This window comes from Chanos chanos, chromosome 9, assembly GCF_902362185.1.
Source record: "Chanos chanos chromosome 9, fChaCha1.1, whole genome shotgun sequence".
Taxonomy (NCBI): Eukaryota; Metazoa; Chordata; class Actinopteri; order Gonorynchiformes; family Chanidae; genus Chanos; species Chanos chanos.
In genome coordinates this window covers 11,488,426-11,632,261 of record NC_044503.1, presented here as the reverse complement: position 1 = coordinate 11,632,261, position 143,836 = coordinate 11,488,426, and the positions used below count along the sequence as shown (strand labels likewise).

Sequence of the window (143,836 nt, the reverse complement as noted above, 5' to 3'; positions counted from 1 at the left end):
CTATCAATCAACCTGCTGTTTCACATCACCATACTCTGATACATACATCTACAACAAAATAAAGTAATTTGCCAGTAAAATAACCTTAAGTGTCACTGGAGAAGGCCTTTAAAATTGAGATCTTTTTAGACAGCACAGGGTACTGAAAGATTCACATCTGTCATGAAGTTCACAGTTAATCAAATGGGGGGGGGGGGGTGTATTTGCTCCTCAGAAAACACAAGATCTAAACCATGTGTCACGCAGTCATTTAAACATCATCGAATACTGCAACCAAGGTACTGGTTAGCTCTCTTCTCATCAAACGCATGGGAAGTGAAAGCATGAGATGTTTGAACACAAACAAACAACTAAGATCCTTCTCTGATCAAATCCCTCCACGAGTCTAATGTCTCTTAAACGAAGTCGAAGACAGAGCCAAACGTGAACAGCACTCGCAACGACAAACTTCATTTATGAACGGGACTGAGTAAGTGCACATAAATACTTAGGATTGAAAAAAAAAAGAAAAAAAAAACAAAACAAAACCAAAGAACAAAGCATAAAACATCTACTAATGGTGCTTAGGAACACTGCATGCTACTGGACCACTGGCAATTTAGCTGGACAAGGGATGGTGGAAAGGCAAGTTGGGACGTTAAAAGGCCAAAAAAGAGGTAAGAGCAAACAAATAGGAAAACTGACACTTTCTCTTAAGTTTCTTTTTTGTTTGTTTGGTTTTTTGTTTTTTTTTTGTCATTTTGTTTTTTTTAACCCACTGAGGCGGACGACTGCCACTCTGGAAGTGATTATGATAGATTCAGTCTGTGTACCTCCGTCACTAGGTCTACGCTCCTTTTCACGTTAGCTTTACTGTTGTAAATGGTTAAAGCAAAACCCTCCTCTTGTTTGTCTACACCCAGGGGGGAGCAGATAGAGAGAGAGAGAAAAAGAGAGAGAGATGGAGGGGGAGGGCTAAAAGGTGGGGGTGGGGGGGGGGGGGGGGGGGAGTTGGGTGTAGAGTTTGCGTTGTTAGTTGAAGCCTGTGTCGGTTCGGTAGGTGGTATGGTGACCGTCGGACGTCAGCTGGGTGGTCTCTGTGGCCGAGGGCTGCAGGACTATGGGGTCACCTCCGCCAGCCTCTGTGAGGGATTGACAACGGACACGATCAGGCAGCTTCACAACAACACCCCCAATTCACCCCAAAACCAGCTCATCCAGAGAGCGGAGAGAGGAGACTATCGGGAAAGATCACAGCTTTCTGATCTAAGGGTCAGAGTGCGAGATGGAAGAGTGCCTCACCTCTCTCGTCAGACTGCAGCTGAGCCTCCAGGTCTTCAGGAGACACGTAGAACTCCTGGTCCTGGCCCTCTGGAGGCCTGGGTTTGCACTTCCCACAGCAGCAGTTACAACAGCAGCACAGACAGCAGCAGAAGTAACAGCCTGTGGCCAGGCCGCATAGCACAAACAGAGCCTGCCGGAACAACAAGGAACAAAACAGAGGAAACACAGAGGAAAATTTGTCAGGAGGGGGGGGAGAAACAGGAAAACAGTCCCATTGACTGAAGATGAGGAGAAAATAAAAACAGGATCTGCGCTCTCATTCCAACCTTTTTTTTTCTCCATTCTTTGAACTTCAGGATATTGTTAAGAGGTTACAGTACTGAATTTGACAATACTGTTTGATGCAGCAAAACCCAAACACGAAAAACACTACTCCATCTCTGTTCACCGTGGCCTTACCTTGGCCCACCAGCTGGACAGCACAAAGTACGTGTTGACATTCTCTTCGCCGAACTGCTCGGCAACGTAGAGCCCCAGGGAGCCGTACTTGTCGTAGATGTTTCGCTTGGTGGGGTCGTTGAGAATGGCATGGGCGTTATTGATCTCCTTAAACTTGTCCGCTGCCTCGGGGTTGTCTGGGTTCTTGTCTGGGTGATACTTCAGTGCCAGTTTCCTAGACGCGGGAAAACAAGTCGAAGTGCCTCTTGTATGAACTGGGCTTAACTTTAATAGAAAAAAAATGACATGGTCAAAGACTATCAAAACAATAGCCTGGGTTCTTCATTAGGAAAGAGGAGAACTCAATACTGTTGCCACGGCTACTGCCTAACAGCGTTTACCCATTCTGCTCCTAGGAAGCCCTGCACATTCTAGCTCTCTCACCGACTTCACCAGATCACAGGCTTAGTAATTAGCTGCAGAATGGGATCGGGTATGTTTGAGGAGAGGTAGACCTGAAACATACCGTTTTGTGGGTCCCCCCCAGATTGGGAAATTCTGGCGTATAACTCACCTATACGATCTCTTGATGTCATCGGGCGTAGCCAGCTTGTCCACACCTAGCACGTGGTACAATGTTTCCCCAGAGGTGGAGAGGGAACGCTGCCTCTGCTGTTCAGCCATGGTGACTCAACGTCCTCGACAATCTGGGCACAAGAGAGACGGACACTTAATGATGGTGTTAGACACCTATTTCCCAGCATAGGGTCCCTAAACCGACACTCAAGAGGATTTTTACATGGTGTATGAGCTGAAGAGTGTGATTAATGGATTATCCTCCAGAATGGTGAGCACTAAGGAGTTGGCTAGCGGAGCCTCGTGGCGCTTTGCCCCAAGTGTTGCTTTCAAATGCCTGAGTGTGTCTGGTGAATAACTGTAGCATTTTAATGCTTAGCTACCCCCGACGTGAGCCTTATCCAAAGAGACGGAGATTAGGCTACAGCCCTAATCCGCCTGTTCTAAGACCACTCCAAGGAACAGGGAGGTTGGTTGGAGCTAGTGGGCATTCCACTGGGATAGGCAACTCCACTTTAAGGTTTTATCGTTTAAGGGTTAAGTCCTTCATTTAAAAAAGCACGACGGTAAATAAATGGAATGTATGGACTTAAAAAAAAAAAAGTGTTCTTAAATTACAAACTTCAAAAATAAAACAGTCTTTCTGTAGCCAAAATGACTCTAAGGGGGGTTACTTTACGCTTTCAAAAAACCCTGTTTTAACAGCTGACTGAAATACTTTGGTTCTGAATCTGTTTTTTGTGTCTCAGCAACTTCAAATGTTGCTGATTTTCGGGCCTCTGATGTAAAGAGCACATAAGCCCAACACAATAAGGATCATCCATGACCCATATACTCACACTGTGCCCAAAGATGCTAATTTGCATAAAATAGGAGGCACAGTTGGAATTAGAATTGAAATTGTTGAGTTGCTGTATGATTGAGGTGCACCTTCACGAAAAAAAAAAAAAAACAAATCCTGGAACTGATTACAAAAACGAGAGACAGAGAGAGAGAAGAAACTCCTCACAAGCATTTTAGGAGCATTTAGACAGAGCTGTCTGACTGTAATTACAGATATGGCCGTCTCATTCAGAACGGTTCCGCTGTCTGCCTCGACGTTTTCTTTATCCAATAAAAAAGCAGAGAGCCACACAGGCCTGTCCCTCTCTGCTCTCATCACATCTGTGGCAGTGATGCGTACACAGCTATCATCTCTGTTTACACTAAGTGTCAGTCCTTTGGCCTGTGTGAGACACACATACACACACAGTGAGTGGGGAGTGTGTGACATCCAAAACCAGTCCAGAATGGGTCTGGGAGAGCAGGTGAGAGTGGGTGACGGGCCAAACCCACTGCTCTGAAATGTGGTTTTGGTATTACTTTACTTTATATTAGTGTTGCGCCAAAATTCTGCAGGGCACTTGAAGAGTCAAAAAAAAAACAACATTACAGTCAACACAGGTGAATTAATAAGAATAAATACTTGAGCGTACAAAGTAGCAACAACCCAACAGGTTTTCTGAACTCAGACACAGAACGATAAACTCAACGTTTCTGGAGTGTTCTGGTACAATGCGTTGTCAGAAGATTAGGCGGACACCGCTGTGCTGCAGGTTTTTCTGAGAATTTCCATCAGACACGAGCTTTATGGCTTCATGTCCCTATCATGTCCCTTTCATGTCCCCAGTTCTTCTCACAACCTGAACGATAACAATAGAGCATGAAGAAATGTAGGCCTACATCTGTTTTCGAATCTCTAGAGCAGACATGTTTGTCTGAATCAGTCAGATCAGGAGAGGCTGATAAACGTCCATCAGAGTAGTACTGTCATGCAATCGTCAGCTGATGAAATAAATTGCTTGCATTACCTCCCCTTGCTGCCTAGTTTTGCCGACACAACTCACAAAACATGGTCTTTTGTTCAAGGACAGATGTTTTAAACCAAAATCAGTTCTAACAGACAAAGACAAAATCCTTTTTATACCAAGAAATTCTCCGGCATGGGTAGGGCTGGGTATCGTTTGGGTGTTTTCCACTACCAGTGCTAAACCGATACTTTTAAAACAGTGCCAGTGCCTACATGGTTCCTGAACCGGTACTTAAAAAAAAAAAGAAGCACAAAGCACAAATTAAAGGTCAACAACATTAATGAACAGCTTTTTTCATTTCTAACGCAAATTTGAGCAATATATTAACTTAAATAAATATATAAATATAAATAAATACAAAACACTTAACACAGTGCATCCCTCTGCTTTCAAGTGTATTCCCCATGCGTCACCAAATGCTTCATTAAATTTGATGTGTTCCCCCCTTTACATGCAATTGTTTTTAAACATTTGTTGCACATCCCTGGGTTGGAATCCTTTTGATTGAAATACAGCTACACTTTAGACCGCGTAGCTTTAGGCATTTTAACTGTGTTTAAGGTAGCTACTAGCCAATGGTAGGCGTCTGCTGCCATCAGAGCAAGTGTAATGTTAACTAGCGATGGCATGTGACGTGCAGTGATGCTAGTGATGCTTCTGATGCCTGTAATGTCCATTTCGGAGCCCCAGAGGGCAAATATTTCAATCAACAGTTCAGGCATTTAAGTGGCACCGAAATGTTCGTTCCGGTAGATACCAACTGTATAGGAACTGGCGCCATATTGGCACCCAACCCTAAGCACTGGTATGCAATCTCTCGCTTCATTTTCATTTCTGTTCCCACTCTCACAAAATCATATTGGCATATGCCTTTCCTCTGTTTTCAGTAAATTAATTCATTCATTCATTCTGGATCACATCAAGAATAGTTAGTTAGTGGCTGGGTTAGCAGGTAAATTCCTTTAGGTAAAGTTTTGATATGTGTTTGTTTGAAACACTTCAGCAACATTAACCATGTCTAAGGGGACTAAATTTTTCCACCACTTTTTAAAAATATTTCAAACCTAGAAAGTAGCCAATGATTTGGCCTCTTTAAGATTTTTTTTATAGTAAATCTGGTCACATATTTAGGCTGAATGTAATAGACAATTTAGATGTTAAAATTAGGCTGATTTGTATCACGGCATAATTTGAAGCACAGACGGTGACAGTATATTTCAATATAAGTGTTTCTGAAGGGGTAAAGCACTAGTATGGCAACTGCACTGCAGCTATTACTGTACTCTTAATTGTATTCTTTTTGTTTTCCCTCAAGTAAGGTTTCAGCTACCGCATTCATGCACGCCGTGACAACCGCTCCATCAGTAAGTTTCTTTTTATGCTGACCCAAAATCCAAGCAACTTTAAGGGAACATTCATTAGCATGCTGTTGGGCAGTGAACTGATCATAGTGGGCTCTTAGATCGTTTATTTTCTGTGCCCTCAGTTTGGATTTGAGTGGGTATGTTGGCATCAAAAGATCTGTGCTTTGTCTCATAGTGGCGCTTCACACTGGTACTTTTAATAATCGCCACGGTCTCAGAACATATGAGACATAATGGTTTTGAACTGCCTGTGGGAAGAATTAACATGTAAGAGTCTGTCCATTCTTGATTAAAAGTTCTGCTTTTGCTGTCTACTTTTCTCTTTTTAGAGCACGCCATGTGAAACTACTTTTCTCTGACTCACTTATTTCTCCAACCACTGTCTTTCATCTCGTATCTCCCCTCTGTGTGTGTGTATTTCACTCACTGACTCGAGTTACAATGCTTGTCAGAATGCACAGATTTGATTGGCTGCGTAGCATCAAGTGAGATGGTTTACAACGATGCAATTGGTCTGCGAGTTTCCTGGGCCGCTAAACCAGTGCCGTAAAGGCTAGAAAAGCTGCGTTGGTTAAAACAGGAACACTCTGTCGAAACTGAATAATTCCCAATAATTTATCGATTATAGATCTGGGTCCGGATAGGACGGCATCTGGGTCCGAACCTGGACCGTGGTGCGCCTATCAGTGACCTCAGGTTTAGTGCACGTGTAATGTCATTGCCTCTTGAGATCTGTGAGGGCTCTACCGGTTAGCATGGTATGGTCAAAATCTATACCATGGAGCAAATGCATACCGGTGTACTTTCTATACCGTTTATACCGTCCACCCCCTAGTCAGATGTGCTCTGTCATGCTATGTTGTAACATGCTGTGTCAAAATCCATGCTGCCACATGAAACTGGTATACACTATCATACTGGAGCCCTCTCCACTACAGACACAAACAAACTTACTGATAATTGTGATCTAAAATGTCAGGGAATTCTTATGAGCGAGTTCACCCCCACTGAAATTCCCTTCCCTGACAGCACAGGCCACTTCATCAGGATTTCCCCTGATAACGATACACTGAAACATGATAGCAAGCCCACAATCAATCAGTCAGCCAAGAATGGCATGATAGCAGAGATTCTGTTTCAGTCATAAACAGAACAGTTCTTTTTTTCCCTTCACACATGTTACAGCCATAAGCAGAAAAGTCCCTCTTCCCTCAATCAAACAATCCACAGGACACATCTGCTTGGAAATGTAATAAAGTACAAGAAGCAGGCTAAATCGAAATTAGTCTTTGATCTCTAAAATCATAGCCCCCCCCCATATCCCTCCCCAATGACCCCACCCACCCCCAAAAAACACACACACAAAAAGAAACTGCAAAGCTTACAATTGTAATGCACAACAAGGCAGGAGCTTTCAATACTATTACCACTTAAAGTGATTAGTAAATGGAACGTGCCAATCAATACTGCAACTCTGAAGCAAAATAAAATTGAGTAAGCAATGCTTTATGTGAGAGCATTAACACAGTTAAATAATAGGGCAGCAAATGTGATGTGGTCAAAGAAAAAGATGGGGGTGGGTGGGTGAAGAGCAAACTGATAAGTGAGCTGGCACAGTAAATTGAACCCACACAGTAATAAAGTTTGTGTCTGAGTCACAGTAAGAGGACTGTAATAATGCTATCAATTTCACTATCCTGACAGCACTGTTTGGTCAGTTCTGAAAAGATGATATTTATAAATAAGGAAAACGGACACCACTGAATTAATTTTGGTTGAATATGTGTAGGTATATGAAGAATGAGGGCATTGATGTCATAGAAAACTGCAACCATAGCAACTGCTCCCTCCCAGAACTTAATACTCTGTCCCCACTGGCCAAAACCTGATGGAGACATGAAGGTGAAATCAGGTCCAGCTAACATCACAAACACATCCCAGAGGACATACACATGATTCAACACTGACTCATCTTACTGCTCCTTTAACACTGTTTCACAGAGAGATAAATCAATAGAAATATCTTTTCTTTTTTTTTAAAGACAGTGATATTCTATAGGCCTAGATCCTTACCACACCCACATTTACTCTGACCAACCTTCTCTGACCTTTTTGTTCTGTAAATTTATACTCTTTTTATTTCTTCCAAATAATGTTAATGATTCTAGCAAATGCTTGGTGGTGATGAATGAAATCTGTCAGTTAGCGCTGTTGCTGAAAGAGGTGCCCGACTGCCAGCCATGCCCAGACAAATTTGGGTTGGTGTCCATTAATCTCACAGCTGGTGCTGGCATCCTTCGGCAGAGGCAATTGACAGGGAAGGCTGAGTCTATCGTACAGCTAGTTTACTCAGCACAAGTGTCTAACAGTTTTCCGACCAGGACAGAGGGAGAGAGGAGAGATGCTATTACCTTGATGGGCTTGTGTGTGTGTGTGTGTGTGTGTGTGTTTGAATGTGGACTTGGAATGGTTGTTTCATACTCGTGCCCCGAAAAAAGACAGAGAGGAGGTGATTAATACGTCTGTCACAACACCGTCATGCAGAACTCTTTTTGACTTCAACTGTCATTTTTTGCTCTACACCTATGAGAAATAAAACAAACAGGCTATAGAAGCAGTCTTGTTATTAAAAGTGTTCCACTGTATATCATGTGATGTACTAAAGGGCAACAGCCTTCTGTTCATCACGACATGAATAGTGTATCTGTGTGTCATTTAACGAATATACATGATGACATTTAGTGTGTGCAAATCTGGTCTTACATGGGTGTGAGTTCAATTCCGTTAAGAACCAAAGCCTCCCTGTGATTTAATCCGTGTTAAGGATAATAAAAATGCACTAACGCGTTTCGTGTAACAAACTGCAAAATGTTTACATAGCAAAAACCACAAAACTCAGGAAAAATCAGCTCATATCGCACTAGATAACGCAACGGCTTCATGTAAGCTTTAGCATCAACCATTTTCCAGAAACACCATCACAGTGTCTCTGCATGGTAACGGCATCTAGTCACCGGTTACGCACGGCCTGCTACCTCCGTAGCATCAATGGGATGTGGTGAACAGCAGGTTATGTTAGCTGACGGATTCTCTCCCAGAGGAGAATATTTTCTTGCCACAAGGAAAATAACAGCGAATTGCATGGCTTATCTTCTGCAATTAGCAGCTCGCTTCAGGGTGGAAATGGCGCACTTGTCTTTAAAATCCATCTTCGACCACGGAAAGCAAAATCACTCAAAGACGAAGAAAAAATAAGCAAATGGCTAAGGTATTCATTCTTCTCAGTTAGAGATAGAGGTCTGGAGATGTACAATTGATAAACGATTCTAGATTAAATAAATGAGAGCAGATTATTCCAATATTTAAAAAAACAGACTCAAATGTTAATTTTCGACAAAAAGCCACTGTGCATAATTCATAGTAGGTTACTCCACATCAGCGAAATAACGGGGTTTATGGCAGCTAATCTCTAGGATATCACTACATGCACAGTTAGTTGGAGTGCATGGGCTAGCCCCTAGCATCCATATTGGTTAGCCTGCTAGCTTGAGCTACCGTTGGTCAGAGGAAGAAAGGGTTGGATAGCTAAAGTCAGCAATAAATGTACGGGGTGGTGTAAAAATGGTTACTGAACGGTATAACATTTTCTTTTATTCATGCATCTCTTACCGTTTTGTCGGCCGATATGGGCTGCGTCCTAAAATAATTTCTGTGCGGTAAGATTATGACTTCGATTTGTGGTCGCATCCAAGTCACAGCGCGCGTACGTAGGCTTCATGTATGGACAGCTGCAGCTGCGGATCCTGATCAGCTCCTCCCCCCAGCCATCTGCGTATTCACGTATCCGTACCGCTTTCAAGGGGGGTCACCGAAAATAAACGGGCGTACCACCCCACATGTAAACCCTCTTAATCTTTCCTGCATATTCTCATTATTTTGACTATTAAATAATTTAATAATTTTGAAGACCTTGCCTTTCAGACATCGGTACAAATGTAATGAATGGCTGGACTTGCCGTTTCAGACAACTATGTATTTACTGTGTATTAAGCAGTATTGTCAGTATTTCATCAGTACAAATCAAATCACACATATGATTCAATTATTTTAGTTTTAGTCTAAATCTCTTCTTAATCACAAATTATGATTTTATTGAAATATTTTGAAACTGTGATGTCAGTTTGCCAAGATACAAAAGCTGATCATGGGTCTCCACCTGAAATGTAAACTGTAAATTTATTGAAAAATACGCACGCACGCACGCACACAAACACGCACGCACGCACGCACACACACACACACACACACACACACACACACACACACACACAAACAATTTATTTATTTTTACCAAAGACATCATCGAATTATGAACACATAAGGTTTGCTGATGTGCTGCTTGGAACTGATAACCAATTCTTGAATGGATTAGAGATTTCAGTAAGAGTTTCAAAAAGCTGGAAGATGTGAAATGATGATGGTTTCATGAACTGTGTAGTATGAGTGATTATACAGTCATATCCTAGAACTGCATAATTCATACTAAAAACGTGGCCTAGCTGGTGAATATCCTCAGTCAGCATCCATACATATTTAGTTTACCTTCATGCTTAATCTGTTTTAATATAATGTGTCAGTTTCTTCATACACTTTTGCATTAGTTATCACGTGACATATAAGGGTGTAAATCACTTCCATAAATTTCCTAAAACATGCTGAGGACTTTGCTGCCACCACCTGATAAATTTCAGTCCTTACACAAGAAGTCGACAGCAAATGTAGTGCGCTAATTTATTAACCAAAAGAGTAATTTTAAGTACAAATGTCAACAAAATAACAATACAATCTGTAAAATATGTTTTGTAAATATTTCTATAAAAATACAAACATTACAGAAAAAAAGATCACATTTATTAATCTGTTTCTGGACATACATGGATAATGATTTCTATTGTGTGTGGATTTTTTTTTTTTTTTTTTAATGACCTGAGACATTTAGGGGAAACTCAATGTAGTTACAACATTGAACAATGCAAGCATTTTTTTTTTCATGTAATGAATACTTGTAATCCAAGTGTTGAATCTCTGAACTACTTCTGAGATATCTGTCAATAATTTAGCTATTTGTAACATGGGATTGATGGTCCTGGTCAACACGCTGTGCCTTTCCAAACACAAGAAAGGTTACAAAGCCCAAAATATTTATCCAAAAAAGTAGGGAGAACACCGCAGTCCAGGAGCCTGTGACTTCAATCAGATATCCTGAGATGTAAACCACTAACAGACCTGCAGAGCACACAGTACGACAAATGTACACACATGTAACATACTCAGCATCTCTGAAGGACACGCATTAGTATATAAGAGAATCTTTGACTGATGTTCTGAATCATAACGGACAGAAATGGCCTCTAGGAAATTTTGTGCCTTCAATTTTCTATGTACCTGTGAAAGCAGCACATGTATTCATAACTCCTGTAGGGAAAAAAAAAAACAGAAATCTAAATTCAGAAAGTAATTTTGATTGGAAATTTTGTAAATTAAAGGACATAAAGATGCAAACGATGGGAAAAAAAACTCAGACTGACCAAACAACGCTCCAGCACATGATGGGGCAAGGTCATGAACGTTGACTCCCACACCACTACAACGGGGTCATATCCTCATGTTAATATATATGAATTACAATTAAAGACACAAACACAGAGTAACTATATGTTCTGTATATAAATGTCTCAAAAACTGTACGGCCCCTGAGATGATCTGAGGTCTCACACACATTTTTCAATTCACACACACACAAACACACACACTCTCTCTCTCTCTCACACACACCGAGTGTTATAAAGGTGTGACAGGAAGAGCTATTCATAAACATTTCAAGGTCAACAAATAAAGAGCACATACAGTGCTTAGCTCAAACTGTTGAAAACATGTATTTCTTTCCACTTGTTTTATAACTGGAAATGAGCACACTGGGGTTTTTTTTGGGGGGGGGTGGCCTACCTGTTGTTGAAAGTGGACAGACCTACAGCAGTGGAAACACAGATCATTGCGGTGAAGAAGGAGTCTGTCTTACTGAGTAGAAAGATAAACACACTGCCAATTCCCATGGCGCAGAACTGCACGGACAACAAAACCACCATTAATACATAAGTAAAGGTGATTGCTGGACCAGTTCATGCGTGCACATACTATACACGGATATTATGGGATCTGAGGAGTGAGACTGGACGTCCTTTTGCCTGAAAGGTCGCTGTTAGACTGTCACTCTGTTCTGCTCGGCAGGATGAGGCGCTGCTGGTCCTCTTTACAGTCAGAGGACCCCACAAACCACGTTTTGGTCTTGAAGATACTGAATTCAAAGAAGTTTTCCTCAAACCAGGAGGTTCAAGGTAATTCAATAATAAGGATGAAGAATAAGCAAAAACATGGAGGAACTCTTATCTACAACAGGCTACTGGAGCCATGTCATCTGTGCCTTCCATGAGAGTCTGTTTAATGCCATTACCTATTATGTCATTCGTATAATACAGGAAAGGATGGGAAATAATTCAAAGCCCCGAAGAGTCCCTAAATTTCAAGCAATTTCATCCAATTTAAAATCATTTATTCATGAGAACATTCTGTAGCCTGTTCTGTAAAAATCCCAAATCCTTAAAACCAGAGGTAGATTGATGTCTAAGCCATGAAGGTGAATCAGCAGTAAATTTGAACATACTGTATTAAAGCAGATGACAAATTCACATATAAAATCCAGTCATAAGAATTTGGATCATCTGGCAGTTGGAATTCAGATAATCTGCTGGATTTAAGAGAATCAGACTGGCACCCCCAACCTCTTACTAAGTGCACTGCAAGAGTGCATTCAAGATCACTCTTTCTATGCACTTGCTCACTACAAACGAAGTGTCACCGACTTGAAGTTTTTCAGGCCTTTAGCTTGAGGCTTAGGCACTGAAACGATGATACATTCCTCCCATGCTTGTGGGACAACACTAGAGTCCATTAATAACTTAAACAGTTGTCTGAACATGCCCACCAACTGAGCAGTATATTCCCTGAGTGCACTGCCTTGGGGTCCTTCTGAGAGACAGCAAGAACATTTCCTTCTTCTCTTCTATTACAATGAGTAAGCAGGAGGATTGAGCCAGGTCAAGAACCAGTTTCCTTCAGGTTTTTTAAATCTATCGTTGAAAAGAGTTTTCTTGGTAATCCAAGGTAGCTTTGTCACGACACTAGAGTTCAGCGGGCTTCATCGTACCTCGACATGACTTCCTTTCATTTGCGGTTGTGAACCTTTCTTTGACTGTGTTTTTTTTTTTTTTTTTTTTTTTAACAGTTGAATCTGACAGGTTTACTCCTCTGCCTAAACTCCTCTTCATCGTGTCTGCTATCCGTTCTAAATCAAGTGTTCTAAATACCAAGTGACGCACCACTATTATTCGGGTGCAACCTGACTGGTTTTGTTGGAGTAACCAGGCGCATGTGACGTGCCAGGTAAAAACAGGTTTCATGGCATTTCCCAATTGGACAAGCTGACAAACAGCGGGAACATTCACAACCAATGAGTTGAGTTGCTGAGAGGCTACAGTGTACTTTTTTTTTGTTTTTATCTGGATAAAGCAGGTTGACATTGATGTCTTTAATGAATAATGTTGATCAAATCAGAAAAATCATGAGAGGCATGTGATTTGGATATAAAACTATTTTGAACAGCTGAATGAGATTGTCTTATTGACAATAAAAAGGGGAGCATTATTCTAAATCTGAGAGCGCTCAGGCAAAAGGCCTGACATATTTTGACTTGACACAACATGCAGTCTCCCTCCAAACCAAACTAATTAACATAGCTGGCAAATCACATGCTTCATTTGTATTATTAAATGCAGTGTGGTTTGGAGGTTTGTATGAAAACTTTTTGTTGAAAACACTTGAATTACTCAATGCTGATTGAGCAATTCTGCATTAACAATATACAAATCTGTGTTGAATATCATACACAAAAGAGTGAGGACACGTGTGACAAGCAAACAATGAAGCGTGTGACTTGTTAAACCTACCTGCATCGACTTTCTCACAACCACTACTGCAAAGCCTAGGGACAAAGAAGAACAAGGAAATCACTGTACAGTAGAACTGCAGTGGGGTTCTGAGGGAGAAGAGCACCAGACCGTGACAAGGAAACACCTGAGAGAACACTTGTTTTTTTTTTGGTTTTTTTTTAACATACTCTGGCTGACACAGCCATGCAAAAATCATGTAAATCAGGGTTTTGGTTTTTTTTACCGTTTTTGATGAGGTAGTCGGATACAGAACCTCCAAATAGCGATGAGGGAATGGCTACTAACCAAGGAATCACATTGAACACCCAACCCTTAAAAACAGAAACGCTTATGTTAACATTACACACACCTGTAACTATGATGACCATTCAAATATAAAACTACAATACAATAATAGCAAACAATACAGTAAATAAACACAATACAGTGAACTACAATAAAGTAAAATCTATCTCCTACAGTTGTTACAAAATAATAATTTTATATACAGTGTTTGTGTAGTTGTATTTATGTACTGTACATATAGTCTACTGCTCTCAGGCACAAATTATTTCCATTCTCGCAGTGACTTAATTCAATAGCAAGGACAATATGAAAGTCAAACAGGATCAGTCTTTGTTATTTACTTTTGCTTGAGGGAATGTTTCTTTGAAGAAGGTTGGCAGCCATGACATCAGACAGAAATATGAACTGTTGAAGCAAAGGTGGGCAAAGCCCATGGCCCTTTGATAAACAGAGTAAAAATATGATTAAAAAAACAAGTGAAGTGTGTACAGAATGTGACTACCATGAAAGAAGATGCACATTATTAAAACTCAGCTGTATTAGTGTATTGACTCAGTGAATAAATGAGAAGCACTGTGTTGTTTTCAAACTCACCAAACACAAGGATGTTTAAATAAATTCATCCATTTAGTATTCAAAGGTCTTGTTTGAGCCACACAATTAGAACAGAGCAATTCCAGTGAGAAAAGTGGACCTGCTGCTTAGAAAAAAAAGTTCAAATATCATTTACAACCATGCTGTAACCACAATCGAGCTAAAACCACTTTTAGAGTACAAACCCTATATACACCACTCACAACTGTATAATGTATAATGGAAACTGTGCGCTCTTAAATAAAACATAAAACAGCGTGGCTGCCAGATAGACTTTTGCACATGTACCTTGTAGCAGAAATCTCCATATGCTGTAGGCCCAGATCCCTGAGAGAAGCCCGGCACCATAGAACACACTCTTCCAGCCATACCACTCCAGCATCAGTGACCCTATCCAACCCACTAACAGCATCCTGACACAAAAGCATTCAAAAGAGGCATCACTGATGTGGACTGGCAAATCAAATAAAAGGAACTGACACAACAGGACAGTGGAGGTTGGCTTAATATGTCCACAAAAATTTATTTGAGCATAACTGGAGATGATGTTGGTGGAAATTGACCAAAACATATGTTTAAAAACAGCTGACATAAACTGAAACTGTGTGTTTGGAGTACATGCATGTGTAGATAGCTACTCACCCAAGGTAGCAACCACAGCCTAACGCACTAGTAAGGAATCCTCTCTCTCCCTCCACAACACGCTGCGCACAGATGCTTGTCAAGGAAGGATAGTGAACGCCTGCTGACACATTAGAGTAGAATTAAACTTCGGGAAAGCTAATTACATCCTCTTCATATTCCAGTTAAAGCACAAATTCGCAGAACTGCCACAGGAAATAAAGGAGAATTTAACACTGCTTAAATTGTTTGTGCCAGATGTGGTTCCCAAAACAAGTCAGCGTTGTGACAAACAGCCGGTTTGACGGGTTTAAGTCAAACGTTTCAATAGTCCAATTTGTACATAAAGCTACCGCCTCTCTAAAAAACCGAGTAATCGTAGCGTGCGAGACAGTTCAGCAGATCAGCCTCTGTTTTCTCTGTTTTTTTTTTTTTTTTTTAATAACAGTATCACATTTCTTTTGTCTTAAGTTCTCCCCATCTCACACTGTTCAAACTGTCTCACCTTGAAGGACACCCATGAGGAACCTGGCTAATGTCATGGTGACGAGTGGCTGACTGCCTAGATTGGCTAGAGCCGGTGTGATAGCTGTCATTGCAGCCCAAGCAGAGGTGGACAACAGCAGGACCCTCTCTCCACCAATCCTATCAAAACAATCATACAATCTTCAGTGATATACTATACTGCAGGGGAGCAATGTTGCCGTCACAATAGATCTGTTAATCAACACTTTATAACAACAACAACAAAAATTAGAACTTTAAATTGAGTTGTCAAAGGGGTCAAGCATTTGCTTAAGCTGGAGGGAAAACATTTTGCGTTGTACACGGGTAAACTGAGGGGTAGAAACAAAGGTTCTTGGAGTCCTCATGGTCGTACCTATCACTGGCATACCCTCCAAGGACTTGGGTGAAGCAGTAGCCCCAGAAGAAGGAGCCTAGCACCACACCTGACTGTGTCTTGCTCCACCGGAATTCTGTTGCCATGGTAACCGCACAGATTGGCATAGCCATCCTGGCCCAGTAGAGCAGGCAGGTTACCAGGAGGAGCATCAACGTCCATGTCCGCGCCAAAGGCCTAAGGGGAAGGAAAAAAGACAAACGGTCGCTACTTCAAATGAAAACTGTTCATTTAGAAGGGTTTAGTAGAGCTGTCCAAAACATATCCTGTGGCAAAGTAAGCCCATGACTGGGAGAAGAGAGAAGAGGCTCGCAAAGCTGTCTTCTTACCTTATCCAATAAGAAACACTGACTTCATGTGTACAGTTGTGGCTTCACAACTGGATTTAGGTAGCTAAGAACTTATTGGTACATAAGTTTCACAAGGCAACAACTGTCAACAATATGTAACAAGGTGTTATAAGGAAGTGGTACTCCATTATGTGCCATATATAAATGGCAACACATTATTATTTTTTAACAGAAGACTAAAACAGTGCACATTATCTACAATCAGACTGTTACTATGAAAGAGTTGGGCAAACAGAGGCTGGCTGTCACACTTTTTACTCTCACATTTATTTCACAGTATCATTGCATTTTACAAAATTTAACTTATAGTATACTTAAGTATACTTTAACTTATACTATACTTCACACAAAGTGATTAACCTTAGATGACACTGATAGTTTCTGATAACAAACCCCATTGTCACTATGTTTTTTCAGTGTATTAAGTACAAAATAAGAAGAAGAAAAACTCCTTTCTGACATTTTTGTGTTTGTGTGTGTGTTTTTTTTAAAAATATTTTAAAGGTACCCCTACCACTTGCACAAAGGTTAAAGAATGGAGTGGTGAGCATGTGATACTATCCTGTGTTATGCTGAGAGCAGCTATGGACAAAATACACTCAGTGGCCAGTTTATTAGGCACAGCTGTCTAGGACTAGGTTGGACCCCTCATTGCTTCCATGGTGGGAAGTTGGTTCATGCCAGTGTAATGGTATCAGGCAGCTGCTATAGACTGGGTGATGATACATTAATGAGCTGAACAGTCTGTTCCATATCAGACCAGGTATACTGTACTGGATTGAGGTCTGGGGACTGCACAGGCCACTCAAATAAAGTGAACTCACTCTCATGTTCCTGGAACCACTCTGAGATGGCGTAAGCTTTGTGACATAGTCTGTTACCCAGCAGGAATGGAGTCAGGCAGGGATGCTTCTGATCACCAGCAGTGCTCAGATATGCTGTGGTGTTCAAACATTGCTCAATTAGGCATGCCGGGAAAACATTCTAGCCGACATAACTCCACTACCACCAGCCTGTACCAATGATGCTGGGAAGGATGGGTCAGTGAACCCATGCGTACACCCATTCCCAGTTCTGAAACGAGAACAGCGCAACAGGAACCAGGACTTGTTGAACCATCTCAAAGTCGTCCAGTGTTGGCCATCATCTGCTCACTGGAATCACCTCCTCTCTCTAAACTCAAGATATTGATGTGCATGAAAAGCCTGATAGAATGGCCTTTTAAGACACTGGAACCTGCTTGGTCTGTATTCCGCCGGTCTTGGAAGCTACGTCGGATAAAAGCATCTGGTAAATGAATAAACGCAATGAAATGTAATGGAACCGGTGGAGTTGTGACCAATGGTCTTACCACACTATAACTCACTGAGATCACTCATTTTACCCATAAAGACTTTCAGTTGAACTCTAACTTAATCCTCTGATGCTCATATGCTCGCTTTAAATGGTAACCCACAGTCACGAGACCCGCTGTCTTCAGGAGGTAGTGTACCGAAACTGGCCAGTGTGTATTGCGTCAATAGAAAAGTCTGTGTTAAGTGTCCTCGCGCCGCAGATTTTCGTTTTGGGATAAAAGAAGGTCAGATTTGTTCTTTGCCTCTTGGCTATGAACACTGGCTAAGGTTTCTCCTGACCGTGAATTGACAGTTCGGATCGCTGTTCCACTGGGCATAATCCACAACAATATCACAAACTACTTTAAATCGGTCTACTACGTCCCCAAAAGTAAGGCTCAGTTATTGTTTTTGGCACACCAACTCAAAGAGTTTCGGCACCTTTAATTTGGAGCAACCTTTGATTCCGCGTTTGGGCAATTAAATGGTTTAAGAAAAAGTGAGAGCATGTGTCCGTCACGTCAACAATTCACCTGTAAAACTTTCATTTGTTCAGTGTTGAGGACATAGGCTTGCACAGTTTAACGACCGCATAATAGTGACAAACTTCAACAAGAAAGCCGAACGTTTCAAGAATTACTTTACATCGAGTTACCCAACCCTACCTGGACCATTTCGCCACGTTATCGTATTTTTGTCCTCTTTCTTGGATCGTCGCACTCTCATCTCCGGCATTCTTGACAGAGTCCAAATTCGGATTGAGATCCGATTTATGCTTAAGTGCCATCCAGTGTGCAGACTGTTTTAGATTGCAGCTGCAATGTTCAGTCAGTCTACATTACATATATTTGGTTGAGGCGAGCAGCTGCATACTGCTATACAGGAACGACAGGTAAAACAGGAGAGGGCGTCTACAGCTGTCGAGCTGACTCCGAAAATATTTGGTTGAATCAGCCTTACGTGTTAGTCTGCTACGCGTGTTTCATACGAATGAGTTACATTGAGGCACACACAGTGGTTTAATAACACAGCACAAGTTAATTCTCAAAAGAATATTTTATTAATATTGTCTCAAAAGAATATTGTATATGTAAATCTGACCTTAGAAACAGGATATATGGTCATTATATGGTTATCCTTGTGAGGTCTGCTCATCACACAAGTCAACTGTACAATGGAAACTGATGGGGCAGAATGTACTTCAGCAGCTGGTACTAAATGAAAATCATTAAAAAAAAAAAATTCTAAATCTTAACATCAAGGCATGAGCGGCGTTGTAGTGACTACTATGACAGTATAATTTTGTGCATATAAATGCACTGAAAGTAAAAAAAAGGAAAAAAGGAAAAAAAAGAAAAAAAGGCAGATTTCTTAGTACCCCGGGCCGGACCACTTCATATTACATTGCTATACAGTCATTTCTGTCGACTCATTCGTATCCAAGTTCAAACGTGGAAAACGTGACGACACTTAACGTGGATACCGAAAAGGTAATGAGAAGTGTTTGTGTACGCCTTCCCTCGTTAGCTCGTATTTGAATAATTCCCATGACACCTTGCTGACACAGGCGGGGGATTTGCGGTTATGCAAAGCAGTGTATCGCCGATACATGATGATTACAACAGCAGTCGAGTTTTCACAAACATTCAAAGCATCACAAATCAAAGCAGCATCCAGTGGCCACCTGCGAACTTAAGTCTTCAAAACACACGCGCGTGGAAGAGCCTGGTAAAGAAAAGCAATGTTCACAACAAAGCAGCTCTGTCAAGGTGCGCTCATAAAAAAAACAATCATATCTGCTTTACAGCCTCCCCCATTCGCGATGCTACGCAAACCAGAAAGCAAATAATCAGCACGTCTGCCCTCGTAAAATACAAAATAGCATTATAACCCAAGCAACCATGGCAGAGGCGAAAATGACAACAGAAGGAAAAACAAAAGAGAGAGAAATTCATCCAACAATTTGAGGGTCAAAATCTGTTAAAACCCCCACTTATATCGTCAAATCCTTTACAAAAGGTATTCACTCAAGCTCAGCGGTATCATCCAAGCTCTAAAAGCCAGGAGAGTCTTGGCACAGCTGTAAAGGTGCCACTTTACGAGGAAGTCGCCTTTAACACTTTCTCCGGGTTATGGGATGAATTTTACTCTCTTGTTAATTAAGAGGGCCTAATTTAGGCATAAAAACTCCACACTGCATGTACAAACTATCACCCTGCACACTCAATGTGAAAACACAGTGGCGTTAAAACAAAGTCGTCGAAACATCGTTACTTAAATCAAACATGATACCAATACATATTAATGATAAATACTACTAAGATATGTTTATGACATTAAAATTTGATAACCAGCAACTCTCGTTTGTTTGATTCACGTTCGAATGTCTCCAAACCGTTTTGTTTAGCCATCAACACTTTCAAGGTAAAACCATATTGTGATTTGCATGGTTCATTAAATTAGTTTGCTTTTATGAGCTCCAAGAAAAAAATGACTTATTCTTATACATTTGTTTTTAATATATATATGTATGTATGTATGTATATATATATATATATATCATCCAGTCACTGACTGTTTATAAATAGCAGAATAGTATTGGTGTCCATGCTGTTGCGAGTTTCTACTTGGGATCTTCAATTGTGCCCTTGCTGAGGTCTGTCATTTTGGGATATTTCACTTTCTTTTGGTCCAATTCATTCTGTGCCCACAATAAAAGTTTCAGCAGTTTTGCCAGCTTTGGCGTTGACTCCCTGTTTTCATAATCCAGCACTGCTTGGTTCACCTCACTCCATACCTAAAGAGAGAGACCAGGTTTATTGATCTTATACTGACAGGGCAGTCGCTAAGGCACATAAAAGGAGCAATCTAAACAGCAATCTGGATGAGTAAAGGCAAACCACTACCACTATTAGTCATTGCCAATCCAGTCTTTACATGAATCAATACAAATGAAAGAAGCAAAGAGCTTCTAACAGTTTTGCAGCTTGGCTACGGACACCACCTACTGGTCAGAATGTAGGAGTGTGAAAAGCCTTAACCCATTAAGGCTGGACGCAATATTTTCGCGATGCCTTTAAGACCACGTGCAACGTTTGCGTTTGTCTCCCTTTAGAGTCAGACGCGATGTGAACACGTTTTAAATGATGTATTCATTTTTAAGACCTGTGACCGATGAAATGCATCTGATTCGCTGAAATACACGTGGGGATGGCGAAATGCTTGTTTTCGTTTGTTTGTCTGTTTGTTTTCAGCACGAAATGCTTTGCTTATTTTCCTGAGTGAGGGGAGCGCATCACTGTCTCTCCCCTCACTCAGGTCGTCAGCCATTGTCGCTGTCTGAAGGGCAGCTTTTGAAATGTTTTTGCGGTCCAAAAGGTGACCAAGAGGCTAAGACGGGCTAAAAATAAACAAAGCATTTTGCCTTCCTCACGTGTATTCCAGCGAATCACAATGCATTTCATCGTTCACGGGTCTTGAAAACCATGACGTCATCTAAAACGCGCGCACATCGCATCCGGCTCTAAAGGCAGAAACACGCAAACGTCGCACTCGGTCTCAAAGGGATCGCGCGAATGTGGCATCCAGCCTTAACGTGTCAAGTCAATACTTTCTTCAAACAAACGTCAACCTCCTATGTTCTGTGAGAACGGACCGGAAAAACGTCACTAGTCTCTGACCTACCTTCTGTCTCTGCATCATGTTGAGCAGGTCTCCGAAAGGCGACTCCTCGGGGTTGTCGAAGGCCAGGAGGGCGAGGGTGCGCTCCATCTCGCTCAGGCACTCCCGGCTCTCCTCTCCCTGCTCGGCCAGCTGCGTCTGGGCAAACTCCAGCGCAGCCTCCGTCTCACGCAGACGGATCAGCTCGATCAGATGCTGCTGCTGTAAAGGGCAAGGAGAGAGGTCGAGAAGAGGCGGAAAAAGGCGGAAAAGGATGAGAGGGAAGAGGGTGAACAGAAGATGATGGGGGGGGGGGGTTGTAAGAGAGATTTCCACCGGTGAAACATTTTCGAGTGGAAACAGGGAGAAGAAAGAAAAAAAAGGAATGGAGAAGAAAACAACGTGTGTTAGTGCACACTCAGCTCATTCACCTTATAATTATAAGAGCAAAAAAAAAAAAGAGGGGAACCCATATTGATTGACATTCTCTCTCAGCGTACAAAGTGAAGAGATCTTTACCTGAAGGTGAAAGTACAGATAACGGTTGGTATCCAGCAGCTCTGGATGAAGGCTATTGATAAGAGCGATGGCCTCCTGGATCTGACCTTTAAGAATCATTTCTCGGATCTTAATCCGCTCATCCAGAGTGTCCAGGTCCACGCTAGGCTCAATCCCAGACTCCATCCGGAATTTCTCGGCTGCTTCCTTAAATCCCTCTAGGTGACACCGAAATTAAACATATTTACAAATTAATTTCCTCTGTATATACTGACACACAAGTTTTCTCTTTGATGAACTCATTAGATTAATGATGGTGTTAAAAAAACAACGATTAAATCAATGATTTAACGATGATAATGATTTTTTAAAAGTACTGGTAAGAGCCTACTTGAGCAAAATCACAATCTATAACACATTCAAAACCACAGGAGAACTTGGCGTGAGGAGCATATGACAGAACGATGTGATATAACCAACAAGTGTAAATAGGGAAAGTTAATTTCATCACAAAGCAAAAACGTACCAGTTACAAGGTAGTTCATGATCAGTCTGTTCATATCTGCCCGCTGAATGTGCACGTTATTTAGTTTATCCATCCATTCTTCTTTTGTAATATCCTCAGGTTTTTCTGCGTAGCTCATCATGGAGAATCTGGCAGGGTAAAAAGGGCATTTTAATCAGTGTTATGTCTCCGTTACATCTTACCTCGTCGGAAAAATTTTTTACCAGTAAACAATACCAGCTTCCTTACCTTAATTAAGGGAAATGACTATAAGATCCATAGCCATGTATCGAACAAACTTTTAGCAAATCGCTTCAAACTCAAGGACTGTTAAGCAGTAATAAGTTATGACTAAAAGATAGTTTGCTCCCAACTATATACTTCATAGCCGTAACGTAACATAAGCATAATTTAGAAATGACCCATGAGACTGGAACAATGACATGCTACCCCAGACTTAACAAATAAACAAAAATTGTCCCCTTCCAGAGCTTTCGGAAATGTGCACGCTCCTTGTGTGGACGGGACAGCGTTCATATTTTCGCGGTGAACCCTGATCAGCCGAAAGAGGAGGCTTGGCTAAACAAGTTAGCTAGCTGAAGCAGTATTTGATTGCCAAAATTTGAGGAAAATATATGCTAGTAAAAGAGAAGCCGACGAAGGCAATAACAGTTCGCGTCACCTATTTTCGCTTGCGGTGAAGAATTGACAATGACAGTATAAATTTATCTACAGAGTGAATAATCGTGTAGGTTTGTTGACGCTACATCAGCTGGGGCCTCGAGAGAAAGCAAAACATTGAAGCCTAAAACTTGCTATCGACTAGCGTTGAACCCGCTATTAACTCAGCGACGATTTAATATCCGTTCTGGTGTAGATATAGCTGGTTAAACAATATAAATGCAATATTTCGGAAAATAGCGTTATAGCCCCTGTTTCTTGCAGTTTGTTATTGAAAATGCATTTATAATTACTGAATACTTACTGTGAATTTTGAGAGTGGCGGTGGGCCTCGCTCGTGATCACGCGATAGAAAAGGGTTGGTGGCTTAGGACGAGAGTTAAACAAAGCGATTTCATTGGTCAAAAATGTGACGCTATAGTTGCTGTGGCAGAGCTATAGGCAGAGTCGTGCAGAATGGGACAGATATGAAATATTTACACAATGACTTCTCGTGAAAGTAAACCTTTTTGGAATACTGTCGGTCACTGTTTATTTGCAAAGAATTCTTATATATTTGTGAATATACCTCAAGATAGCTGAATGCAGTGGGTGGAGGTATATTCTAAGATATCACAAAGCATATTTTTTACTCAGTTTTAAAACATGAGTTCAGCTTTTTGTGGGTTATAGATCAGACACTGGCTAAACCATACAAGCAATCCATGTCACATAGTGTCTTCAGTAACAGATCTGTTTTACAATAAATATGAGTTATTGTTAGGTATAATTCAGTCACAGTGGTGTACTATCAGCATATCCATTAAAGTTGTATGTAACAGCTAAATTGAAAAAAAAAAATCAGTTAAATGCAACACTGACATACAGTGCAAACCCACAGGGTACTAATGTTAAACCTTTTAATGATTAAATACTTCCTCCGTTACCTACATTCCACTTTATGTATGTATGTATGTATTTGACGTTAATTTTTAGATGATTTTGTTGTTGTTGTTGTTGCTGTTTTTCTTTCTTATTGTTGCTGTTTTTGTACATACTTAATTATAGACTTGACAACAATTTTGCCGGTGTATAGGTCCTCAGAGCAACGAATCCTACCGTTTGACTGTACTTTTTCACAGACAGTTGATATATGATCTGATAATGAAGGTCAGTTGACTGTAGCTTTCTCTACCTTCACAAACAAACTTACACTTGTTAAATCCCTTTATTGTCTGACATTATGTTGTTGCCTCAAAACAGGAACTGAAATGCTGTTAAAGGATGGTTGTGTCCTTTACCCTGATTAAGCTAGCCCAGTTGTGTTATTACAGAAATAACAATTCCTTTGACTGATGTAAAGTCCCTCTATTCATAAAACAGGATGACAATTGCAGAGGGAGAGGGTATTAGCGTAATAACAATGTGTGCTCAGGGAATTATTTACAAGGAGACTGAGACCATCCATTGTTTTTCTGCATTTTTATAATACAGCAAAGGGTATTAACTATTGATTTATTTTTTTTATACCTTGTGTGGTCCAATGACAATCTGTTTATGTTTTTGGACCATCTAGGTGGATCACACCATATGCTCCCTTTCAGCCAAAACAGGTGGCGCAGGAAAATATTTTCTGATGTCATTTTCACACAGATGGTTTTACAATAAAGAGGAGAAATACAGTATCTTAGAGACTGTTTTGAAATGCGGCCCTTTTAGACTTGTTGTGTATTTCTAGTTTGGTTAGCTAAAAAACAATGAAATATTAGATCGGATTTATTCAGGGTTATCTGTGTCATGATTTTGAAATTAAATTTGAGGTGGACGTTTTCAAATGTCTCTTAAAATGCTGGTTTACTTCAGTTCTGTTTTCCCATACATTTCTGTTTATTCATGTATGTTTCATATGAAATGTTAAAGCAATAAGTTCATTCTAAGAGTGAGATAATATGTGACCTATATGCTCAAACTGGCACCACAGATGTTCTGCAGGCGAAATCGTGTTCTTTTGTGTGAAGACATTTCTTCATATGGAAACCTGTTCCTGTTTAGATCCAGTCAGCATCAACATACGTTTATGCACACGATATCATTGCTTACAGTTCTTTCCTATCAGTATTAAATATCTTGTTTTTATATAAATAGTCCATAGATAAAGTATATAAAGAATGATATATATGACAGTGTTTGAGTTTGAGGCTTGAATGTTTCTAACATTCATTTTATATATACATATATATATAATGTATATACACACACACACACACACACGCATGTGTTGCTAATAAAAGTTGAATAAAAAAAACGCACATACATTACAAGCTGAAATGTAAAGATTTTATTTAGGTTCACACAAGATTTCATGTTCAAGTCTCAATTGATGACTTAAAGAGAACACATGAAAATCTGTTCAGAACAACAGCATTGAGATGCAAATGAACATTAGTTTATAAAGGGAATTCCAAGAATACGATAAACCTGTGACAGACAATTCAGGAACAAGTTTTAAGCTAAGCAAATAATATCCGATGTTTTAGGCCAAGATGTCACACAGGCGGTGGACCAGTGGGGTCCCAGCACGGTGGTGTAATCACGTTGCGTCCTGAGTTGATCTGACCTAATATTCTCCCCATCTCCTCCAAAGCATGGGCTTGCATTAAGATGTGATTCTTGGCTAGCAGCAAAGTGGCAATCTTGGAAAGTTTCTTCACCGCCGGACCTGGTGTGTAAGGGATTACCGATCTTAGGTCGTCAAGTGCATCATTAAGGTCGTGCATACGTCTCCTTTCACGCGCATTGATGTTCAAGCGCAAAGTTCTGGACTTTTTGGGCACCTTGGATGCAAAGTAGTCCCCGTTGTACCCACTGGCGATTCCATTCCCGTCGTAGGCACACGTGTTCTCAATGACAATAGGATCCATGCGTAGTGTTGCCGGTGGCTTGGCTGCATTTAGAGAGAAAGGCAAGCATATGTTAGGACTGCCGTGGTCCGTACGTGGCGATATGTTTTCCCTGGTCTCGTTCATTGTAGACGGAAATAAAATTTTATTTGTTTTCAGCTGTGTCTGCCACCTGTTTTTGCTGCCATGTCCAATAAGTCTCGTATTTAACGTTTGCAATCTCCGCAAGGATTAACAACCTGCCCAATCAAAAGCCAGTCCGAACAAATAAACAAACAGATTTTGTACCTATAGATTAGACTGGAGGTAACGCGGAGAAGCTTCTCGGGATATTAAGCTTGCTGTTTTGAACAAAGGAGGCTGGACAGTTTGGAGTCCCTTTTGAATTACTTTGGGGAGAATTATTACTTTTCATGGTCCATTTACAAAACCTTAGTAAGAACAGAATAAGTTGTGAATAAGATATTTAAATGCAAACTATAATAATAATTATTATTCTGAATGATCTGAGCACCACATCTGATACATACTATATGCATTAGAAAATGTCTTGGTTATTGAAATAATGGATGCATGAATAAAGGGTGTTTGCTTGCTTAAATCTTATGCTGTCCAAGAATTTGATCTATGGATTCAAGAATTCGTACATAAAAACTGACTAAAATTAAAAAGCTTTTAATCCAGCGAGCAGTTTTCATTTATGGATTGTTGATCTCACATACCTTGGTTTTTATGTTACAAGTATCAATAAAAGTAGATGATTACAACAAATATTTTTTCTCCCCATATGCTGATTACTGTTTTATTTTGGAGGAATCATGATCATTAGTGATTTTATCTGGGCTAGCATTTGGGTAGTGGATATGAATTGATGAAATGTGAAGGGGTTAGGGAAAAAACCCAATATTGTCAAGTACTTTCATAAAGGAAGCCATACAGACTCACTGTGTGTGTCACCTCCGTCGCTGTTTTGTCTATGAAGGCTTCTTGTTACTATGGAAACATGAGCTGGCACAAGGACCCTTCGAGCATCGACTTGACACAGGGAACATGTCATGAAGCACTGTTGACTCGAACCTTTAGAGGGCAGCATCTGCTCCATTCCTTTTACGCTGAAGTCTTTTTAGATGTGGGCTCCACTCAAAATTTAATAACCATGGCATTTTCATTTAACTAACAAATCAATGAACAAAGGTATCTTACCCTTTATACACTCATCACATCACAATAACCCAAGCCTAACCCAAAATCATAATCGTTAAAATATTATGATTTTTTTTTTTTTTTTGCAGATATTATTGAAAAAATAAAGAGAAGAAACTAATGGACATGGTTAAATTCCTATTGAATTTGTCAGAATTGTATGGTTGTTCCATTCTTTCTCAGTGCGTAGAGAGAGAATTGTGCTCTAGTTTTTGACCTCCAGTAAAAATACTGCTGAGGACACAGTTTCACACAAGACTGATCCTAAATAAATGCAGTGGAATAGATTTCTATAAAATGTGACCCAAGACCGATATATAAATATATATGCACATAATCCATTCACAATTCTTTCTTTCTTCCTTCCTCCATTCCTTGTCTTCCTTCCTTTGTGTGAAGAGAAGAAGATGGGCTGGCCTACAGATTTGAGAGTCAGAAAAGAGATTGGCTGGTTTGGGTATCTGAAACTAGGTCATTACGCCACATTACTGCTGTATAACTTAAATCCAAGCACAGTGGGACCATACTATACACACCATGCACACACTATTGCCTGAAACAGGCTGCACTATGAAACATTGTTGGTATGATATGATCAGTGCAAATGTGGTACGTAGCAACTCTCTCTCTTTTTTCTCTCTTTCACTTTTCTCTCTATCTGTCAAAAACAAATAGATAATTACATTCAGACATTCAAATAATCAAATTTGGACCAAATATCAGAAAAGACAAACAACATAACATTAAAACATTCAGATCACACAACCAAAAATGATAAGGAAAAGCCACAACATTATAATAAGTAAGTAGTTAATTGACAATTGTCCACATCTATTTAGAGTACATTCTTTAGTCTGTCCGACATCCATTTTGATGTTGCAAAACAAAACAAAACAAAACAACAACAAAAAAAAAACAAAGCATAGACATCCTCTTTTCTAGATTCTTACCGGGAAAGCGTGGGAGGCATTCGCTTAAATATCTTTTAATGCTGATGTACCATATTAATAGATAAAACAATACCCTTTAATGTTCATCTCACATTAAAAAAAAATGCCTTGAATGAGTCACATTAAATAGTCATCATTTACACATGCAAATGGCTATAATCAGAAATAGACTTTCAATGCTTCTGTGATCGTGTGTGTGTGTGTGTGTGTGTGTTGGGGGGGGGGGGGTATGCAATCAAGCATTTTGTAATAATGAGCAACACATCTGCTTAATGGACAAGAGTTGATGCTCTAATTTGTTTATGCTAATGATAGCGTTGTAAAATCCATTTTCTACAGCACTGAATCTGCAATGCAGTCAGCGTGGGTGAAATATTTCCATTTGCTGTTAAAGTGATCATGTACCAGGCATTATCAATACAGTATTAAGAAAATGACCAAATGGACAGTCCCACTCCCATTTAAGTCATTTTGTTGGTGCCCCCACTTAAAAAAAACACATTCAAAATCAAAATCCAAAACTAAAGATGTGAAATTTATTAAAGAATTATGAATCCTAGTGAGACTGTGGAACCTGAAAACACCCAAATGCAGTTCCTTTTGTTGAATACACTCATATATTACACTATAGCACTTGACATAACAACATAGTTTCACCAAAATATATCAAATACTATGATGGGCAGAAATGAAATAATCACAATGGAGTTGTTTTCGCCTCTGAAGATGACAGATTCACTGTTTTAATTTTTACCTCCTGAAACAAAGTGCGACATTTGACCAAAAAAATTCAGTTTCACTGATGCAAACTGATGAATTTGTCATTGGTTCTCAGAAATCTAGTGTAAATCTGGTGACCAAACACACTGTGTTACTTGACTTTCTCTTATTGGCAGCAGTGATAGATGGGGCATGACCTTCATCAATAAAAATGTACAAAGAGCAAGCCTCCTCGTTTTTAAAGCATTCATTCCTTTAGAGATGAATTCTTTTTCAAACGTCTTTGCCTTCTACAGTTATTGGAAAACCCGTCTGGTTTTGAACTGAAACCCACTGAGTTCATGTAATTGAGTTTGAGATATTTCAGCCAACATCTGCAGTACTTAAAGACCTGTTGGAGCAGCTCACCTCTGACTCAACAAAAGTTTGTTCTAAGATATGACGGAAAATAAAATCTCATATTAGTGGATGCAAGCCTTTATCTTTCATAACATATAGATTTTAACGTATGCACTTAACGGTTCTAAGTGTGATAGTCCAGCAGAGCATTTTAGTCCAAACTGAATACATTATAAGCTTTACTTTAGAGTAGTAAACAATCCAAATGTATCCTGAACATATAAAAATTGATTTTCTTGTCTATGTATGAGGTCTGTTAGCACCATGGACAGCTCCTCTTGCTGTACTTTATGTGACTGCAGTGAATGAAGTTAACTTTACTTCTACCTAATGAGGAACCATTAACCAAAGCCATTAACCCACAAAAAAATAAATCCCCACGAATGACTATTACAATAATTATTTTAGGTGGGAAAGGATGACATTAAAGGCTTATAATACATGAAAATGAAGCAGGCGTAAAAACATTCAACCATAAAACACATACACTATTACTTTCCCAACAGTCATTCGTGATGGACTGATTTTTCCCCCCAGGACTACTGCAAAATGTAAATTCTGAAGTAAGTACAGATCTCTGATACATCTAAGCTTTGGTTTGGCCAGTGTAGAACAGTTTTAGACCAGTGACCAGTCTCAGTCAAAACTGAATGACCGTTGCTGCACCCATTGAGGTGTTGAGAGATGCCAAACAAGCACATGAGGATTCGTTAAATATAAACCTGCTTTCAGTCTGACGCATTATCCTGACCCACTCCAGTGCATCATTCTTGAAAACATCTATACTGATCTATTGAGCAGTCGCGCACAGCAGTGTACTGGCTGTGTGTTGTGTGTCATAAAGGCTATTTGAATTGGTAGTTGGGTGAAAGAAGAGCCCGTTGCTGGGCGACTGAATTATGGTTGCCATGGAGAATTTTAAGTGGAGCAGCTGGTCCAATCAGCTGAAACTTACTTGTAAAGAAAGTATCATGCTAGAAAAGAAGACAGAGAAGGATGTGAAGGAATGTGGGAGGAGGAAGAAGAAGAGTGCTAATAAAAAAAAAAAAAGAAACAGGAAGAACGATTTAGACGCTTCATAGAAAGTTTGTTACTATAATTGAAACTTGTGGAAAGTGAAGTTTTGAATTCCTCATATTTAAACAATGTAGCTTAACAATTTGGTCCCTATTAAGCAAAACTGCGTAGCTTGAAAGAGAGTTGTGGCACGATTTCTGACAACAAGTGCTTTACAGTTTATTACAAGTGGTTTCACTCATTTTCCACAGAAAATGTAAATCACTAATTTACCTTCAAATACATAACCTGTAATCAGCTGTTCGATTCTTTGAATACAATGATCTCATGCAACAACAAAAGAGAAGAATGACTGTTACTCATTTGCACACCACTGCAGAAGAGCACACAGGCATCAAAATGATCAGGAGTATATTTATGTGGAATATTTTCACAATTCAAAAACAAATATATCTAACTGGCAATTCCCCCTGTTTTTCCTGCGATGTAAATTCTCTTGCAAGAAAACAGAAGAATTTAGAAGAATTCCTGGCCTTTGCAATGCTATATTTTGTAGCAATTGAAAGGAATATACGTTTCAAATCATTATGATGTATAATGTGTTAGCCATATTTTACATGGATGCATTTAGGTTACATGAAGGAGGAGATCAGCATTGTTTGTTAAGAGGTTTCCAGATCAAAATTCATGAATTAGCCTATATGAAACTGTCCAGTTAACATAATTAACTTAATGCAGTCTAAACAAGCGTGTCTGTGGATGCCCAGCTACCAATGATGACTCTAATATGTAAAATTCACAACTTGAAAACCGGAAACAAGTTGGAAATCTGTATCAGATTTTTGAAACTAAATATCAGGGTTTTGTAATTCGATATATTAAACTAGGATACTGACATGTTTGTTGATATTGTAAAATAACACTGCTATCAACGTTTATGAGCTTCAATGTTCAAATTCTTGATATTTAATTTTAATAACCTCGTATCATATATAAAATTATATTACCAAGCGGTAAAAGCCTTTGATCAAATGTTTAAAAACCCGACAAGCTTCAGTGACCTTGAGAAACTGTGTCATCTCGTTTGAGTAGGCCTATTGTCAGTGAACAACTCAGCTATAACCGGCGTGGCTAACGTATTACAATAAAGGCACGACATAGATCTGCACAGGTAAATCGCGAGCAGAACTGCTAACGAAGAACCTCTACCTCCACTCTGCAATCTCCCTCCGGAGATAGCCAACCTATAACCATTTTAAGCGCCGTAGAGGCTTTATGAATGTGCTCAACACGATTTAAAAATACAGTGCTTCAAAACAGGTGTGCAACGGTTTCACTGAATGGAAGAACAAAGGGGGGAGAGAGCTGAATTAAAGTTACTTGGTCTTAGGCCTTCACGATTTTCAAAAGTATTTTCTAATGGGGCTATTGCGTATTTTTTTTTCTTTCTCCTAATGCAGCCAGTATTTATTCAGGCAGCGCCCCCTGATGTGCATTTTAATAGACGAGAAATGTTGCAGGCGGACGCAAATAAATGTTAGGCCTAATTTATTTGATCTAAATTTAATTATATATTTCAAGAACCTGATATCAAGCTTTTAAAGCGATATCACATTTCGTATTTAAGATATCACATATCAAAAACATGATATCATATTTCGATTTTTTAACATAGGGAAAACTAAATTAACTGTCAAATCCGCTTGCCTTACTCCTCACTCAATTCCGTTTACAAAGCTGCCATTCAGAATTCAGTTCATATGGGATTTGGAACAAACTAAGTGCATGTGTTTTCCCTTTGGCTGTTTAATGACGTGACAACTCACGGAGGCTCTCACTGCACGGTCTTCTTACAGACGCCCAAGCCGTCGAACCGCTCACTCGTCAGGACACATGCCTAATTGCGCTATTTTGAAGAGAGGTGAATAGTATGCCCGTACCGAAATTCATATTTGCATTTGTAACACCAGGGAACAAAAGTTGTCATTTTGGGACCAAGCAAATGACATGTATGGGAACATATTAAAAACTACTCATGGGGCGCTCATTCGAGGTTGTATTGTCTTTTGGTCTCTTCATTGCTAGCCTCAGTGGTTTCAAGGGCATCTTGCTGATGAGGATTTAGTTTGCAGTGCAGGGAGGGGGGCCGGGGCCTTTGGTCCAGGCCATGACGTCATCGTGTCCCGATGTAATCCTCTTGCGTTGAGCCCAATCAGCAGCAGAGGACGAGTGTGTAGGGACGGGAGGAAGCGCTAATCCTTCTAGACTGGATCAGAGAGGCCAACAGACGAAAGAGAGGACCTTTAATCTGCTGCCGAGAATTACGAAGAATAAAAATGTGGATACATTTTCGTACGTCCTCTTTAAAAAACCTCGACCACTCAGCTAGTATCTGTGACAGGATGCAGGGTTGCGGTGGCCTCATGAAAGATGCTCGACGGAGAAAATGGAGTATCATGTACCGTTTTGTTTACGGAATCAACAAGAACGGCATCATTGTAATGCTTTGCTTTCCCGCGATGTTTTTTTTTAGATGGGTGGAGTGTTGTTTGAGATGCGATTTCCAGTTTTGTTTACAAATCTCGGAGATTTATTTGTTGGCAGAGAACAAAAATGTATTGAAAAAGCATCAGTGCGCACTATTGTGATGGACAAGAGGAAAGCTAGTGTTTTGCCTATGGTTAATATGGCTTTTTAAAATTTAGTGCAAAATAGCCTATGTCAGCTTTATCTATAGGTTGTTTATGCGTGTGAACCGCAGTACGTAGAATAATAAATTATGAAATACTTAATCCGTTGAAATAAAGGAGGTCGATCCACCGCTATCCAAAAAGCGCGAGTATTCGCAAGGTAACGGACAATAACAAGGAAGGTCAGTAACGATGGATCTGTTTAAAGAATACAACCATTTTAATCAGTACAATGTTGGTTAATACAGTCTACCACTTCACTTGCTTTAATCTTTATTTTGTATGAAAGCCTGAGTGTTTATTCATGGATTTTTCGAAATAACTAGCAATTAATCAGTGTTAGAATTTTTCGACGTCTCATTGCTGTCACTCGTTGCGGCTGCCTTTGAAGAAAAGGCAATGGATTTTGTGTATGTGTGTGTGTGAGTGAGTGAGTGAATGCGCGCGGGCGCGCGCTATGGCGGCTGTGTCACAGGGTTGCTGCTCTGCGTGTTCACGGCGGACCTTGATTTAATATCCATACAATTAAGGCACGCGGTGAATGCCAAGAGAGGAGTCCCAAAAACATCATTCCTGTGAATGGGGATATAAACAGATATTGCGGACAAATGTTCATCTGCTAAAACCTCCTCATATCAGTTTGCTACACCGTGGCCTTATAGATCACTCTCAAATTCATACCAGTCATGCAGGAAAATGGAAATAGCTCTGCATAAATCGGCTTTGGGTGAAAAAAAATACTCTGAAATGCCTTCACGTCTGCGTTTATTGCGACCTTCCTATTAAACATTTGTGTCCAAATAAATAACACTTGCTCGATCAACACACGGATGGTTCTCGTTCGAGGTACTTGTGTAACCAGTATGACTTGAAATTGGTCGTTAGCGCGTTGTTTAATGTATTTAATCCGAACAGCAAAATTGCGTAATTACAAAAATAAGACAGTAGTTTCCGACTTTGTTTACACTGATACGGTTTATCCTCGACCCTTCATTTTGTCCCTTTGATAGAATGCGAGTTGAGGTTACAGGAACTCTGTATATTATTAATTTAAAAGATTTCCTTTCTTAAACTAAACTGATTTTAATAGACCATGACAAGATGACTTCTCCACTGGGCCTCATCTTGGATGAACATAGGCAGTGTGAGTCAGCTGAGTTGAGGGCTGCATGACAAGAATATTAATTTTGGTGCACTAAATGATTTTACTAAAGATAATTTACAAAATTATTTTAGTTATAACAAATGTGATTTCATTTGTTACTAACAAAAAATGTCTCTACCTATTCCTGTATTTTTGCTGAAAAGAAAGCTTTTCATAATTCTTTTGTAATCATTCATCTGGTCTAACTAAAAAACTGTGAGAAAGCCTGATAACATAATTCCCTTAGAAATGTTTAAATTAAAATGTGGTCACTGTAAGACAGAATGATCCTTTTTGAACATGGAAACATTACACAAGTTTATAATGAATAACCAAGATTCTTGATTGTATGTAAAAGTGCAATGCATATAAATTTTGGGGGAAAATGCCGTAATTATTTCCTTATTTTTTGATATGAAGCGAATTATGAACATGGGTTATTCACCTTAGGCACTTCCTGCACAACCAAGTGTGAAAATCACCCTCTGCTTAATATGCCTTGGCATGTCTAGATTTAATTACTTTATTAAGTGTGTGAAGTACCAGACAAGAGTGGAACTAGTACACTTTAATCAGTGATTATGTATTGACTAACTGTTCTCTTGCCAAACATCTGTGGTATTATAGTCTAGCATTACAGCTGAACACGATTTTAAACCTTAAGGACTAATTTCACAGACAACACTTAAGCCATCATCTGGACTACGTCAGACATGGAATGAAGATTATGGACTAGGGACGATAATCTCTGCCTGGAAGAAGTCTTCAATGTTTGTATCTTGAGTTAAGTAGAGACTGAGAATTCTGAAGGTAATGTTTTCCTTCATGCAGCAATGTAGTCACTTGGTTAAAGTGCTGTTTCTGAGATAAGATACTTCATATTCACTCACAAATAAAATCTGTTTACAAAGGCTCCTTAGTTCTCTGGTACTCTGATTTAACAGATACTGCTGATTCATCATCTTGCTGTCAAAACACTTCTCTGAAAACTATTCCTTCCCTCAGACCTTCAGTGCAGTTTTACAATGTAATGGACACAATCTAGATGCATTACTGTGATACAGAAGAAATTATAGCACAGTTTGCATGTCTTAGACCATAAGCAAAGACAGATTACACTGGTACACCAATTATTTTGTTTCCTAATAACATCCAACGTTCAGGCAACTCTCTCTTTCACAGATGTCAAAGTGTTGCTTTTCCCCACACTAAAACCGACAAAAGGACTTAAAAAAAAAAGGTGTTAACCAGTTGCCAAAGTCTCTCTCAATGGGAAAAATAATTAAAAAAAAAAATAAATAAAAAAAAAAATAAGGGGAACCCCAGTCATGTATCAGTAGTAAATCTATAACTTAGCTTGGCTTCTTGGCTATAGGCAACCACATAAAGGCTGTGTGTGTGTGTGTGTGTCCAGTGTATAAAGACAATCAACTCTTACTCCTGGGACTCTCTGTTCGTCTAAAACAACAGTACACACATCACAAACCACACTACAATATTCCACCGTAAGTCAGTAGGACCTGATGGGAGACCTGAGACAATGCCTACCTATATCCTTCACATCAATCTAATACATGACAGTGCTCTTTCGCCAATGAGTATGACTACAACGCACAAGCCGGAAGCAGAAAGGCTGAAACTATGGAGTAACAGACTCCCTGTGGGCGGCTTGGTTGGTGGCAGAGTTCCAAAAGGTTAGCAGAAACAGAGTTACAATGGCACAAATCATATCAAAGACAAAACAGAGACGCAGTATTTAACCTAGAACTAACAGGGTTACACGTGAAATGTCTTATATAGAACCATGAAAGAGCCACCCACAGTGAGAGGCGCGATCCTGCTTGCGGTTGACTCAATGCAAACGGTAATGGTAGATAATGTTTAATTCAATGTTTCCTTCATCTTTAAAACCTGATGTCAAATCTAGAGCGCATGTGTTAGTGTTCAAGTGAAGCATTCGGTAACAGAAAGAAAGCACATTCAAATAAAAAAAACCAAAACAAAACAAACAAAAAAAAACATTCTTCATGAAATGATTAAGCAAAAAGTACACTTTTAAACACCAGTTACAACATAGAGTATTATTTTAATAATGACCATGATCAAATCTAAGAACGTGATAGATAGTGACCTTCGATACAATGCATATTCATTTCAGGGGTGACTTAAATGTTTGTTTTGTAATTTTTTTTTTTTTTAGTATTTCATATATTCTCATGATTCATTTGTTATATGATTATATAAATCTGATTCCCTCACACAATACACTCCCTCTCTTTCACACACAAACACACAAACAAAACAGCAAGCAGGTCCTAAAAAAATCACGCACAGAAACCATATACTCTTTTTTGTTTTCTTTTTTTTTTTTCTTACTTTTAACGGTAAATCAGTAACATTAATTTTCAGGTTACACGTTTGAGGCGTTCTTCGTTATTATATGCTCCTACGTTAAAGCTTAGCATTATACTGAGGACAAGGGGAAGAAAAGCTTGATAAACTGAATTCTGTTAAGAAAGGACAAAAAAAGAAAAACCAAAAAAAAAACCCCCAAAAAAAACCCCAAAACAAAACAAAAAGAAAAAACAAAAAACAACAACAAAAATAACCCAACAACAAACAAACAAACAGAAAGTCTGGAAAAGTGATGCATCTAAATTGATTTCAAAAGCAGTGATTGCTACATCTCTCTCAAACTGGCTTGAACAAAGAAACAGCGACCTCTGTTGGCCATACCTTGAACAGTATACAATTACAATTATGCCTTTTAAAAGAATAAGCAAATATGACAACAGAGTAATATTACTGGGCTCAGAACCATAACTCAAATGGTGGTTTGACTTCTTCTGTCCAGCCAGTAATCAAGCTGATTTCCCTTGGGTGTGGATGATCAGGTCTGTTTTTGTTTTTTTTTTCCCTGACAGCACTGTTACAGCTGAGGTACAGTACAGCAAATAGTGAACCATTATCAGTTGAGATTCTAGCTTGATGTATATGTTAAGGCTCCAAACAGGAGAAAAAACCCAAAAAAACCAAAACGTACTGTGACTGAAATGACTTGGTTGCCACAAAAAAAAAAAAAAAAAAAAGTTATAAGCCAAGTGTTACTTAATTCAAAAAAATATAGTTTTCTTTTACATCTACATTATCGTCATTTGTCAAAGCACTCTTCGCTGTCCTTTCTACGCAGTTGTACGTGGACTCCTGAGCTTTCCTCACTCGCACCCTTATCACATTCCCACCCTGTCACATTCCCACACCCACCGCAAGGGGCTACCACACAACGCTTCTCGATTGTACAAAAGAAAACTGGCCTGGTACAATTGTCGACGTGGAGGAAACCGTTTCGAATGTACGTTCAGTCCTCTGCCTCATCATCTGACTGACATACAAATAAATCACAAAAAGCCCTCTCGTTTCAAAGGCTTTACACATGCCCCAAAAGCAGTCAATGACTATTGATGGCCAATACTGTGTGTGTGGGGAGGGGGGGTGTTGGCAAAAAAATAAGATAAGGAAGAAGACGTGTACGTGTGCAGATGTTGGTCGAGATCGACGATGACAGTAGGGGAGGGAGGTACGTGGAAATCAAACCAAATGATAGGAAAAAAAAAAATAAACAAACCAAAAAACAAACAAACAAAAAAGAGATAGATAAAGAAAACGACGAAGCAATTTAGATAGGCGATAATCATCTTCATCCACCACATGCCGTTTGCTGAGGCGAGACCAGGTGAGGGGAGGCTTGAGTCTGATGCTGGCCGAAGTCACCAGAATTAAATAGAAAAAAAAAAAAAAACCAAAAACAAAAATGAAACGATTGTTTGTTTTTTTTTTTTTTCATGTCTTCTTGTGTCGTCTTTTTCTCTTTAAATTTAATTTTTTGAAAATGTCAGTCCTAAAACAACCGTTGATCAAGCTATGGGTGCAGTCTTCTATTGTTTACTTCGATTTTGGCGTTCCTGTGAAGAAAAAAAACAAAAAACACAAAAACATCGAGGACGATTAAACGACCGCAAAAAATACAGACAGTTTTGAAACTTCTGACTATGAAAGCTAAGGCTCCTCTCACAAGCCAATCTCCAGTTCCTTTTTTAAAGCATGTCTCTCTTTCTTTCTCTCTCTCTCTCACACACACACACACACACACACACACTCACACACCAATGCTGTATTCATGTCAAGCAAAGCACTGTACCTGATCCAGTCGGGAGCGATTCTGGATTGGAGCAGGTTCATAGTTCTGTTGATGAAATTAAGCAAAAAGGAATTTGTATCATTACATTTTAAAAATGTAAATATTTTTTTAAATTTTTTTTGAAATATTCAGTATACATAGTAAATATTAAAAAAAAAAAATCAAACAGTCCAAACATTTACAACAACAGGAGTATTTTTGGCCAATTTCTCCAAATATCTGTGATGGAGGAATGACGTAAGAGTGACAGAAAATAAGTGCAACAGATATTTTGTGTGTGTGGGTTTTTTTGGGGGTTTTTTTTTTCTGCTCGGTCTCCAAACATCTGGTGGATTGTGCTGCACTCTCAAGATACAAAACAAAAAGCTTTAACCACAGGTACTTTGGCATATTTTGATTTTGTGGAGTGAACTATGAAAAGACACAGCGTGAGAAGTATAGTCGCTGGATAACCAATCAAACGGCAGTTCTAACATGGTCTGGAGTGTTAACATGAGATTTAACCAGTCGGTTTGATAAGATGTTGTCCAGTTCTGTTCTGGGTTAACAAGAGGTAATTACAACTATGATTACAGCATTTTAAAACACAATTAAAACATAGAAACTGAAATGTTCCACAAGCATCTGCACAAACATCTTATGTGAAAACAGCTGTGAATCTTTTTTAACTGGAATATTCCATAATTCCTGCCATCTTACTTCAGTGCTATTTTTAAAACATATTATTTAGACCTCCCAGACTAAACAACCATAAAAACTATTATCTCCTCCGACCACAATGGTAGAATCCCACAGAGAAAATGTTTACAAACTTAAAAGCAAGCTGCGAAGGTTTGAGGATACTGACTGGAATTAATATTCAAAGAATCCTGCAGCTTTATTTTATTATTCTGATCATTTCCTAAATGGTGTGTGGATGGTGGAAGATGATGTTTCTGTTTTGTGACATGAGAAGTGTCTAAATGCAGGATGAAACCGCACATTATGAGAAGGAGTGTATATTTTATGTTACACACAAAACAGCTTGATCATTTTCTGTCCTTCATTTCGCTTGTTATGAAAGTCTTCTGGACTGTTTTTATATAGCTACAACTCCATCGAAATTAAAATCATAAGTATGGTTTACTGCTCATCAACAATAAAAACAGCTGTCACAAGATAGGGAAAACAGCTGGGGAGAGAGAGAAGCATGGTATGCTTAAACCAATCGAATTCTAATAAGATTCACAAATAATGGGGTTTTCAGATAAAATGTCCTCTGTTGATTGTTGATATTAACCCTGAGAGACACTGTCGAGGACATAAAACAACAAATAAACATGAATGAAACCAAACAAGAAAAAAAAAAGGGGGGGGGGGCAATTTACCTTTCTCACCACCTCCTCCTCCTCCTGCCTCTTCTCGTAGTGTGAAAAATCATCGAAGATGGACGTGGTGTGTTTGTAGGTGGCGATGATCTTCAGCACTTGCTTGGCTTTCTCCAGGGGAACCTCCTGTGTGTCACGCGAGTTGGTCACCGGCTTGTTGTCGTTGTTCTCTAGCCGGATGTGTCGCAGCTGGCTGTTGGGCACGTCCTTGACAAACAGCCAGTCCACGTCAAACTTGCCCTTCCACTTGTCCTGTGCCCAAACGCCGGCACTGGTGCCGTAGTCCACGGGCGAGCGCATTTCTGCAACGCCGCAGAAGTGCCCGCTGCCATTCACACTGAAGAGCAGGTAGACCGGTCCTTTGCCGTTGATGGCCCGGAAAGCAGCATCCAAACGTTTGTTGCCATGCTCCGTGCTACACCAAATGGAGTACTTGATGGAGCGATGGATGTCGTCCTCGGAGTAACTCTTAATGATGAACACGCGGCCGTTCTTCAGGTTCCAGTCGAAGTCCTTGGGGTTGTAGCTGTGCGCCGCACGTAGCTTCTCCAGGACCGGGTGGGACTCGCTGGGACCAGAGCCTGGGGGTCCACCTCCACCCCCGTTCCCAACCCCGCCGCCGCTGGAGGAACCGCTGCTGTCCACGCTACTGCCCCCACCATAGCCCGGGTTACGGTTGCGAGGGGCAACCCAACGGGTTTGGGGGGGAGGAGCTGGGGTGTGATTTTGATAAGGCTGAGGAGGGGGCGGGGCCTGCATCGCCATCTGCTGGGCGAGCGATTGGGCGGATGGCATGGGAGGCTGGGGTGGAGGCGGGAGCCCATGGGGGTGGGGGAGGTGACCATGAGAGTGAAGCTGCGGCTGCTGCTGCTGGTGTTGGTGTTGGTGTTGGTGTTGGTGGTGAGGGGGCAGTGGAGAAGCCACTTTGGTCACGGGCCCCTTGTTGTCCCAGGTGCCAATGTCCATGTTGTGTTTAATGGGTGGTGGCGGTAGAGCACCCCCAGCCATGGGCATGCCTGGCTTTGTCTTGACCTTAAGCTGTTGTGGCTTAGCCGGCTTACTAGCAATTGCTGCCCATGATGTGGGTTTGGGAGGAGGCATGCCAATAGGGGTTCCCCCATTTCCCGTGGCGACCGCTGCCGCCACTGCCCCACCACCAATCACTGAACCCACGGTCTTGACACCTGAGCCGCCACCTGTCACGTCGCCTCCGATCTTAAGCCCCACCATGCCCTGTTCCAGACTGTTCATGCCTGGAGCCTTATTCAGAGTGTCGCTGTGGAAGCCGGTCTGCCCATCGGGCACCAAGGTGCCCCCAAGCGAGCTAGGTGGGTAACTGTAGCTGCCCCCATAGGCAGAGCTCTGAGTCTGCTGGCCCTGGGAGCCACTGGTGCCCCAGGCTGAGAAGGCAGGATTCTCTGGGAAGAAATTAAATCGATGAGGGTAGATGCTACTGCCCAGCCCTCCTGGCTGTCCAAACACGGTGTCATGCATAAAATGATGATCTCCATTGCTGAGGGGGGCATAGGGTGTGAGATATGGGATTGGGGGGTCTCCTCCAGTAGACCAGGGTGCCTCGCTGAGGGGATAGGGGAAGCCAATAGAGGGGGCATAGTAGCTGGACAAGTAAGGGTCAGTCATGGATTGGTAACTGTTGTTCTGTGAAACCAAACAGAAACGAGTTAATGTTATTAAGTATGATATCTACACTGACATATTCATATTTACAAGAACACCAAATCTCAATTTGGAAAGTGAGCAGTGGAGTTCTAGTGAACAAGAATTCCTGTAGATCTTGCAATAACATCACGACTGAGACCAGTTCACATTCTCTTAATGAAAAGTCATTAATCAAAAAAAAAAAAAAAAAAAGAAGAATGCCCCAAACTATTGGCAAACACGAATGTTCCGTTCTCTCACCGGATTAGATTGGCCAGTGAGGTATGGTTCAAAATCGTTGTCATGGACCGTTTCCTTTTGATGGAGGGAGCCATTTTGCACTGAAACAGGAAAGACTGAGTGATGGTGGGATTACTTATAATTTACATCTTCCACACTACAAACAGCTGACTATTATTGAACACATTCACTGGAATTAGCAGAAGTATATTTGCTCTGACTACTCACATACATACTGTACACACACATACATCCCACACACACACACACACACATGCAAAAAACCAACAGGACAATGTTCAAATGCAGTGGTCCCATTGTAGTCCTGTCCCTGTCCAGATAATTAAATGTGCCTTGAGGTGAGGATGTCGGGCTTCTCTACCTAGAAGTGATTAATCTCAGCTGTAATCAGTCACACATAATTACTGTAATGATGTGTCACTCCGTCCCTGTCACACTGAGTCACACACCACACGTCCTGTCTGACTGTGGCTATATGACTCTTAGACAGGAAAAACATGCTTAAAACCACTGACAAAAATACATATGTGGGCTCTAATAAAATGAATCCAGTTGTCAAATGATAAAAAGGGTATGCATGAAGTATATAAGTAAAAAGGGGCGTGTTGAGAATTGGGATGTGTTAAGATTTGAATTTGCACGAGATAATTTAAGATAAATTTCCAATTGTATAATCACTCAATTAAAAGATCTGTGTGTATGTTGTAAGGGGACACGAGATAACTGAGCACGAGCTTCATGTACACGTGCAAATGACACAACTGCGTACTCTATAACAAAAAAAAAAAACAGACGAATGGGATAGGAAAGACCCTAACTGAACTGCTGCTGGACCAGGCGCCTTCCTCCTCAGAGGAAATATCACGCCGTCAGGTGACCACTCGCAACAGAGCTATTCTAGCTCGCAGTCAATGCTCGATTCAAAGAGAATTTGTGGACATAGAGAAGAGACTATTACATCCTCACTTGCTAATTCGGGACACTTTAATTAAGATAAACTGCTAATGAAATAGCCACTGGCGTATTTGCTGCCAGATCATTCCACAAAAAAGAAAGGAAACGGTTTTTGTGGTCCCAGATCCTTCCGAGATCGCGCACAGAGGAGCCAGGATGGATTGTCTTGTCAGTTATCGGGTTTAGTACACCAGAACGCGCTGACATTACGGGTTCACAACCGCCATGGATATTACAATATGATTATTATACTATCTGTCTTACCTTTCGCATCTTGTCCTTTTGATGTCTTCATATTCCATTTATGTCGATAACATATGAGAGAGAGAGAGAGAGAAAGAGAGAGAGAGAGATACAAATAAGACTTCAACGTTGATTTAATAATACGGCGTTACATTCATTGGCTCGCCAATATAACGCACAAAACATCGAACGCATGCATCTTTTAACACTCAAGTGCGTATCAACATTAATCGCTATCCGATAAACACTAACCTCTGGAAGATATCAAAATCGCAGCTTTCAGAATGAACACTGCCTTAGACAAACAAGCAGCAAGCATGCTTCTAAGTGTTGTTAGCAAGAATCGCACATCTGACTCTCATACCGGCCAAGTCGAAAATTTTAACACCATAGCCAGGTCTAAAACGAGAAGTAGCCGACAAGGTAAACGTAGCAACTTAGCTAAGTTATACCTATTCTATATAGAAATTAGTTCGCTCAGAGTTGTGCCTCCAACTGCGAACTAAAAAATTAACTGAATACTTACTGCAAATACCGTTATTGAGTTCTGCGTTTAAACTAAGCGGCTATCTTGCTAGCCAGTGAGCTAACTCTTGTGCAAGGTGGCAATACATCTCCGCGCTGGTGACAGAGATTGGACGCACATTCCCTGCTCCTTCTTGGAGGCCTTAACGCTCGAAGCTAACCAGCCAGCTAACCCTATATTCTTCCGGCAAATGCCGTCGAACTTACCTGAGGGTCAATACTGGTAGTAGACATAATTCATCAAGAAAGCCCCTAATCTTGTATGGAGCCTTGAAACTAATTGGGTGCTCAGCGTATTCCAAAGCCTGTGTTTCCTACAGATCCGTTTACAGTTGCAAGCTAGCTAGCAATGTTTTTTTTTACAGCTCGAATCCCCAGCAAGTCCCACTGCTCGATTGTGCCAATCTAGTCCTCTTATTTCCTCCAAATTCTCGCTTTAAGACGTTTTAAGTGTTTTTAAGAATCCACTTTCTAGATTAAGTCCAATTATTTCCCGAAGTGATTTCTTTTTAGTATTTTTTTCTACTCTTTCAAGCCCTCACTTATTGTGCAGCCCAGTTCACTTCCCCCCAATGGCAGCTCCATCCGGGATCTGTGCAAAGGGGATTGACGTCACGGGTACCGGTTGGCCATGCGGAGTCGACGGCTACACTCTGAAAACGTGCTACAAAACTATGAAACCGTGTTCTCGGGATCATCTCTTGAATACCGTCTCCACGGTCATGCGTTGATCATGTAATTAGTAGATCTAATTTTAAATGGTTGTGTGAACTGACGGTTTAGTGGCGGATTATGACACATTTGGAATAATGAACATTGTCTCATGGTGGGATGAACTGTTGTGTTAATTCGTTCCAACTTTTCCACAAACGTGTTCCATAACTTAACTTCGTTTTTCTGTCCGAAACGGGAGACTGTATGTGTGTGAGTGTACTGTCTGAAGTATTTACTTAACAAAGTGTGTTTTTATGACCGAATACTTCTCTCGTCGTGTCCATTTGTCCTTTTGCAGGTTCAATGTTTATTTTTCGTTTGCAGAATGAGGAAGATACAGTACCATGGGCCTCACAATGTTCTATAACAACCGCACGGGGAACACTTCTGACACGAATGGTATTTGGTTTATGTTGTATTTAAACATCGGGTATTGTTTGCATGTGAATGAAAGATTGCACGAAGCATGCCAAAATAAATAGGTACGTTCCAGTGATTCACATACATTTGTATAGCACGGCTGTCCATGCACTAACACACTAGTAAAGGCCATTATAAAAGGACGTATTGAGTATATTAGCAAAGGCCAGACAAGATTTTAGTTACTCTCAATCTTTACCAGGCTACAGTGCAGATATCAAATGGCTCTCACATAAAGACCACAGAGACTAGGAGCTCACTGAGGACCTGCGATAAGCACACCCACTGTTTCTAATGGCAACCAGAAATGGAGGATATGAACACAAACGTGTATGTGAGTGTGTGTGTAAGAGAGAGAGAGACAGAGAGATACTGCTGATCCCTCAGTGGGCTACAAATCCCTTGAGGACTTGCACTGTTTGTCTGAGACTATGACTCCTGAACACGTCATATTTCCTCCTCAGTTATCCCATAATCTAGGATACACAGGAAATTATTGTTTTGATGTACTCCAAGTTTTATAATGCCTTATGTTTTTGTTACTGTCTAAATCACTTTTTCAGGTATGTTTTCGCAAAACAGATCAAGGATGTTTGTATTCAAAACTCACAGGTCTTGTTTTCTTACAGTAAAACATGACATAAGGCAGATGCACATTCTCATATCAGTTTTCAAATATGTTTCAGTTGAGCTGAAGACACGTATATGTGTAGCTATGATTCATCATTTCACATGTGTTACCATTTTCGTTACAATGAATGAATTATATATGAATCAAAAGACAAAGAGATACAGTGTAGACTAAAGCGTATGTTTTTTTTAATACTTAAGAGTATAACTAATGTGCTCATATTCTGCAGTGGAAGTTTTCTTTACATGTAATATAATCATGCACTTGCTGAATTATACCTTGTATAATTATTTTACTGAACTGAATAAATTCTTACTGATAGTATGTTTACATCACACAACTAAACAATTGCCTCACCTTCTCATTTGCTAAGAGCATAATTTCTAAGGGATAGTAGGTTTAATAATGCAACCGGGGAATTGAAAATGCAGAAAGCAGCACTTTTTCATAGAGTTCTTGACAGGATCAAAGACGATCCACACGACACAAGGAGGATGTGTGAGAGAGAGAGGATGTTAAGGAAGAGAAATTCCCATTTGAGTTCTCCTATTCTCAGAGTGACTGCTTCCTCATTGCTGTTGAATTAACATTCAGCATACGTTCAGTGTATTTATGAGTGGATGTCTGTCTGCCTGCATAAATTATTGCACTCAATATGATTTAACTCATTTCTGTTTTATCTGTTTCTCTCTACCAACACAAAAGAGCAGTTTGCCTCATGACTAAGCATTATGCTGCAGCAATATTTGTTTTGTGAGTCTTAATACTTTTCAGTGTCTTTAATCCTGTATACCGGACTGTGTGATTATGGTGAAACTTGTGTATTACTCATTGTTGATTCTTTGATGCTTTGTAAGAGTTACTTTTGACCTTTCTTAGAACTTCAACTGAGTTCTAGATATTAAAAATGGAGCAACCAAAATAAAATAATCTAGCTATGAGTAATAGTGGAACCATATTTACATAATCGGTACACCCAGAACATCCTGTATTCAAATTGAGTGGTTGCCTGAAACCTTTCAACTTCAGACTTTAACAGTTTAAGGATTAAATATGACATTTTTGGACACCCTGATTTTTTTGAAACTCCCTAACTGACATAAACAAGATGTAAAACGATCAATAATAATAAAAAAAAAAACAATCATTTTTATTTCACAGTGTAAAACAGTGCATAACCACGGATGTGTATAACCATAGATGTCAAACACAGTTACATAATCATACAGTGTTTGCCAAAGGCTTTATGATTTTTTTCTGTGAATTATGAGTTGACCAAGAAGCCTGCTTCAGTGGTTCTCACTTCTGGAGACCCATAAGACAGCATGTTTTTGCTCTGCTCCAGCACAGACACACCTCACACCTGATTCAACTTATCTCCTGATTCTCGGGTCCTTGGCTTCCTTAACTAAATATGGTTTTAGGGATTAGCCAAAATGTGAAGTATGGTGGGTCCCCATGGCTTGGACTGAGAATCCCTGGTTTGCCTTGACACCAGTGAACTGCCAGGCACATCAGAACTGCCTTGCCTATGTATGTCCCTGCTGCCACAGCTAGGGGGCGCTAACATTCCTGAAATGTAATTTGGAATTTCTGGGATAAAACTTTGTACTCAGTCAAAAACAATGTACACTTTTTAATCATTAGTATAGTGCTAAAATAATCTTCATCACATAAAAATAATAATCAAAATGAACAACTACGGGTTAATTTTTGCTTCACTTGAAAAAAAAAAATATGGAAAAATGGAAAGATAAACTGTCGTTTAAAAAAAACCCCCAAATGATCACTATTACAGACATTTATTCACTTTTATACTATTTACAAGTGTTCAAATGTATATTCACAATCTTACCTCTCCACTCTGTCAAGTGACACAACCATCACACTTGGTTGCACATACACACAGGTATAAACAGATGCAAATATGGCTCAGGGTACCCCTGAGGGTCAAGTCCAGCAGCAATTTGTTTTAACCCAAAGTTTGACATTTTCATAATATCACCACAGGACTATTACTACACCAAAAATGTGCCAATTATTTCTAAAGCTTATTGTTATTTTTCACCACTGCCATGAATTCATTCCGAGGAAACACGCAGAACAACTCACTGCATTCTCTTTTTCTAAGGAACACATCTGATACACTCTTAGTGAACAAGATTTACCTGTTTATGTGTCCAAGACAGCATGTGCCAAAGCTGAATATTGCTGAGAGATTGTATTGTTGCCTGGCAAACACATTGCCACAGTGGGGTTACCGTATGTCAAAGCGATGTCAAAACAGTGTTACCACAGTTCATCCATTTGAAGCCACTCTTGTGATCTGGTTAGAAGATAAGGGTTTAAGATTCTGTGTTCAAATACCAGCTAAATGATAGGATGAGTAATACACAAGATGCTTTGTCATTCCTGAATTCATTTGCTCATCTCATCTTCAGAGTACATGTCTTCCTCTCCTCTTTTCATTGTCCCAGATCTTCTGTGTAGAGGGTAGGACTGGCCTCACTTATATAAATCTTCAAAAGAAAGTAACATTCACAATACAGTAAGACCGTATGTAAACAGTAATGCATTCCACACAATCGCACAAAAACACTTATCTGCTTTTAGTACGAAAGTACAGTATTCTTGAGGTGCTTTTCATGTGCCTATCTGGTTGTACAGAACGTTTGTGCAGGATGTTTTAATGGGCAAAGTAATTGCACTTACAGTGGGATGGCCGTCCTACAGGAAGAGATGGGAAGCTTTCTCCTTGTCATTTATGTCAGAAAATGGATCAAAGCCATCAATGAAATCAACTGAAAATCAACCGAGCGTATGAAAAAAAGAAAATCAAAAGAGTGCGTGAAAACCCCCCGCAAATAATCAGACAAAAAAAAAAAAATACATAAACAAAGCATGGTGGTATGGGTGAGGTCGTAATTTTTTTAAATGAGAAAAGAAAATTAAGAAATAAAGGATTAAAAGAGAGGAAGATGAAGGTGAGTATGCAGCAAAAATTTAATTCGACTACATACATGTGTCTTCCTCGTCGTTAAAGATGCTGACCACATAACAGGCAAACACAAATCCCAGTAGCTGCAGAGAGAAAGAGAAGAGATTTTTTTTCGTTACATCCTAACGAAACACACGTATGTAATGCACAGGCACGGCATGCATGTGTGGGCCTGTGTGTGTGTGTGTGTGTGTGTGTGTGGGTGGGGGGGGGCCCTCAGTCTTTGTGCTTAAAAAGAAAGTGAGATGTCAGTAAATGTTTACGACTGTGTTTCCTGCACTCACAGAGATAAGCAGTTGCAGAGCACTGTGCAGAACCTCGATGTACTGATACTTTAGCAGACAGGTCAATTCAGACATGAGAAAAGAGCTGTCGTCACTCTGCCACCTAGTGGCTGGGATGTTTTTATCGTCACATCCCGGCCCATTGTCCTTCCACCATGAACGGTGTGTAGAAATCCCAAGTGACAGGTAATCACTGTCCTGAAATGGTATTCATAAACAACAATGTAAATACACCTAATCACAAGTACCTGCCTTGATGTTGCTAAATCTGTTTCTTAAATAGGACATTAAGTGAGAGGTTGAGGACATGTAAAACTTCACAATCAGAGATAAATAACTTAGGCTTAACATACTAACACAGATCTCCTCACATCATTTACACATGTTAGCATCATTTTACAGATGAAAAAAAAAAAAGATAATGCAGTAGCTAAAGTTAATCTAGTCAGCTATTAAGAGAATGTGCTTATGTTTAAATGGCACTAAAACAGTGAGTCATTCATTTAATGAGTGAGATAAAGTAGTCCTTAACCTTGGAAAGACCTCCTATGTCCAGATAAAGGCAGCAGATGAAGATATTCCATCCAACCCAAAGCAGAGTCCAGACAATGTACTTGTCAAGAGGTAATGAGACAAGACAGTGTGTCATTCATCAATGTTACATCAATGAGAATCAAAATCATTCAGATTAACCAGAAGCAATAAAGTATATACTTTTGTGAGTGAGGGTGTTAATTTTGTTCTAAACAACAGACAGAGGAACACATCCACATTAATACTCCCTATAAGTAATAACAACATACTACTATCTATTTAAGAAATAATTTCTGCTAAAAATTTTAATATCCCTGTGAATTATTCTGGAAGTAGATTAACGGTGCTTGTTACTGAACTAAACTTTGCTGTAAGGTGATCATCTTATTCTGGATTGCCTAGGAGATTAGACACTCACCAGTATAACATAACGTGGCCTGTACTGGACAGCTCCAAAAAGGCCCAGGATGACCACTATGATGTGTAGGAAGTTCACCAGGATGGGGGCCCACTGATAGCCCATAAAATCAAACACCTGCCGCTCCAGGGCAGTAATCTAAAGAAAGAGAAAGAAAGAGAGAGAGAGAGAGAGAGTAAATGAGTGAGTGTGTGTGTGAGAGAGAGAGAGCGATGGGGGGAAGGGAGATTATAAAATAGGATGTAAATACACAAATTTAAAGCTTCTCAGAATCATCAGTGGTGAAATTCTCAATCTATTTTTTTTGTTCTTGTTGTTTCTTTGCCCTTTCCCTGTCACATAACAGACAATATCTCCTGTGAACAGATTACAATGATCCTAGCGACTCCTCCTCCTAAAAAATACCCTGCCTTTATTTTTTGCACATGCAAGCTTTTCACTCCGGGTTGCCAAGGTAACAGATCTAAGGGGGGGACAAAGCATGTCACAGAGAAAGAGAGAGAGAGAGAGAGAGCGCATAAGCGAGGAGATGAGCGCTTTCCTACAGGGTCACTCACTCAATCAGTCAAGTGGGAGGCGCTGGGCGTGGGAGCGGGGGATTATGCTCCCTTTCATGAGGAGCTCCGGAGCAGTCATAAAACCAGGGCCCACAGTCTCTATCCTATTGACCATCCATCCCCCCCCCCCCCCCCCCTTTCCATATATCCCATCCCCCTCTATAACTACACTGCAGCATTCAATCCACAAGTCCCTCAGGTTCCCCTCCTGATGAAAAATTCATAGCACATCGTGTCGCACGCTCCAGATGTTCTGTTTTACATTACAGGCTCCTGGAACCTAAAGGTGCGATATAGGAAAAACGCTGCATCCGTGAGATTGTTATTCGGTTTAATAACATCTCCGAGTGTCTCACTGTCGGGAAACGCATACACAAACAAGGTCTGGTGTGTTGCTTTTGGTAGAATACTCTTTCCTATTTTTTATTTCCTCTGATATGGCTATATTTGATCATACAGATATGGCTAATGTTAAGTGATTCATTTTGTTGCGACAAGTAATGGACTTTGTATTGTGTGTCCTCTTTTTAATATGCCACCAATCAGCAGTGTAACACCTGTGACTTCCCAAGCCTCTCTTAAAGCTTCTCTGTACACAGAGTCTCCCAACTCTGAACAGTTTAGAAACCTAATGTACCATTTTCTTTTTCCTTTCATGAAGTCATCAGGTTCCGCTTTTCAACTCCTGCCACCCTGGTGAGCTCGAACACATGCTGCAGCTAATCACATTAATTTAACAACAACAAAAAAAGATATATATATATATATATAAAATATTCTACCTCAAATTCACAGCACAATTATTCTGAACATATTCATCCATTATTGTGCATGAAAAGGCCATGATTATCCTGAGTCTTCATCTATTAACACAAACATGTACAGAAATAAACCCGAGGCAGGTGGGCTGTGGAGATTGCATTCAGCTGGAATTCATAAATGCACTGCATCTATGATGTCTGTGTGACTCACATATATTCACCTGTTTAGAAATATGGGAGATCCTGTCAGTATTAAATACCATACAAAGGTCACACAGAATACAGGAGAATAACACAGTCTTTCTAAATGTGGTCTTCCATTAAAAAGACGAGCAATCGTCCTCCCACACATGCTGTACTAGTAGAGATATTGACCTATTTGATGTTGAGATAACTGTACACTCACATCCCAATTAGTACACTTTATAGAAGAGACTGTAATTAAGTCCTTGCATTAAACATCCACTTGCTGAATGAGAGTAGCCTTGTACAGTCAGAGAGAGAGAGTGAGAGAGAAAGAGAGAGAGAGAGTGAGAGAGAGAGGGAGAGAGAGATCTGTTACTTCTCTTACAGGGAATTTTACTGTTCCACACCACATGATGTTGATGAAACACAACACCAGACCACTGCCCTTTTCATTGTTTACAGTTCTGCCAACTACTAGGAGGGATGAGGCCATTTAAGACAACAAATAAAATAAAAAAAACTAACAGGTGTGTCAAAGACAGTCACTGGATAATTCGATCATATGACGGTTAGATCAAAAGGACTGTGTTGATAACGTCAGTATATATCAGTATCAACAGTATGTGCTTTCAGCCAGCATTGAGAGTTATCTGATAATCTTTATAATTCTAGATAAGAAGTCAGATTTTCATATGGGAAAGTCCATGCTGCGTACTGATGCTGAGTATTACTACTAGTGGTAGACGACTTCTCTTAATATGTAAACAACAAATATTGACTGAAGACTACCTAAAATATGTATGCTGATTGGACATGCAAGCGACCTTTTTTGCCCTAAGTTAGTTTGTTCCAATCATTGACTGAGTTTTTACATATGTTTTGGGAAAAAAAATCGTAAAAGTGGCTGTGAGGTCAACGGTGAATTATGCATATTAGGATATTATAATATGGCATTGTTAAAGAGGAAAAATAAGATTATCACATTTGTACATGTTACATTATATTTTATCACATATTCACAAAAATATAAATATTTTAGATTTGGAATAAAATGTTGAATGAAATAGAAAAAAAGAACGATTAAGTGTATTATTAAACTGAGGCTGAGTTAGGTACGACAAACAAAGTTTTTGCATTTCAGAACAGTACAGCGTGTCAAATCCAGATTTTAGCGGGAGGTTGAGGTTTGCGCTCGTTCGAACTGTTGGCACATGAATTTCACTGAATTTGAAAACGAAAATAAACACAAGCGAATTGGCTGATAAACTAAACCCCAGTTTTCATAAGTTAACGGAACAATCTATAGGCTACAATCTAACATGATAACATTAACTCCTGCGTGACTGTCTGACAATCAAGAAACTTCCCAAATTTAGCACACTATGACATCTGTTCGCAGTAGCATGAAGTGAAAATGTGATTTTTCTGTTGTTGACATAAAGATAGCTGACGGGCTTACCAATTGTATGCTGCATAGGAGTATCAGCATACATCTGCCTGAGCAGCACCCCATTCTTTCCGTCACAAAAGCAACCCGCGGATAATCGATGTGTCGCAATCTTGATGCTTAGAGTGGCATATCCAGCGTTCTCATTTTTCAGTCAGCTGAATGTTTACTCCGAAAATATGTTCTGCACGGCAGAGCGTGTTCAGGACCGTGAGTGATTTGAAAACACAAACGCTATGCAACAGTGCAGGCGTGGGTAGGGTGGAGATGGATGGAGTAAGACGTTTGTTGTATTTCCAGGGAGGGGCAGCAGGGTGGCATACACCCATTGCGCTCTCAAACTACAACGGTAGGTGGAGCAATTGAGGACCTACGGTGCAGGCGTGGGAAGCCTGCTGTCATAAACTCAAAAACTACTCTCCAGAGATGTCCATTAAACTTTGGTTGGTCATTAAAGCAATTCCGATCATTTCATTGAAAATAACGTGAATAAATTACGATATTTTCGTACTTATAATTAGTTCTCTACATTGAATAAAAGGCGCCACTGACAGCGTCATTATGTCGCTTCTGAGTTAGCTAAAGTGCGATTAGTTTAGGTCCTATGCAGACTAGGCTGTTAACGTCCTTTCTTGAAGAGCAAGGCTCTCTATCAGACGTTATGCTGAGTTTTACTCTTGCCTCTGGATGTCCACTCGGGGAACAGAATGCATTAGGCACTCCGTGTTGCTGAATGATGAGCAAACGAAACAAAACAAACAAACAAAAAAACACACTAAACAAACAAACAAAAACAACAACAACAACAAAACAACAACAACAAAAAAACAGTGGACGTGTCAAGTGACGAAGCTGTGTTCAGACGAATTGCGTATGTATTGACCTTGAACGCCAACCTACCACATAATAATACTAACTAAACTTTCATTTGAATACAATTAGAAATTTAGGCGGTGTACCATCAGAGGCAGAAAGGAACATTATAGTCATGCTCCTAAAACCACGTTCACCTGTCTCTCTTCATTACCTTTCACTTGTCCGCCACAGCGCTCTCCCCCCCCCCCTCCCCCCTCTCTCTCTCTCTCTCTCTCTCTCTCTCTCTCTCTCTCTCGGTCTCTCTCTCTCAGTAGGTGGAGATGTGATGAATGGTTTGCACATTGGCAGTTCAGGCGACCGAATGCTTCACCTCAGATTTTGTCAAAATGTATCTTTCCCCTGGAAATATGCTCCTTACTTCCTTGATAGCATCTTCCAACTGATGCACAGCTCATGCTCATTTTAGATTTCTTTGTCTGTCTCTTTTGGTGAATTATTATGTGACAACACAAATAATTAAGTAAGATTGCCAGTAATAGTAAATATGAATTATGCCACAGTAGCACATTACATACCTATCCAACAGTATTGAGGAGATCAAGATAATTGCTGTGTGTGTGTGTGTGTGTTTTAGTCCAACATAAATGCTACAGATGGGCAGTATCAAGGCCCCCCTGTCGTAAAGTGCTGAATACGCTTTCTTAAACATGGAAGTCACCCACCTCACCGGCATGAAACAAGCTCACCCATCCACAAACCCAGCAGTCCTGCTGACTGCTACATCGCAGCGCCCCCCCCCCCCCCCCCAACACACACACACACACACACACACACACACACAGAGAGAGAGAGAGAGAGAGAGAGTCTTGCGACGTCCTGAGGGTGAACGCTGCCTTGAGAGAACTAGCCGTAAAGCCACAGATTTATCAAAGACTGTTATCATAACGTGCCCGATTATTACAGATGTCCTATTATGTATGAGTTACTTGAATTGTTAATTATTATTAACTATAAGGAAAAAGAAAGAAACGTACCACACTGTTACCATCTGATGTCATTTGAAAAACACAGAAAAATCAGCTTCGCTAATTACTGACGAGGACGCATCTATTCATTGAAATTCTGCTACAGTAAATATTGCCCTATAAAGTTGTCCTTCGTCGATCCCTAGAGAAATGTTCCAAATTAGGATACACTTAATAAAAACCCTCATGGAAAAAAACCGTCATAACTATTAGTCACCATATGTTTATTCATATTAACTCAATGACTATTCATACCTACATCTGTTTATTCTTAATTATCTATGTTCTTATATACTCCATTTGGTGGCGCCAGACGCAAAAGCCAGATGCCAGAGGAATGGTTGGGCATCGTTCTGTCACATGGTACTTCACCGATGCAAGAGGATGGGTAGAGAGATGGAGAGGGCTTGAGATTCAGAGGAAGCAAATCTGACGGTTTAAAATTAAAACCGAGTCGCAGCGAAGAATAGAACTCAAACGCCTTGACGACTGCTTCGCCTTGCAAGGGGAGCAGAATGTCTAGGGAGGAAGGGAGTCGTCAAGGGTTATAAAGAGGATGTCAAATGCCATGCGGCGCGCATGTTCTCTGTCACATGCGATTCCGAACTTAATACCGATAATTGATTATGCTTGCGGAGTTGCGGAGTTCAACCGGGATCAGAAATTCAGCCCCAGAGAAACCCAGCGAGGTGGATGCTGCGCGGCGTCGCGCCCCCTGAATCTCTGAGCTGAGTGAGTACGACCCCCTGGCGCAAGGTTTTGCCTTAAGCATGTTTCTCTCTCTCCTTCTTTGCCAGAAAATACCTCTCCCGTTTTGTCACACTTATTAGATTAAGTGGGTCGTGGACACGGTTTACGTATTTAAAAATAGTTTGTCCCTCTCTGATTTTGATTGTGTTTATTGATTAGTGCACAGTGTATGTACCATTTGGTACCTTCATCGTACGAAACCCCTCAGTGAGGTTGCATTGAAGACTGCCGACACGTGCGCAACAGCCACAATGTATCCGCATTCCCCTTTGTGATACGACGGTTAATTAGCCGATTCACCAGATGACTTTGATGTAATTATAGGCGAGAAAAATAGAAAATGGCCTTTCCCCGCTCAATTTAGAAGAACGCTGTTTGGTATTCAAGTCAATACTTTGAATCACGGAATCAATTAACACAACACCGACACCATTAGTGGTCATTCACTTGCCTCCAAGTCCAATTAAAAAGGAAAGAGGTGGAAACCTTTGCCTTGTGCGTTGGTTGCTGGCCCTAGGGACGCACTGCGTGTGCTCCTTTGATCTAGGGAGATTATTTGCGGAGTGCTTTGATGATTGGTGGGACAATACCCACGGGAGTAACGAATTTCTCGTTCTAAATAAGAGGTCGCCCGCTGCAAGCTATTACGTTTTACATACGTGCCCAGAAAACAATGGACTGCTAAATGTTTTCTGTTTTTTAACTGACGATGTCTTTGAACAGGATTCCTTCGAATCCCGCGTGCCCCATTCTCCAGCACATACAAATAGGGGTTTGGCTGTCAGAGACGACGTATGCATTATGCCGTTTTGTCTCTAACCTGTTGTCTGCGTATGATTGAATATCCGCAGTCCAAACTGTCAGCGATGTTTGCGAAATGTAAAAGCGCCATAAAAGAATAAAGGAAGCTTGTAATGATTAAGCATTAAGTACCTAGGACAACTTACAGAGACACTTAATAATCTATGGAGGATGTATTACACCTTTCTTGAACTTGAACGTCTGCGTATGTCTTGGGTTGGCGTTGAACAATGCATAGACAAGCTGCTGAACTGTTTAAAGTACATTAAAGATTGCTGATACCTGTCACTAGCCCGATGTGTTGTGGGCTACGGTAGATGAAGGGCCTTAGGATCCAGTCAGCAAAGATGCATGGCCTTAGGTGTTTTGCTCTCCACCCATTTCAGTTCAGTTTATACAGTGCAGCACATGCTCAGTGTGTATGTGTGTATCTGTGTGCAGTCCACATATATGCTTTAGAGTTGTGTGACTGAATGTGTTCAGTGTTGAGTGGGTCCAGGCTGCTCAGTGACACAGCCATCTAGCTGATTGGCCAGGACTGAAACCGATGTATGCCAGACCATGGGAATTGGACGAAGCCAAGAGTTGTCCTCTGCACCCCACCCCGATTCCAATTAGAGAGGGCATTTACAAAGGTCAGTAATAAAGCAGTTCTGTGTGCATGTCTACATTTCATTGCAGGGTTACTTGTAAAGCCACTGTCACAAGGTTTCCCCATCTTGTTTTTCTTTTGCTTTGTAACAGAGACAAGGACAGTATTTGGTCATATAAAGAGATTAATAAGTATGCTGCCGGAGTTTCATGTGGATGCAGAGAGAGCCGTTGTCAGTCTATCAGTGAGTCATGTTTCCTCACTTATTTTGATTGTCATTGAAAGGTAATCAGGGATTGCTCTTTTATGAAAAAAAAATGCATAATTTCTGAGACACATTAACTGAAAGTTTGAGCATTTCACATTACTATTCAGCAAAACCTGAGAAATATGCGATTTCCTGTTTTGATGACATTTTAAGATTTAAAAAGACCATGTACTAAGAAGACAGCTGATTATACTAATTACAGTCTGCCTTAGAGAGTTACATACTGCTGTAAGTACACAATCAAGTGTATGAAATTACGATTTCACATGGTATTTTCAGACTATCCAGAGCCTAGGAAACAAGAGTGTGCATTAGTCAGGGTTTTGTGATCATGTATCTGCCAGTGATAGCTACAAGGAAAGATATAAATGAATAGACTGCTGCTTACAATAATAAAATTGTAATGGCATTGTGAGAACTATATTATATTCTTTGCTGCATAAAACTAGAGCGCAGACAACTGTTCCTAATATCGCTCACTGAGATCCCGCGAGTGTTGTATTTGCGACAGTATTCAAATTCTCAATGCTTGCTTTAAATCTCAGATGGAATGACACAAAAACATTATTCACTGTGGTGAGGGTTGCAGTTTTTTGGACCAGACTGTTTTGGTTTGTGATTATGTGTTCTTTGCCCTGGTGGTCTCCAGTGGGAATAGATGCCTAGACAGAAGTCAGACTCTGCTTCAAAGGAGTAATAAGGGCGGATAGCTCTCATCCCATCAACACCCCCCAATACAATTCAGAATCACAAGAAAATACAGTTTATTCTTATTTCCCATGGTGCTTTGCAGTTCTGCCCATTACAAATTAGTGTTAACAAGCCATCCAGGTGGTCTAATTTTATGGACAAAGATGCTCCTTCAGGAAGGATTCTCACTTAAATCACCAGTTTAGATAGAGATTTTGAAAAAAAAAAAAAAAAAGTTGTTGGGAATGTTTTGCAAAAATGACTGATTTTGCTCAAGTTTATTTACAACCGAATAAACATTATCAAATTTCTGAGGTAAAGTTACAGCCCGGTGAGCCCTTGGCCTGCTCAGCATGAGATAGAGCTGTCTGCAGAAACTGAATACGAGACCATAACAGAGATGAAGCACAATTATATGAAGCAGAGAGGAAAGTGTACTCTGGGAAAGGCCGCTGCTAAAATCTTAAAGAATTGGTTTTACATAGCTATCTGCATTTATAAACCAAATTCTGTAGAATTTTGTCAATAAACGTCAATTCTGAAACCTGCTGTGCATCAGTAAATCCTTTTTTTGGCGTGAGCAGTTTTTCATACACTTTGGCTTGAGATCCAGTCGCCCCAGCATACATCTCTGCCTCAGATGTGCTTAAACCTGATGCTTCTCCTGTTAAGTCTCAACAAGTAAACACAAACTCCTGACCTTGTCCCATAGATTTCTGAGGTTCTGCAGGCATCTGCAGAGAGGTGATAAGGGCCCAGCCGACTTTAGTGAAGTTCTGCCTGTGTTGATGAAATTCAAGGAAACACTGTAATAGATGCATTCTAGAGAATTCCTCTGTTCCTCTCGACACGAAGCAACTCGTCTCAACACGTCTTTCAGCAACTCTTTTACGGAAACTCTCAACTAAAATGAGAGTTTTTGCCTTTGATACTCAGGGTTTTGGGCTGGTGGGGCATACATCATTGCTTTAGCCCGAAGCCATCTGGATTTGTGGTATAAAGAACGAGCACAGCGAAATCTGCTAAGGAGAACAAGATACTGTGCTCCATTATCTTTGATGGTGGAACAACTACGTGTTAATGAACAGTTTTAGACACAGCAATGAGTGAATGCTTAAACCAAAGTTGGGGTCTGCTTTTACAGGCAGTAATGGTCTATTTACTCTGTATTGCTAATGTATTCACACAGCATTTTTCTGTTTCTGTTTTTGGGTACCACATTTTTTTTTTTTTTTTACTAAAATTGTGTTTAACTACAAGAGAGTTTCCAAATCATTTAACATTTGAAACGTTTGATAAGAAAGAAAGCTGACTGGCTGAGTCTGAATTTACAAAGATTTTAAACGTTACTGTCACACACACACACAAATTTTTTGTGTGTGTGTGAGTGTGTGTTTTTTTTTTCTTTTTACTTCTGCATTGTTGCATTTTATTGCAGTGATTTCTACTCCCTTTTCATGAAGGAGACTGTGCTTCTCCTTCACACCCACCAGTATTACAGAAAGCTATGGGGGGAATGAGAGAATGAGATTGAAGAGTTTGGATGAAAACAGGAAAGTGTGATGGAGACCGAAGGGAGAAAGTCGTGTCTTGGGGGTTGGAGGGGGGTGGGGGTGTGCCAGTTTTGCTGAGTCTAAATCTAGGGCTTCTCAGTAATTAAAACATGGCAGTCCCCCATCTCCCTCTCCTGCTCTCCCTTTCACTCACCCGGGGACTCTAATTGGCAGGAAAGGGAAGGAGGTCACCTGACATGAGTGGGGTGCCTGTCACTGTGACATGATCTGATTTTTTTTCTCTTTTTTTTTTCTTCACCCAGATGAAGTGACATCCACATATTCACTGTAAAAGATCCTTAAAGATGTGATTGGCACACACAAAAGAAAAGGAATTTATCTGCTCCAAATGCACAACATTATTCATGTGCTGGTGACCCTATTTACTTTCATTTGGACATGTTTGGATGTATTTCGGGGGGGTGAGGGTGGGGGGTTGGCACTAGGGGTATTAGTGTTTTGATGTTTGATGCATTTGCAATTGCAGCTTTGGTGCCACCAGGGAGCAGTGTTTGCAGCAGTGAATAATCAACACTTGACAAATTCAGCTCTGGTACTTCGGCCCACTAATTTCAGAGAAAAATATAATAAAATCATAAATGCATTTTTTGCATTCTCAACATTTTGTTGCATGTTCCATCTCGAAAATGTTGATGTGACTTTTTTTCCATCATCGACATGTTCTTGAGTTTGTAGAGGTGCTGTATTATATATAGGAGCAGAATGTCACAGGACAGATGTTTGTGATATATCCATCTGAAGTGTGATCTAGCCTACAACTGCAGGTGTGTGATTACTTGTATGGAGAGATCAGTTTTGGCAGAAGAACCCCTATTATCATATAAATAGGATAGCTTGAGGGACTGTTGGATAAAACAGAATTTTCACAATTCACTTTTGGTGCGATTATATTTTGTTTTGTCTTCGTGGGGGCAGAGTCGGGGATTCAACTTTATATAAAATGTGTTTTGTAAATTTTAAATGAATCTCATTCCACTTGCTATTTAAAGGGCTTAAATATTTTACACCACATTTTGATGCATGTTCAGGGAATACTTGCAGAGCTCTATGCAAACACTGCTTTATATTTTCATCTTACAGTCTGCACTTCATTATGATGTGGATGTGACTTGTGTGTCATTAAGGAAATAGCCCATATTCTTCTGCAACATTTTTGATTACCCCATAGATACACATATACACCTTATAGTAGAATTTCACAAATTCACGCCGCAATTCAAAGCAAAATGCCACTGGGAAACCGTTTTCACATGAACATACATTCAAGTTGTTAATTACTTTTTGAATGTATATGTGTGTGGGTGCGGGTATGGGTGGGTTAGTAGGTAGGTGGCTGGGGGGTGCAGGGGAAACAATGTTAGAAATACAGAGGTGTTTAAGTTTTAAGATGGTGGTAAGGACTGTTAGCTGTGTAAGTACCGTATCACTGCAGTTTCCTAAGGGAAGACAAGGACATTACTCTTCATCCATCACTGAACTCCCTCCACTAAGCCCAGCCTTGGTCTCCCATGAGAGAACTCATGTCAAAAGGTTGCAGATCCACAGACTCACAGCTGGAGTAATGCTTAACCGTTAAGCTCTGAATTCACAGGGCTGATTTAGTTCTCCAACATTTAATGACTCAAGCTAATACAGGGAGGAGATATCTTTTAAAAAGTATAAACATTGAAAAGTTCATTTTTATTTGACTGAATGTGTTGATATGGTAACTGTAAGTGTATGACTGCCAAACTATGTGATACACACATCGGGTGTGTGTCACCTTGATTATATACACACATCAGGTGTGTTTCACCTTCACTATATACACACATCAGGTGTGTTTCACCTTCACTATATACACACATCAGGTGTGTTTCACCTTGACTATATACACACATCAGGTGTATGTCAGCTTGACCATATACACACATCAGATTTGTGTCAGATTTGACTATATTTCTGACTTCCCAGGAGTGACTTGCATTTGCATTTACATTACATTCAGTCCAGTCATTTGACAGATGCCTTAGTCCGAAGCGAGTTACAAAAGAGCACAGAGAATAGGTTTAAGACAACACATCTCTGTATGCAAAATGAGTACCAAGAACCACTTCAAGGACCATGGTGGTATTGTTACTTTATTGATTCAGTTTTTTTCTTGTGATAATGTAACATTAAACATTAAGTGAACCACTAAGTTGGCATGTCTGTATTACAGACACATTAAGTTAGTGGTCTATTTAATGTGTAATGTCACCTGTGTGGTTGATTTGAGTTGTTTTTAGCATCTGCAAGAAGGTGAAAATAATATGTAAACTCATCTAATCTGTATTTTTAGCATTAATATCATATGAAAGTGAACTCAGTTGCGTGCTACCACAGGAAGGTTGAGCCAAAAGATTTTTACTGTGTTTCGAGCTGAAATGTGTTAATTGTCTGCTCTGTGAGAGAAGAGCAGAATTAAACAGTAATAGTTGCACTGAAAATTCTAAGTAAGAGAATGTGACATGCTTATTAGTTTTTAATCATCACCTTTCAAAAGTATTGCTTGGCCATTAAAGGGACTGAACAAAAATAGTTACAGTTTGAACAGCGTGTAAGGTCCCTCTTGGAAAATAGCGCAACCGTAGTTAAGCATTAAGCTCTCTTGATTACGTAAGACATCAGAACTAAAGGGATATAAAGATGGCTAAAAAAATAGTTTCTTGTTCATCTGACGCATAGGATACCAAAATATTCAAAGCTTTTTGCAATTATTTGAACAGGTGTGCCGTAGGTGTTGCCTACTTTCACAATTAAAACTGAGTAAAAAAATGTGATTTTGAAAAAGAGTATGTTTTGTAATCTGTCTGTTTTGTAATATGTCCGGAGTATACCTAAGGTTAATAAAGTTACCTGGTTTTACAGCTAAATGAATAATTCAGCAAATAAAAAAAAATGTCTTTTGTACTTATTAAGACAATTTGATCATAGGTGACAGTTTTCAGAAGGGTCATATCTATCTATAGTCAGTCAAAACCTATTGATGGGAAACAATGGCTCCAGTTTTTAATTTGGAGAGCTAATGGGAGTCCTCGTTTGTGATGTGTTTCCCTTTCCAAGTGCATAAATAAGTAACATAAGTTACATTACTGTAAATGTTCAGATGATTTGAATATTTCACCAGATGAAAATGAAATGCTTAGTGCTTATAAATACTTTTTCCATTATTTAGCAAAAGATGCTAGATTACATGAGAAAACGTATGAAGGGGATATCATTATACATGTGGAGCTCATGATGAAACTGGTGATAAAATGCTTGCCAAACTGTTCCAATTACAATAATAGCTTAGGAAATTTTACGTTATACCTTTAACTTGTTGAAATGGATGAAATACCTGTACACAGTAAGAGAGAGAGAATATCTGGCAAGCTGTGTGAGTTTCCACTGGTTTGCCAATCTGTGCCCAGTGGAGCATCACAGGTCTTGACTATTTTGGGATAGGCTATATCGGATTTTCCTGCTTGGCGAGTGTAGGTCAATTGGTTTATAATGCGTCACCTTTTGTTCTCTGAGTGGCCTAGCCATATGGCTACTGTTTATCATCATCTCATCAGTTTTTATGACACTGAAGGAGTCCTAGATACCAGGGGATTACACATTTGCCTGGGATGATAGGTTGGATCTCTGAATGGGGTTTCTGTCCTTTGTCTGAAACATCTGTTACTCACAGACAGGTGTTTAGGCAGGGTATTTTTCATAAAGAAACTTTGATATGAAAAGAAGGCAGTGGTGTTTGGGAATGGAGAACCTGATTCCCTGTACAATGACAAATCAACTAAAGTCCCCGTCCTTCATATTCTCCTTCATTCGTCTAAGGAGAGGCGCTGTGAGGGGGTCCGGAGGAGAGCTCTATCAGAATGAAAGTTTGAGGGGTCGTTGAACTTCTTTATTGATATTAGAGGTGAATGGATCGGATGTGTTGGGGGGGGGGGGGGGGGGGGGGGGGGGCTCATTTTGTGGAGGAGTTGATAGATGTGCAATGATTGGACAGGTTTGTTCTTGGTGTGTTATTGGAAATGTCTGCTTAGGGGGCGAAGGAGTCCCGGCAGTGCTAAGGTGTCTCTTGATTGAACATGTCGTGTGAGAGGTGGGTGTACACACCTCAAGAGAACAGATGTAATAATAGACAGCAAGGGAGACCCACATGTAAAGAATTAATGACACAGCATCAAAGAGAGAGAGAGAGAGAGAGAGAGAGAGAGAGAGAGAGAGAGAGAGAGAGAGAGAGATTAAAGATGATGTGGGTGAAAGTTTTAGGAGAAGATGAGAGACTGTAAAACAGAAAAGAAGACAGTAAAACAAGGAGGGGGGTGAAAGGGACATCATGTTCTGGAAAGATAACCTCTCACGACCGACAACACAAGCACCTGACACCTACCACCCACTCATGCACTCTGCTGTGTCCCCTTTTCTTCTCATCCCTCTCCCTTTCTTTTCCTTCTCTCGGCTGCCGGCCGTAGTTGTGAGTGGACAAAGTTCTGAAACAGAAGGCGTGTGTCAGAATTCAGAATGTCGGATGGCCATGCCCGTTTGGATTCACCTTCTGAGCCTGTTTATCTGTGGGCTGTTTTTGAACAGTTTGACACACTCACTCACTCTACCCCTCAGTCTGGTTACAATTCTTAGGCCTTCTGACTTTAGACGTGTTGCAGTAGCAGTGCGTGTTTGCACTGCTTGAAGACTGGAGAAAGACAGATGTTACTCAAGCGAGAGGTTTTTTTTTTGTGTCTCACTTCTATTTCAATATTGCACTGTTCATCTACCCAATCCGATACTGTGTACATCACAACTGTCTATGCTGTTGCACATGCTGTTGCACATGCACTTGAAGACCATTCCACTCAGGACTGTTCACCCACTACACACTCTTATACTCCTATACTCTTATATCTCTTATATTTTTATATTTCTACGGTTCTGTACATTCTATTTATTGCACATGTACATATATATTCCCTTATATACCTCCTTATATTACCCCTGTATTTACCTTTTATTGTTCTTTCATTAGTATTATTTAACTGCTACACTTGCAAGTTGAGCTGGCCCGGAGCCCAAGAATTTCATTGCTGATAATGATGTCCACATTGTTATCTAGTAAATGACAATAAAACTTGAAACTTCCGGAGTTGTGCTACACAGCAATGAGAGGTTTGTCATCTGAAAAAAAAATGTATAGAAGGTATTTTAATATAGGCTTTTTACAAACAGCATGTATTACAGGAACATGTTCCGACCTAAAAAGACATTAATTTTTGGTTTGACTGTGCTCGCTATGGACGTGAATGCCTCTGGCTGTTTTTTGAAGGATGTATCCTGACGGCCTTCGGCTGGCCCTCTTTTCATTTGCCTTAGCCACTTTCCCAAATCTATTCGGACAAAGCGCGGTGGGTTGAGTATGCCACTTAACAAATGTGCAAAATGATTCAGCAGTAAAAATGAAATTAATATTTATCAGCAAGGGAATCATTCGTCTGTCAAGCACAGTCGGTACTTAAGCTAAAAGCAGTCTGTGCTTGTTAAGGCAGCTGAAAGCAGCAGTAAGAAATAGGAGTGAGGACCCCACCTCCCATTTAATTTGCACGGCGCGAATATTCTACGTGTATTGATCGAAACTCTACCAGGCTGCATTGGAATCTTAACAGTCGCTACTTCATATTCCCGCACACGGCTGTGAGGTACTCTGTCCAGAGATTTTGTCAGTAATTTCTGAAGTAAGATCCTGTCTATTTTAAAATGTATTCCAGATCTTAATATGCACATCTTAGAATGTGTTTTTTTGTTTGTTTTTTGTTGTTTTTTTTTTCAAATATCTGACACACAGTTTTATCAGCGTTGACGCCTGAAAAACTGGCAGTACTGATGAAGACAACTGCTAACAACGAGAGTGACACACGGCGTTGGATTTCGAGACTGATAATGTCTAGGCAGTGCTGACAGCAATCTGACTCATAGAGAGTAGTAAAACTGGATTCCTATCAACATGAACACACTTTACTGATCTTGCCACATCAGCCTCCATCTGGACTCTAGCTAATAGCGCTCTCACACTGGAGTCAGGCCTGATGGAGATTTCTACATATGTCCCCGGGCGATCGTGAACAGAATACGGCACGCTTATTGTCTCCAAGTGCTTGGCTCTCTGTCACAAATTTGCCACATGGAAAACAAAAACAAAAAAACCTGCTGATATATATATATATTTTTTTTCTTCAGATCTACTGGTGTCTAAATGCAGTGAAGTTGCACTGCACTGTGGTAATGAAAGCGGTCATGGTGATTAATTTTATGATCCTCATCATTACGACACTGCTGTTCTGCCAGTATAGGGAAGCCAGTGTCTTTGCCTCGAAGTTGCAGAAATATTGTCATCGTGCCCGGAGTTTGCAGTGTGTGTGGGGGAAAAAAGATAACATATATAATGTTAATAAATCAAACATAGCTTACTTACCCTAAAAAAACCCCCAAAAAACCCCCAATATTCTGAGGTAAATATTTTCCAACATGGGCCCTTCCTTAATGGCAGGAGAAATATTTTTCTGTGTTTATATACCTATGTGTGGAGAATACGAAAACCATTTCAGGGAGGAAATGGATTGTGGCAGGATTCAGACTGTGTTCAGTGTCCAGAACAGCCTTGTCTCCTTCACAGCCCCACAGGTGCTCTGGAAATGTTATAGTAAAACAGATAATTAAAGAGAATTAGAATCTCTGCAAGAGAGAAAGGGCAAACTGTTTATGAGGGAGGAGAAGGGTGGAGGAGAGCGAAATGCACACTCTTTGTCAGAGAGAGAGAGAGAGAGAGGGATGTTGACAAAAAGAGGATCATTTAAAAGGCAAGACATGTAACCTAATTATTATAACCAGACAGCATCCTCAGTGTGAGTTGTGTTTAGAAACTGGTAGCCGGAAAGCTGCGATGGAGTGATTTATTTAGGTGTCAGAACCACATGAAATACGGCTGAAATGATGAACATTTGGTCCTGGTTGTTGGGCAGCCAGGTTCGTAGAATGTTAAATGGTTTGTTGAGACTGTAGGGTTTGGACCTGCATGTCATTACAAAACATAAACCTAAATTAAGCTTTGGTGGGTTGTCAGTTACAGAAAGCCTTTTTTTAGGGGCTGTTTTAGTGTTTGTTGCTAGGTTTTCACAGACAGGTACGTGATACAAAGATGTAGCTCTGAAAGAAGGTTGAACTTATCAGAACCCAAAACGCTTATCAGTTTGTGTGTACTAAATCACCTCAGTAGGGCAGCCGCTTTAGTCAAGAAAATCTTTTTCTGTGGAGGAAGAATTGCCCAAATCTTTCTCTGTGACCCTCTTGTGATGGGGAAACAGAGAAAAACATCAACCTGCGGGTGCTATGGATACAGATAGAGATGAAGACTCGAAACTTGTATGATGGATGTTTTATTACTGCATCGTTATCACCGTATCACAACGCCCTGTTTTGATTTGCGTTGAATAGATTTATTGTTGATTCTCTCCTCAAATGCATCACTAAGTCTACGGTAAGTGCTATTAGCTTCATCTTACTCTGGGAGTTGCCATACAGGTGACATATTATATGTGTTAACAGTTGCAGCTCTGAGATGGATGAGCTTGTTAATGTTGCAGAGTAGAGACTATATGTAAATTCATTCTTCTTTTGTAGTTCGGTAGGTGCTTACGACGCCCAAGGCATTTTGGTTACAATTCAAGTCTTGTGTATTTTCCCTAGTGGCAAAAATCACATCAAACTAACAAGAGCTTCCTTCTTACTTGAATTTTCCCAAAAAAAAAAAAAAAAGTTCTGATGGAAAAACAGAAAGGGAAAAAAAAATAATGAAAAAGAATGAACATTTCTTAATGTTTGATTCCTTTCCCTGTGTGTGTGTGTTTGTGTGTGTGTGTGTGTGTGTGAGTGTGCGCGTCTTTTTTTTTTTTTTTCCCGGTACTTCATTGCGCCAAATGTTGCCTGTGCGCTGAGGTATTTTTATCCCTTGCTGTGAGTCACTGCTCCCCTTTATACCAGAGTAATCCACTGCCAATAATTAAAAACATGCTCATTTTTTATTTTGCCTTATTTGCATAAAGCCAAATGTGACCGTTACAAACAAACAAACAATCAGACATGTCATACTATTTGAATGCCTGTCATATAAGCTTTAATAATATACATGTGATTTGTCACTGTGATAAATGATTGTCGCAGTCAATTAGTCAGCAGACGCGTCTGAGACAAGATATGTAGCTTAATTGGGCTTTTAGACTTGCATTCGAAATAGAAAGAAAAGCGTGCTATTCAACATCTTGCTGGACTGTGTGTTGCTAACAAACAAGCAAAGGGGGCAATAGAGGTATTGTGAGAGACACCACTTACACACGTCCTGTGTGTATTAGAGAGAGACCGTCATGGGGGAATCCACATTAGAATGGGTCTGTCATCCTATTCAGCTGTCCCTCGAGGTCTCCTGTGAGAATATGGGTGTTTGGGAGTGGCTTGGGTTGAGGGGAGGAGTGAGGTTGAGGTTGGGTCGGTGGGTGGGGGTGGCATTAAGGCGTGGGTGGGGTGGGGGTGGGGGGTGGGGTTGTGTGTCTGGGTCACTGGCAGCTCAAGGGCATCACGGCGGTAGCGAGTGGGAAGAATAGGATGGAGGAGGATTAAACTCAAGGGGAGCATTTCTGCATGAATGACGCACGTCCTGATAACACAAACGGGTTAAAAGGTGCCCTAATAAAGCGATGGATGTGCCTCTGTTGTCTTCTTCAAGTAAAAACCAATTACAGTGGTGTCAGGCCGTCTTTGTCTTTAAGAGAAACTGCAAAGCATTTACGTCACTGTATATTGCAGGCGTTGTCGGAGCTCTTTCAGCTATGGTGGGCAGGTATGGTACCTGGTGAGTGAGTCTGTCTGCAAGAAAAGATCAAAAATGGCCCCTAACCAGTGCTCGCCAAGGATGAGAGAAAGAGCCGGAGGGTGGCTGCCTGCGGAGAGAACATGACATAAAGGAGGAGAGAATGAATGAATATATATATATATATATATATATATATATGTGTGTGTGTGTGTGTGTGTGTGTGTGTGTGTGTGTACGTGTGTGAGTGCTGGGATTTCCCCTCCTCTCACACACATACGCTCCTTTCTTTATTCACTGTCCATATTCACAGTGTTGGCTGCCAAATGGGAGATAGGGAGGGTGGGAAAAAGAGAAGGAGTGGATTCATCTATTTCTGTATGGGTGCGTTGTTTTTGTGTACAGCCAACTAAACATGAGACTTTTTGGATAATCATTAAAGAAAAATGAAGAATAACTTTATTTTGTTTTTCTCTCCTCTCCTGTAGGTCTTATTTTGTCTGTAACTGATAGTGTGTGTGTGTGAGAGAGAGAGAGAGAGACAGAGAGAGAGAGTGAGAGAAAGAGAGAGAGAGAGAGAGAGAGAAAGTGTGTGTCAGCACTCCCACATGGCCTCGATGCAGGACGGGGTGAACTTCACTGCTCCTCCCTACGGCAAGGTCCTGCTGCTGGGGGCCATCGCGGCTGCCTCGGCCTTCGTCGTCACCATCCTCATCGTCGTGCTCTGTGTGGGATGCCAGAGGTGAGACGTAGATGTAGACCCCTCCCCGTTTCCAACCTGCGCCGCTTCGCCGTAACTCCTTCAGAATCTCCGCCCCTTCTCTCCCCTGAGATAAACGAATTGTTGTTGCAGTATAAATGCAGCTCTTCGGGTATTTTTCCAGTCCCTGAGTCAGTGTTTCAACAGTTGTGAAAGGTTGTGAAAAGTCAACCAATCAGACACTCATTTTCAGACCAAGCCCGTTTCTTTGTTCTTTAGAGTTGTTGTGTTTACAAAGAGTCCTTTTGGTCTTTGGCCAGTTTAGGTCTGTCACATCACTGCCGCGACTGATGTGGCGTTAGGTCAGGGTTTAAGTCTGTGCTCAGGGTTTCACAGGTAGCCCTGTGACTTGGTGGCTAGATGAATGCCAAAGGCTGAAGCTTGTCTCTCTTATTCCAATGCATTTGGAGCTTCAGCATAAATGACACCGTTTGTCTTTCCTGTTTGTTTCGTACGTTAAAACGATAACGCAGTTCTTTTGGAATGTCATTCTTTTTTTTTTTTTTTTGACAGGTCAGTTAATGTTTTAACAGGAAGGGGCTTGATTTCTCTTCCCATGTCTGGCTTTTTTTTTTTTTTTCCTTCCCCTTGCTCTGCCCACACCAGTGGAGTGCGGTGAGGACCCAGAATGAATACTAATGCCACATTTTTTTGTCAGCGCAAATCATACATTTGCCGTGGGAGGACGAGGGGAATACATTGCATATGAAGAACCCGCTTTCTCTGCTTCCAGGAGAAAGATGAACTGACTGTTCAAAAAAGGGGTGGCAATACATATTTCACTGTTTCTTTTTTTTTTTTCTCCTTTCCCTAGTGTCTTATCTTTTTTTGTGTTGTTGCTAAAGGGAATGATAACGTGAGAATAATAAAACACCTTTTAGATTTTCGATTGCTCTGGAGTAATGTATTTCTGTTTCCCGCTCAAAAAAAGTGAATTTGCTTGTTTCAGTCTTTCAGTTTTGTATTGTAGTGGTCTATCCCATCCAAGTATTTACTTTCATTTACATGGATTTCCTGTATATATATATATATATATATATCAAAAGACATTTAAAATATTAATTTTAGCGATAATTACGTGATAAATTTCTTTTACCATTGCATGAAGCATTAAAATATTGTCTGGCATTAGTCATTTAGAAGGAAGCAAGTCTTTTTATGTTTAGACATAAATAATTGAAGATTTCCAGGGGTTGTGTTGAAGTCTTATATAACTGGTGCGGGGGAATTCCAAGACTGCTGCAGACTGATGCATTTGGTGAGAGTCAATATATTTCTGCTCAAAGACAGTTTTGAAAATAAGTAATTGCCATGGCCTGAGGTAAAGGAATCTTAGCTGCAGAAAACGTTCCTGGAGAAGATGCCTTGGGCTCGTCAAGCCTACATCAGAGACGGTTGAGTTTTACAGGAACCGTAAATGCTGTCGAAACCATGGGGATCTCTGTGTTTTCTCTCCTCTTTATGTTAATCTTTCCCCAGAAAGTCACAGCAAATCAATCATAAAATTCCATATATTTTTATATTTCATCTAACACGGACCTCCTGGATATCACCTTGTCTGGCCTATTCTAATCTGTTCTGTTCTGACTGAATATTGCATGTAAACCCCATTTTAATCTGAATATTAACCTTCGGTATCTAAGAATTGTTCCTTTTTAATGTGATTTCTTTTTGTTGTTTTTGTTACTGCAAGTACTGAAGATGGAAGTATGACCACTTTTATTTGCTTTCCCAGGAAGGGAAAGTCTCACAATGGTTCTGGTGAAGGTGGAAAACACAGGCTTATGGATATGGTGAGGATCTTTTCAGCGCTTTCTCTGCATGTTGTCCAATTCCAGCCAAAAACCCACTGAAGTCTCCATTTCCCTCTTTCGGTATCTTTGTGTGCTATTCAAGTAAACTCATACCTTGGTATTATAACAAAATAATCTCCATTAGGTTCCATTAGCTGAATAATATCCCAGTACAGTCGCCGTGCGGTGCCGGGCTAATCCAGTCGAGGTTCTCTGTGTGTTTTAGGGCATACTTCGGCAGTCAAAACTGCGCTCCATTAGCAAGTCAGACACCAAACTGCATGAGATGAACAGGCTGAATTGCAATGGCAAGAGTGAGTATAATATGATCCTACCCTGCTCCAAAGCCTCATGTACGTCCTCTATTACCAAGCTGAATTTAGTGGAAAGATGGGGAGTCCTACAGATTGATATATTAGACCTTTATGATATTGTAAGTAAATTCATTGTCGCTGCCACTGCATGTGGTTTGCTTTCTGACCAGTAAAAGCTCCTGAGGTTCTAATTCATGATGAGTAATTTGTGTTCTCTTCACGGCCCTCTCAGAAGCGTCTAAGAAGAACCGTCCTGCCAGCATGGATCTGCTTCTCCTGCCGAGCCGACGCTCTAACTCAGACCTGCGTTCCCAAGGCCGTCAGCTGCCCCAGATCCCCTCTGGAGAAGATGGAGAACACACCTACTCTGAGGTGGGTCGTCGTTCCTCTCCCACCCGTTGCCCCGATGACGCACTGTATGCCATGGTAGGGGGCAGGGCAGGAGAAACAGACACGCCCGCTCCTCCGGCTGTCCCCGCCAACACACCTGCTCCTCCTGACCCAGACGGCGACGGAGTGGAGGGCGGGATTCCCGAACCTGAGACGATTCCCCAGGTAGTAGGCCCACCTGGTCCGCCAGAGACTGCAGAGTACGCGTGCATCAGAAAGGTCCGGAAGGTGGACAAAGCTGCTCAGAAGAGGGACAACGGAACGGAAACGGACGAAGGGCTGGGACAGCAGCAGCGACACAGCAGCGGTGACCTTCGCCATGCCCCGCCTTCACACCCGGCCCCGCCCCCTCCACACCCGCACAGCCAAAAGATCCCGCGCAAGAATGTGGAGGCCTTCAACCTGCCTTCTTTTCCCAAGGTACACCGAGACAAACCAGAAAGCCATACTTCATCTGCTCAGTAGCTTCAGTCATGCTGTTAAATTAAGATTTTTTTTATTCATGTTGAAATTTGATGAGTAATTTAAGATGTTTAAGTCCATTACTCTCTGACGCACAAAAATACACTCTCTTTGTCTGTACTCATCTGTTCTAGTTTTAGTCTATTTTAAGCATCCCACCCTGTAAGGAAATGTTTGAAAGGTCTTACACCAGTAAAGGTTCTAAGGTTTGTCCACTTAGTATTCCCCTCACGGCTCATGCACAGTACGATAAGGGTGACGCAATGTGCAGAAATTCGAGGACTGTTAGCCTCAACAAAGTGAAAAAGTCCTCATTATACCATCAGTCAAACATTACTGTCACAGCCGCCAATGACGAGGCGTTCTCGATGGAGATGTGTGAAACGCGGTACATCCGATGAAAAACACTCTGTCTCTCTCTAATCCCCTCTCTAAAAAATGGCTTGCCTCCACACCCCATTGCCTACCTCATTTCTCCTGCATCTCAATAACTTGAAACTGCACAGCAAGGGTCAGGCTACTGTTCTCTCTCTGTTGTCAAGGCAGGGAAAACACATTATTTCCAGTGTTATTAGATCCAGTGAATGGCTATAGATGGCGTTACCCATTAGCAAGGGTCAAAAAGCTGAAATACAGTGTTCCAGAGCATAGTCTAGAAGACAGTAAGGTCTCCCGACATTGTGCACTTGCTGCAACACGCAATTGAAGCTGCTGCGATGTCTTTGCTAAGCGAATTAATATCTTTTGTGTACTGATATGACGGTATAATTGCTCGCAGTTTGTCTTAAATTGTATCGCTGTTGCCGTCATATTGGACAAATGGCAAGACCGTCGTTCAAAGCCCAAATTGGCTCATTCCAAACGGTTTCTCACAAATTGTATTTAGACATGTTGAAAGGGTTGAATTGATGATCTCATCTCTGGGTCAATCAGGAGGCAGTGTTTATGGGAAATGGAGAACAATATATATGGAAACCTCCAGAAGATGATGACATCATTCTACAGCATAAGCACATGGGCCCTATAGGCCCTCTAACTGGAGAGAATATGCAGGCATCTGCAGCTGGGGTGAGTGTTTGTCTAAATTTCCTCCTCCTCCTCCTCCTCAGTATTGTGCTCCATAATACATGTTTGTGGTATCTGTTCAGCTTTTCATTAATTGTTTTATTGTCCTATAGATTTCAGAGATGTACTCAAAAGTGTGCAAACCCGGCAAGAAGAAGAGGGGCATGCCTGGGTCTCCCCCAGCGAACAGGGAAAACAGTGGCTATCGGACCTTGGCGCGTGGTGACCGGGAGCGCGATGGGGGCTTCAGCGTGGTGGTCAAGCCTCAGACGTGGGCTCCTCAGGAGGGCAAAGGCACCAGAGCGCCCCCTGGCTCCGTGGAGGACCACTGCTATGAAGCCATCAGCACAGAAGAGTGTGACCTGGCTTACGAGACCATGGAAGGGGGAGGGGGTGGAGGCTGGAAGCGCGACAGGCCTCCTCCCAATGCTAGTGCCACACTCCGGCCCAGGAAGAAGAAGCCCCAGCAGCCTTTGCAGCAGCCGCCACCACCTCCGCCTCCTCAGCAGACGCCTAAGTTGCAGCACCTCCCAGCCAAAGCCCTGCTCCTGCCCGGGGACAACCTCTACGAGAGCATCCCAGACCTGAAGCAGGGCTCGGCCACCTCCAGTACTACCACCATTTTCACCTTTAATGATGGTATGGAGATGTATGTTACTGGCCTGTAGCTGTCCCTTCCCCTCAGCCCAATCAGACAACAACATGCCCCAAATACCCACAATCCCCAGTGTGTATAAGAAAAAAAAAAAAGAAACAGCAGATACAAAAAGGAGAGCTCTTCTTGCACTCATTCACATATCTTGTTTACACGTCAGACCAACATTTTCTCATAGTCCCACTCATTGCCTTACTGGAGTGCGGAGTTCAGGAGATCAGGAAAGAGGGACAGTTCTTAGGAGAATAGTAGGCTCAAGTCATGAACATGGAAGTCACTGTGTCACTTGGTATGACATATCACTTTGGTATGCCCCATATTGCAAGGCCACTGTATATTTATCATGGATTACAAAGCTGAGTCCTGCAAATCTGTCGTAATTATGACAGAATATATATATATATATATATATATATATATATATATATATATATATATATGTATATAAAATAATACTGTTTGTTTTCAAATAATATTGTGGGATTGCACACACTAATATTGTGAAGTTTAAATGGAGACGCAACTGATTTTTTCCCCAATTATGACTTTTACTGTATTAGTGCATTTTTAAGAGATAATCATTGAACTCATTCAGTGAGCAGCCATGAAGTGTTTAATATCATCGACACCATGTGGCTGTATGAGAGTGGGTCATATTGTAGACCATTCACATTTCAAACGCGTTCGTTTGGGGTGGTATCTGGAATTGCGGGTTTGATTCTTTTTCGATGCCTAGAGAATTCCAAAGCAAATTAAAAATAAAACTGAGCACAACCGATGTCGAGGAGGTTGATTGTGGAAAAGCATCAGTGCTGTAGAACGGATGAGCACAGTCCTTCATAGAGCTACAAGAAAGTGAAAAGATTTTTTGGTGCCTCGGTAGCTTTAAAGAATATTTACATTTATTGAAATTATAAACCCCGTTAAAATAATGTGAAACGCATCAATCAGAAATTTGACTTAAAGAGCTAATGGTAGGTCTGTGCTTTAAGTTTGGCCATGTGCAGTGGTCTTATTCATTCACAGATGCCCTTTGGCCAGATTAACTGGAGAGCTTTAGGAAAAAAGATATGTCCCTATTTTTTTAAATTAATTTCTCTAAGGAGCAAAAATATATTGGATTTATTGAAGAAAAGTTGAATCCCCTTTTACTAAATAGCACACGATTAGCACTGTAGCGTAGAGAAAGCAAATCAGCAGTATTTTGGTATGAAGCACAAAACCCCACACTCCATGCTTTGTTCAGCACTTAATCTGTTGAAGACAGTTCCCTCCTATGCGAGGTTCAAAAGTGAAACGATATGGAGTGAAGTGATAATTAATTAAGAAATAAGTATCCGCAGTGGTAACTTAAGAATCATCATGAAGTTGAAACTAGTAAAAGCTCAGGGAACGTAATAAAAAGGGAGAAAAAAAAAGTTTAATTGCACACAATTTGTGGTTTCCTACAATTGAAACAAACTCTTATTCCATGTTCATATCTGTCAATTAAGGCCCACTCTACCCATTAAAAATGGGAATTTCCCTCTCATTCACGCTGAATCATAATGTTTATTGACTCAACCATGTCTGTGAGCAAGCCATCACTGCCACTCAGTACAAAACAGTCACTGTTTTATTTCGTCTATGCTGTTATGCACTTTGCCTGTTAAAAAGATGCATGCGTTCAAAGGAAAAAAAAAAAAGAAAAAAAAAGAAAACTAAAAAACAAACACTGTAATGTGGTATATGAGAATGGTTTATTTCTTGCTGTTGTTGGTTGTTTATTTAATTTAAGTCGCCTTTTTCTCTTCCTCAATGAAAGCACAGAGTCATATTTTGCTTGAGGGCTTGTTTACCTTCTTTAAAGATAAGGACTGCAGGAGGACAGGTTCTGTTCAATATTTAAGCTCTGAACGCTTAGACCTAAAAGTCAATGGGTCGCTCGCACCAAACTGTAGATGAATTTCCTCTAGCGTGCCAGTCACAATGCAGAGGATCAGTAGGAAAACAAACCTGGAGAAGCCTTGGTCCGCTGCTTCGGTGGAGAGAGGGATTATGGGAGGGAAGGATGCACTGGTGATACGAGACAGCATGAACTCCACTGCTTTTGGACTGGATCTGTAGTCTGAGTTCTTTTAACACTGGTGGCCATAATTAGCTTTCATTGCGTTCTATATCAGTTCAAACAGTTCTGTGGAGCTCATATGCCCCTGTTCCCTTTGTAGTATTCACTTTGTTGAATTACTGATGGACAGTGTTATATTCTGTCAAAAATAGCGAAAAAGAGAAAAAAAAAGTCAGAAAAAAAAAGAAATACCATGTCTGTTGATATCATGGCGGAGTAAAACTATACTTAGCTGTGCTAAACTACCTGGCCTGAAGTACCAGAAGTATTTGATTTTGGCACAAGATGTGGCTGTCATATGTGTCAATGCATTGTTGTAAATATGTTGTAAAAGGAAGGAGGAAAAAGAAGAGAAGGATAAAATTCCTCAGTGTTTTTGAAGAGTATGTTAATTTTTGGGTTGTCTTTTGGAATGTTTTTTTTTTTTCTTTCTTTCTTTTTTTTTTTTCTGGTGACAAATTTGCTCAACCGTATCTCTGTGAGTTTTGTTCATGTGTTTGGGTTTCTATCCCTGGCCATTTCAGCTATAATGTGTATTTCTAAAGACAAATTGAGTTTAGTGTGGCAGCTAATGTCGTGTGTTTGCTAATCAGACTACAGGGTGGTGTGTAATCAAGCTGTGTAATTAAGTGCTAATGTGCAAAAGATTGTAATGTTTTTATATCAAAATGACAATTCATAAAAAAAAAAAAATGTCGGGTCAAGTTTATACTTTTGTAATAAAGTAGCACCTAAAAACCATTTCAGATGTATTCTTATGAGTACCCTCGGTAAATATCTGCACATACTATCATAGACAGACGATTTCCTCAGTCCATGCCAGTTGCTAGTTTTTGATGGATTTACACAAACCTCTAATCTTTGAAATGTCATCTTCAAAGAAAAAAAAAAAAGTCAGCAGATTATATTTAAGTGAGTATAGTTGTGATTTCTTTTTCTTTACCCGTCTTTTCATCGTTGGCCTCAGCAGACAAACGCTGACCGCAAAAGACATTCCATAGCAACCATGGATTGCTCTTAAATAAGCCAATGCCAAAACCCATCCCAAAAACAGCAAATCATAAAATGTTTCTCCTGTCAAAGGCAAAAATAAACTTTTGTCTGCGGCATCATCAAACAAAACCTCAACATAAATTGATATGCTGTGTTTGATATGCATGAACGTGTTGTAAATATTGAATAGTGATAATGTGTAACGATGATGAATTTCAGATTAGAGTGAATTACTCTTCAATGTGTATTGAACAAAAGCGATATCCCAAACTGTTTCTTTGTTCATTTCAATATAGGAGTTAATCATTGTTTTGTTTTTTTTGTTTGTTTTTTTTTAAACACTTATTTCTCATTGATGTCACATCTCACCACTACTACACCCCCGTTCCCATGACAACAGCTTCATTATAGCTGTATGGAAAAAAACAAAAAGATGTTTACAGTTTCTTATATGCTGGGAGTAAATTACATAGTTATCCTTTTAAAGTATAAGAAAAATCTCAGAGAAGCCATGCAAATGTCTTTTCTATTTGCGCCATATTCCTGTATTTCCATTGTGTTGAGTGAAAGAGAGGAGTATATGCATTTGTAAGAGAGGGGCCTGTGACTTGTTTAAAAAAAAAAAAAAAAATTAGGTCATCCTTAAAACAAAAAGCATCCAGTCAACATAGCAACCGTCTGCTGATTTTTTATTGGTCGGCTTGTCTCCATAGTAACAGGTTAACCTTGAGGCTGCAGTCACATGGGCAGCAGACCCGTTTTGTTGTCTGGGAAAATCCAACATGCATGATGGCTCCAGTAACCAAGATGTCAGTTGGGTGAGGATCATCAGAGAGGCCAAGGGAAGCCTGAGAGAGACAACTCCGCTAAAACATTTATGCAACACTGTGGTTTGCTTGTAGCATTACAACATAACATCATTTATGGAGGATTTTTTTTTTTTTCCTTGTTTTTTTTTTTTTTTTTTTCCTTTTTAGTAAATGCTTGCTAGTCAGAAACACTAAGATCTGGAAGCTAAAGCTTTATAACTGTTCTTTTGTGATCTGCTCACAAAAGAATATCTTCAAACATTTTTTTCAGTCTATAAAACAACATAACCTTCGGTATTACAAAAACATGAACAAAACTGAGAAATTCCAGACTTGTTGAGAGAGGGCCACCTTAAACTGGAACACCTTACATACTAAACAGTTCCACAAGTTGCTGTTAAAATAATGTGATAAGTGGTCCTTGGGTGGTGGTGTTTTTGTAGACTACTTTGCACTGACTTTTCAGGACCTGCAGTGCGTAGGATTTTCATAGTAACGGTTCCGACCAGCAAGGACTTGCTTCCACCGGAGCTGAATAAGTTTCCCACTGCTCTCCTCTTCTCCTGAATTCTCCACTCTACATATCTCATCACTCTCTCTCTTGCTTTTAAGAGTTCACTTTGGTTCAAAGTTCTTTTGTTCAATGCTGTCCATTATTCAAATGTTTATTCAGTCTCCACGCGTTCAAGGTAATTGAGCAGAATTACTGTGTGCACTCCTTGTCTTATAAACACAAGCAGATACTGTGGAGGATCACTCTAACTTCCCAGAGACACTGTTAACCTTGCCTGTTATCCTGAGAATAATTCAATTGTTCTGATGTTTAGTTTGGTCACACATGACATGGTTCACCGCCCCCGAGAAGCTGGGGGAATCACTAAAACCTCTCAAACTGAGCGCTGCTTTATGCTTAAAAAGCCTTTGATTTTGTATTTTTCTTTCACAAGAACCTTCTTTTACATGTGGCTACGAGCATTTGGAACGAGCGGCCGTCAAACATGCGTGTATGTGTTTGCTTTGTTTACCTTCAGTGCTATGGGTCAAACTGTGTGTTTCTCAAGGAAGTCAGATGACTCATTCTAACTGAAAGAATGCTTTGCTGCCCCCTGGTGGCGAGGTGCCTCACACACTGACAGTAATGGGGATTCCAAACTGTTGCCCAAAAGTCTTTATCGATCACTTAAGTGCTTTCCGGCCAGTGCTTGTCCTCCTCTGTAAACAAGGTTTGTCAGCTTAACCCAAGCGTGTAAACACACCTTGAAAAATGTCCGACGCTGTGCTGTTGCCTTCGGGTTTCGAGTTTGTATTCGGATGCTTTGTCTTTGCCATGTTAGTGTGTGAGGCAGTGTGTATCTGAGCACTGGTGCTAAACTGTGCTGTAATACAGGGGTTTTGTCCACGTATGTATGTGTGGGGGTGTGTGTATGTACTGTTGTTAAGACACTGCACACCGTACAAACAGAACAAGATGGTCCAAATTAAGATTTTTAATACTAACACAGACCTGAGAATTTCTGTTTCACAGTCTTCAAACTGGGAATCAACAAATGACTACATGGTTGCAGTCATCCATCACATACCAGTCTAGTATACAAACTGATGAATGATCCTGTTAAAATATGTATAGTTAATTGGTATAAGTCTCTGAGAATGCATATTATCAATTCACAGCATAAAATCAAAGGTCGTCTACTTATACAAAAATATACATAAACAATTTCTTGCCTGCAAAAATCATTCATTTTCAAGGACAAACTGAAAAAGCTTTACCGAAATCTGACCACGTTGTGCAAAAAAGGTGATTAGTTTTGTGCCATAAAAGTCCTGAGGCTTAAGGAATACACGCGCTTAACGGGCAATCTTCCACCGAGGGCGTGAACCGAGTCAGTGACCGGGCCGTCCCTGCCCCTCTTCATCGCTCCACGCCGAGGTCCCGTCCGTCCCGAAGTAACGATCGCCGAAGTCCCCTAAAGTCACAGTGAACACACCTCCGTGTTTAGGCTCGGTCTATTTGAACCGAAATGAAAAACACAGCTCGGAACAATTTCCAGTCGGCATAACAGGGGCAAACCGAATCACTTAAAAACAATACAGTGATCTGATAATAGGATTTCGTGTGAAGATACAAGAGTATATTGCACCCTTGAGTCAAATAAACTAAAGTGAGTGGGTACAGAATCGCGCTCGGTGGTTTCATTAGTGAAGAACAAGCTGATATATCAGTACAGAGAGAACAACACCCTGGGGAGAGTCGGAAATACAAAACTGGCAGTGTCGGGAGGGAAGGAAAAGGGACTTTTTTTTTTCGAGAGAGGGGGAACTTTACCTATCCCCGGCACGACCTGCAGGAAGTCGTCCACGCTCTTGTCCACGGCGGTGGTGATGATTTTGACTTTGGGGAAAGCGTAGGCCACGGAGTGGACCCCCAGTTCGGCCATCAGCAGAGACACCAGCAGGATCTTGTCTTCTTGAACGTCGTGGTCCTGGAGGAGAAAAAAAACAAAACACAACGGTTTAGCGCGGTCGGATGAGGACGAACGGCATCGTGACGGACAGTGAGAAAAACAGAGGACAATGCAGGCAGCTCCAAACAATTCAATAAAACAAGTCAATAAAAAGGGTCAGTATTGATACACAGGCAGAGAGAAACCCAGCAGTCTAAGCGGTGTAAACAGTGCCAGGATAAACTTAACAAAGCATACAAACTTGAAAGTAGTTCATTTAGCCTCTGTCCCGAAGAATGATACGTAAACATAATCATCTGTATGTAGGGAAATGTGTCTCTGTGTTTGGTATTTTATTGAGAGGTGGAACTGTCAGTACTATGAACCTTAGGGCAAAAGATTTCAGTCACTGTTCGAATCAATGGCATGAAGTGACAGCACCATAGAACATAACCACGCACCAGCAGAACTCGCACTGCCATCATGGCGGCGGCTCCCGTGGAAACGGTGCTGTCCATCAAAATCACATGATCCTCACTAATGTCTTTGGGCAGGCGCAGGTAGTGCAGCTGGGCAGAGAAAAGAGAGAGAGAGAGAGAGTGTGAGAGAGAAAAGAGGGAAAGGTGGGAAATGCTGTTACCAAGGAGACACAGTGAGGAAGAGGCCACCGAGGAGACAACCAAGAAGTCGGAGGCCCCCGTAACCATGGAGACCAAAGTCGAAGAGCCATCAGACAATGGGGATAGAGAACGGATGTGAGAGAAAGAGAAGGAGAACACCAAAAAAACAAAAAAGAAAACAAAAAAAAAAAAAAAACCCCAAAAAACACCTGATGGCAGTAATTCTCTCGTCTAACAAATTAATCTCGTTAGCAGTGTCATATTCATGTTTTGTTTTTTTTTTATCTGGAAACATCAAACAAACATCATATCTTCACAAATATGTGCAATTTACTGGACCTAAACACAGCTTTGGCTATAGCTCTAACTTCAAACTGGTTACTGGTACGAGGAATCCGATCCTACCTCTGGTTCTCCGGAGTCTAGATTTGTCTGGATGAGGATTTTCCCGATGCGGACGTCCTTACATACAGCTCTAAGTGCAGGCTCCATAGTCTCTCCAGCCCGTAGAATCGATACCCCTGTCATCTGCGGATCACGATTTAACCCAAAATCATCAAACGACATCACGGTCGGAAACCACGCAGAGCTGACACGCAAACAATCACAGCTATGCACGCAATGACTGACAGATCCACGCACCTACATGCAAATAAAAAAAAAAAACCCCACTCACTTACCCCTTTACCGTGGTAACGCTGGCCCTCATATTCGTGGCCCTGGGGCGTCTGTACAGTACACTTCTGTTTAGGCATGGAGACACCATCACATCGTCAAAGCAAAGCACATGACTAAGCATTCTAAACCAAACTAATTAGTATCATCCATAACTAAGGAATCCAGGTCAGCAGAACAGATGGGATTAGAATGGTGAAATGTGAGGCTATAATTAGGATTATGTGCTGTGGAGGTAGCTTTGATGTGGAGAATAATGGCGGTTTTGGCTGGGGGACATTGAACATAAAGAGTAGGCGGCATTTTGGGAGATGCACCTTCAAAAAAAATTTAAAAAAAAAAACTCTCCGCTGTGTACCAGACTTCTCTACCCACACACATCCACAGACTCTCAAATGAGAATTTCTCACACTGAACTTCTCACAGACACACACAAACACACACACACACACAAACACAAGCATTGTACATACACACCGTCTCTCTGTTTCTCTGTCTCTGTCTCTCTCACATGCACACACGCACGCTGTTGCATTCAAACATACATTTTACACAGTCAATGTCTAACAGACAAACACAGACAGACACACAGACCTGGGAGGGCAGGAAGGACAGAGCGTGTTCGATAAGCAGACGCATCAGCCTCTTGGAGTAGAAGATAAACTCGTCCCGACTGGTGTCTTTGTTTCTGGAAAAGAAGGTGAGGGATTTTGAATAAGAGTCAACAGTCCTGACTGACTGCTCTTTCCACAGGCCCCAGCCACACTGACTCCATTCTGACGATTTGCTCCTGTGCTCTGCTGACCGTAAACGACCCCACGTGACCCGATGACATTGCTTACTACCCACGGACAGGCCTGTAGCAGCATCTGCTGTTAAATTACAGTTACAGTACACTAACCCACACTGCCTATGCCTCTATGGCTCGGTAATGGACGGAAGAAAGTAACCAAAACACAGCGGTTAAGAAGCTTCTGGTTACCGTGTCAGACATAAGCAGAGGGACAGCGTGTAACCACACGAGCTAAAGCCTGGTTATGAACAGGTGGGGAGTGGTCAGGAAGGCGGACCAGTGTCTGACCTGATGATGGTGTGGAGACCGCGGACCTGGGGCGTACTCTCTAACACGCTGAGGGTCTGAGGGAGGGGCTGAGTTTGCTGAGCTGAAGCCAGGACTGCCCTAGGACAACATGAACAAGAATGAATGAACGTGTGTGTGTGTGTGTGTGTATACGTATAGATGTGGTAGGAGAGAATGTGATTATTGAAGGAGAGAGAAAGGGGTGGTGGGGAGGGTGGGGGGCGGCATTTTCTTTTCGCAGCGTACACCCCAGCAAAAAGGGCGAACGTATTCAAAAAACTGTATACGCCGCATCTCAAATAAAAGAAGAAATACATTCTCGACTGTACCGAAGAACAAACCAGGAGCGGTTTGCTTTCATGTAACAACAAACGCAAACAGGGTATTCTAGAGCCTTCTGTAGTCTAGTCACAGGGGAGATGGAAGTGTCAGCCAGTTCGCTCCCAACTCAACTGCACTTACATTATTAAATAATGCAACACTAAACAGTGTCGTGTCTACTCTGAGCTGTGACGGGCCTGGGTTACAGATAAAGGGGGGAGAATGAAAAAAAAAAAAAAACCTGGTGTCTTGACAGACGGGTCACAGATGGGTCACAACTACCCCTCCGGGTCTAGGATTCTACTCTACTTTGACAGCTCTGGAGATGAAATATTAGAGAGACATGAGAGAATCGTGTACTGGAAAGACAGGAGATGGAAATGAGAGTGAGAGAGTGAGAGGAACACTCTACCTGACACTGAGTTCACGCTGTGAGAGAGAGAGAGAGAGAGAGAGAGGGAGGATGGAGAGAAAAAGGGGGAGAAAAAGAAAATGAATAAGAGAGAGTAAGCAGTAAACGGCGTGGGATAATGAGGATTACTGTCATAATGAGCTTTCAAATCTCCAACTGTTCAAACTGAACGACTGACTCATGATATTTGCTTTCCAGAACCACTCAGACAAAAAAAACAAAACAAAACAAACAAAAAAAAAACAACAAAAAAAAACAACAACACAAAAACCACTGTCTGAGGATTCGCTCAGTATGTAGTTAATTCGCTCATAAAGCATGCAGGAGATGAGAGTTCATCTCAACCCGAGTCATAAATATGAATTCTCTGCATGTTCAAAATGCCTCTCGAACAGGAACGAGTGACACTATCTGCTTGGTTCACCGTGGGGAGTCATTTAAATGACACGGGGGGCAGATTTACATCTCAGAGATCAGCTAACGTGAGAGACGCGGACGCCTCCAGGCATGCCCCTCGTCTCCTCGCCACCAGGGTGCGCTATTTCAGTGTGTCATTGAACGGAAGCTCTGTTTCTCAGTGGGCATGAATGGGAAAGGGGTGTAAACCATGGAGGTAGTTTCCCCATCGCGCTCAAACACTCACCTCTTCCAGTTGACTGTGAACGTGCTGCACAATAAGGTCAATGGCCACCATGTTACCCCCACCTAAGAGGTTGTGTGCGAGGGAGGAAGAGAGAGAGAGAGAGGGGCAGGAAGAGGGAGGGGGAGAGGGTGTGAGAGGGAGAGAGATACAGACAGAGAGAGAGAGGGAGAGGGTGAGAAAAAGAAAAAGAAAAAAGAAAGAGAGAGAGAGAGAGAGAGAGAGAGGGAGGGAGGGAGAGAGAGAGAGAGAGGGAGAGAGACAAAAGCAGGGAAAATCCTCAGGTTGAGTTTATGGAAAATGTGTTAGCAGGAAACATTTGACTCAGCACAGCATCTAAATGACCAACACAAACGGCAAAAGCACAGAACACACTAAACTACAGCGTCCATATACAATGGTCATTTGATCCGACACTCACCGCGTGGCACCACAATATCAGCCAATCGCATGGTCGGCTCAATGTACTGCTCAAAGGCGGGCTTCACAAACTTGTTGTACTGCTTGATGACACCCTCGATATCCCGGCCACGCTCCGTAATGTCCCTCCGTAGCCTCCGTACCAGACGGATGTCAGAGTCTGTGTCTACGAAAATCTTCATGTCTAGAAGCTGAAGTCAGCAGAACACAGATGGGTCAAGGTACTAAACTGATAGAAAGTTAAGACCACACATGAGAAATAAGCCACTAACCCTCTCTTCTAATAACTGTCTACCTTTTTCATCATTCATTATTTTCTCCTACTCTCTCTCTCCGCCCCTTGTGTATTATCTTTCATCCCAGATTGAGAAAAAAAAAACCCGTCTCTCTCAAGATTAAAGAGATGAATCCATGAAAAATTCATTTAAAAGGGTGTCTTACTTCCAGAAGTTCTTTGTCTGCAAAAGACATGATTCCTTCAAAGATGATGACACTGGCACCGTAGACCGTTTTCTGAAGATGATGTTCAGAGACACTAATTAGTACACGACCGTTTCTTTCCTTCTTTCTTTCTTTCTTTCTTTCTTAGGGAATATACTTGCTGCAACATTTCATGTAGACCAAAATGAAACCAAAGTGCATTTTTTCCATCACCCACCCAGTCCTTCTGCCGGCCATGTGTCGTGAAGTCGTACACGGGGATTTTTACGCTCTTGCCCTGCTTGAGTTTCCTTAGAGTGGTAACAAGCAGTTCAATGTCAAAGGCCCCAGGATGGTCAAAATTATAGTCATTATTAGCAGCCAAGACTTGCTCCTCTGGAGACAGCACCTGTATTATTAAAGACAGACTGTTAAAGGTTCTCAGGCATACTCAGATATAAAACCTTGAGCATGCTCCACGGTGTTTGGGAGAAGGGTTTGTTCTATAAACAGACAGGATGGAAGACAGAGGATTACACAGACCTTTTTTCAGGCACTCTTGACTTAAGGGATTAACTCTATGAAGAGTGAGGAAGTGTTGTAATGGAGGGAGGATTCATTCTAGAGTGGACGTATACACACACGCGCGCGCACGCACGCATGCACACCACAAAAACACAGTTGCACTCATGTACACACAACCACAAACACAGATGCCCCTCATGCACACACAACCACAAACACACACACACACACCCACAAACACACACGCACGCACGCACGCGCACACACACACACACACACACACACACACAAGAACAGCCACACCTCACCTTGTAAAAGGAGTCCATGGACAAAAGAACTACCCACGGTACATTAAGGGCCTCAATGATCTTATTGGCCACTGTTGTTTTTCCTGAGGCACTACCACCACACAACCCTACGTGACAAACAGAGCACACGAACGCTTAGACCTTAAAAGGCTCAGTGAATGGACTAAAACATTACACATCACTTTCAAAACCCAGAGAGACACTTTTCGTACCAATAACAAAAGCTTCCTTGGATTGCGCTCCGTGTTCATCATACCAGGGCGGTCTGCCAGCCGTGTAGATGGTGCGCGTGCCCGTGCGGAGCAAGGACGGCTCTGTTTTACCCAGAGTCGTGCTTTTCCTACGAGGAGCGTTCACAGGGGGAAGGAGCCGGTCTAACGAGTCTTCACTGTTCCCGCTGTCACGGATAGAATCAGACAGAGGACAAATATTTATGAAACTATTCAGCTGGTGGCGGACAGTGTTAGTATGAATCATCAGTATAGTGATTCACACCAATAACATTTATGCTAGAGAACTATTTAATTACTGAACCATATAACATCTCTAAATTACTACATCAAATGTAACAGTGTTCAAATAGATTTATTTACACTATTATACATCAGTGCGGGATTTGACCTAATGCAATTACTGTTAGAATTAAAATGACTTAAAATAAAACTATACAGGTGACCCAATGATTTGTGGAGGAACTTGTGTAAAACAGCAGTATCAAAATTGATAGGGTGGTATAACACATTTTCTGACTTATGTTATTTTCACAAAGAAAACGTCCTGCAACTAGAAATGGAGTGCACTACTGTCTCGATTTCAGATCTTTTCCTGATCTCTCTTTTTTTGAGGTGTAAATACAGACCAGTACAGGCCGTACTGGGTGTTGAATCATCGTCTCTACAAGTAATGAGTGAAAATCCGTGATCCCGCTAATCCATTGTCAGAATCTTGCTGTCCGACCCTACAACTGTTGAACGAGGCTTAAAAATCAGCTTAGCTTTAACATCAGTTATGGGAAATACCTACAGACCTGCTCATGTGTTAAACATAGATGATACCTATTCCAGAACTAGAGCAGCCCTAGAACCTCTTAGCTGCTTCCACTTTCGTATTTATTCCCAAATCTTCATTTCACGTTCACTCATAGTACATGTCCGTGCACAACATCCAGACGATAGAGAAAAGATTGCACTAGGACGTTACTACATACAAAAGGAATGAAATTGTCTGTGTACTATTCTAACTAATGTCTGTGTATCTAGATGGCAATAAAACTAGTACAGCAAAATGTTTGTGTAGATGCACACGGGAAATGAGTTAAGAAATGTTGTGTTGTAATTACCCATACAGTCACAATGTAAAAACAAAAGTATGAAAAAAACAATACATGAAAGATACTTAAAACAAGATAAAACGTACTATATAAAGCAGCCTAAACATGGATTTGGTTTCTTAAACAGGATGGGAAATACATCATGTGGACACACTGAGTAATGTCATGAATGCAAGTTAGTTGTGAAAAGAGGCACCATGAAACTTCAAAAAACAAAAACAAAAAAACTGCTGGTACTTTTTCTTACTTCTTTCTGATTCTCATCACGCATCTCTGTTTTGGTTCATCTTACCAATATCCACATCGCTACCGCAATATAATTCCATCAATGACAACAACACACAACTCTGCAGTTCAGGGGCCAAAATGCAAGAGCGTTCACTTCTCAGCTTCTGTGCACTTCAAAATTCTTAACACTGAACAAAGTTCAGTAACAGAGCTTTTAAATTTATTATGAGAAGACAAGAGCCATGCCAAAATGAGCAATGAGCATTAAATCTAATCCAAGCTCAAACCGACCCAAAGGAACCATCACTTACCCACTATCGCGAAGAGTCCAGCAGGCTGATATTCTGGGACCCGTGTAGCCGGGTAGCGTGGCCACGTCTAGACTTGGGAGTGCTAACCGACTGTTCTCCATCTCTGCTTTCCAACTCCAGCTCATAAAAAAACCAGTCCTGACTAGTTAAATGCTGGCTACCATGGACTCACACAACTAGAGCTTTACAAAAGTGAGGCTCATAGCTGCACCATAAAAGCACGAGGCTGACAGTGAAACTCCAGAACAGCGATAAACAAGTGAAATAAAGACAAGACGACCGGGTGACACCCACTCTTCCGACACACAGTATCACGCTGCCTTGTTTCTCTGATGCTCTCTCTATCGAAACCATGAACAAACTATTCAACACATTTAAACCGGCACTGGCACCACCATCCACATCTAGGGTATGTCCTGTCCTTTGAGAAAGAGCCATTAGAGCCAGGCTAAGAGGATCATTCCATTCCACAGGTGACGCCTGCTGAAGGGTATTAATAGCTGTTGGTAAGGGAACTAACCCTGCTGATCTTGTCACTGACCTACGTAGATCTCAGAGAGAGAGAGAGAGAGAGAGAGAGAGAGAGAGAGAGCTTTGTCCATGTGTATTTTGTTGGCCCATGCCAGTAAATAACTAAGTAAATGAAAGAGGAGGGAGAGAGAGAGAGAGGGGGAGAGAGAGAGAGGGGGGGGGGGGGAGAGAGAGAGAGAGAAGTAGGGCATCAAACTTTAGAATCATTGCTCTTCCACTTAGCATTATTGGCTTAACAATACAGGTTCCTCATTTCTCCCCCTTTTTTGCTTAAAAAAACCACATGCACCCTTTGAGTGGGCACAGAAATCTTCCCTCGGATCATGACAAAAACTGTCATCATTTAAACTGAGTTCATTTGTAAGACATTCCATTTTCCTGCTAAAATCCAACAAAAGACCAGTCATCAACTCCCCCAGCACAGTTACTCCAATGACATTTATAAACGCTTTTTGGAGAAAATGAAATGGGTTGTAGTTTAAAGGCGGACACCCTACGTCATCCACAACTAGCGGACCTTGGCTTGACTTCACAAAGTGTGGAAAGGAACTGTCAGTTTCAGAGGAACCAAACGATATTTTAACTCATTCTTTTAGCTCTATGACACTCGAACGTGTAAATCAGAATAATGTGCTTTCAACTGTATAGATGTAATACAAAAGGGACCTATTTTCTGTCAATTATACAAATGAATTTTACGTCAGAGCGGCTGCGATGTACAGGTCGAACGCGTCATGGGATAACCTACATCTTACTGCTACCCAAATGGAGTGTTTCAGAATACACACAGGGATCATGGTACCTGTCCGAACCGGCTGAGGTTTTCGTCCTGCACTCCATCTCCAAAACACCGCATACAGACTTACTCACCGCATCCCTTGAATATTCTGGATACCGCCATTAAATCCCTTTAGTAGTCAGCTGTTGCACTACTACCATATGCATTGTGGGAAATGTGGTTTGTCAACCATACGATGCTTCATATGTAGTCTATTTAAACATAATACATTTGTATTGCGTACACCCGACATAATCTTAAAGATTCATTTGCATTAATTCAGAAAGCGTGTTTCGGGCAAAGGTTGGAAGCGTATAACGACTTAACCAGTACGGTTGTCTCTATATCTGATATCTCTCAATGTTATTATTAATTCTATTTGTTCAGAAACGTTGTCAAATAATTTTTCTCTCACACTACACCCCCCCCCCCCCCCCCCTCTGTCTCTCCCTCAGTAATTACATAACAGTGTTAACAGGAAAAAGTAATAACATTTTATTGTTTGTTTTTAAGGGACTGTTTGCTATGAGGATAGTATGTTTACCCATCCCCCATCAGTCACCGTGAAGGAGGGGTGTCTGTCCACTCCTCTGAGGAAAACTTTTTTTCCCTCACTGTTAAATTAGTCGAATGGCGGTTGTCACGTCAAATGTCGAGTTTCGACCACAAATTTACGATTTCTCAGCAAAAATCCATGAACATCGCAGCATCTTAGCGCCAGATGTGTGGTACGGTTGAAACTAAACTGAACTGAATCGGTCTTTTCCTTAAAATATTTTAAATCATCTCTAGGACTAGTACTTCGAAGGCTCAGAAGATGGCAGCACAAACCAGTTTTTCCACGTACTACTTCCTCAGAATGGTAGATTTGATGCATCTCCTGTTTAAAGTGGCTTAATACAAATTCACACGTCTTACAAATCAACCCTTAACCCTTTATTTGTAATAATGTAACAGTGTAATATTGTACACATTAGGACACAAATGTTTTGTATAAAAGTCAGCAGAAGTGTACTATTAACTGACAGTAATTTTCTGTCTCAGTATGTGAACTTCCTCCTCTATCTTAAAATTGCAGTACTCTGTCTAGCATGTGATAACTGGAGTGTCCAACTGCTTGGAAACCTGACTTTAGTTCTACAGATTACAGTTCAAATGAGGTAAGTGTTTCCAGACACCAGAGTATACTCGTTTTGCAGAGTGAGAGAGAGAGTCATAAGTGATATTTTTCTGTCTCTGGTAACACAGTTAAACAGTATATTGTGTAGAATAATAAATAATTCATTATCCATATTTATCTCTCGAAGCACACACATTAAACCAATTCAATTATGTACAGAGAGATGGTTCCTGAGAAAACTGCAATTTGCGTCTGTAATTCTATTAACTCAGTGATGAATTCTTTTAAACCCTTGGGCTAAAAGTAGTCAGTACTTGTAAATATGGAGCATGGAACTTTAGTTCATTTTTCTGGTCTTTGTGACATCATAGAAACGCCGAGATGATATAATGTATCTCTTTCAAAATGTCTTCTCCGAATTGAGGTGGAATGGGCAGCATGTGCTCTATGCGTACAAACCAGCTAGAGAATGTAGTCTGCTCTGGAGCGCGCGTGTGCATTTGCGTGCGTGCATGTGTGTGTGTGTGTGCGCGTGAGTCTGTGCCCCTGTGTGTGTGTGTGTGTGTGTGTATGTACCTGTGTATGTGTGTGCATGTATATTTGTGTGTGGGTGTGCGTGTGAGGAAAAACTGTCCTCACACAAAAGGATCATTATGCAATCCAGACAGACTTAACCAGTTCATTCTCAGAATCTAAAAGTCTGAATAGCGCTTGCTGGCATCTATAATGTCATTTGCCTTCTCAAACACATAACTTTGCCCATCCAAAACATAGGATTTATACAATTTGTATACACTAATTTTGTTGTCATCGTCCGCTCGGTTTAAGTTGGCACTGAGGGATGTGATGCGTGTCAACATGACTCAGGGCTTGTCCATGCCTGTCTCATTCTTTTGTGACTGCACCAAATGACGACATCTGCTCACTGTTGAAAATATGCCATTATCAAAATAAAAACATGCGACCCATTGTAACCCGACACGCTTGTAACTGTATGAAAGGACAGCTTCCATTTTGTCAAGTTCCGGGGGAAAACGGATCGGTCTTCCAATGTGACGCAGGGAGGGGAAGGTACCGGTTCAAAACCTCTCCCAGTCAGAAGCTGCATTTGCACAGTAAAGTATATTCCAATTTTTTTTGTCCAGTTTGAGCTGGGTGGCTGTGATATTCCTTCTGACAACTGCCTCAGAGGTCTCCTGACCAGGATATCTGACAAGAGACCGGGGTTTTTTTTTTCTGACTCACTCCATCTCTTTCAGCACGCTCTGGTGGCTTTTCAGGGTCTGCCGTGCCCGGCCAGGCTGCTCAATGGATGGATGGGCTATGACAGGTTCCCAAACGAACCTGGAGAAAGAGAAAGACGGAATGAGCAAACACAGAATGACTCAACACAGAACCTCTCTGTTACTTCTGAGCATCCTTTGTGTCCGTAGACAGAAACAAACACGCGCTAAACATTACGTAAAGCGTGCAAACAAACAATGGAAACTGGAGAGACTGGTCGGGAGAGTCTGGAGTGGGAAAACTGTCGGTACATTTTTTTTTTCCTCTTAAGAACTTTCTTTTTCTCTTAATCTCTCTCACGAAATCAAGTGCAAATGCATGCACGCACATACACACACTAACACACACACACACACACAGACACACACACACACACACACACACACACACACTCCCTAGGGAGAGTTTCCAAGTAGCCTCAGTTTTACTCTAACTCTAGATTAATTGCCTATTCCTAACCCTAATGGTAACCCTGATCCTAACCACTTTTTGTTTTAGCAAATGTTTTCCCAAATGCAACCAACAAATTTCCCCCTTGTTTCCGACTCGTCAGACATTTATAGCCTTATGGAACCATCTGCTCTACATTTGGTTTAACCCCCCCCCCCCCCCCCCCAAACCCCACATACACACATACACACACACACACACACACACACACACACATACACACACACACACACACACACACACACACTCCCACAGACCTTGGCTGAGCAGCTGAAGGTTGCGTCCCTCCTCCTGAACTTGTAACTGTAGCACTTGCTGGAGAAGCTCTTGCCTTAGGGTCTCCTGAACCAAACCCATTCTCTCCAGCTTTTCACCATTCAGCCTTAACAGGGCCCGTCCTGAGAGACAGAGAGAGAGAGAGAGAGAGAGAGAGAGAGAGAAGGGGTGATGAAAGTGTTGAAGCAAAAGTAACTGAATGATATTTCTAACTGAGAAAGTAAAAAAAAAAAAAAAAAAACCCAACGTTAACAGCACTACCTTCCTAACATACAGTCACTTAGAAACAAACAATAACATGATTATTGTTTCCTTGTTGCAACTCAGTTATGTAATTACTCTCTCTCTCCTCACACACACACACACACACACACACACATACACACACACACACCGAATTCTCACTGCCTTGAGACTGCTCATTGAAATCCACCCATAAATTCTCGATGAGTCTATTGAAACATGCTGTGTGAAGTTTGTGCCTGGGGGAGTAACCAGCCTGAGTCCATCTTGCTTTTCCATGTCCCACTGCGTAGCTCTCACTGTGGGTCTAAATGTTCAGGCATTGAGCCTGCAGTGAGCCCTCTCCTCACAGCCTGGCCCAATGGGCCCCTGCCCTTCATGTGTTCTGTCCAATTAGAAAGAGAGGAGATGAACAGAACCGTAGGCAACTCCCCACTGACTGGAGGGAGGGGGGGGCTCGAAACCGCCTGGGGACAGAGCCCTGAACACACACCGCTACTTGTGCTCAAATGCACGGACGTGCACACACACACACACACACACAGAGCAACGTGGGGATATGCAGGGTGCTGTAATAAGGCTCGTGCATGTGGTGTAATGTGCGCACATAATAACAATTCTCATTACATATACAAATGTAATAAGAGGCTCTGTGCTGGGACACAAAGTCATTTAAAAAAGAAGAGCTCTCATTATGGCTTTCTAGAGTAAATGAATTATTCCACTCATCTTTTGTTTTTCACAGCTTACCAAAGGAATTCAAAGGACTTGTTGACTCGTTTTAAATTATGTGAGGAACGATCGTAATCTAACAATTAAGACAAAAACATTCACGTCACACATTGCATACATATCCAGCTTTTGTATTAGGATGGAGAATTAAGAGTTCAGCAAGGTTATATAACGAATAACAAAACACTACCCTTTGCCTCCTTTCAACCTTATTAAGATTCGGTAGAGTCTTTTTGTTGATGCCCTTGGGGTTAGAACCGCTGAGATGACCTTTGACTCTTTCCCATCTGTCATTTCAGGTATATTGAAACAATTATTTTTTTTCCACGGAGCAGGTTATGTTACGTCACTGCTAATGTCCTGGCTCCAAGTTCGATGTTATGACTTACAAATCACTGCAAGGTACCTGACAGCCTTTGATTTTTGGTTAAGTAATCTCATTTTGATAAGTTATACATGTCCAAAACCGCTGTGTTGTTTAACTCTTTTCTAATATTTGCTGTGTCTATTGTTTCTGTTGTCTATTGATGTTGACTGTATTTACACTGGATTCGGTTTAACTGTACCTGTGATGGCGTGGTGAGAGAAGGCCTCAACGTAAGTTAGGTAATTGTGCGGACAGTGTTTCTTCAGCCACTTGCAGACGTCTTGCTGGGACCACAACACAACAGGACGAGAGAGACTGGGCAGAGTGGGACTGGTGTGATACACAGAGTACGAGTCGCCAGAGCGGAACTAACGGGGAGAGAGAAAAAGAGAAAAAATATGGTGAGGAGAAGAACAATGAATTCATAACTTTATTTTGATTTATTTTATTGTTATCAAGTCACTTTTTCATAAGCAAAGCTGTACATAAACGCTGTTGGTAACATGTTAGTACATAGTTAAAAATGGATCAAATGAAAGAATTTTCAGCTCTTTGCATTAGGAAAACAAAGGTTGTCCATGACTGAAAAGAATGCCTTAATGTAGCTCTACTGACAACAAACTTTATCTGTAGACGCTTTGGGTATTTCTGCCTCTATGTAAAACTAAAACTGAAACTACTGATTGAGAACTTCTCTCTAAACAACAGAAAAAAATGTTGCAATAATGAAAACTGCAATCACATCATAGTCTATCACAGTGAAATATGCTCTCTCTCTCTCTGATTACGGGGCAGACGTTTACAACTCTCTGGAGGATTTAAAATACGTATAAAAGGAACAACAGCAACCATCTGATGTAGATCAAGAGTTTTTCAGGTTAATGGATGGTTATTCTGCGCTTATATCTGAGGTTTATAATGAGAGGTTACTCTGCCTCTTGTATCTTCAGCCTGATCTGTTCCTCTGTAAGATCTTAACTAAGTTTTCCTCATGGCTCTTGTCTATGTTTACCATCAGATGAAACAAAGGAGGGGGGATTCAACTCAGCATGTCTCCCGCTGTTACATCCCCAGAGAGAAAGGCAGAATGTGTGTGTGTGTTCGTGTGTGTGTGTGTGTGTGTGTGTGTGAGAGAGAGAGAGAGAGAGAGAGAGAGAGAGAGAGAGAGAAAGAAACAGGCTTGCACCTCTACACATTGAAAATCAAAAACTTGCTGAGAGATAGAAAGAGAATAAGATAGAGCATGAAAAATAATACATGTTAGAAGTGAAGGTTAATGCTTTTTGATTTGAGCTTATTGGAAATATGAAAGCAGGCAACATCAGTCCCTCCATCTGCACAATCTTCACAAGCTCTGAATGTATATGTTACAATAAATGACAGAGTTTGTATGTTGTTATGTATTAATTGACATGATGCTCATATAAGACGACGCACGTAATGTCAACAGAGATTTCACAGTTATCTTTGCGTGGACTTTGTTTGGAATGTCAGAGTGTACATATGGTGCCCGTGTCTTGCGTGTGCTACAGAAATATATTTCTCTGGCACAGGAAGGAGGGCACACACACACACACATACACACACACAAACACGCGCACACACACACACACACACACACACACACACACACACACACAAGTCTCTCACTCTAGACTGATACCCTTTCATAATGATAACATTCATTCCATAGCTAAGCTTTCTTTAATATGTGGGGGCTTTTTTCTTCATAACCACATTTCAATACATGCACTGGTTGTAATTAAGATGAATTGTCTCATCTAAGGCTGCATACTGATTGGAAGGCAACAGACCTTGTCTGTGATTCAATAAAGGCCAGTCATTAAATTAAAATCCCCTCTGCCAATCTGGTATTATTTATCATTGTCTTTTCACTAACACAAAGATGATAAAAGATTAGTGCCCATAAAAGATTTCTGCCCTTTCAGTTTTTATCCAGTCACAGACAATCAATCTTTATGCGCTCTCCAATCACAGACCATTCCTCGTCAAGCACTGATCCAATCAGAGACCATTACTAGTTACACTCCCTCTAATCACCCGATCACTCTGGCATTAAATCAGAAATTGGAAATGAATGTCAGCCCAGTGAAAGATAATTTAAAGATTTATACGGTTCCGTGATGTGTCTTATATTTTCAGTCAAACAGAGGACAAGACTAGAGACAAATATGACATATCACAATGATAACTATATGTTCTATCGCTAAAAGTATACATTATGTACATTGAGTCCATGTTAAGGGTTCAGTCACCCTCTCTTCTCTTTTCTTTTCCTCTAACAATGTTTCCTTTTTACTCTTGGTTTTTGTCTCCTTGGTTTCTCATTCCCAATACATTCTCTTTCTTCCCTCTGTATATGAATTGCACTGTATTTCTAATCTCTGTCTTCCCTCTGTATATGAATTGCGCTGTATTTCTATGCTCTTCCGCGCCATCTGCTACTCTAATTTGTTTTCAGTTTAATTTCATTCATTTACCTTCAGCTCAGATCCTTCGCCATCCCTTTTCTTTTTCTCACTCTCTCCATTTCTGTGAGTAATTATTCAAATTACAATTCGTTCATTTACTTTTGCTTCAGCACTTTCTTCCCCGCCGTCTGTCTCTCTCTCTCTCTCTCTCTCTCTCTCCCCCTGTCTCTCTTTCTCCCTCACTCTCCTTCCGTCTCTCTCTCTCTCTCTCTCTCCTTTATTTCCTTCACTCCCTCTCTGCAGTGTTCGCCCTTGAGTGGCCCTGGGGAGGTCTACACTTTATCTCTCTCTCTCTCACGCACACACCTGCACGAACACACACACATGCACAGACACACACACACCCATCCACACACAAATACACACACACACACACGCACAAACACACACACACACACACACACGCTCACACAAAAAAGGACAAAGATGCTGAATCAGGGGATGTTCTCTCCTGAGGGAATAGCTCTGGTTACTTTTCCCTCCTCCTCCTCCTTCCTGCTTCCTCCACCACTCTCAAACCAACAGGGACCACAGACTTATTGTGAGCAGCATACATTGAAATTGCTGGAAAAGCACCGATCAGAGACCATTATCTCTCAGAGGTGAATTCTAGACTACTGGACGCTGTGTCAGTCTTCTACCCTATACCAATATCACCGATATTTAACACTGATTTCACAGTGATTTTATTGTACCCTCCACTGTCATATCTGAGTATTATGCAGAGCTAACACAAAAATTCAAAGATTTCTGAGATATGTTACTTGGCCTGCTTCTGTGCCAGAGCCTCCCTCATGGCTCCTATTCTATGTTTACTATAAGATAGAGTAAGAGAGGGAGAGCTGAAAAAAACTCTCCTCCTATTATAACTGCAGGGTAAGCTAGTGAGAGAGGGAGAGAGTGACAGACACAAGCAATTTTTACACAAGCAATATCTATTATTAACAACCTCTGATGTGAATCCTTTCACAGAGAACAGACTGTGAGAGTATTCTGTACAGTAAGCCGAGAGACTACATGTGACTCCACATGCTGAATATCCACAGTACAATAAACAACTGCCACTAAAAGTACAGTCACACACCAGCTAACATTAGTCCTACTTATGAATGCAATAAGCATTCATATATATATATATATATATATATATATATATATATATATATACACACACACACACACACACACATATATATATAAACACACACAGCCACACATACACACACACACACCTAATACGAGAGAGAGAGAGATGAGGGTGACGGAAATGAATAATTATCCATGCTAAGGCAAAAATGTGAAGAGTTTAATCTAGATTCCACAAGTTCCTACTTGAGATCCATAAGAGAAGTAAATTAACATGGTGGTCTCATCAAACTAAGCTTTTGATCATAAATTCACTCACAAAAATCAAAGGAGTGCAATTTTTAGCCTGACCTGCTCTGATCTTTTTCTTGCAGTATGCAGAAAGGTTCAAAAGGTTCAGATTGAGCTCTCCTTCATCCACCAATTAAAATGGCAAAAAGGAACGACAAGTGAAAACTTTTCCCCAAAAATTTCGCCTTTGTTGTGCAGTAAGGGAGCTCGTAATTGAAGTTTGAATTTCACACACAATCTGATAAATTTCCTTTGGCGGAAATGGAGAAGGGCTCAGAATTTGCTTTCTCCTATTTTCAAGATGTATTAGTTAAAAATATTGATTTAAATGTAAAAAAAAGAAAAAAAATCATGTTACGGCTACTTCTTTAACGTAGGGTGGGAAACAGTTAAGAGATGCTCAGTTTTTTTTTTTTTGCTTCTCAGTTCCACAGACACATTAAAGAGGAAACTCAACATAATTAGGACCAACTAAACGTATAGATCTGAAATGACCTTCAGGTAATTTTATGGGTGTGATTAAAAAAAGTTAATTTAGATTGTAACAAAAGAAAATGGACTCCTGACCCTGTAATAATGACTTCTGCAGAAAGTTAATTAAGAGCAGTGTACATGCTCACTAAGATAACGTTCAGTTCTTTCCATTAGCACAGTCATTATGTGTCTAATTAATGAGACTAAACATATAATCACAACTAATACGAACGGGGTGCTATGGGGACTCTGAACATGACTTTAGAGTAACAATAGGAAGAACATATGAGGTTTCTTTGTTAATATGGTAATATTCGAAATAAAAAAAAAATGTTCACACACACATTTGGGCCTGGTGGTTCCTTCTCAGTGTTCAAACCAATAACCATCTCTCCCGGTTGCCAGTTAAAATGGTCGACCCTATTTAAAGTCCTTTTTGAGTGCATGTCTTACTGTGCCTCCTGGGTATATAACATTGCCTCTATTCTCTGCCAACAAAGTACTCATTTAGATGGGTGGATGGATGAATAGATGGACATAGAGTCCATTTTTGCCTTGTTTTTTTTTCCATTTCTTTCTTTCTTTCTTTCTTTTTTTTTTTTAAATCTACCCTATTTTCTGTTCTATGAAAGAGCTTTTGTCTGAATCCATTTCAGAGGATCAAGAGCATGCACGCATTTATCAGCTAGCTCAGTAATGCAAAACATCTTTGCCACGCGCTATACTGTTATGAGAAATATCGGAAAAGTGAGAATATAGAGAGAATGAATCATTAAAAGCAGCTATAAGAGTAACCTCATTTATGCTTTCAACAGATGGGCTACTTAAGAGCAAGGAACAGACGCATAGCGAGAGAGAATCTGCCAGCTATAGGGTTACTTTTTCATCTTTCAACGTACTCGTTCCATGAGGAAAACCGCAAGAGCAAGATGTCTCAGAACACGGAACTGGAATACTGTCGTTTCAGATATAACACCAGGTTTGAGTGGTTGATCCTGAAACTATGGCATCGTTCCAAATCAAAATCTGTATTAGTGATACAAAGAGGAGGAACACCTTGACTTCATTTAGAAACAGTCACTATTACATATAGACACACACAGACACAGGTCAGATTTTTCATCAGGAAAGAAATGTCTTGAGCATTCCAGTATTATAGACATCACTGACAGCATTAAACAGCTCAAATGAATCAGCAATAGTTCCTTTGTGACAAATACAACCACTCTGAACTGCTGACAGATGAACGGCTAACAGAAATGTTCGGGGACACTTACGTATATGGGAACACATAAATAGAGTCTGAATGACCTCACTGACATGTAAGACTTTAGTCGTGTAATTAGGTGTGAACAGACTGTGCTCTGGGTCTGAGAGTTTGTAGTGTGATATCTACAGTGTTGAGACTACCTGCAGACCCTCTGTCCCTGGCTGCTGAAGCAGCTTCACGGTGCGTCCGCCCGCCGTCCTCTGGCCGCGACCCTCGTGCCAGGTCAGATTTCCGCCCGTGCAGCGGCTCAGCTGGTACTTGAAGTCTTCGGGGAGAGCCTTGTACTCCACAGCTGGCCGGCAAAAACTGAAACTGGAGGCGGCTGGAGAGAGAGGATGGAGCAGGGATGAGGTGAAAAATTGATGAGCTGATAATCCACAAATTCAGATTTCAGTAAAAACATAGTGTAATTTCAGAACTCTTCACAATCTAGTATTGTTTCAGTATGGTTTTGATTTCACTGTGTGACATACTTCACTACTGATTTCATTAAGGACAAAAGACTACATATAATCATATGTAGATGAGTACATATGTGCGTGTGTGTAAAGTATACACACACACACACACATATATATATATTTACACATACACAAATATATTACATATTATATACATACACATATATGTATACATATACGTGTGTGTGTGTGTTTACTTCTAAGTTACTCTGCATAGATGTATGTATAGATATGCATTTGCATATCTCTAGAAAAATAAGCATGAAACATGAGAACTGAAAGGAGAATTGCTCCACTATCCAACACATCCATTTTCGTGTATGTAAATACATATGTAAATTTCATGCGGTTTGGAAACCAAAACGTATTCTGCGGCAGAGGATGTGATCTGACATTTCTGTTTTTGTGCTGGTTCATGTATAGAACAGGCTAGTCTCTGATCTTAACCAAACTGGAAAACGGCAGAAAAGACTGGACCCTAGATGCTGCCCGGCCTTTAAAACCAGTTTCATTCTCATTTAAAACAATGGAGTTCAAGTGCTATATGTAATGTCAAACTGAGTTAATAATGTAGTCCTTATCTAGTTGTAAATTTTGAATATAATAGCTGTTACATAATCCAATGCTTTAAAGCATTAATTTGTCATCTGTCTTTGTTTAATACTCAATACTTAACATTTAATTTGATGAGTTGAAAGCAGGGCCAGGTTTGAATAAACATCCCAGTGACAAGATTAAAACCATCAGATATTCCCCTCATATTTTAGAGCCTCATTAGCATAAATTTACATATGGCTTTCAGGAACTGACATCACAAATTACATCTTCATATCTATTTCATGATATATATGTATGTGTGTGTGTGTGTGTGTGTGTGTGTGTGTGTATATATATATATATATATATATATATACACACACACACACACACACACACACACATATATGCTCTCGCTCTCTCTCTCTCAGTCAGGCGAACTTCTAACTACCCATACAGAATGCTAAAGACATGATTTACCAGGCCAGGCTTGGAATCTGCCCTGACACGACCACACAGTTAGACAGAGTCCATGGCACAGTAAATTATTTCAGCAGATGTGATGTTTGCTGCACACTCAAGGCACTGCTGACCTCAGAGCCCCTTTAGTCAGTGGTAAAGTACGTCTGTCAGTGAGCGGGATGGGGCTAGGCATACATATTCCATCAGTGTAGCCTAGCACAAAGGTCTTTAATGATTCACCAGACAGGTTGAGCTGATTCTCTCATTCGTGCAGCATGCTTAGAGGCAATGTGAGCAATGTGTACACATGCTCATTAAAATCCTCTCTCATCTAATTGACACCATAGGTCTTGGCAAAGGCGAGGACAGCTAGTAAACTGTGATGTGTGTGTGTGTTTTTGTGTGTGTGTGTGTGTGTACTAGCAGGCAGGGTATGGAATAAGATTAAAAGAGTATCTTTTGGTCTCGTGTGTGCGTGTGTGTGCCTCTCTCTCTCGCTCTCTCTCGACCCCAGCAATCTCCCAGAAGTCAACAAAGGCAGTTCTCATCAACTTGCTCTATCTGATCTGTGTGTATGTGAACACTGCTGCTTTTGGGATGGAGACACAGACAAACAAAGTATCTTTGATTCCAGCCCTCTAGGCCTTCACAACCGCCAGTATGTGAGGGATTCTTGACCAAAGGCGATAAAGTCAAAGCAGAGATCATTTTTATGTTAGTATGTTTGCAAATGTCTTTGTTGTTTTGTAAAATGACAATGTGAAGGTTTTACTGCATGTGTTCATTACTCTAGAACAGAACGGTTCTTAGAAGTTTTGGCAAATGGTAAATACACGATGGCTCAGGCCACAACACTGACTGTTCAGCTGGAAATTAAACTACTTGACTTAGTGACTACTTCACAAAATAATGTTCATAAATGAATATAAAATGAAATATATTAATATAAACGTAGCAGCGTTTAAAAGTAAAAGTTTAATTCCATTACGCAGGCAAACAAATAAATATTTGAAACACATTCGCCGATTTCACATTTGGGCCAAGACATGAACATACTCGCGTGCAAATAGCAACAGCAATGCCTCAAAGTGTTAGGTACTGTGAACAGCAGGCAAGCTTTCAACATCAGAGAAAATATGACATCTAACATCTGTCCAGCGCAATGAGTTGGGAAGATGTGAATTTCTAAGATGTAGATCCAACCTTTTTTTTTCTTCTTGCTTAGTTAATTATGCAGACAAGCTACTAAATGTGTATGAGAAGGATGATTAAAGCTAGGAAGTGACAGCAGCTCCTTCCCGACAGGTGTTTGAGTTACTCATTCTCTCCTTCTCTCTCTTCATCTGAGTGTGTGTGTGTGTGTGTGTGTGTATTTGGAGGTGGTCGGGTGGGGATTTAGGTTTGGCTTCTTTACAAGTTCAGACCTGGTGAGAAAATTACAGACTAAATGTCCCACAAGCAAGTTATGCCTCACGAAATTACTTGATCAAACACATGCTGACTTATAAATATGTCACAGACAACTGAGATACTTATCGTTTCTGATAATGTCTGAGTAACATCCCTTCACTAATACAAGCGTCACTTTACAGTATTCGGAATATGCTCAGAATTTCCTGTGATCCAGCTTGTTTTTCAGAGTACAGCTTTTTTAAAACTGTGCTCTAGGCAGAATAAACGCGGGCTATACGAACAGAAAGTAAGTGTACCCAAATACTAAATTCTGAAGCTTTTTCCGAACTTTGTTTCTCACCCTCGATGCAAAACGCAGCAGTTCATATTGGGGCTTTAGTCTAAGTAGAAAATCCTTCGCAGTGAAACTGACGAAAATATATCTTCCTACACGATCAAAGTGTAGCAGAAATGTCAACGAAGGGCGTTGAGTAAAAAGAGTATACAAACATCAAAATACAGATATCTTCTTGTCTTATTTTGTTGATTAATAAAACTTCCGAACCAGATATATGTAATCGTAAGAAGGTCTACGGTTCCAAATGGTGCAATTTGTTAAAATAAGTGAGGTACAGTACTTCTTATACACAATTTGTTTTATGAGTTAAATTCGGCTCCGCAAATACAAAACAAAAAGATGATTTACCATCTACAGCCATATCAAGTTCCCAGGCTTGTGTGTCTTCTACAGGAAAACCGGCGAATTAAAATATTCCATCCCTTCCGATAATTTGTAATGGTCGAACAAGTTTTTTATCCGACCCCTAGGTACACCCACAACGCAAGCTTCTCTGGTTCTCTCCCTTCACCTCGCTGTCAGATATGTGACAGAGATACTCAAACTCGCCAATAAAAGCTTTACGCAACATTTTAAAGCTCCGCCCCCTCGTCACAGGTGACAACAGTATCTGTACATGGACAGAATCTAAGCTACAGTGACTGCCGCAAAGTTATGTGCTCGATATTTCAAATTATGTCGCTGTAGAACGAAATGTCTCGTTGAAACTGCCGCTGGACATACTGACGAAGAGAAAAACGAAAAGGGCTACGAGAGAAACCATTCTAGATGACACACAACATTTACTTTTCCAAACACTGCTCTTGCAAATTAGGTTTTCAGTTGTTTTTGATGGTTCACTACTTACCTCACGACATGAAACACATTTACAGCAAAATCACAGCAACGGTATCACTGAGACCCTTAAAGCTGACTGTTTACGCTTTTAGCCAAGAAAATCTGCATATAGAGCAGTTCCACATTTTAGACCTCGATTAAATTTTACGCATAATAATAATAATAATAATAAGTAGTAGTAGTAGTAGTAGTTGTTGTAGTTTTTCCCATTGGGGTGTGGCATTAGACCACTCCCATCACTGTAAAATTTCAATCTCACAACCCTGACACGCGCCAAATACAGTTAGATTTGAAAATTCGAAACAATTTGAAACTCCCCATCACAAAGGGAGAGAGAGAGAGAGAGTCAATCAAAATGAATAAATGAATTGGATTCTGGAACCACTTCCAGTTGGAGCTCCACTTGCTGTTGCTTTTAATACAGTGTGAGTGATGAACACATGAGCCAAAGCTGAAGACAGTAAGTAGGTCTGCCTTGAGATCTCCATGCCATATTCTGCCTAGTTCACATGATCAATTTACTGTCTTTTCAAGTCATGCTCTGTTATTGTCATTCATACAGAGGAGAAAGTAAGCTGAAAGTGTGTTTTATAGCATATAGTAAACTGTAAAGAAGAAATGAGTGAAAAGGTGATTCTTCACCTGCTATAAACAGCTTTCGATAATTAACCTATTGGGTGTTTGGTGCTTCAAAGTCTACGCAATCATGTTGAAAAATCGCCAGTTTTCCTTACCTAAATGTAAACGTTGCGTCTTCATCACTGGAGCACGTTTTGAAAAGGGCTGGTGTATAGAATGAGAGTGGAGAAGGCCCGATGCTGACTTGCACGTAAGATCACTAAATGGAACTATCATATTTATTTATTCATTCATTCATTCATTTTTTACCAAAACACACAAAATGTCTGTTTCTTCACAGTGATTAAAAATCGTTTGGGAGCTAACTTTTTGCCCAAAACCAAATGCGCTGTGTGTCCTAAACGGGATTAATTGAAAGACAGTCTCAGTTGGTACCCTCCCTTAAACAGGTGCTGATACTTTTCATTCACACTTTTTTTCCCTTAAGACGACGTTAAACAGTCCCAGTCACTGCTCCCGTTTGGTACGCATATGTAAGCCTGTCATTTTCTCCAGAAAATTCCAATTGTGGATGGTTGAGTGCCAGTGAATGTGCGCGGCTCGTATCTCGTGAGAAAGAACCAGTTAACCCTCTCCCACGTTTCCCTTAACCAAACTAGCGGGACCTCAAGTCTGTAATTAGCTTTTCAAATGATGTCTTTGAAGGGCATAATGCGGTAAATACCACCAATGAAAGATGCAGAATAGTCCTTACGTTAGTTATATGTCACGTTAAGAACCAAATTTGTACAACAACAGAGCATGAAGTACAGCGAATGTGGGCTGGCGAATCGAACTCAGCACGAGTCGAGTCAGTTAACCTCAGAACAATTACGGGGAAATGGCTTGATTTGACGATATTTGGCTTATAACATCACTGTGTTAGTATTTTAAAGGATTTTTTAAAGGTTTCCATAGTACTGAAATACATGTAGAGATGACTGCTTACTAACTGGAGCTTAAACAACTAAGATGTCAGCAAGGCCTTCGTCAGTGAGAGGGAAAACCACGGGTGAGAGCAACATGTCAGTGGTAAATGAACTCTGTCAAGATGAAGGATAACCACTCAGGGACGTCACATGTTAATGGAAGAGAGAGAATAGGATGAATCAAAGACAGCGACTGGTGGATCAAACACTAAATAGTTTTCAAGAACACTTTGAGACCAGCTTCTTCATTCAGACTAGGAAAACTGAAAGCATCTAAAGTGTATATCCAGAAAATTAAAATACCTCTTCCAGTACCCTTTAAAATACCACCCAGATACACACTAAACTTCTAGATACTCTAGTACTCATGAACTCAAAAGAAACAAAGACACAATATTTAATTTAAAAGAGAAAACTGCCAAAAACAATTGAAATATTTACTGTACTGTAGGGGTCATACTGCTAGAGGTTCTCATACATTATCCCTCCCATGTGAGTGTATCCCAGTATAACCTTGTAAAGGGGGTGTGTAGCTTTTACTGTATCCTGTTGCAAATACACTGTCAATTACATACCGTACTGATTCCGACATCTAAACTTGTACACAAGAGGGCAGTGTTTGACTGTAATGAATCTATCCTACATCTCATTTGAGAGTCGGGATGTTTGACAAAATAATGGGTTCCTGTTCATTTAGGCTAACAGTGGGATGAACAAGCCAGCTAGCTAATGCATGTGCTTTCCTTGGGAGTCTATTTAAAAACCCTCAAAGGCAATGCAACTTTGACGGAAGCATATTGGAATGAGCTCACTCCACTCCGACAGCTTTGATAATTATGTTTCAGTTTTACCTATTACCAGTCCTCTGGAGCCCCTGGACATTTTGCAGTACTGCTACACCAACACATGCTTGACTGAGCTAATCAAGAACTTGATATGTACTGGACAAGCTGAGTCAGGCAAATTAGAGTTGAGTTAGAATAGGAATGTGCTTTGAAGTGGATCCCAAGGAGCGAAAAGTTACGGAGAAACATTACTTTACAGTTTTTCTTGATTGCCAACACACATTTCTTGAAATTATGCTCCATTTCCCAAAACTCTAAACACAAATGCATAACTGTACACTCATCTTCACAAACTTCAAATTTCATGTTGTTTGAACACAGCGATGAACACAATATAAAGACGCAACACATGTACAGATTTCAAAAGTTTTAATTCCTCAGTGTACTGTAGTAAAATAAACTGTTTTTGTTTGAGTGAAAAAGTAAATGTATTCTAAAAATATGCAACTGATTAAGAATGTAGAATACAGTAAAATAATTTCCATGTACTTACTGATGCTAACCAATGACAAACAAACAAACAAACAAACAAACAAAAAAACCCAGTGTGTACATAAAGACAGAGACAACATTTACTCTGCCTCAGCCCCCTATCTCTGGTCTGGGTCAGGCCAGAGATTCTCATCAACATCACAAACAATATTAGCCCTAGCCAGTGGGGGAAAAAAACCCCCTTGTGTGCCTTATCCACCCCTGGCAAGCCTCAACCGTAATATCTATACAAGCCTCCTCCATGGCCTGGAGGAGGTGAACACGGATTTAGGGGTCTCGGTCATGGACCGTCCACCACCATGCCGAAAAAAACCCTCTATGGAATTTAGGAAAGGAGAATATGCAGGTAGAAAGATGTTGCTGAATCTTGGGTTGTTTGTGAACCAGTCATGAACTGGAGCAGCCTGGTGGAAACTGACATTGTCCGAAATGACAGCATGTAGCATGGCTGCTCTGGTAGTGCTGGCTCCCTCTGGTCTAGTCGGTATACGTGATCTCGCAGACCGTCGAGGAAAGCCAGCCTAAGCTGGTCTTGCATATATTTAACAGTTATTTCCATACAATCATACTAATTGGGTTTCATGTCAACAAATATGAGTGGACAGGAGGGTGTATGTGAGCAACCATTCTTGATGTGACAACCATTTCGTTTCACTTTTGTGACTGGTAGCCTGTATTCCTTTTTTGTTTCAATTTCAACCTTGGTGATGAAATAACATTTTCACTGGGTTGTCCACATTTATATAGCCTGCATGAAACAACACGATAAGAACGCGCGGGGCGAAGTATCTAAGATGTGCTTTCAGCAGTCCATCTTCAGAACATTGTAGTTTGATCACAGCAGACCCACGTCAACATCTGCCATTGCATAATTATGTAGCCTAGTGTAAGTGCAGTCGGATTCTCTGAGCACTGCAGTTGTCTTTTCCTAAGTCCTTATGAATTCTCCTTCCCATCTTTCCTTGACCTCATGATGTTTTCCATCAGGGTCAAGGAAAAGCGGTTAGGAAGGGACACAGGATGTAATTTTTTTGACTATTCAGACACACCCTTAGTGTTTCCACCTGGGGAATTGTGTGTTAATTGGGTTTGAGTTGTGACGACTTGAGTTAATGATATTGAATGCCAGTGCTTTCTAAATGAATGCATGGGGCAGCCAGTGATATATGAAGGGATTTGTGTGTAGAGTTTTTCACAAAAAGTTCAACAAATGGGAATCATGTGTGAAAACAGGGGAACAGTGTTTATAGTTTTGGGAGATGGTCATAGTTTGGGATGTTTAGTTAATAGGCCAACTTATAGTGTGTAAGCGACCGAGAAAAACTGTATTACATTTTCTTAATTGTTAATTGGCTATTCATTTTAAATGATTGGTAGTTACTTTAAAACATTGTTAAAGTAAGATTATAAATACTGTGTTAAAATGATATTATTCATGTGAATGAAGGAGTTCACAGTTTATTCAAATTGTAGATGGAAAGAAACACATTTTGATTGGCTTGGGTTTGGGGCCATATTTTTCTTTTCACTTTCTAGGGGATGGAAATATTCTGTAACTTTTTTTCTTCTTTTTTTGTTCAAAAACTACATGTTGCATAACAAGGAGTTAGCAAGGTAAGCAGTAAGTTAAGCTGCTGGGTGTGTGTGTGTGTGTGCGTGTGTGTGTTCAGGCTCTAACAGAGCAGCCAGAGATCTCACATGCTTGTGTTAAGTGTGCTACAGACCACACTTTAAATTTGGTCCATTAAAAAGCTTAACCCATATGATTAAATGTTAATGTTATATTATCCATAACAGGGATAATTAGAAGTGTGTAGTTGGAAAAATGCATTGGGATAGAAAATGAATCCTTATCCTTTTTTTAAAATTTACTCTAAACTACTTGCTAATCCTATACTTTTGTGGACAAAAAAATCCTAAATCCATTTTAAAAAGATTATTACATTTTTAAAGGAATTTGGTTACTGATTGATGTTAGATCACTGTGCTGAATTGAAAATCTTAAATAAAACATTCTAGATGTTTCTGAATAATGGCAGTAAAAAAAAAAAGCTCGAGCCATACTCCAGCACGCCAAGCTTGTTAGGACTAACAGAATCCCAACATAAAAGATGTTACAGCCAGGGTCTGACTGTGGGCGTTCAGAGCTGACAGTCATCACAATTGCGAGAGTATGAAGCAATAACAATGAAAGTATGAGTGAAAAACAGAGCACAATTTCAACCCATGTTCAAGGTTCTGTCATAGCAGTGTAGTTCAGACTCAATTCAGTGTTGTTCCATTGCCCTCACAAATGTGCACACACTCATACACACACCCTTTTCCCACTTTCCATTTTCAGACCTCTCTAAATCATTCACTAAGTTTTAGTTACTACAAGGTACAAGTTGTGGTTGGCGGAAAAAAAAGAAAAAAAAAAGGCCGCACCCTGTTTAGGGCAGCAATTACAAGTAGTGGGAATGCGAACAGCCCACCTCGGAATAAAGCCTGCTTTATTTAGGGCAGGTGAGGTGGTGCCTGAACACCAGCTTCATTATGAGGTCATATCTTTTGCACTTCCTGGGTGGAGGTGGTTGGCTACTGCTGTTGGAATAATGGCAAGTTTGTGCCACACAGCCACGGATTGGTGAAAGTGATGAATAATAAAGTCATTGCCTAGTAAATGAACAGATCAGATTAGGGCCTGAACACAGACTTCATAGGACCCGTACACAAGACTTCATTTTAACTCTAAAGTGGGTTAGCCTGTTCCAAAGTAAATTCCATCGTCATTTGAATTTTTCGTAGACCATATTTTTTTTATTGATTATTACCAAGGATGTTCCACCCATTCTAGCATCATTGCCTTACACAAGAGTTTCCCAACTCAAGAATGAACTTTTTTTTCATTTCAGCCACATGTCTAGAACTCTCAGTTTAGATCTAATGGATCTCTTGAGGTAAACCAAAGAAACTTTCCCCTGCTTTGTATCAAAGTCACTCATCCAGATTAGAATAGTGACACAATGATTTTGGGACTCCTATGGTCTCAGGTATATATTTACATTTTCAAGTTTTCAGCTTTTAGCTTTTAACTGATGTGGTTTTTGGACTTAATATGTACCTTGTTGTGGTGGACTGTGGTTTGTAGTTTTAGACGTTGATTGTTTAAGTTGTAAGAATGTAACTCCACTGAAGTGATCTATTCAAAATGCTCTCCATTGAAAACAGGGTCCTGGTTGGATGGCTGACTGACCCTCTCTGTTAAAACAGAGGAGCTCTTGGAAACAAGGTAAACACTGTGAAATAATTAGCCTTGGCCACCCAACAAAGACATGTGTTGTGTTTTAGGCCTGATGTTTTGCTGGGGGAAGCTTAGGTTGGGTGTGTGTTTTGTATATTGTGTGTGTATGTGAAAACATAGTGGTTTGCTGAAAAGAGTTTGCTGGGGTGGGGTGTGTGTAAGCTGGAGTGAGTCATTGAGATTGTCACATTCTTCCAGATGTGGACCACAACCACCTTACAAGTCCTTCACTGACAGTCACAAACAGAGAGTGCCACTCTCTTCATTCTTCAGTGCAATATATGCTATGACTTCATGGTTAAAATACTCTGAACAGTAGAAGTAATGGTTGCTTTCCCTTTAAATGTTTCATTAAAATGTTTTAATGTGGCACATACACTGTGAGATTTTCAAAGCACAACACAATTGCATAGTCAACCCCCCCTCCTTTTCTCTCTCTCTCTCTCTCTCTCTCTCTCTCTCTCTGTCTTGGGTAATTGCCAAGTGAAAGTGTTTGCCATCTGACCTTGTGTTTGTCCGAGTAAATGCTTGTTTGCTCCATATGTCTATTTGATATGTTTGTTTAGTGAGATTGTTTGTTCTGTGTGTGTACATTTTGGTTTCTGTGAGCTATCTCTATGCATCTAAAAAAAAATAAAAAATCGATAACTGTTCTGTATTAGTTATTTTGTAACAGTCTTCACCGAACTGAGACATAAATGTCAATAACTGCTAAATATTTATTATGTGACGGGACTATTTGCTTTGGCAGGCTCTTAATGTCACACCAGTCATGTTTAGGAGGCAGTGGGGGTGTGGTTATGTAAATGAGGTCAACAAGTGCTTTATAAGTTGGCAATGAATTATTGAAAGGTTAATGCAAACCAACCGCTCCATCCAGCTAAACCAAAAGTTGGGAGAGTTTCAGAAGACTCCAACAATTCTAGGATTGGAATTTTGGGATTTTTGGACTTATTCTTTCTTCCGACCTGTATAGTTTTCAATCAGTTTTATATTTGATTGGCAGATTTCCAAGGAGAAGATGGATATTTCAGCAGCACCAGCAATGTGTTCCAGTCTGATAATCTGAAGTGTCTGACAGCCAATTGATTTTTTTTTTAATATAACTTTTCTTTTTTCTTTTTTTTTTTTAGTTGAAGCTACAAACCATCTTAAACAATATTTTAGTGATTCACTGACTTTTTTCATCTTATGGACATTTCAGTATTTCCTCCAGAACAGACAAGGCCTCAAATAAATTAAAATGCTCTCAGCGGATATTTTTCTTTTTTTTCTTGTCCTGTGCTTTCTGTTGTACATGACAAGTGCCTCGGGAACTTTCCACAGCAGAAAATATCCTTACAACCTGTATAAGTCTGGACCAAATCCACAGTACAGTCCTGAGACACCTACAGGCAGACACAAGTGAGTATAAACTCTAATCAGTTGTGCCAGAAAAAGATGGTAGCACTAAAATAGTACTTTGGGGGATATTTAGAGTATCTGATTTAGAGTATCTGACTGGCGAACAATCTAAGCCTTTTATCTCACTCTGTGTCAGCATAATAAATTAATCACGGACTGAGACAGTCAATTCTGACTCTGGATCTGCATTGTGCACGTAAGGAAAATCTGTTGACTCTATTTTTGTAGCGAATAATTGGAACAAAGAGCAAATTAGGTGTATAGATTTGTCAGCCCCGTTCAATATATATATATGTATATGTATATATGTATATATATATATATATATATATATATATATATATATATATATATATATATATATATATATATATATTTATTTTTTCCCATTTTTCTATTATTCACTCTCAGTGGTGCAATGGACTGCAACCATTGTGAATGAAAGATGTTCTAGATTTGCTGGTGAACCTCTTATGAATACTGCTCTAATTCAGTTATTTATTCAAACTTCAAAATTTCAACATCTGAAAGGGAGAACAAGAACGAGAAAGAGAGAGAGAGAGAGAGAGAGAGAGAGAGAGAGAGAGAGAGAGAGTAAAATCATTGTTTTACCTTGAGGAACTCTGCATTGTCAAAAAAGCTGAAATCCTCCTTCGATCTCACCCTGGCAGAAACTACTGCGCTTATGTCGTGGACAAGACTGTGTCATTCACCGTGCAGGATGGGGCAGCACCTTATGTGAAAGCAGAATACAACAAATGCGCATGGGGTCAGAAGTGCCCAGCCCTTATGTAAGTACACTATGTGTAACACTGATCATTATACTATTAATTATCCTTTTAACATTTAAGACTGTTATGACATTTATTGAACATACTCATGATTTTTGTTGTTTAAGTATAAATATATATATATATATATATATATATGTCATGTACATATAATATTTTATGTAATATAGGTAATCTATCATGTATATTGGCCTCCCCAGGTACCGACTATTCTACAAGCCTACGTACAAAGTGGCATATAAAACAGTTACTGAACTCGAATGGCGTTGCTGCCCTGGGTTCTCTGGTGTTGGTTGTAACACTGGACCTGCAGGCTTCCCTCATGGAATGAAGGCTATGCCTCCTTTCAAAGGCCCAATGCCACCCTTCCAGGGGCCAATGCCCTCTCATGAGGGGCCAATGCCTGTTCATAAAGGACCAATGCCTGTTCATAAAGGACCAATGCCTGTTCATAAAGGACCAATGTCTGCTCATAAAGGACCATTGCCTTCACAGAAGGGACCAATGCCTCCCTTCAACATGCCAGTACCTTCTCATAAAGGACCAGTGCTTTCCCATAAGGGTCCAATGCCATCTTACAAAAGGCCAAGGCCTTTCTATAAGGGCCCAATGTCTTTCTACAGAAATTCCATGCATAAAGGAAACCCCTGGATTCATTCAAAGGCCCCAGCGAGCAACATGATAACTTATCCTGGCCCTCAAATGAGACCACCGATGTCATCCAACCATGGGTCATCATTTGAACCCTATTCAGTTCATCAAGAGCCTCAACCTCATCCTGAAACTATTCCAGGCCAACATGATCCACTGACAGATGATCATGAACCTTTACCAGATCATCATGATCCAATCCCAGTTGATTCTTCCCCAGACCATGGGGATCCTATCCAAGATCACCATGATAATGTCCCAGAACACCAAGATCCCATCGGAAACTACCAAGAACCTCTGCCAGATCAGAATGGTTCCACACCTGATCATCCGGACTCAGAGCAAATTACTGAGGAACATGCACCCCCTGGTGGTAAGACTAAAAATGTGAAATTGTAAACATATAAAATTACTGAACATGTAAAGTAACTGTAGTTTATGTTGCTTCATTACGTAGATTTGTTTTTCTTTTTGATTATGAATTTCCCTCTAATTTCCTCTCCTCTGCAGGGAAGGATGAAGACAGTGTGACAGCTGAACGTTTGGACCAGATGGAGGTGGAAGTACAGCGACTGTCACAAGGTCTTGAGACTCTGCGTGGGACAGTAACCGGTTTGGAGGATGGGCTGCGTGCCTCACTGCGTGAGGACGCTAACCGAATGCTCTCTGCCCTGCTCTCAGCTGCCCCTGCTCCAATGGCTGCTCCGGCCCTGTCCACCAGAGATTCCTCTGTGGAGTTTGGGGATCTTCCAGGTGGTGCGCCTGATCTAGATGGCCTGAATGCTGGACATTTTCCCAACCTAGGTGAGCTGGTAGGAAAGGTTGAAGAGTTACGTGCTGAACTCCAGACCAAGGCTGCCGAGCTGGTAGAGTTGAGAGGTACCATCCTAGGTCATGACAGAACTCTGAAAAGTCTGACAGGCAGATCAAGGAACCTAACAGAAAGCCCCGAGGGTGCCACAACTCAAAAAACCTTAGAGAAGGTGTTAGAGTCAAAGCTGGGTGGTGAACGAGCAAACATGCTAGAAGGGTTTGAGAGGCGTGTGGAGGCTGCTGAACAGCGTTGTGAAGGCCAGGCAGCCGAGGTGAGACGGCAGTGTCAAATGGAACACATGGAAGGACAAGAGCAACTGGAGCAGACATTGGAGGGTAGCGCTGCTGGTCTGAGGAAAGAGCTGAATAATCTCCATGTTCAACTTCAGGGTCTGGAACCTGAAGACGGTTGTTGCAGTGCGGTGTCAGGCCTGGCTGAGAGGGTGATGTTACTGGAACAGTCAGTGGGTGGTTTGAATGAGTCCCAGATACACCTGAGGGTTGAGCTCAGCGGGCACAAAGACCACGTGGAGGGCATGCTGGAAGGACGACTGGGCTATGTGGAAGCCAAGCTTAACATCACTGGGAAGAAACAAGGTGGCCTAAGTGGTGGGTCAGTTGGTAACCTGGAAACTAGATTAGAGAGGAAGCTGACGGCCCTTGAGGAAAGGCTTTTTACTGCAATGGAGGAACTAGGTAATGTTACAGCACCTGCTTTGCTGGAGGGTCAAGCAGTGCCCACACTGGAAACAGAGGTTGAGTCACTCAGAAAAAGGGTGGAGGTAGACACGGATAGGGTGCAGAAACAGCTGAGCACCTTGGAGGTTCTCTGCACCTCTTCCTGTGCCCCTCGCCCCATCCTAACAGGAAATGCAGCTCCGCTGTTAGCTGTGGGAGAGAATGAGAATGAAAACCTAGAGAAACTGATTGGACGCCTGGACAGACAGGCAGACAGACTGGACAAGCTCAATTCCACTCTGCGAGTTCTTAACTCTAGAGTGTCAGATAAACAAAATAATGAGTATGGAGGCCTTCAAGGCGAGGTAACATTTCTAAAGGTGAGCGTGCGCTCCGTGAATCGTTCTTTGCATGGCTTGCAGGACTCCGTTGGTATGGTAGTACAGGAGGTGGACCGAGCTAATGCCACGTGGCAGCAACGTGAAGAGCGGCTGGCACAGCAGGTGCGGGGTTTGGTACAGCTCGTGAGCCGTCAGGCTTCCATGCTGGGCACGGGGGAGAGGAAGCTGACCCGGCTGAAAGGAGAACTGCAGGACCTAAGACGCAGGCTTGCGGGAGAGCTCCAAGGCTGTCGTTCTACTGCGCTTAGCGTAAAGAAGGAGGTGACTGACGTGGGAGGTCGAGTGGCTCGTGTGGAAGGCCAATGTGGGGGTCTGACAAACTTGGCAGAGGACCTAGAGAGGATTCGGGGAGAGCTGGAGAGGCAGTCAGATGAGTATCTTGCTCAGGTTAACGGGACTCTTGTCAGACATTCCCTTCAACTGTCCGAACTCAGAGACGGGCTGAAAAACTGCACCGGAGGTTCATATCTCAGCGAATCAAGAGGGGACCAAGTCACAGGACTAGCTCAGTCCAGAGTAGCTCAGTACATGGAGGTGCAAGCTCACCCAAGAGGAGACCAGTTTGCAATCCCAGTTCAACTAGTAAATGACCAGTATCAAAATCCATAGTGTATTGAGCAGTAACTTTGATCAGCTTAAGATGTGCTAGTGGTGAGAGAGATGTCCCTGCAAAAGTACAATAATCACTGATAATGAATAAAACTTTACGGGGAAGATATCAATTGCAAATATTTACATACTGTCATTTTAAAAGACTGTTTACATTTTGTACTGACTTTAGTTTTGGGTTGTTTTTTTTTATTGTTGTTGTTGTTGTTGTTTTTTAAATTTATGACATTGTTTATGTTCTCAGTGTTTCTGATGAAGTGAAAACTTGATAAATCAGACACATATATGTGTCTTTAACTTTTTTTTTTTTTTTTTTAGATTTTTAGTACTTTCTGTAAGATTATTGTCTACTGTTATTTGAATATTGTTCCCGTAAACATTAGAAATGTTGCTTTTTTATATGTGTTTGTATTTATATATGAAGGTGTATCATCAAATTGTGGTGCTTTTTTATTTGTTAAAGACAATTACTCAATAAATCAGACAAAAAAATTTTCACAGACATTTATCCCATGTATCTTAATCACATCTGAAAACAGAACAACCCACATCCTGAAACTTATACATATCGATGCCCAAAATAACACCAACATGACTGGAAATTAACAGGAATGCAAAGCTTACTATCAGCTACCGAAAACAACAGCTTAAGATAACTCTGAAACTTACGTGGTACGTGACAACTGATATGAGGGAAATGTAAAAAAAAGGGTTAGATGTGACTTAAATATGAGCCACCAGGGGGTGGTAGTGGATGTTAAGTTTACCTCCCTTTGCCTGCTAAGGGGGAGCATGTCAAGAGAGGAAAAGTATAATAATGCGGTTCAGATTTCATGGTTTTTCCCATAGTCATGCTGCAAATACTTTTATAATCAGTCTAAAGGTTTAAAGATACTCCATCTGATTTTCCTTTTCCTGTATGGCGGCAACTGTTTTTCATGCTTCAGCTTTCTCTTAACCATACATAATCCAAATAAGATACATTTACATAATAATACAAAAAATGCATTTTGTGTGTGTGTAGTTTGACCACCACCTGTGATGGATACTACAGAGTAATAAATCAGCTACTGTAACCATATTGTTTCCACAAACTGTATCTCTCTACTACTGACATGTGGCAGCACACCTTCCTAAGAGGCCTTCTGCCTGAGTAACCTGCATCTGTCACTCTAATGTAGAGGCAGAATCCTTTAGGCTTTATGCCTATGATAATACTCAAACTACTTCAAAGGTAACGATCAGCAAACACCCCTGCCACAAACATCTGACACCACAACTTTAGCTCAAAAACGGTCTACAGACAGCTCTGTCAAAACACCCCAAAAACTGCACAATGGTAGGCTATGAAAGACTGGAAGAGAAATCAGGTATTTTGGATGTTTACAACAGGATAAACGTCAGTTTTGATGAAGACTCTGTAAAGCACTTGTTTAGTATTGCATCAGCATCTCCAGTCCTGCTGAAATTTTAGCAACTTTAGTAGAAAGAAAAGGACTCATGTAAGAGTATTGGAATAGGTCCCAGTCAATCAAATGCAGATACTTATTGGGCACAAGTCTGATATACATCAATCCGCTAAGAACTCTAGTGATATGAAAAGAAAGGATCGAGATTCTGTGATTCATTTGGTTGTGCGGTTAATTCACTGCATGTATGTATTCAAAAGAGTCGGTGAATATGGCACTATGTTATGTAAAACTCACATGAAGGGCTGACTACCTACACTGAGTTTGTCAGTTTAATGGTGGGATTTGTCTCCACAGCTGTGGATACAATAGCTAATCAAAAAGAAAGTCTTAACAACATGGCAAATGACCCGGTCCCAATCCATACCTTTCAAGGTCTCTTTACAAGCCAGTGTTTACAAGCATGGCATGTTTAAATGGATGGTCCCCTGTCTGGACGAGTTAGACAGAGTCAATAGAGAAAAACAGGGAGTGAGGAGGGTGAGCGGAGAGAGAGGAAGATAACGAGAATAATCATTGAATTAGTGCAAAGCCAGGGAATGTGATCCAACATGATTAAAAGGAACCGTTCTTCTGGCTTTAAAACAAATGAAATCTGATTTCCCAATCTATCCTTTCATATCGGATTACAACATAACTGTGTTTATCACTTGAAATTGATGGAGACTAATGCGCCATGTTATTCTCATGGGAAGAACCCTCCTGAATACATAGCAGGTCTTCCTTCTTACTCAACCACATGAAGATCAGACTGAAGTCGCTGGTACCATGACATTGCTAGCAAATGCAATAAAATATTAGCCACTGATGTTGTTTAGCATATATGCACATTCAAACATGTATTCTTAAGATAGAATAAAGAAAAGCAATGAAATCTCTGGACACATCTTATTGGGGATGCCTATTCATTGCATCAGTGAATTTGGTTCTTGCAGTCAAAAAAAAAGAAAACCTGGCATATGGTTTTCGGTCCACTCCTCAAATACGTCTTCAATATGTGCTGGAGTACTGTCGTACCAGTGAAACTGGCCAGTAGCTGTTGGCCAAAAAACGCCGTGAGACAGAAAAAAAAAAAAGGACAGAACTGTATCAAATATTAAATCTGTATTAATTCTGCTGTGACAAATTAGTGATTTGGCAATGGATATTACTGCAGATACCATCGTAATTATTACTTGAAACGACTTGTTTTCAGATCAAAGGAGTCAAACTCATAGCCATCATAAGGAAGACTGAAACCACAGGAATCCACACAGTACTTTTTACATAATGCTCTCCTTCCTCTAAAGAGCATGACATTGTTTGGCCTGTGTTCAGGCATGGGACCGTGTTTGTGTCTTCAGTGGACCCTGGAGGCAGAAGACCTCTCTCCACCCAAGTCAAAGCAACTGCACTGTGGTTGACCGCTATGCGTCCCTATCTGTGAGAAAGAGAGCCAGATTACATTTTGTGAGGATAGTGTAGTCAAGGCTATAGTTGTGGCCCCAAAGCATATGATTTCTCTCGGTAAATATTTTGGATCCTTCCAGCTCCTTTTTTCTCACATGTGTAACCGCACCATAAAATGACATCTTAATTGTATTACACTCCGAAAAGAAAATTCTTAACTTGACCTTTTACACCAACTCCAGAGTTCCTGAGGAGTCATATAATAATGGCAGTAATAATGATACTGAGAGGATGAAGTCTAAACTGCAAAAAAGGAATGAGTGTAGTATGGGGAAAAAAAAAAAAAGACTTCACTCTTTGCATGTGGATTACAGATTAGACACAGTAAAGTAACAGAGGTTTGCGTTAATTTTTTTTTTTTCCCCCAGTGGAAAACGTTTAACATTGATATTCATGATTCATTAAATTTTGAGTGTGCATGTGTGTGTTTGTGTATTTTAGAGAAACAGATCTTTACGTAAGCAGTAGCTCAGGTGACGCATTCAAAATAGAGACTCTCTCACTCATTCCTCCAACTGCAGCAGCTTAAAAATGATATTATACTTGATCTACTTTTCTTATGCCTATGGAGTCATACAACATAAACTTTGGAATTTCTCTGAAATGTCTCTGAAAACTGTCATTTGTACCTTCTGTGTAAGTGCAGGACTTCTGGTTAATTGAATGAAGCTTGTTTAGGTAAAGTACAGACACCCTTTGATGGTGTCAAAAAATAACTTGGTCTATTCACTCACAACTGATTGATCAACTTTTAATAAAGGGGAGAAGTCACGAGGGTTTCCTGACACTGTCAAAACTTTCCAGGGACTTTATTTTTTTGGGATGTTCTTACTGCTCATCAATGCATATTTCATCATTCTAGCTTGTGATGTTATTTCTAAAATTCTCCTTTAAGACCGGCTCACAACTTTGGGGTATATTAAGGGCAATGTTGTACCAAATCCACTAGGTGGCGAACAAGAAGTATTGTAATACAAGCGAAAACTTGAGGGAAGAAATTTAAACTATTTAAACTGAACAACTCCGAGGAATGGAGAAACATGTATTGTGAGTCATTCTTTTTATATGCTTTCTCTCACTGATTCAGTTTGACAGTCAAATCTAAAGACAAATACGCACTATATGTCCAGTCTGACTTTAACCAAAGTAACTAGGGTTTCTACTGCTATGTCCTCGGCTGATTCGCTGTTTTCTACTACTTGCATCAGTTGCATTGCTTCTCATGTTCTTTTCTCAACAAAGTGAATATTAGCTAACCTTTTGGGAGCTGCCATGAGTCAGATGGTATGGTAATGGCCTGATATTTCAGTGGCTGATAATTGATTCAGCCAACACCCCAGATGCTCGCTTTTAACGTACCTTTACTTATCTCACACCTAGAGAACGAGTCAAGATTTTAATCCAGGTCACAGATGGCTCTTATTTACTCGTTTAGAAAGATACATTTCTTGCTCTTTGCAGACTTGCAACGATCCATCCATCCATGTCTGAGGAAATGATAAATGGGTTCACCATCTCTCCTTTGAATGCCGACACACACACACATCACTCCGCTGACTTACCTGCCACTTGGTGCTCCTCCGCTAATTCAGCAGCGTGAGTATCTTCCTGGAAGTCGCATTGAGTGTGATTTTATGGTGGCACTGCCAGAAGGCTGAGAATTGGGGTGACCTTCCTCACAGAGACGACCCCCCCCCTCCCCACCTTTCCTGTCCCCATTTTCCCCCTGCTATTAAAATGACAGATGTGAACAAGATAAATTGCTGTTGTGCCAAAGCATTTGGGATGAGATGCTAAGCCGTGTGTTGCATTTCAAAAGGTGAGAGAGAGAGAGAGAGAGAGACAGAGACAGAGAGAGACAGAGACAGAGACAGAGGGGTACAAAGAAAGGAACCAATGACAGCAAGTATTTTATGTTTAATCAATGTGACATTTACCCTAAGATCCTTAGCAAACGATGATAATATGATTATACTATTACTCATTATTACAGCAGAGACAATGGATTGCAGAGAAGTAATGAGATGAAGTACAGTCTTGGACAAAAGCATGTTTAACGTAACAAAAAGAGAGAGAGTGAGAATGACAGAGAAAGAGAGAGAGAGAGAGAGAGTGAGAGAGAGAGAGAGAGAGAATGGAAAGGTCAGGTGAATAAATGCAAAAAAAGAGAAAGAAGATATGTAGAGAAAAAGAAAGAGGGTGATGTCCTGTTCTATGGCATTCTCCCTCTGACTTTGAACACCACACACGTACACACAGAGACTGTGAGGTCCTGTCAAATACACCCTTATCTTTCTCAGACTAATCTCTCTCTCTCTCTCTCTCTCTCCCTCTCATCCTCAGTGCAAGTCCTCCTTCCCTCCCTCTCTCTCGCTCGGTCTCTTTATCTTACACTCTTTATCCATCATTCAATACCCATCCCTCACTCCTGCTAAGCTTGTTTTTTTCTCTCTTTCTCTTTCTCCTTTATGTTTACTCATCATTACCGCAATACGCGACTCTCCGGACCCCTTCATCTAATTTTTTTCTCCTTCTTTCTTTCTTTCTTTCTTTCTTTCTGTTCCTATTTCTGTCTCCCCCTCTCCTCTCTTCTCTCTCCTCACTAATCAGATCTGTGGCCAATGACACTTTTCACTCGGTGAAGAATATGACCAGGGCCCTACTGGGCAGTGCCAAAAGAGACTGGCATTGTGTAAGAGTCAGGATTCAAGTGTCACTGGCCCAGGAGGCTGTGCTATTTTAAGCACCAATGTGCTGTGCTGTTCAAACATGGTCACTGGTCACGAAATGTGTTCATCAATTAGCCTCAGCAGTACAAATGTGGACCCAAAAAAAAAAAAAAAGAGCAAAGAGGAAAGTCACACAGGACCCACACCATCTGAGCATCACAGAACGAGGGGGGAAAGAGAACTAACGAGGAGTGTACCCTTTTAAAATTATTCTCCGAAATTACAGTTTATAAATTATTCACGGATCCTGCCGTCCTTACACACACACACACACACACACACACACACACACACACACACACATACACACACACATTGGAGATGGAGTGTAGAGGGATAATAATGATGAGAAGAATCTGTCTTCTGTGTCATGGGTATCCATGATGTGTAGTATTATAAAGAGTTACTATACTGACCAGATGGGTAATTTCCTATTAAATTGTGTTATGTTCTCTTTTAAGCTTTTTTCTCTGACGTCAAATTTCTGCTGTCAGCAAGGCATCACTTCCGCAGTTCAGCGTGATCGGTCATACTGTAGCCCCGGCTGTAATAAGTCATTCACGTAATGGTAATGAATATGAGCTGAAGTCATTTCCATTTAGCTGCATCTAGAGAAAAATCAATGCAGTAATGACGATGAGGTGACTCAAATTTTTTTTCTTTTCTTTTTTTTCTCTCCAGAATACTTCATTCTTTCAAATGACTGCAAACTGTTATGCCATCCTAAATAACTGCTATTACATGATCATATTTGACAATGATGAGGTTAATACATTTCCTCAGGAATGGACAGTTGACAATGCTGGTGTCAAAGCGGTTGCTTTGCTTTTCATATTTATTTACTAGATATTAAGTATTTTTGCTCACATTCTCAATTGTAATGCTCTTGCAATCTTTGTCTTGCATGTCACTGGACTCTCTAGCCGCCTCAGTCTCCTTCTGAAGCATCCACACACACACACACACACACACACACACCCAACCTCTGGCTTTTTTCTTGATCACTGAGCACACACACTGATATCTTACCCATTTTCTTCACGCTTGTAAAGACGTCTCTGCTGGATTAATTAATCCCTCACCCCAAGAGACATCACTCCTGGCCTGTGAGCATCCCTTATGTCTCGTCTCTCTTTTCAACCAGCGAAAGTCATTAAAAAGTCCTCTTAGTCAAGCATTTACTATGATGGATTACTAATTCACAGGGCTCTTCTCAGGGCAGGTCGTGTGGTATCGGTTGGGGGGGGGGGGGGGGGGGGGGGGGGGGGCGGGGGGGGGGTTGTTGTTGTTTACCTCACAAAAAAAGAAAAACGCCTGGTTAGCTTTTTATGAAACAAATTCCAGTGTGGCCTCATCTTTGTTCATTCTGAAGAATACATTGTTAGTGCTAATATGCAAAGCATGCGTAAAATACCTAGAAGAAGAGCAGCAGGTTAGCAGTCGGACGCTAACCTGTTTCCCTCCGCTGTCTGTTGGATTTTTTTCATCCTTCTCTGTCTGTCTCTAATTTTAACTTCTGCTGCATTGAAGATATTGTGGTTAAACTCCTTCCTTCCCATATAAGTTTTCAAAATTTTATTAATTTTTTCTTCAGAGGAATCAATGCATCACTCCCTTCCACACAGAGTCACAATTTCCATCCCAGGTAATTGGAAAATGCTGTAGGCTATCATGTCTGGTCTTGCTTTGTGAATGACAGGGAACAATAATGTTTCATCAAAACATATATGAAAATTCAATTCAGTATATTTAATTCAATTTGATACCAGTAAACATAAGCAAACTAAGAAGAAAAAAACCTTTGTTTTTGACAGTGAGAGCATCTCTAGTTTGTCCTACTGCTGACAGGAAATATTTCCCTTCCATTCATCCATATTCAGTACTGACTGCATTTTACCTCAAGCTAAAGCCAACTTTACCCATCCAACGAGTGATTTTTGGAGGGATATTTTTATTGCATAGTTTTGTGCTTCCTTTAGTTACCAAGTGGTCAGTGGTCGTTTAAGGACGCTGCCTGGCATGTCATGAAAGGGAATCCTTAGCTGGGCTTGGAGGCACACGACCAACATCTACTGAGTGGTCAGAGACGAGGTCATATGGTTTTTGTACCAAAAGGAGGATTATCTGGGATTAAACATGAGGAAAAATGAGCCAATCAGTCGGCAGCACATTCATTCTCTGTTGGCAGAATATGCAGGAGGTCAGAAAAATTGATGCGCTCAGAATGAAAAAGAGAAAAGGAAAGATAATGATCCGTAAAATTCATCATTGCATTGTTGTTCTGCACCTGTGTAATCTGGAGAGGTAGAGATGCCAATAAGAAAGACAGGGATACAATCAATCTATCATTTCTATTGATAATTTAGACTTGCTAAATAAATCACAAATTTATTCCATTATTGAGGTGTGATTTTATCTTTGAAAATGCTTTTTTTTTTTTTTTTTTTAATTTTAAGACTTGTGTAAGAGATTAAAAACTGTACTGTAAACAGTAAAATCCCTGCAGTAAGGTTTACATTTAAAAGTTAAAGAGTAAAATGAAGTTGTCAGATAGTGTCAGCGTCACAGCACTGTAACACTTTTCAGGGATAATTACATTCATCTCCGTGAGTGAGAACTCCCATTCCTGCCCAAGTCTGCACAGCCATTCAACTCACCCTCTCTCCCCAATGGCTCTCCACCACTGAGAAAGCCCAAAATGATCCTCAGTTAGAACTGTCAATCACAATACCCAATTTAATATATGTTTGAGTTTGGGATTTGTGTGTGTGTGTGTGTGTGCGTGTGTGTCCATGCACATTTGTGTGTGTGTGTGTGTGTGTGTTAAACTGTGATGGTGCACACTGACTGAGGGCCAAAAAAGATGTAATAATGACAGATGGACAGATGAAGGGTGATCATGGTGACAGATGTCTGAGGTATTCCCAAACTAAACTCCCTGCTACCTTAGGAAACATCCATGGCCTTGTCAGAGTTAAAGGAAAGCGCTGGGATTCCAACATTCCATCAAATTTACAGTGTCTGCAGTTGATGACAATCTTTCATTTGAATATCACTGAGGTCACAAAAGCCCTACTCGTTTAGCAAAGTTTTATAAAGTACTCCAGCTTACAGAGGCTGATCATAAAAGTGCAAGTGATGACAGGTAGTTGAGCTGAATTTCAACTGTTAAAACGTATGCTGCCAAAGATTAGTCATTTGATTCCCCCAAGGATTTCGTGCTACTTCAGTTTAAAGTCTGACTCAGAGGACGCTAGTGTTTGGATTGTGTTGGATTCAGTGACTCATAGGGCAGAACTATTTAATTGTGAAATCAGCCAAAACGCAACAATATAATGTTATAGACCTCTCTTCTCCAAATGAAAAGAGTTATCTTCATTTAAAACATTTATTTTAATTCAACAAAAAGCGACCTTACGGTCATTCAAAATGTCAGTATAACATAGTGAGCCGCATGAATAAAACTCTCAAAATTTCCTCTGCTGAGAAAGCTATATGATTTTGAATATGTATTAGGATTATAATCAGCGGAGTTGAGTTGTTCTAGTCCAGAATGGTTTCCCAGTCAGACCATGGACCAATGTGTAATAAGTTACAGATATAAAGCAAAGCAAAGTACTCTGTCCATGTCCATGCAATTGTGTCTTTTGGGATCTCTTTCAACTCCCCAGTTTGGCGGAAAGTTGCTGACCATGTGGTAGTGGTAGTGTTTTTACAGTCAAATTTCTAAGACTGCCTTTAGTACAAACAATCAAATAATTATAATTCAACAAAACCAAAAAATATATGGATAAATATATGCACAGTATATTCACAAGCACACCCACCCACCCACACCCATACATACACACAAACATACACACGTGCACGCACGCGCACGCACGCACACACACACACACACACACACACACACACACACACACACATACATACACACTTACTTCTTGCAGAAGCTTGCAAGTTGTTAAATTGTTTGAAAGTGCAGGATGAACAAAAAAAAGAAAAACAAGCATCTATACACCACTTCAATACTTCAGCAGCGTAACCCATCAAACCAAATTGTTCAGTTTGCTCTCTCATTGTGCCCTATAAACAACAACTACTCTTCTGAGGTGTTTTTGTAGCCAGACAATGAAATATGGCTGCTTTTTTTTTTTTCCTCAGAAAATCAAAATCAAACATCGCATTGCTATATTGGCTGCTGCCAATCAATAAAAAAGCCACATAACATTTCAGCCAGATACAGAAAAACAAAGACACAAAACAGAGATAGAAAACCAGTAGATGATTTATGGAGGCGGCAGTGCTGAAAATTCTAAGAACACTGAGGTTCAGGGAAAGATCATTTAAACGAGCAAGAAGATATAGAAATTCTCAGAATATTCTGGCAAAAAGATTAGCAAAACAGATGATGCACAGAGTAGATATATAAAGGCATTGTTAAATCTTTAGATTCATGTTATCCTCAATGAAGCAAATGTATGCATAGCTTAAAGTTTTATGACACAGGTCAACTTCTCAGAAACTCTAGTTTCTAGGAGAGACGTAGCATAATTCACTCATTCCTAACGATTACCGTCATAAGAAAGCTCAGGCACAGGGGAGTAAATGCTTTGGCTGGAATACTTCAACTTGTATATGTGAACTTTTCTCTCTCTCTCTCTCCTCTCTCTCTCTCTCTCTCTCTCTCTCTCTCTCTCTCTCTCTCACACACACACACACACGCACACACACACGCACACACAAACATGCACGCACGCATGCACGCACGCACAGGTCCACGATTTGGGTGTATAGGTCAAAAGTTTAGTATGTTGTGATATATAGAAGGTAAAGAGTGTATTCATGTACCAGGTCAGTGTGCTGACACCCACAATTCATCTAACATGACTTCAGATGTGTTCAAAGTAAAGGGTTGTTCTTTTTATCATGAGATCATCCTGAGGCCTTTAGCTACTAACAGGACCAATAAACTTCTTGGCAGATTCTAGAAGTGGCATCATATTAGTATTAATAGCATGATCTATCAGCTATAATCCCCTTTTTCCTCCAGAGTCATGTTTATCTATATACTTCAAAGAAATTGAATGGGGCATCCATGAAGGTCACACCAACCCTTCGCGTATCACGGCACTCCGTAAACACGATACGGTGGCAATGGGTAACAATATCATATCTTAATGAATCATCCAATCAAATCGCGATAAAGATCAAGTCGGCCATAGCAATGAGATGGGAGACCGTGAGGAAACACAAATGTTTTTTTCCCGGGAAGGGCGCATTAGGGGAATACTTTATAGAGTTGAAAGTTGGCCAAAGTCATTAGTGGATACATCTGCAGCAGAACTGGATTGTAAATCCTATTACAAAGTGTCTGTGAGGCTGCCGTATCATCCCCACAGTGCTGGAGCTTACAGAAAACGCTACTCATTTGCATGAAATGAGCCAATAAGATGTTTTGCATTTTATTTATAGATAAAATAACAGGAACTCTTTTTTTTTTTTAAAAAAAAAAAAAAGGTTTTCATTACTTATAATTAAAGAGTCATTCATGTTGATCTCTTCTTTCACTGACCTGAAATTTTCTCATCAAAACACCTTTATGGTTAAGAATAGAAACACGGTGCAAAGACAGCAGCACAAGGACAGACTTCAACAGTTCTGTCAAATGAATGTGTCTAAATAAGTTTTCCTTGATACTGGCTTGTCACACAGTACAGAAAGCCATGCTAGTTTTCAGGTTTCAACTGAGTCATGAGTTGTCTTTGGACACTTGGTTCTATGTAACAAGTGTATGCTGCAGGGTGAATGACATGCAGGCTAGGAAAGGAGAGTTGATCATATGCTTATGACCCTGTATATCTCATGTCATAACCTGCCGCGGGATAGGACAGAGCCCAATGTGTTCATAGAGCCCTTTTTGCTCCAGGTTATGATGGAGTGACCATATGATAAAAGACCCTGATCTACGCTTGTTGTCATTCTGTTTTTGGGCAAAAGAGCGTCCTCATCTCTCATGTCATGTGACAAGTTGAGGTTATTTATTGTTATTGTGTACCCTGTTTCTTTTCTTTTCTTTTCTTTTCTTTTCTTTTGGACTGGTTGCTATTTAATTCCTTATGTGTTGAAATCTGGGTATAATAAATCTTTATAGTTTGTATTTAATTGTAAATGAAAAATGATTTATTCTTGATTAATAAATGTTATAATCTTTCATTTTACCCTAAGCTGCATAGCCTTGCATTTATTATGTGTAAGAAGAACACTCCATTGGCTATATAGGTAGAATTTCCATCAGCAGAGATATTGTGTTAGGGAAATATTTTATTTTTAGTTACATGCTAAGTGACTTGAGTTTCCTTACAAAGCTATCCATAATTCTTGAACTGCATTTCTGTAGTTACAGTATTCTACACATATCGTCAACATAGTCTATTCATTGAGTATACATCGCATGTAGAGTTCATTCTAATTAATTACAATGACACCTATTGTTAAGGCAGCAGGAGCTATTATTGAGCTGTTCATAGTCTGATTTTATTGCCATGTATGGCTTGGAGAGAGCTATTAAACTTTAAATTTACATTATTTATTTCATAGAACTTAATATTATACAGTAAATCAGTGTATAAACCAGAGTTACTCAAGGCCCGAGTGACACGTCTCCATTGTCACCTCCGACTGAATCAACCTATCAGCACTCAGCTTCGCTGGCCCTACTAACCACCGGTTCAGTCATCAGTCACACCTGTTTGTTACTCATGATGCTCATTTAGTCTCTGGTATATATACTCTTCTCTTTCGCTCTGTTACTAGCAAAGTCTCTCAAACACTTGTGAGTTACTGAAGCATTATTGTTATTCATCTCTGTGTATGTATCCTTGTCTGTTATGGATTTCAATTTAGTCTCATCTCTGAAAGTCTGATCACTGTGTATCGGACCTTGGCCTGTTTTCATAATCTGATTCTGTGCAACCTTACGCAGTAAAGTACCTTTCTCTGCACAGGCACCCTGCCTCTCTGTGTCTTTGTAACACCAACGAAGAGTTAATAACTTTGTTTCAAATCCTATTGTTTCAGTATCTGGGGATATTAAAACCTCCTACGATCGATGCCAGTAGCATTTCGGTGCGTCTTATGGGCCAAGGTGTATTGCTCCCTAAAACGCTGTCTTTGTACGTGAAGATTATTTGTTTTGATTTCATGATTTCCTAAGCACAGGTGTTGTGGCAGACTTCAGAATGAAATTCATAGATTGAATGTGGAATGGCATTACAAATTCCTGAAAACCCTGAACATTCAGTTTGGAAGCAAACAACATAAATCTCTGTCCTCCCATATTCTCTTCTAATATTTCTCCCATACGCAGCTGGTGGCTTGTGACAGTTCCTAGAAAACAAGTTCTTCTTTTTTTTTTTGTTCTTCTTCTTCTTTTTTTTTTTTTTTTTTGCGAATGGCAGCCATTCCACAGAAACAAGGACGGTTGATTTTGTGGGGGGTTTTTTCCAACTCACAGCAGTTTAGTTAAGGACATTGCTTCTGTCTATCCTTATTCATATGATGAAAGAACTCCTGTATAATATTCAAGGTCTGAAGGAAAGTTGACATCCAATTGAAAACAAGTCTTCTTTCTCACGCTTTGGTAGAATACAGCACTGAATACATATGAATATGAATACATATGATTTGTCTACAAACCCATCAAGCATATGCAAACGTGTGCAAATGTATTTGGTCTAAACACACACACACACACACACACACACACACACCAACTTCTTCTTCTTCAGTAATCACCTAAAACTGTTTTGGCTGGTAATAAAAGAAATGAACAAACACAATGATTATGCTTCTTAATATACAATTTGTGTGCCCTGAGAACTGAAACATACTTGCCTGAAAAACACAAATCAGTTTGAAGACATTATGAGTGACAGCTCCCTTTCAGCGGCTATAGGATTACATAATTCACTCAGAAAACTGATGCTGTACAGGAACGAGTCAAATAGAAGCATAAACATTCGCAACTGATTCATGAGTCGAGAAACCATAAGGACTTTAACCGTTATGTAACAGCGCAGTTAAACGGTGGGGCTTTAGGATGAGATGGACAATTTCTCTGTACTGCTGTTCGGCTGGATGCACAAATACTGTGAGATTGCCCAAAAGCAAATCTACGCTGTCAAATCCTCTAGTCAGCCGCCTCCCTCTCTTTACTTGTCCACCAAATGGCTTCATGCAGGGAACCAGTCTCTGAGCCCCGCGGTGGCAGGAGGTCTGTCTCATATTCACCAGCAAACAGGGCTGGGGGGGGGGTTGGTTCTCACAGAGTGGTCAAAATATTTGAGCAAGCTGAAGAAGGTCCGCTTAAGACAGACCAACATCCCCTTGAGGAAGATCAAACCTGCAGTTCTAAAATTCCCATTCCCACTGCGACTGTACAACACAGTATTTTCAGCTGAACTGCAACAGGCGGTCAAGTTTTAGTCCGGAACAATTTGCCAGCACGGCTATCTGTACCGCTGCGAGGCGCAGCGTGCTCCTGACGTCCAGTAAGCGGGAACAGGTGGGGAGCGGCGTTTGAGCTCATTTGATGCCTCGAGCTCATGACAGGAGTTCAAGTGGAGTCACAGGAAAGACGCGTAGCAGTTTTCACACCAGCACCACCACAAATACAGCAAGAATTACACACTTAGTCATGGGACATGCTAAGCAATTGAATAATCTTAGTTGCAACTGTCATTTTGTATGACAATTGTTTAAAAAAAAAAAAGTTTTACTTGCTGGATAATGTTGTGGGATGTGGAAAGTATGAAAGCCTATGAATTTATCAGATTCAGATTCATACATACCAAATAGTTTTTGTTTACCGCAGAGGTTAGATGGTTGTTTGATCAGTTTGACTCACACCCATATTGGGTTGTGATGATTACAGAACTTCTGATGCATTTTTTTTTTAAAAAGCATGTAAATATAATGAAATCAGAATGGCAATCCAGCTGAATGCATCTCTCCCTCTGGCCGGGTATTTGTGTCTAAAACATGATCTCTGTGTCTCACAAAGGGGCGAAATAAAAACAGATTTCTTTTCTTTTCTTTTTTTTTTTAAATATTTTCTTTGAGTTCCTGACAAAAGGGATAACTCCATGCTTAAGCTGACAATTCATATAATTATTTCGTGATGAGATTAGATTAAGGGATTTATGTGTGATACCTTAGTTATTGTTCGTCCTGGATTAAAGTGAATAGGAGACAGATGTGGTCACATTCAGAAAGATGTTTAGCCTACTTTTTTTTTGTTGTTGTTGTTTAGACTGCTTTCTTTTGAGATTTGGGAGGAAATATGTGAGCCTGTATGAGAGCTGAGAGTTTGGATATAAAATTTTTTCATTCCAAGAAGTTAATTTCACACAAATTTTCTTGTTGAATCATCTCTTTCCTGAAGACGCTAGCTGACTGTTCCTCATGACAATTGCACAAATTTTAATATGAAATTAAAAAAAAAAAAAACAAGCTCTGCTAAACTGCCTTCAGACTGGATCATATTTTTATTGCCTCAATATGGAAAAAGGTTCTGGATAAATATTATGACACAGAAATCATCAACAGTCTGCATTATGAATGCTCTAAAAAAAACAGACTTTCGTATTAAACCCTATTTAGTAAATGCAGACAGAACAAAACTCATAACAGAACTGTCAATATCAGGGCACCAACCACCACACCTAAATAGCCCTCACCAAAGGAAGGCTGGAAATTCTCATCACACCGTAACATAAATGTCATGTGCCATGGCAGACCTGGCACCTCTTAAGGTATCGTTTGACCATGATCAAAGCCACCAATGAGCTTCAAAGTTTTACATCTGCCCTGTGAAAGGAAAGGAACTGGAATCCTAGCACTTACTAAGAGCCGACTAGAATCTGTTCCATTCAAAAGCAAGGCTGGGGACAAAAAGATTCATCTTCAGTCTCATATAGACGTATAATACCAAAGGAATGTTAGTGAAAAGACAACTTTCTACACTAGCAATGATTAAATATATGATCCACTGAATATTGACTAACTGCACTATCCTTCTTCAGGATAAACATTCAACAGCAGAAATCAAACCTTGGTACGTCAGAGAGTTTGTGCCATATTTAGACATTCTTGATTACGTCGCTGATTATGCACAAAATGAAACGTGCAATTTCCCTCATCCGTAATTGTGTTTGATCCTTCATTGATCCCAGCAGTAATGACTTGCGTGTCAGACAAAATTTCGATGTTGCCAGGTAGCTGACTTCTCCTAAGGCACACCACATCTCGACCTGACCTCCCCTGCACAGCCTCCAGCCTGGTATTCTGACCTCAGGAAGAGAACTAGCAACTACCTGACCACCAAACTCCGTGGGACATGTGCTATCGCTATAACAACCGATCTTCATCTTTGAGATGTTGAGTCGAACAATGAATTGTGATCCACTGAACTGTGTACAGTAAGAATGGACAAGGAGAACGTTGAAATGTAAATGTTGAACGTTGAAATGTAATCCTGTATCCTCCGTAGAATTCAATATTATAAATAATGCACATCCGTTTTTGCCACGATGTTTATTTTCTCGTCTGTCTCACTGTCTTGCCAAAGTTCGAATGGGTATAATAGGTTTTTCTTCTTTCCAAGTGTTTTACACTTTGTTCAATACATATGTCAAATCCTACTCCTCTATATAGACTCTCCGATTAACCTAAGGTAAAAGTAAAAGATAAAGTGAGACAGCTGTAATAAATGTTAGTCAAGAAAGGCCGTGTATCTGGAGGAACAATTTGGTGTATGTCAAAAGGGATTAACAGGCCAGGTTGCTTGAAAGGTCTAGCATAGGATTTAGTTTAATAGCTCTATGGTAATAAGCTCCTCAAATAAACTACAGGCAACAGAGTGCTTTTTTGGTTTACTCTCTATACTTTACAAAGTTGAATCATATGAAGGAGTCACCTCATGGACCCTTGGCTCTCATTGGTCAATATTTGCTGGTTACATTATGCGGTGATTTCACGCCTCAGCTGAAACACAGGGACACAGTGATGTGCAACATGTGGCAGTACAATGAATGGGCCCTTGCTGAGGTCCATGTGCAACAGAAACCCCACCCCCACCAAAGGCAGTAGGGGAAAAAAAAAGATGTATTATATAATTATCTTTGCATAACAATGAGGGTTCACATATGGCACTGTTTTCTTTTGGGTGTCAGTCACACCTTCTTGAATACAATACCTGAAGGCTAAGATGGGAGAATAAAACTTCTGAGGAACTTGAGAATTAACTGCTATCAACAGTAGGAGCAGTAGGAGAATGCAGATCAGGCAGAACTTTGAACTCATGCTATGTGAGGAGTTGTGGGGGAGTGAAGTACCTCCCTCATTGTCCTATAGAAACCTCTCTGTGGTCAGCTGACCAACTAAAGCTAAGTCGAGTAATCTCATTCTCTCAGGGGAGATGGGCAGAAGTTTGTTGTCTCCCTTGCCCTGACAGGCAGGCTAGAAGACCTATGCTAGTCTTTAGTCCGGCTGCAACAGGGAGAGAAAAGAAAACTGGCAATTAAAAAAAAAACACTTCTACTCTAGCATATCTGTGCCAAAAATATTTCTGCCAACCTGCAACAGCATAAACCACCATCTATGGTTATGCTGTCCTTTTACCTATACTCCAGAGTAACATTATTTAAACTACACGAGCATACTTTCCCAAATTAATTAGCCTTCCTGAGACCATAGGGACTTACTGAGAAAGAGCAGACAGAATAATGGAGTGTTGCTATGTATTGTTGGATATTGTAAAATTTCAGTAAAAGGCAGAATGGTGCCACTGAAAGAACAAAAGCGTACAAAACTAGCCAAGTTCCATTAAGGAAACTCAAGCAGTTTTTTCACCAAAGCGACATGAGTTTCCTCTTCTCAAGAAAATTGGCGTGCATATGTTTAAGCTACGGTAAGTCACTACGTTCAGTGACCTTCAATACAAACATTTTCAACTGATAATGATGATTTCAGCTATTTATGAATTCTTAGTATTTCATCTTTCATTAAAAAAGGAAGAAACCAAAGAAATCTGCAGAATTATTGTTATTGTTTCTGATAACGGTGTCAATTTACAGTGGCCTCTTAAAATCTTTTCAAAACTCTAGCTAATACAACAAATGAATGTATTTCACAAAGCACTCATGCAAAAACATTTTTGTGGAGCTACATTTTTTTCTCTTTCCTTTTTTTTTTATTTGTCTTTCCCTGGTTCCTGACATTTTTCCTCTCTAATCTCTCCTCTAATGCATACGCTTTCATCTGAATCTATTTATTCCTACTCTACTGGTGTCTTTAAAATCATTTGCATTTGTATAATCATGTGGGTATTTTGGGTTTTTGTTTTTGTCAGAAGTTAGATGTGTTCCTTAATGACAAAGATTCTCTTGTAAAAGATTCAACCCAGATCTCAGGACATTTACCTGATTAAGTAACTGTTACAAAATGCATGCAGTTAAACAATGTTTTTGCACAATGAATAGCTCTACTCCTGCACACGCCTGACCGCTTAAAAAACAACTTGTTTTTCACACTTTGATGTTTTGGCAATGTTATTTAAGTCTGAGATGGAATAAACAAAGAGATGTACACAGGGTGAGAAAGAAGACAGGACAAAGACACAGTGAGGTGACATACAATGTGAAAAACAGTCTGTCAACCAAGGAGAGAGAGAACAAACCAGAGTGAAAGCAGAGGACGGAGACCGGTGCGGTGAGAGAGAGAGAGAGAGAGAGAGAGAGAGGGAGGGAGAGAGAGAGAGAGAGAGGGAGAGAGAGAGAGAGAGAGAGAGGGAGATAGATGTATATACAGAGAGAGAAGGAGTGAGAGAGAGAGAGAGAGAGAGAGCGTGAAAGAGAGAGAGAGAGTGTATGTGTTAGAGAGAGTGAGAAAGGGAGATGGAGAAAAGGAGAAAAGAGAGGGAGAGAGAGACAGAGAGAGAGAGAGAGAGAGAGAGAGAGAGAGAGAGAGAAAGGGAGGGGGGAGCAAGGCAAAATGAGATAGGGAGAAGCGAGAGACTCAGACCATCAGAGTGACAACAAAGCTCGGTATATTATGTTATTTTCTCTGATCTCTGATCCATTTGGATTGTCATCATTGTGGACCGAGGGAGCTCTTTTCCATTCCATAAGGATTTATTGAAAAATGTGTCTCTGTGTGTATCTGACTCTGAAAGAGTGAAAGCTTATGTCTCGTTGTATGTGTGTGTGAGTGCGTGTACATAATTTTTCATTTGTCTATCAGAGCTCTCTCCTGACAGAGTACAAACACACACTTGTCTGTGTGCTTGTCTCTAAGACTTCTGTTCGCTTGGGTTTTTTTTTTTTGCATCTGTGTGTGTGTGTGTGCGTGCGTGTGTGTGTGTGTTTGTCTCAGAGAGAAAGAGAGAGGGAGAGACAGAGACACAGAGAGAGAGGGAGAGTGGTGGAAGACACCGGCTGCTTTGCATGTTGAGCTGCTTGCTCCAGTGAGCACCTTCTCTATCTGAAAGGCGGACTGATCCTCTGTGCTGCTTGGCTGTAGCGTGGCCGTAGACACTCTGCCCTGGACCCCACCTGGCCTCAATGAGTGCAGCTGAGGACAGGCAGTCCCTCCCTGGAAGGTAAGCGCAGTCTGGGAGATGTCAGCGTTCAAATTAATACAGATGGGCAAGGCTTTCAAAAACACCCCGATTAAGCGGGTTTGCCATGAGGTGTCTGAGATAGCCCGAGTACAGTTTTTACAAGGTCGTTTTGTCCGCAACCAAACTGTTAAGGGGATTTTTTTTTTTTTTTGGAGGGAATGATGCTGATTCATATTGAGTGACCTTCCAAGTTTTGTTGTGTTATCGTTGCCAACAGTGGTATTGTTAAGATAGGATACAGGAAGGGTATAGTACATCTAAATACGCTCTGTCTTTTCAGATTACTCAGTTAAGTATTCATTGGCATAATCGTTCCTCGTTTTTAATGAAAAGATTTTTTGTTGGTTTTGGTGTGCATATATCTGTGTGCATGACAAGCAAATAATGTTTTTACCCCCCCCCCCCCCCCCCCCCCAAAAAAAAAAAAGAATTATTCCCAACATCCAGACAGCAAGCTGAAATAACGACTGGAGGGATAGCTATTCCCAATTCACCAAACTGACTGAGGAAAGTACCCCAAAAAAAAAAAAAAGGAAAAGAAAGAACAAAAAAAAAAACCTTGATCCACAGCATTGGAAATCTGATGTTGAGATGTCTGTTCCTAATTCACGAGCCAAATGTTTTCAATTGTTTGAGATGGTTTTTGGAACAGAGACAAGCACATGACATGTCCTATTAACTGATGGACAATCTGGCTGCTAGCCTCAACCTTATGACGTGAGTAATGTCAGATAAATGCTGTGTGACAGTGGAGCTGAATATTAGCATATTTTTGAATGGATTTTTTTTGGGGGGGGGGGTGTCAAAGTTTATCATTACTAAAGTCTTTCTGTTCCAAATATGCTATTATTTAGTTACATAATTAATTTACATGATTAATTAGTAACATTAGCACAATTAGTAACATAATGTACTATTTAAAACCAAACACCTGTGAATATTTCAGATAACTTCCCAGAGGTTTTGTTGAGGTCTACTTTGTGTCTCTGTGCTATGCTTTACAACAGGTTTTCTTTTCAAACCTGTTTAGGGTCATTAGTAAAGTGCTATTGGAAGTTAATGAAAAAAGTGGAGGTGCATGTACATTTCACTTAACAAAAAAAAGTGATATGTTACTGGGATACTGACAGGGGCGACAATGGTGATGTCCAGAGATGGTTATTCTGTATGAAGAGGCAATGGCACTATTTCTCTGCATTATATACACAGACACACAGTTTTGTGTTGACAGCAGTTCCTTTTTAAACACAGTTTTATATATATATATATACAGGAATACATATATACAGGTCTGTGTTGCTACAGTTTTTCTGTGCAAAAAAAAGAGACGTTGAAGGGAAATGAGATTAATTGAAAAGGATTATAAATTATTTTGTTTTGTTTGTGTGGACAGACTGGTACTTGAGTGTTCTGGATCTGTTTGCATTCATTATGCCGAATTGGTCCTGCTGAAGTCCATAACAAATGAATTATGCTTACAGAGCCGTGCTTAAACCATGGGGGGGGGGGGGGGGGGGTAATGCACTCAGTCCAATGTGCATTAAGTCTATTAGCAGCTGCCATGTCAACAAGCATGTCAAGTTTGAGCTCTTAAAACGCTCACGAGTTATGCCTGAAATGGCACGGCAAATATGATGTATGTCTCAAACTTACTGGAGCTTCTGACTCGATTATATAATACCTGCATGTAGCATGAGATTGCATTGCTCCAAGCCACCCGGACTCTGGATGCTACAGCTGAAAAGTACCTCCCCCAGGAATTCCAGAAACTACACGCTGGCAGTTAAGCTAGAGGGGGCAAAGCCGTGCAGTGAGACTGAGGGATGCCTCAGTCCAACGCTCGCTCTCTCTCTCTCTCTCTCTCGCTCTAATTTAGGATTAGGTTAACTGCTCTGACTACAGAGCCTTATTAGAGGTCCTAAATACTGCACTGTTAAATAGACACACAGTGAGAGAGATGCAGAAGTGCTGTAGGACAGCTGAAACCCTGCGTTTGCAGCTGCCAATCAGAGGCAAGTTCATATGGTAGACTACACATTTTACGCTGCTAGTTTGTAGTAGATTGTTGCTACTCAGTTTTAATGCGATCCGTTCAGACATTTTAAAACCGTGACGGACTGGAAAATCGAACAAGCCGCATAAACAAATACAGTAAAGCTGACAAATACCCGGACAGCCTAGGAAATAGGAAATGACCAAGTAGAAATTCTGGAAACTGAAAAACAGTTGAATGTGTTATGGCTCTTTCATTTTCTCTCATTCTCTCTCTCCCTCTCTCTCCCTCCTTCAGTGCTATCCAGGGGCAGATTGACAGTGGGAGATTTCTCGTGAGAGTCTATCCTTTCGGCAAGATAGAGCAGTAACTCTTTCTCAGGGTCATTTGCTGGGTTAACACTCACACAGAAGCACATATTCTCCTGACAGTCCCTGCCCTGGCTTCAGCCTACAGTAGCAAACTGACAACTTATGCCCATAAACAAACAACGTTTCACCAAGACTCCATTCAAATTAAAGTCAAGCTTTTCAAAGTCCATTAAATTTATTAGTGCCTACGATCGCTTCGGTGACAGTTTCTCAGTGTGAGCACAACAAAACAAAACAAAACAAAAAAAAGAGCATAGACCATCAATGTTTTTCTTTTCTTTTTTCTTTTCTTTTCTTTTCTTTCTTTTCTTTCCTTTTCTTTTCTTTTAACCCATTCTATTCGGAAACGTTATGTACAGCTTAGACCATCAATGTTTTTCTTTTCTTTTCTTTATAACCCATTCTGGTCGGAAACGTTATGCATCTGATGTTTTCTTCTGCGGCGCCGGTGGTGAACGCAAGGAGTAATGCCGTGCTGCTTATGTAATGCGGAAGCCTACGCTCCGGAGCTTAAGGGCAGTCAAAGTTAAAGTGACAGGAGAAATAGGAAAGAAACAGGGGTTACCAAGGGAAGATGCACAGCTCAAATATACGCTGGTTTCTGTCTCTATGGGGGGAAAAAACCCCCCCAGAGACCATAAGACTCGCTCCGCCCTCTAAGAGTCCCTCACCCTCACATGCCCTCCTTCATATCTGAATAACAGTCTGTTCTAATCATCTACCAAAACCATTTCGATGTGACATGGAAATATTTTTGACTTTCGACCTATTATTTTTCGGAGGGACCTGTACCGACCTGACCTACCCACACGAGGGGGATGTGAAATGTTCGAATTATCATCGTTGTTTTACAACTGTCCATGGAACACTAAGCTCTCATTGTTATAGGATAAGAGAGTCTGGTGACCTACGTTTCACTGATTTTCCCCCAAAACCACATGAGCGCATTTCCTCCGACCGCATGTACTTTGAAAAATAGCTTCAGGGTAGTTTTAAAAAAGATATAGCGCTATTGTTTATTGTGTTAGAGTTAGAGTTTCTCCCTTCTTTAATATTGGGAATACATTTCAGAGATTACAGAGAGAGTTCAACAGAATTATAGAGGATTAGGGAGAACAGAGGCCGTCAAATGTTTAATTTGCTCAGGAAATGAATTGCACATCTATTTGCAAGTAGTTCACCAAAAAAGCTAACCTGAAATTATGCCTTTCTGACCTTTGTTAAAGTGAGAGAGAGGAGACCGGATGATGAAAATTATGGTGAGACATACTGAGGGAACAGCTGTACAGAAAAAGATGGAATGATTGAGACTACAAAAGAAAGTACAGGGGACATACGCACTAACACGTGGAGATACAAATACGTCCTGCTCCTTCTCATAGTTTTGATGTTTTTTTAGTGGTTTCCAGGTCTTGTCATAGAAATAAAAAAAAAAACCGATGTGGCATTTGTGTGTGTGTGTGTTTGTGTGTGTGTTTGTGTGTGTGCGCGTGCGTGCGTGTGTGTGTGTGTGTGTGTGTGTGTGTGTGTGAGTGTGAGACTAGTCTTACGAAACTAAATGAGAAAAATACTGTCGGTTGAGGTTATGTTTGAAAAGCTGCGGAGTGAAGCCGTGTCTATGAAAATTCTCTCTGTCATCTCTCTGTGTTTTTTTTCTTTTCTTTTTTTTTTTTCTTCGCTGACATATTCAAGACATTTGTATCTCCCCTTTGTGGTAATTAGCTTGAAAGACTGAGAGGATTAGGGAGAAAGACAGTATCTAGTTCATCTGGAAATAGGGAGAAATGGTTACTTGAAGAAGTTGGACTTTTAATGAAAATGATTTTCTGACTAAGCTGGAAAAACAACATGCCAGACAAAGGCCTGCCATGGGAATAAGAAACAACCTTTGACCACACAGCAAAGGCACAGAGATCATCTGGGAGTAAGTGTGTGGAAGGTCAGACTGAAACGCACTCTAGGTCAATGAGAGTAAAGGAAATGGTGAGGTAACTCATGCATCTGATGTCAAAGGTCATTATAATGGACATGGAGTGCAATGTTAGGTAAAACACAAACAGATGCACAGGTAGGCAAGCAGAGAGAGAGTCAGACAGACAGACAGACAGATAGATAGATAGATAGATAGATAGATAGATAGATAGATAGATAGATAGATAGATAGATAGAGCAGCCAAGCTGCCAATGCCAATTATGTCTAGACTTGCCCCGTGATGTGTCTGCCAGGCCAAGTGGATAACTCCATTGTTTTTCTGGAAACCAAAGCTTCCACCCCCCCCAAAAAAAGGGCTCTGAAGGCAACTCTCAGACAGAGGAGATGAGAAGAAAAAGTTCCATCGGGACAGCTCATTTTTGATGAAACACACAGAAAAAAACTGGGGTGACTGATATGCGTTTGGACATCCGGATTCGATTCACAGGCTTGACTGAATTTCTTCTGAGAAGAACAAAACGGCTGTTTTGAGGGGGGGGGGGGCAATCTCAAAATGGCTTTAAAAAACATCTCTTACAAAGTATGGATCAGAGCTGGAGTTGGATGCCTGAGGCCATGGTGATAACATGCTAATCCGGATTTTAATTAGCCTACGGGCCACTCTGTCCTCAGAAACACATCACAGCAAATGATGCACAGAACTATGGAACCACTATCAAAGGCTTTATACAAATAGCTCAAAATAGTTCTCGAAATGCCAGATGTTGATAAACATCTTCACCCACACTCTGTAAATCATAATGACTCATGTTTCAGGGCTTTCATTTTCTCAGCAAATCTTAAAAACAAAATTTCAAGACTGAAACTCAGGAAAAATTTACAGTAGAATGAGCAAGTTTGACAGAGGAAGGAAACAGATGAGAACTGAATACAATTTGTTTATAGGGACATAGATGCTGCATCGTTACTTGTTTTTTTAGGCCTGGGGCAGAAGGGATCTAGTGAGTTGCTATCACCTTAAATTTAGTATTAATGGTCTGTTGATGGCTTTCCCTCTCTCCTCGCTTCATTAAGAAGAGCTCAAGCGAGTTTAGCGTGCCTGAAACATGTTGTGGATGAAAATCTTGCAATTTTGCATCATAAAGAAAATTCAGAATGGGAGAGTTAGAATTCACAGTCTGTAGATAGTTAGACTTGCACTTGTTCTGTGAAACTAAAATATATTCAGGTTTTTAACTTTAAAATATGTTTTCATGGTTTTTTTTTTCTAGTAAGCAATGTATTAAAGAAAACTGTTTCAAAACTTGTTTTCAGCTTGGAAACAAGACAAAAACATTTCATGAAATATACGTTAATGTTTGCCTTCTTACTCACAAATTTTTCCTTATATAAATTCCTCTCAGAGCTTAATATATAGTCAATTTAATAGTCATACAGATGACTAAAGATCCCTGTGTAAAGTTGAAATATGGCAACAAAATATTTGGAAAGACTAAATCCTGTCAAAAAATTTTATGAATATCATGGAGACACATCACCCCCCCCACCCCCCCCACCCCCCCCCCACACACACACGCACACACACACACACACACACACACACACGAACACACACTCAAGCACACATGCACACACGCATGCACACATATACACACACATGACTCAACAATATCAGACACCCCACACACATCTGCCACCGCTTAGTGAACCTCCCTGAGGCAATACTAATTTCATGGCTATATTGCTGTGAATCTGGACATATACTGCATGACAGGGTCTCTAGGAACTCCAGTATGTATATACTGTATGTGTGTATTTGAAATTGGGTGACTGCTAGTTTATGTAAATGTATTCAGTCATTTCAGTCTTTAACCACATAAATACATTTCATTGCTGTATCTCACTCACTCATTCACATAAACAGTCATACATACACATCCACAAGCTACAGAGAACAGAGAATATAAACTATTTTACAACCCAAATGAATTCTAACCGTCGACATATGAAATACCCTCAGCTTCTTTTCTGAGGTCTTTGTTGTGCATCGTAGCCACAGCGTATGGATTCATAACCAAGCACTTTGCATAACTAGCTTTGGGGCCTCACTAGATAATTGAGCTAGCTCTCAGTATTCTTTCATTAAGGGCCCAAAGGATCCAGCCACTCCAGCGTAGTTTACTGTTCGTTTATGCACCCTGCTGTATAGGATTACTCTTCATTTAACGCCGGTATCAACGTGACTTGGCGGGATAAAGGTCATTGTGAGGAAAAAAAAAAGACAGTTTCACGTGGCTCGCTCGTAGTACTGTACTCTTATCTTACTCCCCACCTGCTAACAGGTCAGGAATCCCTCCTCCATATTAATAGAGTTTTAAGATGCTGTGCTCTCTTACGAACAGGTTGGCTCCTCTGCGGATGAAAGCACTTCAAAGCGCCATGTCTATTTGATATGCAATTTTGTGGCATCAAGGTTGTTGAATGTTTTCTGTTGTTATGCTTATGGTTTGAAAGACATTTGTTGCAGAAAATTGGTGGTGTGTATGTGTGTGTGTGTGTGTGTGTGTGTGCGTGTGTGTGTTGGGGGGCAGGTTGCAGGGTTGTGGGGGCATGGAGGGGGGGTGGGTATAACTGCTGACTCAGTGAAAAGTAGTGGAAGTTTTTAAAAAAATTAGCTTTTTAATGCTAAAGAGAAACTGCTGAATAGGCACAGCGGATTACGTTACAAAACATATGGACTTCAATTTTTGTAGTGCACGGGAGCATTTTCTGAAGGAAAATATTTATACAGAGCTTTGCATATGCAAAATTTGCTGATAAATAATACAGTAATAAGCATTTTTGCAACAGATAGGCTATTATATGTTTGAAGTGGGAAATATGTGAGCTTCTACACCCATATGGAGCACAGCAACATTAACAAGATATCCTCACTCGGCTTTATAACAGTACTATTAGTACTAAACTCAAATTTAGAAGAAGTTCAGAGATGTTCATTGGGCTCAACTGATAATGAAATGTATTCTTTTATACCGTTAGTACACACACCAGCAATTTCTTCTTTAAGAAATACGCAACAGCCATGTATGTTTTGAAAAGTTGTTGAGACAGATATTATTAGGATGGGTTCAAAGAGTCAGGGTTTTTTTTTTTTTCGGTGGAGAATTACATGACAAACTGACATATTATGGTTTTTTTTGTTTTTTTTCTGGAACATAAAGACCCTCACGTGTAGTATTTCAGAGGACAAAGGATTGGGAAAGAGCCTGTAAGGTCTTTCGTGAGTGAGGGCTGCTTTGATGATTTCTTGTGATGTTTTCTTTTGTGTGTAAGGAACAAAAGGAATGGAGCCGAGAAAAAAAAAAAAAAAAAAATCACCCGAGAGTGCAAGCAAGGTAGCCCATCTTTGTTTGGAGAGAATCTGTGTTGCTAACAATTTCAGGGACGTAACGCGCGAAAGCTTGAAAAACCTTGTAACAGATGTTATAAGGTTTCTGGGGGGAAAAAAAAAAGAAAGGAAAAAAAAAGAACCCTCTGAGGTGCCTGATGAAGGATGGTACTGCAGGATTACACACGCCGTGCAGCCTGCTTCTCAGTGTCACGCCCACATTCGGTTCAGTCGGCGATGAATCCGAGGGGGGGGGGGGGGGGCAGGAGAACGGGTAGCCGTAGTCCCTTCGTTATCGGCAGAGTTGTTTTTCTCCAGGGACTGAAACTTGGGGGGGGGGCAAAAAAAGTTTTAGCATTCTGATGCATTCTACTTCTGTGAGCAAGCTTAGAGAGACTGGTGGAAGCAGGCCATGATTATTATCCTAACTTTGACTTACTGGCATTGCACTGGCTCCCTCTTGCTTCCCTTTAGATTCACTAGCAGCCTGTGGCTGTGATGTTTTAACTAGGCCTTCACGTACAAACACGGCCTCCGTCACAGATGCACTTGTCCTTTGTGTTCTGTACCAGGCTGACAAAATGGACCTCTGTTGAAACTTATTTCCAGGCAAATGCTTGTAGCAAATGTTTATTTATTTGTGCATTTATTTTCTTGATGGGCTCAAAGAACTCTGAGCTTTGTGGGGTCTGAATTGGGTTGTCTAGATGAAATGTGGCATTAGAAGTATCATGTTTTGAGGATATTTGTTTTTAATTTCATCTTTCTCCTTTTCTGGTGCTGGAAACTTTCCATTGTTAAAAAATCATTTTTGCATGTATGGAAGATGAAATCAGTGTTTCAGTGATGTTACAGTTACAAGATGGGGATATTGGGAATTACAGTATTTACAAAAGAGCCAAAAGGTACATCAAGTTTGTTTTGTTCCTTGGAGAGAAGTAATAAGAACTAGTTGAACATGTCTTACATGTGCATACCAATGATGATAGCTTTCTTCTAACTTGCCAAAAGTCTTGCTCAGTTTGCAAACAACATTATAATCCCAATCCAGTTCCAACAAAACTGCTTGAAATGGAAGAAACATACACAGATCATTGTGTAAACTTTCCCTTTAATTGTGTCAGGGTAGCTCATTTAGCTAATAAGCAAAACCATTAGAAAATTAGCTTAATTCAAATTCATGACAGCCAGTACCTCTATACAATATTCTCAGCTGCTATGAGTGATAAGAATTCCGTAGTGGTTTCCATACAGTGATTCTGTAGTTTCCGGTTGTCAGCAGGAACGCTTGGGAGAGAAGCTAAAAACAGAATAATCCACATGACTCATCTTTCATTTCGTTAACTACTACGCTTCTGTTTTTTCAAGTGATGGTGATAGTTGAGATTAGACTGATACAGTTAGAATCCGGCACTTTATATCAATACAGAATGAAATTTGTCACCAGATGTGTGCAGTGCCTAATTGCGCAATGCTTAAATGGGATAACTGATTAATTAGTCCATTGCCTAACTGCTTAGGCACCAATTTACCATAGCAAAATTAAAATAGTTTTAAAACAGAGCTACAAATGTTATAAAAAATATGTAAAATACATAATAAATATGGCATAAATGATAAAACAACATAATCTCCAGGCTGCTGCAAATGCTGCTGCTCTATTGAAATAGATCCATAACCTCGAGCTTACAGTTCATATTATTTGATGAAAAGTTACATACGTCATAACCATATTATCAACGTTAACCAAAAATTTTGACCATGTCTATATATCCACACAACAAATGTTGTCGTTTCCGTTAAGCTCATAGCTAGGGTCAGAATCCTTGATTGGACACGTGAATATCCAAGACTGCTATTCTCAGCTTCACTGAGGCATGCAATGCACATGGGTTCTGACAATGCATAAACAGGCAATTGAAAAGAACTGGCAGTCCAAACAAACGCATGCATATTAACAAATTTTAATTCCACGACCCTATAATTCTGGCCCATTCTCAGACTCTTACAAACTGACATGCAAAGTTTAGTTTTGGGGTGGGTTTTTTTTTTCACAAACAGAAAAGTTTTGACTTTGTTGTGAAAACAATGTTATTTCATATGGATAACTGAGCAGGGCTTTTGAAACTGCTGTCCGTTTAAACTCCCCAGAGAGCTACAAAAACATATGAGCAGTCCTGGGGAATGTTTGAATGTTGCAAAAAAAAAAAAGCTGTGAATCTGACATGCTGACACAGCAAAAGCTAAAAAAAAAAAACTGTCAAGGACATGGCCACTGTATTTTGTTATACCTTTGTAGTGCCAAGATTTATTTTTTGGATAGCAAAAGCAACGGCACTCTTTTCAGCTCGTAGAGTGAGAAGCAAGTGCCGCTCACTCGTCGAATTTACAAAGTGGAAGGGCTTAAATGATTTGATTACTGCTGGCTAACAACCAGCCCCCGGCGATGCCACACAGGTCTGCTGTCCACTGCTCCAAATGGTACAATCAATTTCACGAGCGTTACCGATTCAGCTGTTAGCGCTGGTGGGTTTGGAGCAGCTGTCAAAAAGGAAATAATGAAAACAGTTAATACTATCACTCAGAGGGGTTAGGACAGGGCAGCGCTCTGGATTGTGAAGCAACTCCTTCCACGAATATACTGTCAAAAGGGCAGCCTCTCTCCCTGCTCCCTCAGCAGGGCTACATCCCCCAGAGGCTTGAGAGAGACTCGACATCCAACATGTCATAGATGACACGGTACGTGTGCAAGGCAGCTAGTGGTTGTCTTTTCAATTACGGCAAGTATTGGTGAGATATATTCCCTCATATCTATTGAGGTCAAGTCACTAAATTACAAACGATGAGCTAAAACACTGTGGTGAGGGAAAATAATAATAATAATAAAAAAAAGGTACATTCATCAAATAAACCAATGATCCTAGCATGCCAGGCATCTTAGCAGAGAGGTCAGACCAGGATATATCGGATGTAAGATGAGTCCTCGGTGACTTTGAAAGGGATGTAATTGTTTAGACATGTTAGATCTAGAGCTCGGGCAAACGAGACAGCTTAACTTGCTGATACCTCATGGCCCACGATGTAGCGTGCTGTCAGCATCAGGCTGGGAGGGAAAACATCATCGGTGAAAGACAAAACTGGATGAAAATAAGTACAGTATTATCACAATCCCCACTGTGTCTTAATTCAAGGCAAAGGGCAAATATGGACCAGTTAATTTCCACCTTGTGGGTGAGCACAGCTAGTTTAATCAGAAAG

The 143,836-nt window shown here is 40.5% G+C and overlaps 9 protein-coding genes across 11 annotated transcripts; 2 read left to right on the top strand and 7 right to left on the bottom strand.

The window, feature by feature from the left end:
- Positions 1 to 1,011: 1,011 nt before the first annotated feature.
- dnajc5aa (DnaJ (Hsp40) homolog, subfamily C, member 5aa) lies at positions 1,012 to 2,385 on the bottom strand. The gene is made up of 4 exons (XM_030784866.1): positions 2,276 to 2,385; positions 1,723 to 1,936; positions 1,282 to 1,453; positions 1,012 to 1,121 (listed from the first exon to the last, which is right to left on the bottom strand). Exons 1-4 carry the CDS (start codon positions 2,383 to 2,385, stop codon positions 1,012 to 1,014), a joined length of 606 nt encoding a protein of 201 aa, XP_030640726.1.
- An 8,222-nt stretch (positions 2,386 to 10,607) lies between these two features.
- Positions 10,608 to 18,377, bottom strand: slc17a9a (solute carrier family 17 member 9a). Its single transcript, XM_030785197.1, has 14 exons — positions 18,308 to 18,377; positions 17,328 to 17,382; positions 15,938 to 16,135; positions 15,563 to 15,702; positions 15,079 to 15,178; positions 14,725 to 14,849; positions 14,437 to 14,536; positions 14,184 to 14,280; positions 13,781 to 13,868; positions 13,555 to 13,589; positions 11,498 to 11,613; positions 11,080 to 11,135; positions 10,937 to 10,966; positions 10,608 to 10,777 (listed from the first exon to the last, which is right to left on the bottom strand). Exons 1-14 carry the CDS (start codon positions 18,375 to 18,377, stop codon positions 10,608 to 10,610), a joined length of 1,380 nt encoding a protein of 459 aa, XP_030641057.1.
- A 1,871-nt stretch (positions 18,378 to 20,248) lies between these two features.
- gid8a (GID complex subunit 8 homolog a (S. cerevisiae)) lies at positions 20,249 to 22,447 on the bottom strand. Its single transcript, XM_030784895.1, has 4 exons — positions 22,327 to 22,447; positions 21,822 to 22,018; positions 21,327 to 21,524; positions 20,249 to 20,439 (listed from the first exon to the last, which is right to left on the bottom strand). The coding sequence occupies exons 1-4, from the start codon at positions 22,445 to 22,447 to the stop codon at positions 20,266 to 20,268; spliced, it is 690 nt and encodes a 229-aa protein (XP_030640755.1). The 3' UTR covers positions 20,249 to 20,265.
- A 13,271-nt stretch (positions 22,448 to 35,718) lies between these two features.
- On the bottom strand, positions 35,719 to 43,759 carry ythdf1 (YTH N6-methyladenosine RNA binding protein F1). Of its 3 annotated transcripts, none has more exons than XM_030784204.1 (6): positions 43,403 to 43,759; positions 42,692 to 42,716; positions 41,474 to 41,553; positions 39,554 to 41,212; positions 38,187 to 38,231; positions 37,838 to 37,950 (listed from the first exon to the last, which is right to left on the bottom strand). In XM_030784204.1, the coding sequence occupies exons 1-6, from the start codon at positions 43,427 to 43,429 to the stop codon at positions 37,924 to 37,926; spliced, it is 1,863 nt and encodes a 620-aa protein (XP_030640064.1). In that variant the 5' UTR covers positions 43,430 to 43,759; the 3' UTR covers positions 37,838 to 37,923. The 3 variants fall into 3 exon arrangements, with proteins under 3 accessions (XP_030640065.1, XP_030640064.1, XP_030640066.1); XM_030784206.1 differs by lacking the exon at positions 38,187 to 38,231 and having other exon boundaries at positions 39,554 to 40,408; positions 40,478 to 41,212; XM_030784205.1 differs by lacking the exons at positions 37,838 to 37,950; positions 38,187 to 38,231 and adding an exon at positions 35,719 to 35,767 and having other exon boundaries at positions 39,552 to 41,212.
- Positions 43,760 to 47,687: 3,928 nt separating this feature from the next.
- nkain5 (sodium/potassium transporting ATPase interacting 5) lies at positions 47,688 to 52,211 on the bottom strand. Its single transcript, XM_030785196.1, has 6 exons — positions 52,158 to 52,211; positions 49,195 to 49,332; positions 48,775 to 48,855; positions 48,243 to 48,440; positions 47,981 to 48,041; positions 47,688 to 47,761 (listed from the first exon to the last, which is right to left on the bottom strand). Exons 1-6 carry the CDS (start codon positions 52,209 to 52,211, stop codon positions 47,688 to 47,690), a joined length of 606 nt encoding a protein of 201 aa, XP_030641056.1.
- A 15,924-nt stretch (positions 52,212 to 68,135) lies between these two features.
- LOC115820040 (uncharacterized) lies at positions 68,136 to 72,979 on the top strand. Its single transcript, XM_030783474.1, has 6 exons — positions 68,136 to 68,269; positions 70,023 to 70,080; positions 70,307 to 70,340; positions 70,627 to 71,204; positions 72,180 to 72,314; positions 72,425 to 72,979. The coding sequence occupies exons 1-6, from the start codon at positions 68,136 to 68,138 to the stop codon at positions 72,977 to 72,979; spliced, it is 1,494 nt and encodes a 497-aa protein (XP_030639334.1).
- Positions 72,980 to 78,759: 5,780 nt separating this feature from the next.
- uckl1a (uridine-cytidine kinase 1-like 1a) lies at positions 78,760 to 86,711 on the bottom strand. The gene is made up of 15 exons (XM_030785195.1): positions 86,611 to 86,711; positions 84,954 to 85,138; positions 84,742 to 84,848; positions 84,147 to 84,317; positions 83,930 to 84,001; positions 83,490 to 83,679; positions 83,072 to 83,133; positions 82,429 to 82,445; positions 81,696 to 81,794; positions 81,209 to 81,302; positions 80,620 to 80,682; positions 80,345 to 80,467; positions 79,781 to 79,888; positions 79,202 to 79,358; positions 78,760 to 78,842 (listed from the first exon to the last, which is right to left on the bottom strand). The coding sequence occupies exons 1-15, from the start codon at positions 86,709 to 86,711 to the stop codon at positions 78,760 to 78,762; spliced, it is 1,632 nt and encodes a 543-aa protein (XP_030641055.1).
- Positions 86,712 to 90,360: 3,649 nt separating this feature from the next.
- samd10a (sterile alpha motif domain containing 10a) lies at positions 90,361 to 101,575 on the bottom strand. Its single transcript, XM_030785095.1, has 5 exons — positions 101,563 to 101,575; positions 98,145 to 98,326; positions 92,591 to 92,759; positions 91,031 to 91,171; positions 90,361 to 90,383 (listed from the first exon to the last, which is right to left on the bottom strand). Exons 1-5 carry the CDS (start codon positions 101,573 to 101,575, stop codon positions 90,361 to 90,363), a joined length of 528 nt encoding a protein of 175 aa, XP_030640955.1.
- Positions 101,576 to 109,515: 7,940 nt separating this feature from the next.
- Positions 109,516 to 113,565, top strand: emilin3a (elastin microfibril interfacer 3a). Its single transcript, XM_030785194.1, has 4 exons — positions 109,516 to 109,622; positions 110,294 to 110,413; positions 110,614 to 111,437; positions 111,575 to 113,565. The coding sequence occupies exons 1-4, from the start codon at positions 109,516 to 109,518 to the stop codon at positions 113,563 to 113,565; spliced, it is 3,042 nt and encodes a 1,013-aa protein (XP_030641054.1).
- The last annotated feature ends 30,271 nt before the right edge of the window (positions 113,566 to 143,836 follow it).

Excerpts from the sequence above, each read along its gene's own strand:
- ythdf1 (XM_030784204.1), bottom strand. The coding sequence starts at position 43,429 with ATGTCTACTACCAGTATTGACCCTCAG. Across the intron at positions 41,554-42,691 it reads AAAAGGACAAGATGCGAAAG|TGCAAAATGGCTCCCTCCAT; the intron begins GTAAGACAGATA and ends TTCCTGTTTCAG. Across the intron at positions 37,951-38,186 it reads ATCGCTCCCGACTGGATCAG|GAACGCCAAAATCGAAGTAA; the intron begins GTACAGTGCTTT and ends TTTTCTTCACAG.
- samd10a (XM_030785095.1), bottom strand. Across the intron at positions 92,760-98,144 it reads CAGGGACAGAGGGTCTGCAG|TTCCGCTCTGGCGACTCGTA; the intron begins GTAGTCTCAACA and ends TCTCCCCGTTAG. Across the intron at positions 91,172-92,590 it reads CTCTCACCACGCCATCACAG|GACGGGCCCTGTTAAGGCTG; the intron begins GTACAGTTAAAC and ends TCTGTCTCTCAG.
- uckl1a (XM_030785195.1), bottom strand. The coding sequence starts at position 86,711 with ATGGAGAACAGTCGGTTAGCACTCCCAAGTCTAGACGTGGCCACGCTA. Across the intron at positions 81,303-81,695 it reads GGTCTCCACACCATCATCAG|AAACAAAGACACCAGTCGGG; the intron begins GTCAGACACTGG and ends CTTCTTTTCCAG. Across the intron at positions 80,468-80,619 it reads AGCGTTACCACGGTAAAGGG|ATGACAGGGGTATCGATTCT; the intron begins GTAAGTGAGTGG and ends CGTGATCCGCAG.
- slc17a9a (XM_030785197.1), bottom strand. The coding sequence starts at position 18,377 with ATGCCGGAGATGAGAGTGCGACGATCCAAGAAAGAGGACAAAAATACG. Across the intron at positions 14,281-14,436 it reads TTTAAACATCCTTGTGTTTG|GGCCATGGGCTTTGCCCACC; the intron begins GTGAGTTTGAAA and ends TGTTTATCAAAG. Across the intron at positions 10,778-10,936 it reads TACATGTGCTGCTTTCACAG|GTCTGTTAGTGGTTTACATC; the intron begins GTACATAGAAAA and ends TGTGCTCTGCAG.
- emilin3a (XM_030785194.1), top strand. The coding sequence starts at position 109,516 with ATGACAAGTGCCTCGGGAACTTTCCACAGCAGAAAATATCCTTACAAC. Across the intron at positions 109,623-110,293 it reads ACACCTACAGGCAGACACAA|AAACTACTGCGCTTATGTCG; the intron begins GTGAGTATAAAC and ends TCACCCTGGCAG. Across the intron at positions 110,414-110,613 it reads CAGAAGTGCCCAGCCCTTAT|GTACCGACTATTCTACAAGC; the intron begins GTAAGTACACTA and ends TGGCCTCCCCAG.
- nkain5 (XM_030785196.1), bottom strand. The coding sequence starts at position 52,211 with ATGGGGTGCTGCTCAGGCAGATGTATGCTGATACTCCTATGCAGCATA. Across the intron at positions 49,333-52,157 it reads TCCTATGCAGCATACAATTG|ATTACTGCCCTGGAGCGGCA; the intron begins GTAAGCCCGTCA and ends CTCTTTCTTTAG. Across the intron at positions 48,042-48,242 it reads CTCTGCAACTGCTTATCTCT|CTACTGGGATTTGTGTTTGC; the intron begins GTGAGTGCAGGA and ends TTCTCTCTGCAG.
- LOC115820040 (XM_030783474.1), top strand. The coding sequence starts at position 68,136 with ATGGCCTCGATGCAGGACGGGGTGAACTTCACTGCTCCTCCCTACGGC. Across the intron at positions 70,341-70,626 it reads GTCAAAACTGCGCTCCATTA|AAGCGTCTAAGAAGAACCGT; the intron begins GCAAGTCAGACA and ends CGGCCCTCTCAG. Across the intron at positions 71,205-72,179 it reads ACCTGCCTTCTTTTCCCAAG|GAGGCAGTGTTTATGGGAAA; the intron begins GTACACCGAGAC and ends TGGGTCAATCAG.
- gid8a (XM_030784895.1), bottom strand. The coding sequence starts at position 22,447 with ATGATGAGCTACGCAGAAAAACCTGAGGATATTACAAAAGAAGAATGG. Across the intron at positions 21,525-21,821 it reads ATCTGTACTTTCACCTTCAG|CAGCAGCATCTGATCGAGCT; the intron begins GTAAAGATCTCT and ends TGCCCTTTACAG. Across the intron at positions 20,440-21,326 it reads ACATGATGCAGAGACAGAAG|GTATGGAGTGAGGTGAACCA; the intron begins GTAGGTCAGAGA and ends CTCTCTCTTTAG.
- dnajc5aa (XM_030784866.1), bottom strand. The coding sequence starts at position 2,385 with ATGGCTGAACAGCAGAGGCAGCGTTCCCTCTCCACCTCTGGGGAAACA. Across the intron at positions 1,937-2,275 it reads GACATCAAGAGATCGTATAG|GAAACTGGCACTGAAGTATC; the intron begins GTGAGTTATACG and ends TCCCGCGTCTAG. Across the intron at positions 1,454-1,722 it reads TGTCCAGCTGGTGGGCCAAG|GCTCTGTTTGTGCTATGCGG; the intron begins GTAAGGCCACGG and ends TTGTTCCGGCAG.